The sequence below is a fragment of the Drosophila miranda genome, assembly GCF_003369915.1.
Source record: "Drosophila miranda strain MSH22 chromosome Y unlocalized genomic scaffold, D.miranda_PacBio2.1 Contig_Y3_pilon, whole genome shotgun sequence".
Taxonomy (NCBI): domain Eukaryota; kingdom Metazoa; phylum Arthropoda; class Insecta; order Diptera; family Drosophilidae; genus Drosophila; species Drosophila miranda.
The window spans coordinates 8281567-8404569 of record NW_022881625.1 but is presented as its reverse complement, the minus strand read 5'-3'; the positions used below and the strand labels follow the sequence as shown (position 1 = coordinate 8404569).

At 49.3% G+C, this 123003-nt stretch overlaps 3 protein-coding genes across 10 annotated transcripts; all 3 read left to right on the top strand.

Moving 5' to 3' along the window:
• The first annotated feature begins 2889 nt into the window (after positions 1-2889).
• LOC117194358 lies at positions 2890-111669 on the top strand. Of its 7 annotated transcripts, none has more exons than XM_033398925.1 (7): positions 2890-3167; positions 95662-96039; positions 96105-96262; positions 96365-96466; positions 96535-96681; positions 96752-97015; positions 111510-111669. In XM_033398925.1, exons 1-7 carry the CDS (start codon positions 2910-2912, stop codon positions 111610-111612), a joined length of 1410 nt encoding a protein of 469 aa, XP_033254816.1. In that variant the 5' UTR covers positions 2890-2909; the 3' UTR covers positions 111613-111669. The 7 variants fall into 7 exon arrangements, with proteins under 7 accessions (XP_033254816.1, XP_033254814.1, XP_033254815.1 ...); XM_033398923.1 differs by having other exon boundaries at positions 96093-96262; positions 111510-111667; XM_033398924.1 differs by lacking the exon at positions 111510-111669 and adding an exon at positions 97117-97509 and having other exon boundaries at positions 96093-96262.
• On the top strand, positions 3808-4685 carry LOC117194359. 2 transcript variants are annotated; one of them, XM_033398931.1, is made up of 4 exons: positions 3808-4144; positions 4210-4316; positions 4397-4573; positions 4641-4685. In XM_033398931.1, the coding sequence occupies exons 1-4, from the start codon at positions 3815-3817 to the stop codon at positions 4669-4671; spliced, it is 645 nt and encodes a 214-aa protein (XP_033254822.1). In that variant the 5' UTR covers positions 3808-3814; the 3' UTR covers positions 4672-4685. The 2 variants fall into 2 exon arrangements, with proteins under 2 accessions (XP_033254822.1, XP_033254821.1); XM_033398930.1 differs by having other exon boundaries at positions 4198-4316.
• LOC117194362 lies at positions 4729-5494 on the top strand. Its single transcript, XM_033398934.1, has 2 exons — positions 4729-5020; positions 5115-5494. Exons 1-2 carry the CDS (start codon positions 4782-4784, stop codon positions 5215-5217), a joined length of 342 nt encoding a protein of 113 aa, XP_033254825.1. The 5' UTR covers positions 4729-4781; the 3' UTR covers positions 5218-5494.
• Positions 111670-123003: the final 11334 nt, after the last annotated feature.

The window sequence follows — 123003 nt, the reverse complement described above, 5'->3', positions numbered from 1 at the left end:
GAGCTAGAGCAACGATGTTTTGGACCCAGACTTCTGGGATATGTCACTGCTACAAAAATATTTCAAAACTTCGCCCCGCCGACTTCCGCCCCCACAAAGGACGAAAATCTGTGGCATCCACAATTTTAAAGATATGAGAAAACCATGAGCTGTAGAGAATAACCATATCTTTTAGACTGCAGAATTTGAATAAGATCGTATTATTATTATAGCCAGCATCAAGAAAACAATTTCATTTTTTCTCGCCCTGTCTCTCTCTAACACACACGTAGCATAGCCGGCTTTGCTTAGAGTAAAACATTAGCGCCTAGATCTCAGAGACTATAAAAGCTAGAGCAGCCAAATTTGGTATCCACACTCCTAATATATCGGACCGAGACGAGTTTGTTTCAAAACTTCGCCACACCCCCTTCCGTCCCCGCAAAGGACGAAAATCTGGGGATATTCAAAAATCTCAGAGACTATTAAGGCTAGAGTAACCAAATTTGGTATCCGCACTCCTGTTAGATCTTACTATAAAACGTGTATCTCAAAATTTCGCCCCACCCCTTCCGCCCACACAAAGAACGAAAATCTGTTGCATCCACAATATTGCACATTCGAGAAAACTAAAAACGCAGAATCATAGATAATGACCATATCTATTAGATTGCTGAATCTGGATCAGATCAGATAATTTTTATAGCCAATAGGAACAAATCAATTTGCAGTGGCTACGCAGTGCCCGACGTCACGCTCAGACTGATTTTCTGTCTCTCTCGCACGCACTCTTTGTCGTGTCGTTTAATATAAGCGGCGTCTGCCGGAGGAGAGCCATACTGACTTAGTATCGGGTATAACTGTAGAGTTGCGGTGTCCGCAGCAACTCACAACGTTCCCCCTCGTTACAAATGAGTTTCCGTATTTCATTCGGATTCCATGCATATTGCATTTTCTATAAATACAGTGTTTGCCAACTGTTCTTTTTTATTTTCGCTCTCAAACTGAGTCAATGCAGTGCGTGGGCGGAGGTGCAGATGCAGCTGCAACAGCAACAGCATCGGGGTGGCAGCATCAGCACCGAAAATAAATTTCAAATATGTCACAAGCAAAATGAGATAGAATTTTTAGGCGAATATTCGCTGTGCCATGCTGCGTGGGCAGCGATGGCCAAATGCAGGGGAAGTCAATGCGCTCTAGCCGAAAAAGTGAAAGCCAGCATCAATCATGTGAGCAGGCGAGGGGATATAGTTGTCAATCGATTCGCAAGAAGTTCAGGGTTGCCTACTGAACTGAACCGTTCGACAATAGTTCTCTACGATCCAGACTACAAGGTGGCAAAACAATAACACTCCCCCACACACCAGACGTGCGATGTCTCAGCTAATTTTCATTGCCACAAGCGCGGACGGGCGTCCTTCAGGGCCTGCCAAATTCTAAATTTTGGCTAATTTGTCAACAGCCCCCCAGCATTATCCGCACATATCCGACAATTTGGGTAGAACCAAACATCTAACAAAAGCTGTACACACTATATGGATAGTACGGATTGAATTACTGGAGCCATGTGTCCGCTATAGAGAGCTTAGCTTGTACATACATAAATGGGCACCCAGCACTATTATATTTTGCATGCAAATTCCAGGACACAAGTGTGTACCCTCACGTAAAGATGATGCCAGAAATTCCATCTGACGAAGCAGATATGCGATACACTGCATCAGCAGTAACCAACCAAGATGAGGCTCCTCCGTGCTTAGCCGCCTCCTTTGGCACTGACACTTGGCATTTCGCAACCTTCTCGAGCCAAGGCGAGCACTTCAGAAAATTGAAACTTTCAGTTTTATGCCACCATCGAGCACACAGCACAGTACTTTTACATGGCCAAGTGCTACTCTTTTGGCTGACTTTTCAATTTTCTAATATGCTTTAAAGCTTCTGCTTGGTGCTGTTGGGAGCGGCGCCTATTGCTTAATTCGATTTTGTTTGACTTTGATGCTGGCAAACTTCATTTGTCCGACTCTAAAAGCGTGAAATAGGATTAGGCCGACGGAAATGCATTCAAGCTTCCATTTCTAGTTGGGCAACGATACAAAGTACCAATTAATATTCTATAGGAAATCAGATTTGAGAGGAGTTAGGGAAGAGAGAGTTGCAGTGCACGCAGCTTATGTAAGAGATCCAAATTAAATTAAGACTGCCAGAAGTATTCCACAAATAGCCATGACCAGAATGAAGTTACTTTGGGCCAAAACGATGACGGGTCAATACTTTTTTCCAGGCTTGTGGATAGATCAGCGTCAGTGCGGCGCCTTAATGCAAGTCTGTGAACGAATTGTATTTGGTAAATTTTCTTTACAGGAATCCGAAAGGATCGAACAAGGTGAAAATGAGCAGTGTACGAATTAAACATTTTACCATTTAACCATTTGGTAATTTGGTAAACCATTTTTTTGTGAAGCTCAAGACTCAAGCCACGGAGTACCATTAATAATACGAAAATGTACAGTAATTAGTATCTGATCTACATCCATACAACATTGAAATGCAGCCCTGAATATCGCTCCGATTATAATCGGGAGACAGCTCTGCTTTTCACTTTGAATTCCGGTTTGAGCAGGCGACGACTTTCAGTGTGAAAATCCGAACAGTCATCCTTTCGAAAATTGTGCCAGCGAGCGGAGCTCATGTAAAGTGGAAAATTATATATAAAAATTAAAATTCCTCTCAGAGTCGTAGTGAGAAGTGTCGAACAAAATATTCTAAAACTGTATTTAGCACGCGCGTGTTCTCAAGTAAGTTCACACATATTTAAAGTGAAAAATTTCGCATTTGCCGCACACACGAACACGCACGCACACACAAACGCCGGTTTTGTGAACTCACTTGACGAAAAGAAAGAGCGAGAAGAAAAAAGTTGCCAAATCAAAATGGTCACCGAGCCGAAGTCCGTTGAGCCCAAGGTCAGCACCAAGGAGGCGCAGTGCCAGTCATCGGACTGCGAGACTTCCCAGCAGGAGCCGGTCTCGCAAGTAAGCAGCCCGAAAGGCGCCCGTGTGGGGATCTTCAATGCCGAGGACTTCTTGTCGCGTGCTCAGATGAACGACAAAATCAACATCTTGCGCTCGCCCACCAAGCCGCCCAACGGGGTGCGCCAGCGCTCCGTCTACACCAACAACCCATCGCCGGTAAGTGAAATTCCAAGCAATAACGTGAAAGTTTCTTCAATTTTCAGACATTTTGTTTTACAAAACTGCCGCATCATCGCGCTAGCAGGGTATCAACAGCGAGCTAACAGCCGCCGCAGTCTTAACAGCTCGGCAACAGCAGCATTGCCACATCACCTCATTGCCCTCTCCAGTTATTTCAGACCTTCTTATTTTCCGTGTCGCTCTTTTCCACCATTGCTCTCTTACTTTCCGACTTTAATATTCGAATTTTCCTTCTCTATTCCCCCCCTCTTCACTTCTCTTCTAATACTATTCAAAAAAGTTTGGTTAATTTCTATAAAAATCAAATGCAAATTGGGAAAAACGCACACACGTATGTAAATACATATATGTATGTATGTATGTATATGCATGCGTTAACAGAATGTCGACAGAATGTTAGCAACAGTTGCAAAGTCATTCGATTTCTGCGCTGCTGACCCTTTCTCTCGTATCTGTCGTTTTCTCTCCTGCCGGTATTCAATTATTTTCTGGCCCTTTCACTTCCTCACCTCTTCATTTCCTTCCGGATCTAACTTCCGCTACTACCTCTCGCCTTCTCATCCCCCCTCCCTTAGCAAGCAAGCTTGCGTGTCGGCATGACTGGGGGGCAGCTGTCCCAACGCATGAGCAACATCTCGCTGTCCTCCGGCACGGACTCCGTGGGCCACATGGATCGCGGCAGCAGCTCCAGTCTCGCTAGCAGCGCCACCGTAGGCACCAACACCATCACCAGCGGCATTTCCAAGGAGTGCGCCAATTACCCCGTCGGCAGTCAGTCGGCCCGTCCATACGTCCAACTGCCGGGCATACACATTTCCAACCCTCCCCAGTACGGGCCAGGGAATATGCAGGAAATAGACGCTGGCAAAATGGCGCACAACGGCAAGGCACTCACAGGGCGCTACAATGCCACGCCCACCTATGGCTTCGACAACGAGCAGAACTACTGCCTGGTAAGGGGCTCCTGCATATCTGTAAATCTAGCCGATTCTATGCTCAATCTCAGAATTCCCAACAGTTGCACAACTTCGAGCTCGAGAACCACACACCGCCGGCATGTCCCGGCTCTGGACCCATTGCCATGACGAACGGCACCATCCAGTTGCGCCTCCGCGATGGCGTGCGGTGAGTGTGGACGCCCCCAGCCCCTTGGCTCTTCTTTAAGACCGACCCCTAATGTTAATACCTTTCTTTGCATGGGGCAGCATTGACATGACTCTGGACAAGGCGGTGCGCGTGCTCAATCAGCGCAGCATGGTGGCAAATGCTCTATCACGCAACTGCAGCAACTCGGCTTTGATCCACCCCAATGGACGCATCTTGCAGAGCGGCGCTAAAGTCGAAATAGTCACCTACGACGGCATGAAGGGCAATAACTTTGTGTGAGTGGGAATGGCCCTTACCCCAACGTGGCATATTTGAATCCTTTGAATTATCTTCCCATTACAGTCGCTATGCCAAGATGTGGTACAAGGTGTGAGCAGTGTTCTATGAGTGAGTCCCCCCGGCCAATTGCATCGCTTCTTATTTGGCTAATTTCGATTTAATTCCCGAACTTCTCGCAGCGACTCGCGGCATGGTCCCTCTTATATGGCTGAAGCCCATGACGTGATTGCCAATTCAGCTTACACCTGTACCGAGGATGGCACTGACATCTATGACATAAACGGATTTCGCATCACCCAGGCAGCCGATGGCCTGGTGAAGGTCACTCGTGTGGACAACAAGTGCTTGATTCGCACCAGTCCCGGCAATGGATCGTCCACTTTGACCACACCTGGCATCTATTGCACTGCCTCTCTGGGCAAGACCTCGCATCTGTTTGTTCGGTGAGTGTCAAACCGATGCTCTCAACCTCCCCCTCACCCTCCCCTCGCCCGTCTTCCTGCTCTGCTAACTTCCGTTCTGTTCTGTCCTTTGTAGTCGCAATGAGAAGCGCATGCACTTCGATGGATCCTGTTTCATTGTACGCAACGCCGGACACTCCGCCGGCTTCAATGAGAACAACCTGCTCATTGTCTACTGAGCGGCGTTCGTAGTCCGGAGATAGAAACGGTGCAGTGGTAGCCCATCCCACACGCACACACTCACACATGTCAACACATTTCACCTGGAACACATACATAGACACCTACGGCAGCACACTTGAGGGACCTTGACGTGGAGAGAGGGATTCAGTTAGGATCCCGGAATTTAGGAATATCAAAATCAATTTGGGAAAAAAGTTAGAAAGCAAATATGTTCGTACAAAAACCAGCATCACACCACACCGCACACACACACACCTCAGCGAAGGAACTCAGCCCAGTCCTATCTGGGTTCCGATTGCTCGACATGGGCGCAATACAACCACACCACCAACCCCCAGGGAATACTAGTTGTCTTTCGTTTACCATTGCCTACATATATATCATGCCGTGTATTACTAGTTGTTATTGCAAATCGGGAGCGCTTTCCTGCTTCCCCAAATCAGTTGGCCAAATCAGACCGATCTCAAGCTGAAGCGGAACCAATCAGAGCCGAATCGCATCGAACAGGGCCGTGCCAGCGTTTGGTGTTCAAAAAAAGAAACATCGTTTTTCTACTCGTTTCCATTTCGGCTTTTTCAGTTCTTCTGAATTGTTTCTTTTACGAAATTCAGTTCAAAATTTTGTTTGATAGACTTTAAAAATGGCAAAACTCAAGAAAAAAAAGTTTAAAGAAATATCTCCCAAAAAAAATTTACAAAATTATGCACAGTTGGTGCGTCTGATTAAGCAACGTGTATTCAACAATTATAGTAGATCAGAGGACTAGTTCTCTTGGGCGTTACGTTTAGGCAACTTAACGCCAGTAGCGATACATTATTTCTAAGCTACCAGTTCTTTCAATGCAATCCAATAATGTTCATCCACACCCGTAGCATACAGACACTCGAACACGTAATCCATAATCACACACACCGCACACTCTTTACAAGAGGCAAAAGAAAGTGAATTATTTGCAAGAGGCACAGCGCCAGCCACATTTAAAACAGCCACAGAGATAGAACAGATCCTGTGAAAGGTAGAAAGTGAGAGTTTATTAAATTAACCCCAATTGTAATTTGATTAAAAGACACTTGTCCTGTGAGGAGGACAATGAAAGAAACCCCCATACAAACACAAAACATAGGCTTAATATATACATAAATACGATGGGATGTCCAATTATAATACAAAGTTAAGCCCAGTGTGAAAAACCGGGATTAGCCTTACGTCAATCTCCAACACCTAAATTTTCTATCATGTAAAGAGAAATTCATGTGCCCCAAAATCAATACTATGGAAGTATAATAAATTTAAAATGCAATCTGTTCATTCAATAAATTAATTTATTCCTCCAAAAGAATGGTGGAGCAATGGAGCTCGTTTCGTTTCGTACCCTCCATCCTTTGCTAATTTCTTGGTGGAAAGAAAATGTCGACTGCCTCCTGCCCCGTGCATTTATGTGTTCGAGTATTTACGTACCTTCTGTCATACATGGCCGGGGGTATCGTAAATTTACAACAAAATTGTTTTATGGCCCCACTCCATGGGCCCTCTTGGCCCCCCTCAGGAGGAGCTTTGCGTTTACGCCGTCACCTGAAGTGCCATCAGGAGTTGGACAATTTCAGGCCCTAGACGACAGTTTGGTTCGGTTTCCCATCTTTAAGAGCACTTGGAATTTAATCATTTAAATTTCTGTGAGGATTTCCAAGAAAATAAATTTGAATATCTGCCGCTATAGAGTTTATATTTAAATCCGATTATATGTAAAAGCGGATTACGCTCTTCCATTTTGAAGGGACTTCAGATAAGCCCTATCTTCGGCGACATCGGGATATGGAAGACCTTTTTGATCTCCAAAAACCAAGCTTCGCGGGGATACAAATATTTCGTTGAATTTTTAATCGCACATTTACGACACAGCTGTTTGTCTTGCTTTTGACAGCGGTAAATTAGGCAAATGGAAGGAAAAGTACATTGATATTTAATTAGTAAAATGTCGGATATCGGATCGACTGTCATGCAGACTAAAGTTTCCAACAAACTTAACCTGGAGCTGGAGGTGGAGGTAGGCACGCGGCGCTGATGCTACAGCGCTGGCTGTGGCTGTTGATAAAGATTATTGGATAATGTCTTGGCGGAACTATCTGCAACGTCTGTCTCTGTCATAAGAAGAAAGTTGTTCCATGGTTAGAGATACACAAAGAGAGAGAAAGAGAGATGCATACGGAAAGTGTGTGAAAGCGTGGAGCAGTGAGAGCGGGTGCGGAAGCCACAGCGTGGATACAGAAGCAGCGGTAAGTACAAATAGCCCAACCAGGGAACGATGAAAATATTGATGTCTTGTATGGCTTTATTCAAGTGTGAGAGCCTAACTGGGACTCGGGCGAGCAAAGGACCGACCCCACATATGTATCTGTGGCATATTCAATGCTCACGCTTGTGTGACTGCGCCCCTGCGAGTCCTTGTCTGCATCCATTTGCCGCTCGCACACGTGTGCCCAACATCAAAAGCTTTTCACACTTAATTGGGCGTAAAATTAAATCAGAATCGATTAGAACACTTGAATGACAACAGCCGTGGCCGTGTTGCTGATGTCAATGGCATCAGAGAGAGCCGCATCCTGCCAGCATCCAAGCCCCCAAGCCTCCCAGCTCCCACTCCACCTCCTACCAGCAATTCCGCTGGCATTCTAAGCATAAGCAAACTTTTTGGTTTCGATTTTCCCCAGCTGACGCACGGCACGGCAAGGCACGGCACGTCGGTGACTTCGGCCACGTTCCTGCCGCTTCTCGTGGCTCCTGCCACTTCCGAAGCCGGGCACTCCCTAGACAGAGCGCACTAAGTGTTGCTGGGATTTTCCCTGGGGAGGCTCCCCCGCAACCCTGTTTTTCATCGGAAAGTTTATGAAATTCAATTTCCCCCAAAAATGGGGAATGGATTGGAAAAAGGCCGGGCATCAATTTTCCTGCATTATCGTTTAATGAGCCGACAATTATTCGAGGCCCCTCTGCTTCGACACCATGCACGTCTATAGATATTCAATTAACTTGAATTAACAGCCATAACTCTCCGAACGAGTTCATTCCATATGCATTTGGCCAGGGCATAGGGCAAGTCAACTCGATTTCCGGCTATTAAGACATGGCTGAATTTCAGACGTGGAATGCAACGCCATGGAGTGCCGAGTCCAGGCAGGATAATTACATTTTAACCGGGTGATTCGAGCGGAGAGGAGAGTCGACAGCAACGTCAACGGTAATGGATAAATGCACATCTTCCGCCGCCCTGGGGGTCCTGGGAGCCGTCCTGGGGCACGGCACATTTAATGGGAAATGAATGGCAATGTTGGAGGTAGAAAATTATGAAAACGTTCCCAGGGGTAAGTTGTACGAAAACCAGCACGAAGTGCCCTCCATAATCTTCCACTTAAAGTTGATAAAAAATGTAAACGACTTTCATTTCGCCCGGGAGCGATACCTCTGACGAGGACTTCAAAGGACAGCTGGAAGACCCAGGACAAACTCGAGGCGAAAGTGAGTAGCTCATTGAATTGGATGGATTGTCATCCCAGTCGGTGACAGCAATCAAATCAATCACACCAGCCTCCACCTGAGTAGAGCAGGCAGGTCAAAGTGCGGCAGCCTTGGAGGATAAAGAATGGACCCCTTTTCTGACATTTGGTGATCTTTTGCGATGCAGCAAGAGGGAATTCCTACACCGATTGGGGCAAAACTTGGGCTAGGTACAGCTGGCAAGGCCGATAGCTTGATCCGATTCATAAATAATATACAGCTAAGAGTACTATATGTTTGGATTCATTGGGAATCCGTGCGTGGTGATGTCTAATGCAATTTGCGTAATTGAAACACACTCGAAAGCAATTAAATTTCCTGTGGTTGGACCACTCTCCGGCAATGAGATTCGTTGGAGTAATTGCAATCGAGATTCCCAACTAATCTTCAGGTAAAACAATCCATAATGGAGCAGAAGTTTTGTTCGCACTCGGCATTTATCAAGTTTGAAGTTTTAATTTGCTTTCGCCCCAACAAAAACAACTACAGAATACAGAATAACAAAAGTGTCAACACGATTATAATTGAGTTTAATTAAGCCGCAAAGTAAAGCCTCTCAGCACTCTTGTCTGTGGACCGACCAACAGAAATTTAAAATATTTGCGCTAATCCACTTGGCAACGGCCTAACAGAAATGAACAGCTGGTGCCAGTCCAGGCCTCTTCAATGGCCCAACTTTCGGATAAAAGAGGTACGTGCCAAAGGCTTCAAATACTCGTATTTGCTGGGGCCAAAGTACGTACAATAAACTCGAAGCAATCCGAAGAGCAAAGTTGCGATCTGGAAATTTATGGATGGCGAAGGCCAAAATGTTTTGCTACCCCAGGCCCAGGCCCAGGCTGAACCCATTTGTTGGCCCAGCTCTGAAAATGTCACATGCTCCTCACACCCACAGCTACACCCACACCCTGTGTGGTCTGGGTCTTGGTCTGGGTCTGGGTCTGGCCATTGTCTGTCATTGATGCCAGTTGGTGTCGGTACAGGTTTTCAAAGGATGCTATTCCCGACTTAATTAAATTGATGCCACCGTGTTGTACGAAATCTCTTCGATGCGCTGCGCTAAAGCTGAAAGTCTCATTATTTCCTATTTAAAGTCATTACCACGTTATCTGCAGCCTTCAATTGAAGTGGGTTCTCGTTCTCCTGCAACTTCCAGCAGCCACCGTCGCCCAGTCCCCATTTTTCAGTTAACGATTTCATTTCAATTGACAATTTAATTAAGTCTAATGGTAAAATGTTGTCACAGCAAGAATCAAAACCTTCGTTGTTGTTGTTGTGCATTGCGTCTGAGAGGCTAGAGCTACAAGGAGACAAGCGGCACAGAGACGACAATCTGAGCGCGTTCGTTCCAAAGAGAGCAGAAGCGACAAAACGACGGCAGACGGCAGCAAACACAGCAAGAATCAAAACCTTCGTTGTTGTTGTTGTGCATTGCGTCTGAAAGGCTAGAGCTACAAGGAGACAAGCGGCACAGAGACGACAATCTGAGCGCGTTCGTTCCAAAGAGAGCATAAGCGACAAAACGACGGCAGACGGCAGCAAACACAGCAAGAATCAAAACCTTCGTTGTTGTTGTTGTGCATTGCGTCTAAGAGGCTAGCGCTACAAGGAGACAAGCGGCACAGAGACGACAATCTGAGCGCGTTCGTTCAAAAGAGAGCAGAAGCGACAAAACGACGGCAGACGGCAGCAAACACAGCAATAATCAAAACCTTCGTTGTTGTTGTTGTGCATTGCGTCTGAGAGGCTAGAGCTACAAGGAGACAAGCGGCACAGAGACGACAATCTGAGTGCGTTCGTTCCAAAGGAAGCAGAAGCGACAAAACGACGGCAGCAAACAGCAAGAATCAAAGAACATTGATTGTTGTTGTGTTGCACTGCGTCGGACGGAGACTACAACTACAAGAAGAGACAAGCAGCAAGGAGACGACCATTTTGTAACAGCAGAAGCAGCGACGATTCGGGAAGCGACAACGAGTTAACGGCGAACAGCGAGAGCAAGGCAAGGCAACAAAGAGAGGACGGCAACAGCGACATCGACAGGCAAGCGAGATCTGGATGTGGTGGTGTGTGTGCGTCAAATTTGGAGTCTGGAAAGTTCTGCGCAGAAGCGAGAGTTAACAAGGGTAAACCCATAGTAAGGTGAGCTTTAACAGAGAAGCGATCGTTAACAATGACGACTTTAAAGGCGTTTTCGGAGTCGATGTTAATAAGGAGTAATAAGGTTGTTTAAGTTGATTTAATTACATTTTCTTAGATATAAGCTAATATCAATTATTTTGTATTTAAATCGTCACGATGCAAGTTGAAGAGATAATGACACTGAGAGTCGCACATTTGCGAGAGAAGTTAAGAGAGCTTGCGTTGCAGACGACGGGACGAAAGCGCGATTTGCAAGATAGACTATTAATACATCACGGCTTTCCAGTTGAGGATGAAGAAGAGTCAGAGAATGAGTCCGTAGTTACAGCAGTGGATGATACCGTAGCAGTTCAACCAGGTACGCGACAGGCAGAGTACAAATCTTGGTTTACGCTAAAAGACGTGGAAGGTAGTGTGTCACAATTTTCTGGTTCTAATAACCCCGACATCAATCAATGGATAGAGGAATTAGAAGAATGCGCAGCTACTGTTCAATGGAGTCAATTACAATTATTCATTTATGCCAAGCAGTTGTTAGTTGGTGCAGAAAAATCTTTCGCTCGTAGTTTGCGTGATATTCGTAACTGGAATTCGTTGAAGGCAACTCTGTTGGATGAGTTTAGTGTTAAACTGTCGTCCGTAGAAGTACATAGAATGTTGCAAAAGCGACAGCAGAAAAAAGGAGAGTCGTTGCATGAGTTTTTGTATGCGTTAATGGAGATAGCCAAGCCAATTAAACTAGATGATGAGAGTTTAATCGAATATTTTGTGGATGGTATACCAGACGCTAGGGCAAGTAAGGCAATGCTGTACCAAGCTAGAAACTTAAAGGAGCTTAAATTTCAGATCGATGTTTACCAGAAAGCTAGAGGCGGATCCAAGCCGATGAGTAAGAATTGGCCGCTGAGTAATAAAAGTGAGAGTTCGGTGAAAGGGTCGATGGCAGAGAATTTTAGGAAATGTTTTAAGTGTGGAGACAAATCGCATTTGAGGAAAGATTGTCGCAAAAATGATTTTTGTTGTTTCGAATGTGGCCAACCAGGACACCGTGCTGCAAGCTGTAATGTCAAGGTCGAAACCAGACAAGAAAAGAGATCGAATACGAACATTATTCGAGATAAGGAAGTCGTTGATAAGCCGTCAGGTATTTTCACTCCATCAGGTTTGGAATTAAAGGATATTAAGTACGCGAATTTGGTATTCCAAGGTTTGATTGATACTGGAGCAGATTTGAGTTTAATTCGCAGGAGGGTATTTTTGAAATTTGGAAATCTTGAACTGATCGGCCAGGATAAATGTTTAACAGGTATTGAAGATAGTCAAGTTGTAACTTTTGATAGCTTTTCGATACCAGTGAAAATCGATGAGATTGAAATGGAGGTAGAATTTCATGTCATTCCAGACGAGGATATTGGTTTTGAAGCCATTTTAGGAAGGACTATTCTGGATCATGTTGACATGCAAGTTTCTAAGACAGGAACAAGATTTGTTCGTAGAGTTTGTGGCGAGGATAAAGATAAGAAACTTGATCAGGTAGCATCGTCCTCATGCGTGGAATTGTTTAATGAATATAAAGGCATTTGCATGTCAAGTATTGACGAAGTTGAGAAGGAGTTTTCAATTGAAGTTGGTCATCTCAGTGAAGTACATGCTAGAGAGGTTAGGGGTATGGTAGGAAAGTAACAACCTCAGAGAAATGTAGAAGCGCCGATAAAAATGAAAATTGTATTAGTGGATGAGATACCAGTTTTCCAGCATCCGAGACGATTACCGTTGTGTGAACAGGAAATCGTGGAAAAGCAAGTGGAAGAGTGGCTGGCTCAGAAGATTATAAAGCCAAGTACATCGGAGTATGCATCACCAGTAGTGTTGGTACCCAAAAAGAACGGTAGCAAGAGACTATGCTGTGATTACCGAAAGCTGAATGAGAAAATAGTTCGCGATAACTTTCCAATGTCACCTATGGATACAGTGTTGGAGAAACTGCAGGGTGCAAAGTATTCCACCACGTTGTATTTAACGAATGGTTTTTTCCATGTGCCTGTAGAAGTCGAGTCTCAAAAATATACGTCTTTTGTGACTCAGAATGGTCAGTTCGAATTTTTATATGTACCATTTGGAATTTCAAATTCTCCAGCGGTGTTTACCAGATTTATAATGGCTGTGTTGAGAGATTTGGTAAAGAATAATGAAGCAGCAGTCTATATGGATGACGTTATTATTTGTAGTCAAGATGTAGAAGAGAGTTTGTTAAAGTTGAGAAAAGTACTGAAGATAGCGGAAATGAATGGGCTACGTATAAATTGGAGAAAGTGTCAGCTGTTACGACAAAAGGTTAATTTTCTGGGGTATATAATAGAAAAGAATACGATAAGACCAAGTGATGAGAAGACGAGGGCAGTCGAAAAGTTCCCAGTGCCAGTTGATAAAAAAGCAGTGCAGCGTTTCATAGGATTGACTTCTTATTTCCGAAAGTTTATTGAGGGTTATGCTGTTATTGCAAAACCATTGACAGATCTGCTGCGGAAGGATGTTAAATTTGAATTTAAGGAGATACATCAGGTTGCGTTTGAACAACTAAAGGTAGCATTGATTAGTAGACCTGTTTTAGAAATGTACAACCCGAAGTTGGAGACAGAAATCCATACTGATGCATCAAAATGGGGGTATGGAGCCGTGTTACTGCAAAAGAGTTTGGAAGACAGCCAATTCCATCCAGTTCAATATATGAGCCGTAGGACTAAGCCATGTGAAGAGAAATATCCTGCTTATGACCTTGAGGTTCTGGCAATTATCGAAGCTTTAGCGAAATGGCGTGTATACGTTTTGGGTATAAAGTTCAAAATTGTCACAGATTGTAATGCATTTACAATGACGATCAAAAAGAAAGACGTTCCTTTGAGAGTAGCACGTTGGGCCATGTACCTACAAGATTTTAATTATGTTATAGAACATCGCTCAGGAACGAAGATGAGGCACGTTGACGCGTTGAGTCGTGTATCTTGTTTTATGGTGACCGAAAGTATAGCTCATCGTTTGAAAGAAGCTCAGCTAACCGACGATTGGGTTAAGGCCGTTAAAAGTATTGTGGAGGACAAGGAATATGAGGATTATTATATTCAGAATCAGATTTTGTTTAAGGATCCGGATAAGGAGCTCATCGTAGTACCAGCTCAGTTGGAAAATGAGATTATATCAATAGCACATAAGCAAGGACATTTTTCAGTTAAAAAGACACAAGATATCATTGAAAAGTCGTATTATATTCCGAAGTTAAAAGACAAAGTATGGCGCGTAATAAATAGTTGTGTCGAGTGTATCATTGTCAATGAAAAGACAGGAAAAAGTGAGGGTTATTTGCAACCAATAGACAAGGGTGATAGGCCGTTACAAACGTATCACATTGTTCACGTTGGACCAATGGAAATGACTAAAAAACAGTACAATTATATACTGGTTGTCGTTGATGGTTTTGCTAAGTTTGTTTGGTTATATTCTACACGTAGTACAGGCGTTGAAGAGGTCGTTAAGTGTTTGGAAATTCAGGGGACTAGTTTTGGTAATCCGAACAGAATAGTGACGGATAGGGGTGCAGCGTTTATGTCCAATTTGTTTCGTGAATATTGTGAGAGAGAGAAAATACAGCATTTAATGATTGCCCCAGGCGTTCCACGTGGGAATGGTCAAGTCGAAAGTATGCACAAGATAGTGGTGCCTATGTTGTCGAAATTGTGTCAGGGTAATTCCGGTAGTTGGTATAAGCATCTAGGAAAAGTACAGCAAATGATCAACAGTGTTGAGCCGCGAAGTACCAAGATAACACCTTTCAAGATATTGACTGGGCTAGACATGCGTATAGGAATGGATCCAAAAATAAAAGAAATATTGGAAGAATCAATTATCGAAGAGTTGAACAAGGACCGCGAAAAAATTAGAAAGGAAGTAGTTGAAAACATTGCACGGTTACAGCAGGAAAACAAGAAGAGTTTTGACTTAAAAAGGAAACTAGATAGACAGTATGAGGTTAATGAGCTAGTAGCTATCAAGCGTACTCAGTATGGTACTGGATTAAAGCTAAAAGGAAAGTATCTAGGGCCATATAAGGTGGTTAGGGTAAAGAATCATGGAAGGTACAAAGTCGAGAAGATTGGGGATACTGAGGGTCCCTATAAGACCTCTACAGTTTCAGAATATATGAAACCTTGGCTAGACCCATCCGAGGCGAATGGTCCGTCAGGACAGCCGAATGTAGGAAACGAAGCAAAGAGAGAGACACGAAGCGGTCGTGTTTTCGTCGTGTCGTCGGGATAGACCAGTAATCGGCTCTGAGAGAGCCGATAGCAAGAGAGAGAGAGATCAGTCAGTTGTCAGTTCAGCCACGCATCAGACGTACACGCATATAATTAGGCACAAACATACTTGTAAAACTTGGAGCTGTTATAATTTTAAGTCCAACATACTTATTAAATAAATGTTACCCGTTGCCATCAAGCAACTTAAACTACTACAAATTGGGGGCTCGTCCGAAAATAAGCCCAAGACAACAACATTTGCAAGTGAGATTTGTGCGTGTATTTGGAAATTTTGGCGAACACGAGACTGGTGACACAAGAGATCAGTCGCGGTGCGAAATTGAATTGCAGTCTGGCCTATAAGTGCGAGAGAGACACTTGTCGAAGAAGGCGCATTAGTGTGAGCAGACATTCAAGAGAGCTGGAGCGACAAAACTACGGCAGACGGCAGCAAACACAGCAAGAATCAAAACCTTCGTTGTTGTTGTTGTGCATTGCGTCTGAGAGGCTAGAGCTACAAGGAGACAAGCGGCACAGAGACGACAATCTAAGCGCGTTCGTTCCAAAGGGAGCAGAAGCGACAAAACGATGGCAGACGGCAGCAAACACAGCAATAATCAAAACCTTCGTTGTTGTTGTTGTGCATTGCGTCTGAGAGGCTAGAGCTACAAGGAGACAAGCGGCACAGAGACGACAATCTGAGTGCGTTCGTTCCAAAGGAAGCAGAAGCGACAAAACGACGGCAGCAAACAGCAAGAATCAAAGAACATTGATTGTTGTTGTGTTGCACTGCGTCGGACGGAGACTACAACTACAAGAAGAGACAAGCAGCAAGGAGACGACCATTTTGTAACAGCAGAAGCAGCGACGATTCGGGAAGCGACAACGAGTTAACGGCGAACAGCGAGACAAAGGAAAGGCAACAAAGAGAGGACGGCAACAGCGACATCGACAGGCAAGCGAGATCTGGATGTGGTGGTGTGTGTGCGTCAAATTTGGAGTCTGGAAAGTTCTGCGCAGAAGCGAGAGTTAACAAGGGTAAACCCATAGTAAGGTGAGCTTTAACAGAGAAGCGATCGTTAACAATGACGACTTTAAAGGCGTTTTCGGAGTCGATGTTAATAAGGAGTAATAAGGTTGTTTAAGTTGATTTAATTACATTTTCTTAGATATAAGCTAATATCAATTATTTTGTATTTAAATCGTCACGATGCAAGTTGAAGAGATAATGACACTGAGAGTCGCACATTTGCGAGATAAGTTAAGAGAGCTTGCGTTGCAGACGACGGGACGAAAGCGCGATTTGCAAGATAGACTATTAATACATCACGGCTTTCCAGTTGAGGATGAAGAAGAGTCAGAGAATGAGTCCGTAGTAACAGCAGTGGATGATACCGTAGCAGTTCAACCAGGTACGCGACAGGCAGAGTACAAATCTTGGTTTACGCTAAAAGACGTGGAAGGGAGTGTGTCACAATTTTCTGGTTCTAATAACCCCGACATCAATCAATGGATAGAGGAATTAGAAGAATGCGCAGCTACTGTTCAATGGAGTCAATTACAATTATTCATTTATGCCAAGCAGTTGTTAGTTGGTGCAGAAAAATCTTTCGCTCGTAGTTTGCGTGATATTCGTAACTGGAATTCGTTGAAGGCAACTCTGTTGGATGAGTTTAGTGTTAAACTGTCGTCCGTAGAAGTACATAGAATGTTGCAAAAGCGCCAGCAGAAAAAAGGAGAGTCGTTGCATGAGTTTTTGTATGCGTTAATGGAGATAGCCAAGCCAATTAAACTAGATGATGAGAGTTTAATCGAATATTTTGTGGATGGGATACCAGACGCTAGGGCAAGTAAGGCAATGCTGTACCAAGCTAGAAACTTAAAGGAGCTTAAATTTCAGATCGATGTTTACCAGAAAGCTAGAGGCGGATCCAAGCCGATGAGTAAGAATTGGCCGCTGAGTAATAAAAGTGAGAGTTCGGTGAAAGGGTCGATGGCAGAGAATTTTAGGAAATGTTTTAAGTGTGGAGACAAATCGCATTTGAGGAAAGATTGTCCCAAAAATGATTTTTGTTGTTTCAAATTTGGTCAAGGTCGAAACCAGACAAGAAAAGAGATCGAATACGAACATTATTCGAGATAAGGAAGTCGTTGATAAGCCGTCAGGTATTTTCACTCCATCAGGTTTGGAATTAAAGGATATTAAGTACGCGAATTTGGTATTCCAAGGTTTGATTGATACTGGAGCAGATTTGAGTTTAATTCGCAGGAGGGTATTTTTGAAATTTGGAAATCTTGAACTGATCGGCCAGGATAAATGTTTAACAGGTATTGTAGATAGTCAAGTTGTAACTTTTGATAGCTTTTCGATACCAGTGAAAATCGATGAGATTGAAATGGAGGTAGAATTTCATGTCATTCCAGACGAGGATATTGGTTTTGAAGCCATTTTAGGAAGGACTATTCTGTATCATGTTGACATGCAAGTTTCTAAGACAGGAATAAGATTTGTTCGTAGAGTTTGTGGCGAGGATAAAGATAAGAAACTTCATCAGGTAGCATCGTCCTCATGCGTGGAATTGTTTAATGAATATAAAGGCATTTGCATGTCAAGTATTGACGAAGTTGAGAAGGAGTTTTCAATTGAAGTTGGTCATCTCAGTGAAGTACATGCTAGAGAGGTTAGGGGTATGGTAGGAAAGTAACAACCTCAGAGAAATGTAGAAGCGCCGATAAAAATGAAAATTGTATTAGGGGATGAGATACCAGTTTTCCAGCATCCGAGACGATTACCGTTGTGTGAACAGGAAATCGTGGACAAGCAAGTGGAAGAGTGGCTCAGAAGATTATAAAGCGAAGTACATCGGAGTATGCATCACCAGTAGTGTTGGTACCCAAAAAGAACGGTAGCAAGAGACTATGCTGTGATTACCGAACGCTGAATGAGAAAATAGTTCGCGATATCTTTCCAATGTCACCTATGGATACAGTGTTGGAGAAACTGCATGGTGCAAAGTATTTCACCACGTTGTATTTAACGAATGGTTTTTTCCATGTGTCTGTAGAAGTCGAGTCTCAAAAATATACGTCTTTTGTGACTCAGAATGGTCAGTTCGAATTTTTATATGTACCATTTGGAATTTCAAATTCTCCAGCGGTGTTTACCAGATTTATAATGGCTGTGTTGAGAGATTTTTATTTATTTATTTATTAAATTAACAAATTATCTGTTAATAATGGTACTTAGTTACTAAAGGCAGAAAAAGATAAGTTAAAAGTTAGCTAAATTTAAATGATTATAAATATTGCATGCAATTAGTTTAAGAGACAGTTCAGGGGATAGGGTTAGACAGAGGGAGTTATAATTATGGCATAAAACCCTAAAAGGTTCATGATCAGCATAATTAGACCTACATATGGGTAGACGGATAGGCCTAAAAGTACGGGTAGGTCTGGATGGAACGGCCAAGTCAATCTGACCCAAGAGAGTTTGGGAGTCAACAGTCCCAATAAGGAGCTTGTGCACGAACATTACGCCATTGCATATTCTGCGATGGTGCAACGACGGCAGGTCAATAAGACTTAGCCTAGACCGGTAGGGTGGCAAGATTCTTCCCGAGTCCCAGTTAAAGTTCCGAAGGGCAAAAATTAAAAATTGCTTTTGCACGGATTCAATAACAGCCTGCTGCTCTTTATACTGCGGGCTCCACACACAAGAACAATACTCCAATATAGGACGTACTAACGAGATGTACAGTTGTTTCGTAACGTACGGGTCGTCAAACTCCTTGGACCAACGCTTGATGAACGCTAAAACACCCTTAGCTTTATTTACAGTTGCAGCTATATGGGTGTTGAAACACATCTTATGATCAAAAAGGACTCCGAGGTCATTTGAACTCGAAATTCGCTCAAGGACATGATTTCCTAGAACATATGAGACAAAATGAGGAGCGCGACGGTAAAATGTCATAAGTTTGCAAAGAATAATAAGTTTGGTAAAGAATAATGAAGCAGCAGTCTATATGGATGACGTTATTATTTGTAGTCAAGATGTAGAAGAGAGTTTGTTAAAGTTGAGAAAAGTACTGAAGATAGCGGAAATGAATGGGCTACGTATAAATTGGAGAAAGTGTCAGCTGTTACGACAAAAGGTTAATTTTCTGGGGTATATAATAGAAAAGAATACGATAAGACCAAGTGATGAGAAGACGAGGGCAGTCGAAAAGTTCCCAGTGCCAGTTGATAAAAAAGCAGTGCAGCGTTTCATAGGATTGACTTCTTATTTCCGAAAGTTTATTGAGGGTTATGCTGTTATTGCAAAACCATTGTCAGATCTGCTGCGGAAGGATGTTAAATTTGAATTTAAGGAGATACATCAGGTTGCGTTTGAACAACTAAAGGTAGCATTGATTAGTAGACCTGTTTTAGAAATGTACAACCCGAAGTTGGAGACAGAAATCCATACTGATGCATCAAAATGGGGGTATGGAGCCGTGTTACTGCAAAAGAGTTTGGAAGACAGCCAATTCCATCCAGTTCAATATATGAGCCGTAGGACTAAGCCATGTGAAGAGAAATATCCTGCTTATGACCTTGAGGTTCTGGCAATTATCGAAGCTTTAGCGAAATGGCGTGTATACGTTTTGGGTATAAAGTTCAAAATTGTCACAGATTGTAATGCATTTACAATGACGATCAAAAAGAAAGACGTTCCTTTGAGAGTAGCACGTTGGGCCATGTACCTACAAGATTTTAATTATGTTATAGAACATCGCTCAGGAACGAAGATGAGGCACGTTGACGCGTTGAGTCGTGTATCTTGTTTTATGGTGACCGAAAGTATAGCTCATCGTTTGAAAGAAGCTCAGCTAACCGACGATTGGGTTAAGGCCGTTAAAAGTATTGTGGAGGACAAGGAATATGAGGATTATTATATTCAGAATCAGATTTTGTTTAAGGATCCGGATAAGGAGCTCATCGTAGTACCAGCTCAGTTGGAAAATGAGATTATATCAATAGCACATAAGCAAGGACATTTTTCAGTTAAAAAGACACAAGATATCATTGAAAAGTCGTATTATATTCCAAAGTTAAAAGACAAAGTATGGCGCGTAATAAATAGTTGTGTCGAGTGTATCATTGTCAATGAAAAGACAGGAAAACGTGAGGGTTATTTGCAACCAATAGACAAGGGTGATAGGCCGTTACAAACGTATCACATTGATCACGTTGAACCAATGGAAATGACTAAAAAACAGTACAATTATATACTGGTTGTCGTTGATGGATTTTCTAAGTTTGTTTGGTTATATTCTACACGTAGTACAGGCGTTGAAGAGGTCGTTAAGTGTTTGGAAATTCAGGGGACTAGTTTTGGTAATCCGAACAGAATAGTGACGGATAGGGGTGCAGCGTTTATGTCCAATTTGTTTCGTGAATATTGGGAGAGAGAGAAAATACAGCATCTAATGATTGCCACAGGCGTTCCACGTGGGAATGGTCAAGTCGAAAGGATGCACAAGATAGTGGTGCCTATGTTGTCGAAATTGTGTCAGGGTAATTCCGGTAGTTGGTATAAGCATCTAGGAAAAGTACAGCAAATGATCAACAGTGTTGAGCCGCGAAGTACCAAGGTAACACCTTTCAAGATATTGACTGGGCTAGACATGCGTATAGGAATGGATCCAAAAATAAAAGAAATATTGGAAGAATCACTTATCGAAGAGTTGAACAAGGACCGCGAAAAAATTAGAAAGGAAGTAGTTGAAAACATTGCACGGTTACAGCAGGAAAACAAGAAGAGTTTTGACTTAAAAAGGAAACTAGATAGACAGTATGAGGTTAATGAGCTAGTAGCTATCAAGCGTACTCAGTATGGTACTGGATTAAAGCTAAAAGGAAAGTATCTAGGGCCGTATAAGGTGGTTAGGATAAAGAATCATGGAAGGTACAAAGTCGAGAAGATTGGGGATACTGAGGGTCCCTATAAGACCTCTACAGTTTCAGAATATATGAAACCTTGGCTAGACCCATCCGAGGCGAATGGTCCGTCAGGACAGCCGAATGTAGGAAACGAAGGAAAGAGAGAGACACGAAGCGGTCGTGTTTTCGTCGTGTCGTCGGGATAGACCAGTAATCGGCTCTGAGAGAGCCGATAGCAAGAGCGAGAGAGATCAGTCAGTTGTCAGTTCAGCCACGCATCAGACGTACACGCATATAATTAAACACAAACATACTTGTAAAACTTGGAGCTGTTATAATTTTAAGTCCAACATACTTATTAAATAAATGTTACTCGTTGCCATCAAGCAACTTAAACTACTACATATATATTCTTGATCAGCATCAATAGCCGAGTCGATTGAGTCCTTTCTGTCTGTCCGTCTGTCCGTCCCTATTAGCGCCTAGTGCTCAAAGACTATAAGAGCTAGAGCAACGATGTTTTGGATCCAGACTTCTGTGATATGTCACTGCTACAAAAATATTTCAAAACTTCGCCCCGCCCACTTCCGCCCCCACAAAAAACAAAAATCTGTGGCATCCACAATTTTAAATATACGAGAAAACCAAAAGCGCAGAATCGTATAGAATGACCATATCTTTTAGACCGCAGAATTTGAATAAGATCGTATTATTATTATAGCCAGCATCAAGAAAACAATTTCATTTTTTCTCGCCCTGGCTCTCTCTAACACACACGTAGCATAGCCGGCTTTGCTTAGAGTAAAACATTAGCGCCTAGATCTCAGAGACTATAAAAGCTAGAGCAACCAAATTTGGTATCCACACTCCTAATATATCGGACCGAGACGAGTTTGTTTCAAAATTTCGCCACACCCCCTTCCGCCCCCGCAAAGGATGAAAATCTGGGGATATTTACAAATCTCAGAGACTATTAAGGCTAGAGAAACCAAATTTGGTATCCGCACTCCTGTTAGATCTCACTTTAAAACGTATATCTCAAAATTTTGCCCCACCCCCTTCCGCCCCCACAAAGGACGAAAATCTGTTGCATCCACAATATTGAGGTTACGAGAAAACTAAAAACGCAGAATCATAGATAATGATCATATCTATCAGATTGCTGAATCTGGATCAGATCAATTAATTTTTATAGCCAAAAGGAACAAAACAATTTGCACTGGCTACGCAGCCCCCGACGTCACGCTCAGACTGATTTTCTGTCTCTCTCGCACGCACTCTTTGTCGTGTCGTTCAATATTGGCGGCGTCTGCCGGAGGAGAGCCATACTGACTTAGTATCGGGTATAACTGTAGAGTTGCAGTGTCCGCTGCAACTCACAACGTTCCCCCTCGTTTCCTTTTGTTTTGTTTTTCTCTTCCTATCACCTAAACTTAAATAACTGTTCTTTCTCTCTCGCTCTCGTAACTTTCTGTTCAGTAGCTCTCTCTCTCTCATTAGCTGCTGCTGCAACTGTTCTCCTCTCCTCCTATTAGCGTTTGTCTGGCACACAGGTTTGATAGCCATTTGTTTTAAAATATTATTTGATTCTAATTTTGTTCAAATTTCTTATTATGGAGTTTTCTGTTGTATGTGCCAAAAAATCATGCAATAAGCAGATCACCCACGATCAGCCGATTATCCCTGCTGGCTCTGCGACAGCCCGAAAAATGCGCTGGATTTTCTGGCCTTGTGAGTGATGCCATTTCAAAACGTAGTGGTTTGCACTGTGCTTTGTTAACCCGAGCCCTTCCGCTCACTATACCTGAAGACGCCTACCACCCTACTTTCGAGGTGTCGCTAGATATAGGACCAACTGTATTGGATCGGTCGAGTAGGCTATCCGAACGTGTCCGCTGCTTTCGTAAAGCTGAGTTTGCGAAGCTTAATAGCCTCATTAGGGATTTTGATTGGTCCGCTTTGTATTTGTGCACTGATATCATAAAAGGCACAAACATTTTTTACAATGCTCTTGGCACATTTTTCGATTCTTGTGTCCCGCTTTCTTGTTCGACTAGATCTGGAAAACCCCCTTGGTTTACCAAAGAGTTATCCAGTCTTAAAAACTTAAAATCAAGACTTTATAAAAAATTTCAAGAAGTGGGTTCTCCTACTTCTCACTCTCGCTATGTATTAGCTCGGTCAAACTTTTCAGTTCTTAATGCTCAATGCTATAAGAACTACCTATCTCGATGCAGGATACGTTTTTCTCAGGACCCTAAACAGTTTTACTGCTTCGTAAACAGTAAGCGTAGAACGTCCGCACACCCTACCTCCCTATCATTTTGTAATACGTCGGCAAATAATGATCAGGCAATTGCCGATCTGTTTGCCCAATTTTTCCAAACCACCTATTCTGAGGAAAGCTACTCTGGTCATCCGTACCCATACGGTTTACCGAGGTCGAACGGCATTTTCAGTCCCTTGTTAAATGAATGTTCCCTACTTCATGATCTTCGACTAGTTAAGCCGGTGTTTTCACTGGGTCCAGACGGGGTTCCAGGTTGTGTACTCAGGTACTGCGCCGAGGCTCTGTGTGGACCTTTGCTTAAACTATTCACCCTGTCCATTGATTCTTCTTGCTTCCCCCCTCTCCATAAAAAAGGTAGCAAGTCTAATGCAAAAAATTATAGAGGTATAGCAAAGTTATCCGCTATTCCTAAAATGTTTGAGAAGGTTTTAACTCCGCACTTGCAACATCTCTGCAAGTCACTTATATCTCCAACTCAGCATGGATTTATAAGGCGGCGATCTACCACCACGAACTTGTTAGAGTTTACCTCTTTCATTATTAAAGGCTTTCAAGGTAACTTACGGACGGATGTTATTTACACCGACTTTAGTAAAGCATTCGACTGTGTAAACCATTCCCTTTTAGCGCAAAAACTTGACCTTTTAGGGTTTCCGCCCAACCTCCTGAGATGGATTTCTAGCTATTTTTGTTCCAGGTCTCAAAGAGTCCTCTTCAAAAACTCCCTCTCTTTACCAGTAAAGGTTTCTTCGGGAGTACCACAGGGCAGCCATCTAGGCCCCTTACTCTTCACACTCTTTATTAATGACTTGCCTTCAGTATTAACATACTCTCGAGTACTTATGTATGCGGATGATGTTAAACTCTGTGTCCAGAACAAGGACATCTCATTTCATTCTCGCTTGCAATCCGATCTCAATAACTTTCAGTCATGGTGTTGTGCAAACTTGTTACACCTTAATGCCTCGAAATGCAAAGTTATGACATTTCATCGTTCCAGCCCTTTGTTGGCTCCCTATACCCTATTTGGTGGTTCTCTTGAGAGAGTTACCCTGGTGGATGATCTGGGTGTTATGTTGGACACCAAGTTAAAGTTTTCCGAACACATTTCTACCATGGTAAATAAGGCCATGGGCGAGCTTGGGTTTATAAAGAGGTGGTCAAAGGAATTTGACGACCCCTATATAACAAAGACTCTCTATACCTCGCTTGTTCGTCCGATCTTAGAATACGGCTCCTGTGTATGGTGCCCTCAGTACAAAGTACACCAGGACCGTATAGAATCAGTACAGAAAAACTTTTTACTCTTTGCTCTGCGGGGCCTTAACTGGGATGCGGGTGTAAGACTACCATCTTACTCTAGTAGACTACTATTAGTAAACCTCCCATCCTTAGTTAACCGTAGAAAAATGCTTGGTGTGATATTTATGCACAACTTGATTAGGGGTGACATAGACAGCCCTGATCTGTTGAGCCACATAAACTTCACGATTCCTATTAGACTGACTAGAAATTGTATACCGTTGTTCCTTCCACTTTGTAGATCGAATTATTCCTTGCATGAACCGCTTAGGGTCTTATGCTCGGATTATAATTCCCTCTACCATATTATATCCACCACTAATTCTCTTCTTCTTATTAAATTACTAATCCTTACACACCTTTCTAGTAATTAGTAATTGTAGTGGTATTTGTATTTTGATTGCATGCGCGTAACAGCCTTCTGCTGGTTTCACACGGGCCACTTGACTGTGCAGTAACTGCATCGCCTCTTGAAAGATGCAGTCATTGCATGTCAACGTCCAAGAATATACAGGTACATATATGCTACGAATACACTATACATATAGCCATATAGTATGCGGGGAAGCGGGCTCTTGTTGTACTGCTTTAAGATGATTTTATGGTACTCACGTTCTGGACGAGGCCATTGATGCGGTTCCCATCTGCATCAGCAGCTCCTGTCCTGGCTCCTGTGATGCGAGCTGCCCCTGTTCTAGTTCCTGCGCTTCCAGCGGTTTCAGTTTCAACACCAGCAGCAACCCTTTCTCGTCCCCTTCCCCGTCCAGTGGCCGTTGCCGCTGACGCTGCCGATGCCGATGCCGCTTCCGTTGGCTTTAATGATAAGACCGCGTTAGAATGCGGCAAGACAGCAGCAGATGTGGGCGATGACAAGGAATTGGCGGCTGAATGCTGGTAGGGATTGGTGTATCTGGAGTTGGAGGTAGGCAGGGGAGAGGTTGGCGGTGTGGGTTGTTGTGGAACTGAGGGCCCGTTCTGTTGCGTAAACGGGCCAAGGCACTCCTTAAACCCTCCGTATTGTCTTTGTCGGGGCCCTTTCCAAATGAAATGCATCCGCACAGCACTCTCCCAGCCTCCGCCTCGGCCTCACTTCAGCTGCCCTGCCACGTTCGACTCTCAGGTGTGTTTGCCTCTTGGATGGAACTCGACTCGTTCGTGCAAATGTAGAAAATGGTTACGGCTAGCCTCAAAGTTTTGGACTCATCTCTGGAAACCCCAGCCACAAGTGCAGCGGTCTGGGCCAATTCAGAAAACTAATTCCAACTTTTGTGTCTCGTCTCAGCACGTAAGGCCTGTGTGTGAGTGTGCGCCTAGACCTTATGGCACTTTTAAGCGAATTAAAATGTTCCAGAAGCGACTGTACTGGAAGGTAGTAGCTGCAGACAGAGCCCGACAGTTTTCTCCGAATAAATAAGCAGGTCGGAGAGTGGCTGCAAGAAAAGAATGCAAATTAATCGAAGATTGTGCCAAATTCTAAATTGTGCTGATCGGAACAGTGGGTTTATTCAAGCTTTATTTATTAACGTCCAGAGAAATGTCAGAGAAATTAAAATAAAATAAAAGAAGTGCATTTCATATTTTAATTAAATATATTTCATAGTTTCATCCATGTGATTGTAAAACGACAACTTTTGGCAGCAAATGTCCATTAAATTTGTCCCCAAGGAGGGAGCCGAAAGTACACAGGAAAGTCGAAAACAAGTCAAAGGCCAAACGTTGGGGGTAAAGTTTTGGCTTTCGGCTGGGTCTGCATGGATGCCCAGAATGGGGGCGTACTTCAGTTGAGGAGCCCTCCTGGGGGGAAAAAAAGGTTGAGGACGCTGAAAGTGAAACATAATTTCCGACACACAATTAAAATCATGTCCCAATGGCTGTGTCCCCTTGGCCCTCTGACAATGCCTCACATTCCAGCCACATGCTGCTTGACTCTGTCCCCGTCGCAGCTCCTGTCTCCGCTCCTGTGGCTGCTCTTGTGGCGTATGTTGTTGCCATTTTAACTGTGCATGTGCGCCCCAAGGCTGATGGTGGGAGGGTGCGGCCGCAGAAAGAAGAGGAAACACACAATGAAATTTAAATGGCCTCCGAGTAGCCATGCCCTGAGTGAAAGGACTATTTAATGCAGCAAAATTCTGCCAGGTATTCTCTACATAAATGTTTTTTCCTGGAACAGCTGCCGACCGCCATCTGACAAATGTGGCGAGGGCACACGACCGAGCCATGAGATACATCTACCTCCCAACAGGTGGAAACTTTGATAAACGCTTGAATACCAGAACAGTTTTCTGGCTGCCAGCTAAATGCCTAGCAACGGCTTATCATATTTGATACACTGAAATTCCATTCAGACACTGCATTTCCTTTGAACTCCACTGACTGCTGGCTCTTTATGGGGAAATTGACAACGCACCAGTGACCTCTACTGATTCCAATCTGCGTCCAAGAGTTGCAGAAAGAGCAGCCGAGAGGAGGATAGAACGGATACCAAGGTCACTATGGACATTCAGCTCATCATATCACAGGCCACTGCCCTCTCTTTTCAGAGGAAACTCAACTTATTTCGATAGAATTATCCCTTTACCCTCCACACAACACACTTTACCACCACTGAGGTTGCGAATGCCCAGGGGTGGCCATATACCGAGCATTCATTTTAATGCCCTTCCACTCGCTGCTCCTCAATAAAAGAGCAAAGAAATAAAATAAACTTTAAGGACCGCAAACAAAAGCTGAAACAGCTGATAATCATGACTTATGGGAAATGAGTAGCGAGGTGGCAGGCCAATGACAGCAGTCGACTCGAGGCAGGAACGTCCTGTTGGCATGGAACGAATGCTTTGGTCAAACCAGAAAAGAGGCCAATAAACACGGCCATAAAACACCCACTCCAGCACCCTTGGCTTTTCATCAGATCAGGGAAATGTAGGAACAAAGGAATGAATGTGGGGAAGCCATTGTAGACGAAATCATTTTCTGGCCTGGTGTGCTTTGGTCCGCTTCGAAAGCAATTTGCCAGTCAGCCATAGAAGCAATTATTTTCTCATATTTCGTATACGCAACGCGTGCCCAATGCGCTGCTAACAGATTTATTCTTTCATTAGAAGACAAACAACCGCTTTCCATTACGCTGCTGCCGTTTCCTATTAAAACTCAAACAGAAGCGAGAGACCAGCTGCAGAAGCCATCGCAAATTGCGCGCCCAGCTTTATTTACATAATTTTTTCTTGAGGGACAATAGTGGCCCCAAGAAACGCAACAAAATTCTCATTAAAAGCCAGAAAACTGTACGCCCATTTAGCTTGGGGCCAGCTTGGCAACCATGAGAGTGGGTCCAAGAGTCCTAGAGTCCTGCCAAGTGTTCCGAAAAGCATTGCCGGCCTGGACAGTAGTATCGCCTCCAGCTCGAATTTGCATTCATATTAAACATTGCTCGGTCATAAGCTGATTATGTGCAGAAATACATGTAGCACTTAAATCACCTGTAATTGATTTCTACCCTCCATTCGCCTTCCATCACTCATACGCAGCGTTGCCCCTGGCAGCCCTGTAAACCCTCAACACGACCGCTGACAGGTAAATAATCACAATCACAATCAAAATGGTCATCATCGTGATGAGCAGCCTCTCAATTACCCCCACAGCTCCACGGATTCTCCCCAGCTTCCGCCCACATGTGGATCATCGATTATTTCCCATTGGTTTTGATTGATGTCTGCTTCCGCAGACCGATAATGATTATTTTTATGATGAAGCCACTAATTTATAATGCGGCGAAAACAAAGCCACCGTACCTGGCCAGCTAATAAATCAAAATAGAAGTTTTCATGGGGATGCCATTTTCAAGAGTTCCGGTGGAACGGAAGCATTATTTGTGTTCATGGCTGAATAATTTAATGAAAAATGCGATTGAGTGGCCTGCAGTTATTCAATTGAATGCCGTTTTTTATGTTGTACATTATAGAAGCCTGCCTCCTATGGATTCGAATGAAAACGTAGCTTTGATTTCGCCGTATCAGGCAATTAAAATCAGGGCATGTTCGCGATTGGTTTTCCGCTAATAAATTGGAAGCGTGCCATGGGAAAGGATGCGAGCTATCCACCAACAGCACCACAAAAACTTTAACAATGAGAGAAACAATTTCTTCGAACTGTTGCATATTTATATTCATCCGAGTACAACATTCAACAAATTCAGCAAAAGCTCATAAAAAATATATGTGGGGCCCTAAAAGGATTCCAAGAGACCACCCTCAAGCCGAGGGGTGGAGCTGGTGGCGGCTCTTTTCAGCTTGAAACTGAACTTTGATGACAGCTGGGTCTCTATCTCTATCTCTGTCCCTGTTCCTGTCCCTACACTCTGGTTACATTTCCACATTGTGTTTGTTCAGAGTGTCTTTGGCTCCGGGCTATATTTGCCGCTTGGCTATGGGTTTAATCAAGCTTGAAATTGTCTAATGTCGGTGGGAAATGTGCAGGGACCCCATGATTGGGTTGTTGACTCGACAGCTGGATCGAAGGAGTTGGGGAGTTGATATTACTGGGTGCTCAATCTCTCTGACTTCGAATGGGGCTATAAAGAACGGTCTTAATTTCTGAAGTGCTCAAATTACACCGCCCCATATCTTTGTAATTAATTTATCCTACAGTCAAATGCTTTTGAATTGACATTCAACTAAAATGCTCTAAAAACGCAAACCCCTAAAGTAGCGCAAAGAAAAGTAAGTCATAATTGTTTCCTGGTATTATGGAGCTGCTTTCCCGCTGTTCCAATAAAATAGAGAATCCGCTTACCATGAAAGGAAATTGTTCTAAGAAAAACACGTAGCTGCTCTCCAACTCAAGAAATCGCTTTTCATTTTTATACCCGATACTCAAAATAAGTATTAGGGTATTTTAGATTTGTGGTAAAAGTGGCCGAGTCGATTGTCCGTCTGTCCGTCCCTATCAGCGCCTAGTGCTCAAAGACTATAAAAGCTAGAGCAACGACATTTTATATCCGGACTTCTGTGATATGTCACTGCTACAAGTATATTTCAAAACTTTGCCCCACCCACTTCCGCCCTGTGAGGGAGCGTACGCTCCACCCACATTTTTCCGCCCATCAACTCGCCGGCATTTTCCCATTGGAGGGACCCGGACCTACGTTATTTGAATTAAGATTTTGACTTTTCTTCGTTTTCTAGGTTTAAGCATTGACTTTTCAGCTTTAGGTTAAGGGGGGAAGAGGGAAGGCCACGAAGGCTACATGGTATTAATTTTATATATTATACGGACCGAGGGGTCTCTAAGCCCCACGTCGCTTATTATCTTCATTATCGCGATCACGGCGGACGCCACTGGCTTTTCAGAACCAAACCCAACAACAACGACGCAGCAGCAGCCAATGAGAGAGGGGAATACACCAAGAACCGAAAACCAACGGCATCGACGCAGCAACGGCGAGGAATACACCGAGAAAGCAGAAACCCAACGACAACGACGCAGCAGCAGCCAAAGAGGGAGAGGAATACACCAAGTATCGAAATCCAACGGCACCGACACAGCAACGGGGAGGAATACACCAAGAATCGAAATTCAACGGCACCGACACAGAAACGGGGAGGAATACACCAAGAAACAAAACCCAACAACAGCAACGCAGCGGAAGCCAAAGAGAGAGAGAGGAATACACCAAGAGCCGAAACGGTAGCCAACAGCATCAATTCAGCGACGGCCGAAGACGAGAAGCGCCGAAAAGATAAGCCTCCAGCGTCGACGCAGCAACGAAGCGCCGAAACGGTATGCCCACAGCAGCAACGGCAGAAGAGAAACGCGGAAAACTAAAGCGAAGTAACGACGCGCCAGCAGCGAAAAGGAGAGGCAAAAGTCACCGGCGCAGCGTAGACGCCGAACGACGGCGCCAGTCCTCTGCCGCCGCGAGAATGACGACGCTGGCCGCCCACGCTGGCGCTGGATCGGGAGAGTTCTGAGGCTGGAGAAGAAAAACGTGGATGAGAAAAATTCGATTGGGAGCAGTCGTAGGAGTCGGACGTGGCGGCCCGGATCCACGCCAACGCTATCAGTGACACGGGGAAGATCCGGCATCGACGCTGCGCTTACGGGGAGAAGACTCTGCATCGATACTACACTTACGGAGAGGAGATCCTATATCTACGCTGCACCCACGGGGAAGAGGAGGCTTTCGACGAGTACAAGCGTGGGAGTTCAGGGGTAAGCTAGTCTGTAGACGTGTATACGGGCTGCTGAGCGGTGCGATAGGTAGGGAACCAAGAGAGAATAAAGTGAAATGTAACGAATATAACAGAAACATAGCCCGACCACCAACTATCTATACACTAGGGAACCTGGAGGCCCGGGGCTTCATCTTCTCTGCCCTTCCTCCCGCCTCTTGCCCGAGCCTGCGTGCTTCCATCCAGTAGTTCGTAGCCCGACAGGATCCTGAGGCCGCTGTCCGGCGATTGCCTAGGCGTTCTCGGTGACACCTGTCGGCGTTCCCTCCGCATGATTCCCTCCCGTAGTTTGTGACCTCGCAGGGTCCCGAGGCCGCTATCCGACGATCGTCTAAGCGTCCCCGGTGACGCCTGTTGTTGTCTCGCCTGATCCCCGTAGTTCCCTGGGTCCCGAAGGGGCTGTCCGGCGATTGCCTAGGCCCTCTCGGCGATACCTGCCCTGTATGAAAAGACTTTCGCAGTAATGTTTAGCCCGATAGTGTCCCGTGAGTGCTATCCGGCGATTGCCTAAGCACTCTCGGCGATACACGTCGGTATCCCTGACCCGCGTAGTAATTCTTAGTTCGACAGTGTCCCGTAAGTGCTATCCGGCGATTGCCTAGGCACTCTCGGTGATGCTCGTCGATATCCCTGACCCTCGTAGTAATTCTTAGGCCGACAGGGTCCCGTAAGTACCGTCCGGCAATAGCCTAGGTACCCTCGGCGACACTTGTTGGTATTTCCGCATAGCGAAAACCCCCTTTCCGCGTCGTAGTAATTCTTAGGCCGACAGGGTCCCGTAAGTATCGTCCGGCGATAGCCTAGGTAGTCTCGGCGATACTTGCCGGTATTTCCGCATAGCAAAGTCCCCCTTCCGCGTCGTAGTATTTCTTAGGCCGACCGGGTCCCGTAAGTACCGTCCGGCGATAGCCTAGGTACTCTCGGCGATACTTGTCGGTACTATCGCATAGTAAAGACCTCCGTATTGATTCTGAGTTCGGTGGGGTCCTGAAGGCGCTATTCGGCGATAACCGGAGTGCTCTCGGTGAAACCAACTGCCACGTCCCCCGCTACGATCGCTCCCGTCCGCGGGACTGCTGCCCCGTCCCCCATCGTCGGTCCGAAATACGGAGTACTCCAGCCCAGGATCGCTTCCTTACAGATGGCGCCCGAGCAGGGACTCCGGGATTCCGTTATGTGTTGGGGCGCTAAGTGGAACAGTCGATCAGAAGAAAGAGTAGCATGGGGAATCGGGACTGTACCATGCGCAAGCACGGCCAGTCGGAATCATTAGGACAAGAATAGCTGTATATCTCTGTAAAAAAACCGCACGTGAGGTCGCCCATTATTCACGTGCAGCCGAGGCTGGTTCCCTTACCTCCCTAGCAATAGCGTCAGCACGTGGCCGCTGCGCCCACATGAGAAGGAGAGCGCCGCGGCGAGGCGGCAGAGAAAGAGAACCGAGCCGAAGCTGGGCAGAAATCGCTAGAGAGATAGCGACATGTACGCGGCGAGCAGCGCGTCGTGGGCGGTAGAGGCCGAGCGAGCGTCGGAATCCTCCCGAAGACCAGCCAGCCCGGCTATATATTTCGTACTCAGACCCAGAAGAGGATAGTCAACGCCCGGCCCTCAGCGAGAAGAGTCAATGCCCGGCCCTCAGCGCGAGCAGTCATTCAATGCCCGGTCTTCAGCGCGATCATTCAATGCCCGGCCTACAAAACAATAGCCGATAGTCAATGCCCGGCCCTCAGCGCGAGCAGTCAACGCCCGGTCTTCAGCGCGATCATTCAAGGCCCGGCCTACAAAACGATAGCGGAGAGTAAACGCCCGGCCTTAAAAGTGATCAGTCAGCGTTCAGCCATCAACACGGAACGAGATCCAACGCTTAAATCAACGAACCCAGCACGACCAGGACCACAAGGACAATTCCAAGGACAACGAAGGACGAATTGCAGGCCATCGCCGCCGAATTCGGTCTCGGTGAAACCGGGACAGTGGACGAACTGCGCAGCCGGATCTCGGCCTTTATCTCGCGCGGTGAGCATCCGACTGGGATCGAAAAACGGATCAAAGAGCTCGGAATGGTCTTCGACAGCGCGCCCAGCCCGAGAAGCCCGAGGAACACGTCCCCGTCGCCGGGACCGAGTCAGCGAGAGCGGAAGGAAGGGATCTGTGCGGAGCAGCCTCTATCTATCATAATTCCCGAGTTCCCGCGCGCAGCTCACGGCGACTCTGGCCGGCTTGAAACCACGACTGACCGGCGACATGGTGACAATCACCACCAGCACCGCTTCCCCGAGGAAGCCGGAACTTCGCGACCCGGAAGGGAAGAAATTTCCTTCGCCGCCCTGGCCGACAAGCTGCGCAATTGGGGTCTGAAGTTCGACGGACACTCGGATGCGCTGGCTTTCATCGAACGGTTGGAAGAAAGGGTCGACTCATATGGCGGAAGCCCAGCACAACTGCCGCGAGCCATCTCCGGGCTACTAACTGGCAAGGCAGAAGGATGGTTTAGGACGTTCCAGATGCAAGGCAAGCCATGGACCGAGTTCCGGAAGGAGTTCTTGAAGTTCTTCCTACCCCGCGATACTTTCAGCGCTTGGAAGATACGATCCACTCCCGTCGCCAACGACCCCGAGAAGCCTTTCAGGACTACTTGATCGACCTCCGACTCATGATGCAACGAGCTCAGTATACTCCAGACAGGGAGCTGGACAGGATCTACGAGAACCTTCGGCCGGAATACCAACTGTTCACCCGTAGACATGAGTTCGAGACGTTGCGAGAACTGACCCAATTGATAGTAGCGTACGAGACAACGCGGGACCGCGAACAAACCCACCCAGCTAACGACCGCCCAAACACGAAAGCCAGAACGCCATCATACCAAGGACCCGGATTATCCACCCCACAGCATGCACCTCCAGACGACACCGGGCGCTCCCGGAGCGCCGAGACGGCAAGCCGCGTAGTGACCCAAGATGGAGACCGGCCGGTGAACACACGCCGGGCCTGCCGTAATTGCGGGGAGGAAGGTCATTTCAGCAGTTCATGCAGGAATCGGCGAGTGCTATTCTGTTGGGAGTGTGGCCGCCGCGGCATCCGGACGATCGACTGCTGTAGGCTATCCGAGTCGGGAAACGGGCCGAGTCTCCGCTCGTCAGGGAACCGATCGGAGACATACCTCCAGGGCCCCCAGGAGTAACTCATCCCTTAAGTTTGGAAGGAGGCAGGATCGCCGCGCTAGTAACCATCGAAGGAGTACCGCTCACAGCTACCCTCGACACGGGAGCAACGCGGTCGTTCGTCAGTCATCGCATCGCTCATGAAGTAAGTACCGGAGGGAACGCACGGAATATAAGGACTACCGTCCGCCTGGCGGACGGTACAGCAAAGGAGGTGACGCAAGCAGTTTCGGTCAAGGTACGTCTGGATCAACAGGAAACGCTAGTGATTCTATTAGTCCTACCCATGGTAGTGGACGACATCATACTGGGGCTCGATTTCCTTTGCGGCGTCCAGGCCATAATACAATGCGGACGAGCGTACTTGCAGTTGACCCAGCGGGCGATCCGGAAAACCAACCCGATCCCCACATCATCCTCGACTCGGCCCCGCATGGTTACTTTTAGTGACGAAAGTCCCGCGACTGCATCCGCTGGTCCTACTCACTCGACCAATCCAACGGCGACCCACCGGACGAAGACAACGCACCAGAATCCCAACCACGCCAGACCCAGCAATGTACCAGTGACAGCGCACCCGAATCCCAACCACGCCAGACCCAGCAATGGACCCACGACAACGCATCAGGATCTCGAACACGCCAGACCCATCAACGCCACCCGAACCCAACCCACGATTCGATACGACCGCGCCAGAACCATCAACGAAGATTCGACGGAGACGACTGCGACACCGCTGGACACACCCAGGGCCAGTCCGTCCGCCTCGAAGAACACCCAAAACAACGAAGATTCGACGGAGACGACTGCGACACCGCTGGACACACCCAGGGCCAGTCCGTCCGCCTCGAAGAACACCCAAAGCAACGAAGATTCGACGGAGACGACTGCGACACCGCTGGACACACCCAGGGCCAGTCCGTCCGCCTCGAAGAACACCCAGAGAAACGAGGATTCGACGGAGACGACTGCGACACCGCTGGACACACCCAGGGCCAGTCCGTCTGCTTCGAAAACCACCCAGAGTATCCCTACCAAGACAACGGAGCTAAGCCACGACCACGCCAGAACCAGCAGTAACCTCAGGACAACGTTTCTAAGTTTCGACCACGCCAGACTCAGCAGCAATACAAGGACAACGCATCGAAGCCTCGACCACGCCAGACCCAGCAGCAATACAAGGACAACGCATCTAAGCCCCGACCGAGACGGACCCGGCGGCGCTAAAATTATAACACGATCGACGCGAGCCAAATCAGAAATGCACAGCAGTGCGGCTCAATCAGAGCGAACGACCCCACGGGAAACCAGCATCGCTCTAAACCACGACCCGCTACGCCTGGAAAACCACGGTCCCGAAGGACATGGGCGGGTCAAGGTAGACCAACTCGCACCTCACCCCCCAACGAATTATCAACTCGCCCCGTTAGCCGATGCCGCGGCCGGTCGACAACGCAACCCTTTTCGAAGATCAGACTCGACTAACCCAGTTACCGTGAACCTCGACTACAGGTTCATCAAGGCAAACGAAGGAAAACTGCGAGTTTAGCCGACTTAAAGGCGTTCCATGGAGTGGACCACCCCGAGGAGAACCCAACGACGTTGGAGAGACCTGAATGACCTGCCGACTTTGCAAGGGCCACTTGCGGTAGCGCGCTACCGTCACGTCCTCGCCCCGTAAGGGGCGCGACCCACGAAACCGTAAGCTACGTATACATCCCCTTATGGGATTAGATAAGTACTACACCCAATGGAAACATCTTCTTACTCGCACCGCTCAATCAGGATAGGGGGAGGGTATTAGTACTTCTAGTTAAGACAGGCAGGTTCTAACCGACAGGCATTTTCTCCCTAGAATCGACTGAAGACATGAAGCGTCTAAGAGACGGAAGGCAAGCTCGGCCCCTAGGGGCAAATGGTGATACGACGGGACACCCTAGCGGAGACCAGCAGCCTGAAGTCCCGGCACCTGTCGACGAACCAACGACACACCGGACTCGCGGCTGGATCGTCGACCCCAATGGGCCATCCGCCTCCCGTCAAGCCCAGCTGAGGCGGGTCGGAGAGGCGACACTTCGACAACAGGACAGGATGCCATGGTGCCGGCGCGCGGCAGCCATCCAAGGGTGGATCGACCAACAAACCCAGGGCCCGGGGACCGACGCCGAAGAAGAAGTAGAGCCCGATGGCCGCTTCGCAACCGCAGGTGTCCGCTCGGCGCCCAATCACGACGTCGCCGCCCTGAATCGCCGTTGGTTCGGGAGTTATGGGGCTGCCATCGACGACGACAACGCGACCACGGACACCGACGAGCACGAGACGATAATACGCGACGCTCAAAGCCTGGCGTCCACGCTGCAGGACGAAGGGAACCGACACCCACTGGCTCGCGGGAACGAATGGGACTCGCCCCTTTGGGCCGAGTGGAACCTGGCCGGTCAAGGTCGGGCAGCCACCCCTCTAGCAGTACACGACCCGCCGCAGTTGAATGCGAGCATCACGCGAATGATGCCACCTTACACACACACGTATAGAACGTATCTTATCGGGTTTCCGATAAAGAACTCTTGTTTTCCTTCCTCTGAATGCAACTCGATTTTAACTGTAATTATGGGAAAACGTTTCTCTTGTTTCGTGTCGTTTGCAGCCTGACCGCTATGTGCCCGGCTCCCCCCACCGACAGCAGTCCAGCGCGCCCCGCCACCTCAGCCTCAGGGGTGCCTATAACAGCTTCTTCTTGTGACAGTTGAGAACCTTGACGGCACTGGCGTTCCTTACACAGGAGTCATCACTGTAGCCGTCCTAATAGGTGCAAACATAGCATTCGAGTGCTGCAAGAGAGGGAGAGAGAGAGTGAGAGAGAGAGAGACATAGAGAATATTGAACGAGGTCATGACGCTGCTATGCCTTTCGCTTTCGTTTCGTTGTTTTTCTGCTTCATTAAATGTCGCCTTTTGCTGGATACCAATCCACACCGCAAATATCTTGTATGGTAATCCAAGAAAACTCTTTTCACACACCATATGAATGTCAAAGGGTGTTCAGGAGGTAGTCTTTCATTCTGGTTTTCTTTGAAGATATTCCCTGAGCGCGCAAAGGGAGCTGGCTGGCGGTAAATAAGAACAAAGTGAACCACAGCCGTGGCCACCCATTTCTGGGGCCTCCGTTGTTTATGGCCCGCTGTGGTGGCCAACTGTCAAGTGAGCATCGCCTGCACCTACACGCCCCACCCCACCCACATCGTGGCACCTCAGCGGGACCGCCGACTGGAGGAATGCTTTCAACATTTCTTTGGGTGACTCGCAATTGAAATCAAGTCAATATTTGCAGAGTAAAAATAAAAATTACTTCCGCCCGAAACTCGAGCGTTTCTTAAGTATGTCACATCCACCACTCTCCACCTGGATGGATGACCCGCCGCTTGGCGCCGCTGTGACGAGAGCAGTGGAGTGGTGGACGATTCCAGTGAACTGAATAGCGGCTCACTGGGACCAGAGTTGTCGCCTAGTCGAAGGAGAGCGCATAACAAAAGATGCAAAGCAGGGTTGAGTTGGAGACGGGGACCAGTCGCGAATGGGAATGGTTTTGAATAATTTTCATAGGCATTTTTGCAAAATTTGCACTTGAATTTTCGTGTTGTGCCGCACTTTATCAATGAATAAAATATGAAATCAAATTCCTGGTCTCATTTCGACGGAGGAAATGGTAATTAAATAATTGAAGCATTAAATTAAATAAGGAAAGTAATTAAATTCAGGGAAATTCTTTGAAAAGATAGCCACGAATAGAGTTCGATATGGATACATATACTTCATACATTCGTACATCCGATGTAAATACATATACACCACCAAAACGACAAGTTTTTGTTTCACTTCTGGCCCCTGACCTCACATCTAATGATGTAATTGCTTTTATTCAAAGCAAAATAAAAGCCGTGGGTTTAAAGGTGGAGAAATTTAACTTCTCTTATGCCAGGGAGATAGCCTCGTTTAAGATAAGCATCTCCCCAACTCAATTTGACACCATTTGCTCCGCCAAATTTTGGCCGGAGCATTTGGTGGTGAAGGAGTTTAAGGCTAAGAAGAAGAATAGGCCCCCCATATCCCTTCCAAATCTTTCCAGTGTGCCACCTGTAGCGCCATTTGGATAATAATAATTATTAGGATAGTATTTCATGAAGTCTAGTGTAAGTTAGGCTAGGGCAAAGCGGGAGCGCAATAAAAGCTCGCTCTCTCGCTCTTGGCGAATTCGCCCCGCTTTGCCACCGTAGGTAAGGTAGGCACAGAAGAAATTGTTTTAATATATGAAAAAAGTCGAGAAAAATCCATGAAATCGAACGCACGCACTTCTTTTTTTTCGTCGTATTAAAATACAAAATTGCAGTCACCCAAGTTGTTTCGGTATCGTTATTTAGAAAAACTATTCAAAAATTTCATGGCGCCCCCGGGTGGACTTGCAAATTAAACGTATTAAATAAAAGTGGAAGGCAAAAGTGACAGTGACACAGTGGAGAATAGATCAATAGCCAAAATCTATCATACCTATGTACATGCATATGTGCTACAGCTAAATTGCCAAATTGACCGCGACGTGTGTGCAAAGAATACAACAAACAAACTGAAAATCACCGCGTCGGTCGTGCAATACCCTGTCTGCAGCTACATATATACCAAAGGAGATATATATACCATCTACCTAAGAAGATCCAAGTGGAGCATCCAGCATCAGAAGAGGAGAGTACAGCACCTGGAATTTCCAATCTTCTCAAGAGGTATTTGTGCAAAAAATTGAAAGCTCGAGTGAAGACGAAAAGATTAAAAAACTCGCAATTATTGTCTTGTGCTGAAACAATTGCACCTCGCTTTCACCTTCCTTTGGTGTCAGTAGGATCCAACTATCAATTAAGACAAAGTCGTGCCTCGCAAATCAATTTAGCGTCGATCGTTGTCGGTGCATTCGTACATATACACAACATCCATTCTTCAGAACTGCAGCGGTGAAATTTTTCGTTTTCTCTTGTCACCAGTGCAGTTCGTTGCTATTCTTGTGTGGTTTTCGTGTACGCGCCAGCCAAGCGACGCTCTACCCTAAATTTTTCGGGTATATTGGTTTTTCACCTCGTGTGGGTACAATTACCCATTATTTCATTGAGTGCCTCGGCATTAAATACGATTATTAGAAACGATCTTTCGCCTTCAGTTGCTTGTATTGAGAATCAATATGACCTCAAAAGCCAACAATATTGCCCTTGAAGAGCTGAAGAAATAGCGCAGTTGCCGTGTCAAAGGCATTCGTTTATTAGCGGACCGTTTAGAAGCGGGGGATATTCCGCTGGTATTGACGGAGCTTGAGTGCAGACTCGAAACGCTGATGCGTAGCATTGACACGGCACGCGAACTTCAAGAGAAGATTGAAGATAAAGACATTGACGATGAATTTGGAGTCGAGTTGGAAGAACTCTCAATTGTCACAAAGGCAAAATTAATGTCTCTCATTTGCGCATTAAAGACAGCTGATGAGACAATACCGGCAGTACCAGCTTATGGTGGCCCAACTCGTGCTCGCCTTCCGAAGTTAGCTCTGCCGCAGTTCAGCGGCAACTTTTCGGACTTTAAAAACTTCATAGGTTTATTTGAGACTCTAGTTCACAATGACCAAAGCATTCCAATTATCGAAAAGTTCAACCATTTGCTTTCGTGTCTCTCCGGTGAAGCGTTGGGAACAGTTAGGGCTTTCCAAGTAACCGAGACCAACTACGAGAAAGCAATGGCTAGCTTAAAACGGGTCTACGATAATGATTGTCTGATCTTTAAAAATCACATTGATGCCCTATTTAGTCTTCCCAAAATGACCCAGCAATCAGCATCGTCATAAAGAAACCTTATCGATACCGCCTCATCCATATATGGTTCGTTGTTGTCGATAGGCGATGATAAAAAGATCTCGAATGCGATGATTATTCATCTCGTCTTGAGCAGAGTCGATCCGGTGACCAAAGAGAAATGGGAAGAACAGCTCGATTATGACAAACTGTCACTTTGGACGGACTGTGAAAAGTTGCTTAATCGGAGACATCAGCATCTTTCGGCCGAAAATTCGGACAATTCAAAGCAGGAGCAGAAAGCTGTGCCAAGCAAGCCGCATAATCGGAGCTCATTCGCGTGTTCCACCGCGAATACCAAAAACCAACAATGCAGCTACTGCAATGCGAAAGGCCATTTGTTGACAGATTGCAGTCCATTTGGTCGGCTGGCAGTAATGCAAAGGTTCGAATTCGCAAAAACTGCATCCTTGTTCATTAATTGTCTGCAGCCAGGCCACTCTGTAGTACGATGCAAAGCTAAGAAGTGTCGAGTGTGTGGCTGCTCACACCATACCTTATTGCATAGATACACAGTGGCGAATAAAAGTCTAGCGTTACCATCACCCCCAGAGAATTCTTCTCCTCCTCCCAATCAGAATCAACCTTACACTTCGCATGCTCTCCATGCGACAGCTATGCATAGAGTTATTCTGGCTACGTCGATCGTAAGCGTCCGAACAAATAATGGTGAACATGTTTTGGCCCGAGCTCTGCTTGACTCGGGGTCTCAAACCAATTTTATAACTGAGGACTTAGCACAGCGCTTACAGATCCGTAGGGAGGAGTCGTGTATCAACTTGCTTGGTATTGGTGAATCCAATTCACAAGTCAAGAAAAAGATACACACGGTGGTGAAGTCGTGAATTACTGGTAGTGAGTTTTCGGTTGATTTCTGGATTCTAAAGTCCATTTCGGGGTATCACCCAGATCAGACACTTAACGTGAGTGACTGGAAAATCCCGAAGAACTTACCACTTGCAGACCCATATTTCTTCAAGCCACAGAAGATAGATATGTTGATAGGTGCAGAAACATTTTTCGAACTTTTATCTGTTGGTCAGATTCGACAAGGTCCTGACTATCCAACTCTGCAGAAAACGCTTCTCGGCTGGTTTGTGTCGGGCAGATACACTCCAAAGGTGACTGCCACCCAAGAAGCTAGAAATTGTTTGAGTTGTCGAGAAGAGTCAGTGATCCACATCGACAATACATTACAAAAGTTTTGGTCACTGGAAGAATTGCCGTCTTCTAAAAAGTCTTTATCTCCTGAACACAAGTTATGTGAAAAGCGTTATAGAAGGACTACTCAGGTCGTGCCTTCAGGTCGGTTTGAAGTAAGACTGCCGTTCAAATCAGATCCCAGAATCTTAGGCAACTCCTTTGAAGTGGCTAAACGGCGGTTTTTATCGCTTGAAAAAAGATTGTCTCGTGACCCCGAGTTGAAGAAAATGTACTTGGAGTTCATGGAAGAGTACCTCTCCTTGGGTCACATGTCTACCACAACACAATCCCCAAAACTCCACATTATTTCAGTCCACATCAGTGTGTGTTGAGGCCTCAAAGCACGTCGACCAAGCTCCGCGTCGTTTTCGATGCGTCTCGTAAAACGTCCTCTCAGGTGGCCTTGAACGACATATTGATGGTCGGTCCTACGATACAGGATGAGCTCTATTCGCCATTGCTCCGATTCAGACTACACAGGTACGCCTTGACAGCCGATGTCAAAAAGATGTATTGCCAAGTCTTGGTCGCTGATGCGGATAGACAATTCCAGCTCATAGTGTGGAGAAGAGACCCGTCTGAGTCCTTGAGAATATACCAGCTCAACACCGTAACATATGGGACTGGACCAGCCCCATTTTTGGCTATTCGGTGTTTGAAGAGGTTGAGTGAGTCTGCAAAACTCTCATTCCCTAAAGCTGCTGAAGTTATTGACTCCGACTTCTATGTCGATGACATGTTGACTGGTGCTGGTTGCGTAGAGGAGTTAAAGACAATTAAGTCTGATGTGGCTCAGGTTCTTCAAACCGCTGGGTTTGAATTGACTAAATGGTTTTCGAACTCACCTGAGGTCACCGCATCCGAGAGCACAGTTAAACCGATAACGATCTCGGACTCAGAGTCAACTAAGGCGTTAGGAATATCGTGGCTGCCACACGAAGACGTCTTTAAGTTCCAAATTGACACGTCAGTTATGGGTCTCCGAGCGACAAAACGGAACATATTATCGGTGACATCAAAGCTGTTTGACCCCCTTGGCTTGTTAAGTCCTTTAGTAATTAAGGGAAGGATCCTACTGCAGGAGCTTTGGCTCAACAAGCTAGATTGGGATGAGTCAATTCCAATGAACTTGGAAACAGCATGGAACTTATTAAAAGAATCCTTGGGTCAGTTGGAGAAGATTACCATACCTCGATTTGTACATACTGATCCCATGTCACCGATTCAAGTACATGCCTTTGCCGACGCATCCATGAGAGCTTATGGAGCCTGCGTCTATATCCGTAGAAAGACTGCAGAAGGTTTCAAGGTCTCCTTGTTGACTGCAAAGTCGAAAGTAGCGCCACTCAAGACGAAAACGCTTCCAAGGCTTGAGTTATGTGCCGCTCACCTTCTAGCAGACCTTTGTCACCGAATCAAATCACTGCTCAAGGTTCCAATTGATAAAATGATATTCTGGTCAGATTCAGAAGTTACTCTTCATTGGATCAGATCCCACCCTTCGTCGTTGTCAACATTCGTTGCGAACCGAGTAGCGGAGATTCAAGAGGGGTCAAGTGAAGCTACGTGGCGGCATGGGCCAACAAAACAGAAACCAGCAGACATAGTTTCGAGAGGTTGTGACGTAGAGGAAATCGTGCGGTCGATCTGGTTTGGTGGACCAGAGTTCTTAAAGTTTGAAGAAGAGAGCTGGCCCAGAAATCCACACTTCGAGCTTTCCGAAGAAGAGATACAGATGGAAAGTCGGAAGAAATCGGTCGGACTGACCGTCGCGGCCAAGCCAAATTACTTAGTGGATGTAATCGAGGGATACTCGTCACACCTCAAACTGCTAAGAGTGTTCGTTTTCGTGTTCCGCTTCATCCGAAAATGCAAAGACAAAAGTCTCAACTTTGGAAAAATTCCGTCATCCGTAGAATACGACGAGGCGTTTCTAAAAATAGTCGAAATAACACAGAAAAATGAGTCTCAAGAAGATATTGAAAGGGTTCGTAAAGGCACCAAGTTCGGCCCCAGTCTTCAGCGCTTGAATCCCTTCATCCATGAAGAGGCTGGGACATGGTGCTCTTTTTCGTTGTTGCGAGTTGGGGGGCGACTAGTTAACGCTCCTATGTCATATAATGCCAAGTTTCCCTTGTTATTGACAAAACGCTCGCAGTTTGTGCAGACATACGTTCGCTATCTGCATCAAACGAATTTTCATGCCGGCCCACGAGCACTCGTGAGTATCCTTAGACAGCGCATTTGGATAGTGAATGCTCAGGCGGTCTGCAGGGCGACAGTTAGGTCGTGTATTCGTTGCTTTAAATGCAAGCCGCTACTCCAGACCCAAATGATGGGCAACTTACCCGCAGACCGGCTCCGTGCTCTCCGCCCATTTTCAGTATGTGGCGTTGATTTTTGTGGCCCAGTCTATACGACTCTGAAAATTCGTGGAAGGCCCCCTTATAAGTCCTACATAGTGTTATTTGTCTGTTTTGCGTCCAAGGCGGTTCATTTAGAAATTGTCTCCGATTTGACGACTAATTCCTTCTTGTTGGCATTCCAAAGGTTCGTCGGTCGTCGAGGATGTCCGCAACGCGTGAACTGCGACAACGCGACAAATTTCGTCGGAGCAAGTCGCCACTTCAGCGAACTGCGGAGGAAGATAGAGGCGGAAGCGGACGCGATACGCGAATTTGCGTCAAGAAGCGGGTGCGAGTTTGCCTTCATACCGCCTCGAGCACCGCACATGGGCGGACTTTGGGAGGCCGGTGTGAAGTCTGCCAAGGGCCTACTCCTACGGGCAGTCGGAAGCGCTCTCCTCACCGCAGAGGAGCTGGAGACCGTGCTGGTCGGGATCGAGGCGGTACTCAACTCGCGCCCGCTAGGACCCCTAAGCCCAGACCCAAGCGACGGAGACGCGCTGACTCCCGGGCACCTGCTGACAGGCCGGCCGCTCATCGCACCCCCAGCACCCAGGACCCCGGACCAGGAGGGTCTGAGCTGCTTAAAGCGATGGCGGCTTGTCTCGTCAGCCAGGAAAATGTTCTGGCAGCGATGGTCCCGGGAGTATGTGCTGGGATTGCAAGTAAGATGCAAGTGGCACCAGGAGGAGCCAAACATAAAGGAAGGCGACCTCGTAATCGTCGCGGAGGACAACCTGCCCCCTCAACAGTGGCTCCTCGGAAGGGTGGTCGGAACAACCGCCGGGCAGGACGGAAGGGTCAGAGTGGTCGACCTAAGAACGAGCAGCGTAGCCACGTTGAGGAGGCCAATCCACAAATTGGCGCTTCTGCCAATAGTTTGAAGCCTTCCAGGCCTTCAACGGGGCCGGTGTAGCGCCGTTTGGATAATAATAATTGTTATTAGGATAGTATTTCATGAAGTCTAGTGTAAGTTAGGCTAGGGCAAAGCGGGAGCGCAATAAAAGCTCGCTCTCTCGCTCTTGGCGAATTCGCCCCGCTTTGCCACCGTAGGTAAGGTAGGCACAGAAGAAATTGTTTTAATATATGAAAAAAGTCGAGAAAAATCCATGAAATCGAACGCACGCACTCCTTTTTTTTCGTCGTATTAAAATACAAAATTGCAGTCACCCAAGTTGTTTCGGTATCGTTATTTAGAAAAACTATTCTAAAATTTCACCACCCTCAACCTCAACTTCCCGTTTTGCCTCCACCTTTCCAAAAAACTAACTTCTCTTTTAGTAACCTATCAGAATGTAAAGGCTTGCGTAGTAAGCTCAGCATTCTTTTCCAAGATAGTGTTGCATTTGCTTCCCACGTTATTGTGTTTACTGAAACCTGGTTAAAGCCGGACATTCTTAGTTCCGAGGTTTTGGCAGGTCGGTACACAACTTTTAGAAAGGACCGTTCGTCTCGACGTGCAGGGGGGGTTCTAATTGCAGTGGACTCTTACTTCACGTCGGAACACTTCACAGTCCAAGTTCAACAGGAACTGGAATTCCTGTGTGTAAAACTGATTCTTCCCGCTTTCGCTATATTCATTACTTGCTCGTATATCCCACCTTCTTCGGATATTTCAATTTATGAGCAGCACTTGTCCGCTTTAACCGCTGTTTCTTCCTCGCTATCTGATAAAGATCTTATGATAGTTCTTGGTGACTTCAACTTGCCAGGAACTGTTTGGTCTTCGGTAAACGAGTCTAGTATCCTAGTGCCCATGTCACGACATGACTTTGCTGACGGCTTGCTTGACCTGTCCCTGTCTCAAGTCAACCATGTGAAAAATTCCTTGGGTCGATTGCTTGATCTGTGCTTTGTATCGGATCCGACCATAGTGTTGTTAACCCGAGCCCTTCCGCTCACTATACCTGAAGACGCCTACCACCCTACTTTCGAGGTGTCGCTAGATATAGGACCAACTGTATTGGATCGGTCGAGTAGGCTATCCGAACGTGTCCGCTGCTTTCGTAAAGCTGAGTTTGCGAAGCTTAATAGCCTCATTAGGGATTTTGATTGGTCCGCTTTGTATTTGTGCACTGATATCATAAAAGGCACAAACATTTTTTACAATGCTCTTGGCACATTTTTCGATTCTTGTGTCCCGCTTTCTTGTTCGACTAGATCTGGAAAACCCCCTTGGTTTACCAAAGAGTTATCCAGTCTTAAAAACTTAAAATCAAGACTTTATAAAAAATTTCAAGAAGTGGGTTCTCCTACTTCTCACTCTCGCTATGTATTAGCTCGGTCAAACTTTTCAGTTCTTAATGCTCAATGCTATAAGAACTACCTATCTCGATGCAGGATACGTTTTTCTCAGGACCCTAAACAGTTTTACTGCTTCGTAAACAGTAAGCGTAGAACGTCCGCACACCCATCCTCGCTATCATTTTGTAATACGTCGGCAAATAATGATCAGGCAATTGCCGATCTGTTTGCCCAATTTTTCCAAACCACCTATTCTGAGGAAAGCTACTCTGGTCATCCGTACCCATACGGTTTACCGAGGTCGAACGGCATTTTCAGTCCCTTGTTAAATGAATGTTCCCTACTTCATGATCTTCGACTAGTTAAGCCGGTGTTTTCACTGGGGCCAGACGGGGGTCCAGGTTGTGTACTCAGGTACTGCGCCGAGGCTCTGTGTGGACCTTTGCTTAAACTATTCACCCTGTCCATTGATTCTTCTTGCTTCCCCCCTCTCCATAAAAAAGGTAGCAAGTCTAATGCAAAAAATTATAGAGGTATAGCAAAGTTATCCGCTATTCCTAAAATGTTTGAGAAGGTTTTAACTCCGCACTTGCAACATCTCTGCAAGTCACTTATATCTCCAACTCAGCATGGATTTATAAGGCGGCGATCTACCACCACGAACTTGTTAGAGTTTACCTCTTTCATTATTAAAGGCTTTCAAGGAAACTTAAGGACGGAGGTTATTTACACCGACTTTTGTAAAGCATTCGACTCTGTAAACCATTCCCTTTTAGCGCATAAACTTGACCTTTTAGGGTTTCCGCCCAACCTCCTGAGATGGATTTCTAGCTATCTTTGTTCTAGGTCTCAAAGAGTCCTCTTCAAAAACTCCCTGTCTTTACCAGTAAAAGTTTCTGCGGGAGTACCACAAGGCAGCCATCTAGGCCCCTTACTCTTCACACTCTTTATTAATGACTTACCTTCAGTATTAACATACTCTCGAGTACTTATGTATGCGGATGATGTTAAACTCTGTGTCCAGTACAAGGACATTTCATTTCATTCTCGCTTGAAATCCGATCCCAATAACTTTCAGTCATGGTGTTGTGCAAACTTGCCTCGAAATGCAAAGTTATGACATTTCATCGTTCTAGCCCTTTGTTGGCTCCCTACAGCCTATTTGGTGGTTCTCTTGAGAGAATTACCCTGGTAGATGATCTGGGTGTTATGTTGGACCCCAAGTTAAAGTTTTCCGAACACATTTCTACCATGGTAAATAAGGCCATGGGCGAGCTTGGGTTTATAAAAAGGTGGTCAAAGGAATTTGATGACCCCTATATAACAAAGACTCTCTATACCTCGCTTGTTCGTCCGAACTTAGAATACGGCTCCTGTGCCCTCAGTACAAAGTACACCAGGACCGTATAGAATCAGTACAGAAAAACTTTTTACTCTTTGCTCTGCGGGGCCTTAACTGGGATGCGGGTGTAAGACTCCCATCTTACTCTAGTAGACTACTATTAGTAAACCTCCCATCCTTAGTTAACCGTAGAAAAATGCTTGGTGTGATATTTATGCACAACTTGATCAGGACTGACATAGACAGCCCTGATCTGTTGAGCCGCATAAGCTTCACGATTCCTATTAGACTGACTAGAAATTTTATACCGTTGTTCCTTCCACTTTGTAGATCGAATTATTCCTTGAATGAACCGTTTAGGGTCTTATGCTCGGATTATAATTCCCGCTACCATATTATATCCACCACTAATTCTCTTCTTCTTATTAAATTATTTATCCTTACACACCTTTCTATTAATTAATTAATTAACTGTAGTGGTATTTGTATTTTGATTGCATGCTTAGTTTCTTAGTAAGTTTAGTACTAATTTTCCTCGAATGTTAGTCTAATAGCTATCTTTCTTGCATGTTCGCGTTTGGTTCGGCTACGCACCGCGCGTCATGCGGCAGCGCCCCTCGGTCGGTTGGGCGGGAGGAGGGCTGCGTTTTGCCTGGGATCCGCGCGTAACAGCCTTCTGCTGGTGTCACACGGGCCACTTGACAGTGCAGTAACTGCATCGCCTCTTGAAAGATGCAGTCATTGCATGTCAACGTCCAAAGAACATATGTACATACGTTTCTACCCACAAATTATTATTATTTTTGATGTGTGAAGGATGCACACACACACAGAAAATGGATTGCCCTGAATGGTTTTTGGAGCGGGCGTTCATTTTGTAAAAATAATTGCTTTGCTCACGGATTTTTACAGTAATGATTATTGATGAGCACTTTGGCCTATTATATCAAAATCAAACCCGACGGCATCCATCCGTCCCTCTGTCCGTTTGGTTTGCCCGTCGCTGGCAAATGAAGCGTGAAATGTGGCCCGACACCGCGGGCACCGCGCCAGTATACATTAAATCTTTCGAAAGTTTTGCATCAGCTCCCCCCCACGTACCCCCTCTGGCCGAGTGCTTAGCACACCTCAGCGCGGGGAAAGGGCCGGTTGGATGGGGTTTTTGGCAAGTACCGAGACGGCAGATGACGTCAAGAGGCCGGCACGGCAGACATAGACCGCAGACCAATCCGACTAACCATCCGACCAGCCATAAATCCCCCTCGGACTGTGTGTTCCTCTTGGGTAAGCCACAGCGGAGGCGACAATTGCTTTCAGGAAATCCCCATGATTCACTCGAGGATGATGTCGCCGCGGGCTCGGATTTACTTGAGATGTGTAAACAACACAGTCACTCAAATTTCACGAGCCCTGCGCGATGATTCGATGAGGAATGAGGAAAATGCCAGGAATGCCAAAATATTGATGGAAGTCAAGCCGAGGCTTTTAGCCAGGCGACGCGTGCCAATCCGCAAGATCTTCTCCCATGTACAATTTTTTTTTTTTTTAATTTTTTTTTTATTCATATACTTATTTATTTGCTCTATAATATATACTATACAATTTATATTTAACTTAATTTAACGGACAAGAGTATGTTGGGACTAGGGGCCCCGCGGACTGCGGTACTGCCGCAAAGCATTGCTTCGCAGTGGCGTCTGCTCCGTCTCCTCCTTCCGCCTTCTCTCCAAGGACCTAAGCGTTCGCATCACGCTAGAGGCGAACTCCGCGGCCGCTTCCCACACCTTCGGGTCTGCCAGCATCAGCGGCACCAGAGTCTCGGTGCTGACCCTAGACCCTGCTGCTGTCTCCAATGTCTGACGCTCGAGGTCAAACCTGTGGCAGTCGAAGAGGACGTGGCGAGCGTCCTCCTCTATGCCTGTGCCACACTCGGGGCACCAGTCCTCTGTCTCGTGGCCGAAGCGCTTGAGGTAGCCGCGGAAGCAGCCATGTCCGCTCAGTGCCTGGGTAAGGTAGAAATCCACCTGGCCGTGCTTCCTTTCAACCCAGCATGCTATGCTTGGGATGAGGGTGTGGGTCCATCGGCCTTTGGGTGAGTGGTACCATCGAGTCTGCCATCTGTCTATGCTGGTCCTTCTGGCGGCGTCCTTAATTTCTGCTTTGGAGCGTACCTCGGCTGCACTGTCCGTCATGGCATCATGGATCTCCTTCCTCTCCCTTATCAGCTCCCTGAGCGGAACTTGCCCGGCAATGACTAACGCGGCTTCGTCTGAGATGGTCCGGAACGAGCACGCGGTCCTAATGGCGCACAGTCTGTACGTTGCCTCCACTCCTCGCATGTAGCTCCTCACCTTCGCGGCTTCTGCCCACACCGGTGCGGCGTAGAGCATCTGCGACGTCACGACGCTCGTCAGCAGTTTCCTCGTTGCCTGCTTTGGCCCTCTGGTGTTAAGCAGCATCCTGGATAGCGCTCCCGCGGTCCCACCGGCCTTCGTGTGGACGTATTCTAGATGCTCTTTGAAGGACAGGCGCGTGTCGATGAGGACTCCAAGGGACTTGATGGACCTCTGCGATTCGATCGCGGTCCCACCAACCTGCACTCTGGCGGTCTCGACCACTTTACGGCTGGATATCAGGACCGCCTCCGTTTTTTGGGCCGCCAGCTCCAGCCCCGCGGCGGCTAGCCACGCCTCGACGGCTTGTATGGCGACGTTGGCAAGCTCCTCCACTGCGGCAAGTTCCTTCGCTACCGCCACAATTGCGACGTCGTCAGCGAAACCCACCAGGTTAGTGTTGGCTGGCATCGGGAGCCGTAGGACCCCGTCGTACATGGCGTTCCAGAGCAGAGGTCCCAAAACGGAGCCCTGCGGGACTCCGGCTGAGACTTCGTATGCCCTAGAGCCCTGACATGTGTCCATTGTCAGCACCCTATTGATGAAATAGCTGCGCGCTATATTCAGTAGGTAGCCCGGGATGTTGAAGGACCTCAGTGCCTCCAGCGTCCGGGTCCAGTCGGCCGAGTTGAAGGCGTTCCTTATGTCCAGTGTCACCACCAGACAATAGGACTTGGTTCCGCCTCTCCACCTAGTCCCAGCAATGGCTTCTTCCGCCGTTTGTACGACCCTCAAGATGGCGTCCAGCGTCGACCTCCCTTTCCTGAACCCGTGTTGGTTCTGGGAGAGACCGCCTGCTGCTTCGATGACTGCGCTCAGCCTCGCACCGATCACCCTTTCGAAGACTTTTCCCATGGAGTCCAGAAGGCAGATGGGCCTGTAGGAAGAGGCCACCCCTGGCGGCTTGCCCGGCTTGGTTAATAGTAGCAGCCGTTGCCTTTTCCACCTCTCGGAGAACGTCCCCTCCTGGAGGCATTTGTTGAAAAGGCCCGCAACTTCCCTCGGGAGTAGAAGAAGTGCCAGCTTCAACGCGCTGTTGGGGATCGCATCCGGACCCGGAGCCTTCCTAGGTATCAGGTTTCTGCCTGCCTGCAACACCTCGGCTTCCGTAACCTCGCAGATGTCGCTCGGGCTATGCTCGAACCGCAGGGAGCTAGGGATCTGCCGTCCTCGAGGAAACAGTGCCCTGACTATACCCTCCAGTGCCTCTGGATCTGTTGGAGCTTTGCTGCCCGCGTTCAGCCTCTTCACCACCATCCTGTACGCGCCTCCCCAGGGGTCCTCTTCGGCGGCATCACACAGCTTAAGGAAGCATTCCCACTTGCTGTTCCTTATGGCGGTCTTTAGATCCTACCTCGCCGCTTTGTAGGTCTCGCTGCATCGGGCCAAGCGCGGTGTGCCTCTGGCTCGCTGGAGCAGCCTTCTGGCCCGGTGGCAGGTTCTACGGAGAACCGCAATCGCTACGCTCCACCAGAAAACTGGATCCTTGTGCTTCCGGAACGTCCCTCTCGGTAGCATGCTCTGGTCGCAGGCGCCTTCAAGTGCGTCCGCCAATTTGGTCGCCATATCGTTGGCTCCGTCTGCATCGTTTGCAGAGTAGCTCTCAAGGGCGCTTGCGAAGGCTTGGGCCCTCAGCGTGTCCTGGCGGTACGCCTTCCCATGGCGGAACGGGGTACCTCTCGATCGGGCAAGGGTGCCCAGGGTGCATAGTATGGCCTCGTGGTCGCTGGCAGTGTATACGTCGCTGATCCTCCATCGGGCGTGCCGTGTCCATACGTGTACATACGTTTCTACCCACAAATTATTATTATTTTTGATGTGTAAAGGATGCACACACACACAGAAAATGTATTGCCCTGAATGGTGTGTGGAGCGGGCGTTCATTTTGTAAAAATAATTGCTTTGCTCACGGATTTTTACAGAAATGATTATTGATGAGCACTTTGGCCTATTTTATCAAAACCAAACCCGACGGCATCCGTCCGTCCCTCTGTCCGTTTGGTTTGCCCGTCGCTGGCAAATGAAGCGTGAAATGTGGCCCGACACCGCGGGCACCGCGCCAGCATACATTAAATCTTTCGAAAGTTTTGCATCAGCTCCCCCCCACGTACACCCTCTGGCCGAGTGCTTAGCACACCTCAGCGCGGGGAAAGGGCCGGTTGGATGGGGTTTTTGGCAAGTACCGAGACGGCAGATGACGTCAAGAGGCCGGCACGGCAGACATAGACCGCAGACCAATCCGACTAACCATCCGACCAGCCATAGATCCCCCTCGGACTGTGTGTTCCTCTTGGGTAAGCCACAGCGGAGGCGACAATTGCTTCCAGGAAATCCCCATGATTCACTCGAGGATGATGTCGCCGCGGGCTCGGATTTACTTGAGATGTGTAAACAACACAGTCACTCAAATTTCACGAGCCCTGCGCGATGATTCGATGAGGAATGAGGAAAATGCCAGGAATGCCAAAATATTGATGGATTTTGATTTTTTTTTTATTCATATACTTATTTATTTGCTCTATAATATATACTATACAATTTATATTTAACTTAATTTAACGGACAAGAGTATGTTGGGACTAGGGGCCCGCGGACTGCGGTACTGCCGCAAAGCATTGCTTCGCAGTGGCGTCTGCTCCGTCTCCTCCTTCCGCCTTCTCTCCAAGGACCTAAGCGTTCGCATCACGCTAGAGGCGAACTCCGCGGCCGCTTCCCACACCTTCGGGTCTGCCAGCATCAGCGGCACCAGAGTCTCGGTGCTGACCCTAGACCCTGCTGCTGTCTCCAATGTCTGACGCTCGAGGTCAAACCTGTGGCAGTCGAAGAGGACGTGGCGAGCGTCCTCCTCTATGCCTGTGCCACACTCGGGGCACCAGTCCTCTGTCTCGTGGCCGAAGCGCTTGAGGTAGCCGCGGAAGCAGCCATGTCCGCTCAGTGCCTGGGTAAGGTAGAAATCCACCTGGCCGTGCTTCCTTTCAACCCAGCATGCTATGCTTGGGATGAGGGTGTGGGTCCATCGGCCTTTGGGTGAGTGGTCCCATCGAGTCTGCCATCTGTCTATGCTGGTCCTTCTGGCGGCGTCCTTAATTTCTGCTTTGGAGCGTACCTCGGCTGCACTGTCCGTCATGGCATCATGGATCTCCTTCCTCTCCCTTATCAGCTCCCTGAGCGGAACTTGCCCGGCAATGGCTAACGCGGCTTCGTCTGAGATGGTCCGGAACGAGCACGCGGTCCTAATGGCGCACAGTCTGTACGTTGCCTCCACTCCTCGCATGTAGCTCCTCACCTTCGCGGCTTCTGCCCACACCGGTGCGGCGTAGAGCATCTGCGACGTCACGACGCTCGTCAGCAGTTTCCTCTTTGCCTGCTTTGGCCCTCTGGTGTTTAGCAGCATCCTGGATAGCGCTCCCGCGGGCCCACCGGCCTTCGTGTGGACGTATTCTAGATGCTCTTTGAAGGACAGGCGCGTGTCGATGAGGACTCCAAGGTACTTGATGGACCTCTGCGATTCGATCGCGGTCCCACCAACCTGCACTCTGGCGGTCTCGACCACTTTACGGCTGGATATCAGGACCGCCTCCGTTTTTTGGGCCGCCAGCTCCAGCCCCGCGGCGGCTAGCCACGCCTCGACGGCTTGTATGGCGACGTTGGCAAGCTCCTCCACTGCGGCAAGTTCCTTCGCTACCGCCACTATTGCGACGTCGTCAGCGAAACCCACCAGGTTAGTGTTGGCTGGTTCTGGGAGAGACCGCCTGCTGCTTCGATGGCTGCGCTCAGCCTCGCACCGATCACCCTTTCGAAGACTTTTCCCATGGAGTCCAGAAGGCAGATGGGCCTGTAGGAAGAGGCCACCCCTGGCGGCTTGCCCGGCTTGGTTAATAGTAGCAGCCGTTGCCTTTTCCACCTCTCGGGGAACGTCCCCTCCTGGAGGCATTTGTTGAAAAGGCCCGCAACTTCCCTCGGGAGTAGAAGAAGTGCCAGCTTCAACGCGCTGTTGGGGATCGCATCCGGACCCGGAGCCTTCCTAGGTATCAGGTTTCTGCCTGCCTGCAACACCTCGGCTTCCGTAACCTCGCAGATGTCGCTCGGGCTATGCTCGAACCGCAGGGAGCTAGGGATCTGCCGTCCTCGAGGAAACAGTGCCCTGACTATAACCTCCAGTGCCTCTGGATCTGTTGGAACTTTGCTGCCCGCGTTCAGCCTCTTCACCACCATCCTGTACGCGCCTCCCCAGGGGTCCTCTTCGGCGGCATCACACAGCTTAAGGAAGCATTCCCTCTTGCTGTTCCTTATGGCGGTCTTCAGATCCTTCCTCGCCGCTTTGTAGGTCTCGCTGCATCGGGCCAAGCGCGGTGTGCCTCTGGCTCGCTGGAGCAGCCTTCTGGCCCGGTGGCAGGTTCTACGGAGAACCGCAATCGCTTCGCTCCACTAGAAAACTGGATCCTTGTGCTTCCGGAACGTCCCTCTCGGTAGCATGCTCTGGTCGCAGGCGCCTTCAAGTGCGTCCGCCAATTTGGTCGCCATATCGTTGGTTCCGTCTGCATCGTTTGCAGAGTAGCTCTCAAGGGCGCTTGCGAAGGCTTGGGCCCTCAGCGTGTCCTGGCGGTACGCCTTCCCATGCCGGAACGGGGTACCTCTCGATCGGGCAAGGGTGCCCAGGGTGCATAGTATGGCCTCGTGGTCGCTGGCAGTGTATACGTCGCTGATCCTCCATCGGGCGTGCCGGGCCAGCGTGCTGCTGGCATAGGTGAGATCGATGATCGACCCTACACCTGCCCTGCTGAAAGTGTGTTGGGACCCTTCGTTCAGAAGGACGACGTCCAGAGAGGCAAAAGCCTCCAACACCGTGCGGCCTCTGGCGTTTGTACGGGAGGACCCCCATTCCAGGGCACAGGCGTTGAAGTCGCCTCCGACTACGACGTTGTTCCGTCCTCGCAGATCGCAGCTCAGCTCGTCCATAATGCGGCTGAAAGTCTCCAGTGAGAGGCTGGGTGCCAGGTAGTAGTTGTGAACCATATGCCGCCTACATACCCCCGGACGAACCCGTCTGCCGACTTGGTGTCGCGCAATTGCGGCGCGTCGACGCCACAGAGCCACAGGGCCACTTTGCCAGTAAGGTCCGTGGCCCAATCGCTGCTGCTGCCCACCTTATGTGGTTCGCTGAGGAGTGCCACCTCAGAGCCAAGCTCGCGCACCGTCTGCGTCAGGAGATCCTGTGCGGCCCTGCAGTGATTCAGGTTGAGTTGAATCAACTGCATGTCGTCCTGGTTTTGCCGACCCCGCTTCGCGTGGCTGGCCAGTTTTTAGTGCCTGCCTGGTGCGTGACCTTCTTCTTTCCAGCTGCTGAGCAGATGAAGCACGCAGGCTCTTTTTTGCATTCGGCAACTTTGTGCCCTTTCTCCCCGCATTTGATGCAGCAGCCACTCCTGTCCACTGTACTCTTGCAGTTCCGTGCGATATGCCCGGGTTCCAGGCATCGGTAGCACCTTGGGAGTCCATCTCTTTCCCGGATCCTACATATGGTCCAGCCGATCCTCACCTTGCCGCCTTTCAGGACCGCTTAGCCCAGGGAGAAGGGCAAGCTGACCACCGCCAGCTGGGACTCCGGGTATCCGCGGCGCAGACTGCGGACTCTTACTCGACCCTCGTCAATGTTGAATTGGCGAGCTAGAGCGGCACAGATCTCCTGCTCCGTCGCGAGGGAGTCGATGTCCCGTATCTCCAATATGACCACCTTCGAGTCTTCCGTCATTGCGCGCACAGACGCTCCATCGCCGAGGACACGTGCGGTGCTGGCTTTCATGCCTTCAGCACTCTCCACGCTGTCTTTTGCCACCTCCAGCAGAAGGTTGCCGTTTATGGTGCGGCGTACCTTGGAGACGCAGCTTCCCAGGTCGGAAAGCTGGTTGTCGTGTCGTCTGGTGACCATTGCCAGAACCTCGCTGTACGACTTCCCGGGGGCCTGAACTATGACCGCGTCTGGGCGAGCGCGGCGTGCTGCTCTCGGCCTCTTGGCCACCACGCTCCATTCGCTGTCCGGGATTCCGGGGCTCTTGGGCTGCCTCATGGCGCTGGTCGTCGCCACGTCTCCGTGTGGCCGCAACGGGGCCTTTTTAAGGGTCCTCTTGGTTGCGATAGCTCCTTTTCGCTGCCTTGGGCGCGTAGGTGGGGTTCCCGGCTCCCCCATTGGACCATCGGCCACGGATGGCTGGCTAAGTCTACGCCACGCTTCGGTTTGCGCTGCGGCATCTTTCCTCCAGACGGTCGTTGTCTGCTGTCGGGCACAGGCCTTGGGCGTCGGAGCCTTCCTGCAGCGCGCTTCTACCCGCTGCAGCCTCTTGGCTCGATTCGATGATGTTCGAGTGCAGCTCCTTCATGCGCACGAACAGTGCTCTGGTGGCCATGTTGATGTGGCGCGTATTTTTGTCCATCATCCTGGTCTGAACCTCATCAAGGATTTTTCCCAGCTCCGAGAGGTTCTCAAGGCAGGTAGCCTCCTGGTGGGCCTTACTCTTCTTGGGCGGCGTTTGCCTCTGGGAACTTCCCGGGCTGGCTGGGTCCCGAACCCTCTTGGGGGTCTCCCTAGAGTCAAGGTCCCGACTCTGCGCCGCTGCTGCTGGAGATAGAGATGGCTCGGGTGCCGGCGATCGGGCGAGCATGCTACCCTTCCTGAAGGCGAGCTTTTCATCCTCCTCCATTCCTATTGTTTACTTTAGAATTTGAATTTCGAAATTAAAATCTCCCTCCGTTGGCGCGCAACTCCAGCTCTCTCCAACACTCTGGCAGCCCTGGGTCGATCGGGGCTGTCTGGCAACACCGTCCGTGTGGCAGCTCTACGCGATCACCTGTCTGGCGGCGCGATCAGCTGCTGTGTGTGAAGCTCCATGTACACTTGTACGTGTGTGTGTGTACACGGATATGTGTGAATGTAATTTCATAGCTGACAGACGACGCGTCATTATCTACTCTATATGCGAGTGTGTGGCAACAAATATCGCCTGCTGAATGACCAGACACATTTATTTGTTGCCGCTGCCTCATCTTGACAATCAATTAATTTTCCCCCTCCCAAACCGGAGGCAAGGCTCCCCCGCTCCCCCCGCTCCCTCTCCCGCTGTCGACAAAGGAAAGTGGCGTCGCGGGCGCTAATTGTTTTTAATGCAAATGGAAAAGGATTTAATAGCGAAGGCGAAACACATTAAGAATGGATTTTTAAAACCATTTCAATTATGCCACAAGTTCCCCATCAATCTGGCTGCGTGCCTCTTCTACTTCTGCCGCCTGATGACGCCTCTGTTCCAACTGCTATGACGTCAACGATTGCAACACTCTTCAGCTGTGCAGCCAGTGCATCCCGTCTCGGCCGGATTTGTCTGCGCCAAAGTTCACTGACACTTTCATGAGTTTTCTTGGGTCGACGAAAATAGTTTTTCCACATTTCGCATTCGACCGAGTGGAAATGAAATCCCCTTGGAGCATAGATAGAATATTTCAGAGCAGTGCTCGCTGCCAAAAGCTTACTGTTACACATTCGTTCTGCGAAACGAAATCCAGTTAATTAAAATGTGGCAAGCAAATAATCAACAAGCAATTCAAACTAGAAAAATACCACAATTCTGCTTCCTCTCTGCCTTTGCCTGCCGTAAATGGCCGTCCAATTGGTAATGGCTCGACAAAAATCCCACATTCATATTTACGAACCATAAATATGGACTCGTACTACCAAAAAAGGAAAGGAAAAAAATAAAAGGAGGTGAACCAATTTGTTCGCTTGCGGCTGCTGTAAGTGACAACAAAAGAGGTGGTGGAGCCGGTCAAGGCATTGTAGCTTTTTACAAATGAGTTTCCGTATTTCATTCGGATTCCATGCATATTGCATTTTCTATAAATACAGTATTTGCCAACTGTTCTTTTTTATTTTCACTCTCAAACTGAGTCAATGCAGTGCGTGGGCGGAGGTGCAGATGCAGCTGCAACAGCAAAGGCAACAGCATCGGGGTGGCAGCATCAGCACCGTAAATAAATTTCAAATATGTCACAAGCAAAATGAGATAGAATTTTTAGACGAATATTCGCTGTGCCATGCTGCGTGGGCAGCGATGGCCAAATGCAGGGGAAGTCAATGCGCTCTAGCCGAAAAAGTGAAAGCCAGCATCAATCATGTGAGCAGGCGAGGGGATATAGTTGTCAATCGATTCGCAAGAAGTTCAGGGTTGCCTGCTGAACTGAACCGTTCGACAATAGTTCTCTACGATCCAGACTACAAGGTGGCTAAACAATAACACTCCCCCACACACCAGACGTGCGATGTCTCAGCTAATTTTCATTGCCACAAGCGCAGACGGGCGTCCTTCAGGGCCTGCCAAATTCTAAATTTTGGCTAATTTGTCAACAGCCCCCCAGCATTATCCGCATATATCCGACAATTTGGGTAGAACCAAACATCTAACAAAAGCTGTACACATTCGCTACTTACACTATATGGATAGTACGGATTGAATTACTGGAACCATGTGTCCGCTATAGAGAGCTTAGCTTGTACATACATAAATGGGCACCTAGCACTATTATATTTTGCATGCAAATTCCAGGACACAAGTGTGTACCCTCACGTAAAGATGATGCCAGAAATTCCAACTGACGAAGCAGATATGCGATACACTGCATCAGCAGTAACCCACCAAGATGAGGCTCCTCCGTGCTTAGCCGCCTCCTTTGGCACTGACACTTGGCATTTCGCAACCTTCTCGAGCCAAGGCGAGCACTTCAGAAAATTGAAACTTTCAGTTTTATGCACAGTACTTTTACATGGCCAAGTGCAAGTCTTTTGGCTGACTTTTTATACCCGATACTCAAAATGAGTATTGCGGTATATTTGATTTGTGGTAAAAGTGGATGTGTGTAACGTCCAGAAGGAATCGTTTCCGACCCCATAAAGTATATATATTCTTGATCAGCATCAATAGCCGAGTCGATTGAGTCATGTCTGTCTGTCCGTCTGTCCGTCCGTCCGTCTGTCCGTCCCTATCAGCGCCTAGTGCTCAAAGACTATAAAAGCTAGAGCAACGACGTTTTATATCCGGTCTTCTGTGATATGTCACTGCTACAAGTATATTTCAAAACTTTGCCCCGCCCCCTTCCGCCCACACGAAGGGCGAAAATCTGTGGCATCCACAAATTCAAAGATACGAGAAAACAGAAAACGCAGAATCGTAGGAGATGTCCATATCTTCTAGAGTGCAAAATCTGAACCAGATCGTATAATTATTATAGCCAGAATCAAGAAAACAATTTCATTCTTTCTCGCTCTGTCTCTCTCTAACACACAGGTTTCATGGTCGGTTTTGCCAATTGCTAAATATGAGTTCAAGGATCTCAGAACCCATAAGAGCCAGAGCAACCAAATTTGGTATCCACACTCCTGTGATATCGGACCTTGACCGTTTCGTGTCGCAATTTTCCCAGCAAACTGCGAACGTTCTGATAGTGCATGGAAAAATAGTACATCAGTTTTTTGGAGCATGTTCGGTTATTCTTGGATTCGAGTTCGAATCTTTGAGAAGGAACTCATGCACAATTGTATGCTCAGGCCATAGTGACGGTTCTAGAGAACTGGATAGTAAAGAATCAGGGAGAAGAATTTTAAAGGATGATATGTTGCGCTTATTTTTAAATGTAAATTTAGTCACAACTATATCAATAGGCGAAGTGTTAAGTTTAGAGAAAAGATGTTGTTTAACATCCTCCGTTGTAGCCTCAGGAATAAGACGAGAAACAAATATTGCTTTCCGAGGGACCACTTTCGGACAAACTCAGCCACTACCTGCTGCACCTACCACGGAAGGACTGCAGATTATTAGTGGGAATATTAACGGGCCATTGCCTGGCTGCGGCGCATGCAACAAAGCTAGGCATCACAAACAGAGACAGTTGTAGGAAATGTGACGAACCTGGGGCAACCGAAACCCTGGAACATCTCATCTGCAACTGTCCTGCTCTCTTAAGGGCAAGGAGGAAGTACCTGGGCGCCCCAGTGCTGGCATCACTGGAAGATGCCTCCAAGAGGACGCCACAGCAACAACTGGCCTATGCGAAAAATACCTCGATCCTCGAGGACTTCAAAACCCACTAAACACTGCCGCGACGGTTCATACCCCCCCCCCTATCCGGACAACTAAGGGCCATACTGGCCTATGTGGGGCCCCCTCTGAGGGCCGTCCGGGTCAACCTAACCTAACCTAACCTAAAGCTTCTGCTTGATGCTGTTGGGAGCGGCGCCTATTGCTTAATTCGATTTTGCTTGACTTTGATGCTGGCAAACTTCATTTGTCCGACTCTAAAAGCGTGAAATAGGATTAGGCTGACGGAAATGCATTCAAGCTGACTTAAATCCATTTCCAGTTGGGCAACGATACAAAGTACCAATTAATAATCTATAGGAAATCAGATTTGAGAGGAGTTAGGGAAGAGAGATTTGCAGTGCACGCAGCATATGGAAGAGATCCAAATTAAATTAAGACTGCCAGAAGTATTCCACAAATAGCCATGACCAGAATGAAGTTACTTTGGGCCAAAACGATGACGGGTCAATACTTTTTTCCAGGCTTGTGGATAGATCAGCGTCAGTGCGGCGCCTTAATGCAAGTCTGTGAACGAATTGTATTTGGTAAATTTTCTTTACAGGAATCCGAAAGGATCGAACAAGGTGAAAATGAGCAGTGTACGAATTAAACATTTTACCATTTAACCATTTGGTAATTTGGTAAACCATTTTTTTGTGAAGCTCAAGACTCAAGCTACGGAGTACCATTAATAATACGAAAATGTACGGTAATTAGTATCTGATCTACATCCATACAACATTGAAATGCAGCCCTGAATATCGATCCGATTATAATCGGGAGACAGCTCTGCTTTTCACTTTGAATTCCGGTTTGAGCAGGCGACGACTTTCAGTGTGAAAATCCGAACAGTCATCCTTTCGAAAATTGTGCCAGCGAGCGGAGCTCATGTAAAGTGTAAAATTATATATAAAAATTAAAATTCCTCTCAGAGTCGTAGTGAGAAGTGTCGAACAAAATATTCTAAAACTGTATTTAGCACGCGCGTGTTCTCAAGTAAGTTCACACATATTTAAAGTGAAAAATTTCGCATTTGCCGCACACACGAACACACGCACGCACACACAAACGCCGGTTTTGTGAACTCACTTGAAAAGAAAGAGCGAGAAGAAAAAAGTTGCCAAATCAAAATGGTCACCGAGCCGAAGTCCGTTGAGCCCAAGGTCAGCACCAAGGAGGCGCAGTGCCAGTCATCGGACTGCGAGACTTCCCAGCAGGAGCCGGTCTCGCAAGTAAGCAGCCCGAAGGGCGCCCGTGTGGGGATCTTCAATGCCGAGGACTTCTTTTCGGGTGCTCAGATGAACGACAAAATCAACAACATCTTGCGCTCGCCCACCAAGCCGCCCAACGGGGTGCGCCAGCGCTCCGTCTACACCAACAACCCATCGCCGGTAAGTGAAATTCCAAGCAATAACGTGAAAGTTTCTTCAATTTTCAGACATTTTGTTTTACAAAACTGCCGCATCATCGCGCTAGCAGGGTATCAACAGCGAGTTAACAGCCGCTGCAGTCTTAACAGCTCGGCAACAGCAGCATTGCCACATCACCTCATTGCCCTCTCCTGTTATTTCAGACCTTCTTATTTTCCGTCTCGCTCTTTTCCACCATTGCTCTCTTACTTTCCGACTTTAATATTCGAATTTTCCTTCTCTATTCCCCCCCTCTTCTCTTCTAATACTATTCAAAATAGTTTGGTTAATTTCTATAAAAATTAAATGCAAATTGGGAAAAACGCATACACGTATGTAAATACATATATGTTGTAACGGACCTGCTTCTTGGTTCGCTTGAGTTTGCTGGGCTCGCTCAGCGGTCGGCCGATTCGTCGCAACGTATTTTTATTGTTGCCCCCAACGACAAATGATTAGACCTTCCTTTTCTTTAATCGAATCTCTCTTTATTCGTACTTATATTAGGACTTAGGGCTAGATGCTACAATTCAGCTTATCTATGGATCTCCACCACGCGTGGGCTCTCGTCGGGTGTGGCAGCGTTGAGGCTATTGATTGGGGCAGTTTGACCTCCGCTATTGCTTTGGCCCGCCACGCAAATCCGCACTCTACGTCTCGCACTCCCCTCTTAGCTTCCGCCGGCGACTGTGGATCACCTCTTAACTTAGACTCACTCTGGGGGCAGGCGGGGCCTGTCTCCCTGTTGCTATTCACTTCACTGCACTTCTTCGAACCGTACCGGGTATTTCTCTTACGTTTCGGCGGGGTTTCAACGTGCGCGCGCGATCACTTCTCCACGGAAAAAGAGACCCGCTTCGTTGCCGCAGCCTCCTTTTATAGCCCCTTGCCGGGCCCCGGCTCGGCGTTGGTAGTTTCCCCTCGCCGTCTCCTGGTTTCCACGGCCTTCGTAACGGGGCCTGGCCGGTGGCGTGATCCCATGCCCATATTTGGTCATGCGTCGGATCGCTGCCGGCCCGATCCCGCCGTCTCCTCTGCCTCTCGCGTTTCTCTTGCTCCGAGAGCGGGACACTTCTCCTCTCGGGGCCCTTGGCCTCTTCGCCGCATCCGGATATCCGTGGGTATCTGGGCTGACCTTCGCCTTATCCAGCCAGCCATCAGCCTTTATCCGACCGTCCCACCGCCTTTATCCGGCTATGCTTTGGTCGAATTCGGCCTGTGGGAACCACGGTTCCTCACACCCCCCTCTTTCTTCCCGCAGCGGAATACTCCCGTTTTCCGCGACCTTGAGACGGAGTGTGATTTCCTCATTCAAACGGCCCCATTTTACGCGCGCTCCTTACGGCATCTGGGATCACGGGCGCCCTGGCGCCTTCTGGCGCCTTTGCTCGGGCGGCGCTGCCAGCCCTTGCAATTTTCTGGCTGGGGCCGACCCCCCGCCTATCGATAAGGTGTAGGGGCGTTTAGGCGATCCACTCGATATCTCTCCCCAGTAAGTATTCCACTTTTCTCTTTTTCGTCTCTCTTTATTCATTTTCTTCCCGCGTGTTTCGCCCTTGATTTTTTTCTTTCTTTTTTTCCTTTTGCTCTTTTTTTTCCTTTCGCCTTTTTTTTCCTTACTTCTGCTCGCGGAACACCTCCGTGCGTGTGGCCGACATCGCAATGCGGTACCGGGTACTCCGCTCGCTCACCAGCTTCTTCACCCACGAGGCGAATCTGGGTCTGCGCGCGGACCACCGCCGCCGGCCACTCCTCCCGCGGGATCGCCGTCCAGTGGACCGTGGCTGCTGGTGCCGAGCTCTGCCGTTGCAGGGCCGGTCGCTTCGGTCCTGCACAGGGCTCCGGGCAGGAGGCCGTGCTTCAGAGCCGGGCGCTCGGCCGCCGTCGACCTCTCCGGTGCGGGCCACACCCACGGTCCGCGCTCCCACTCCTCGAGTTCCACCTCCGTCGGTGCTGTCGCCGCCGTCGCCGTTTCCGCGGCCCGCGTCTCTGCTTCCGCCGCTGCCTCGGCCGTCGCCGTCTGGGCCGCCGTCGCCGTTTCCGCGGTCTGCGTCCCTGCTGCCGCCGTCGCCGCCTCTGCCGCTGCCTCGGCCGTCGCTGTCTGGACCGCCGTCGCCGTTTCCGCGGTCTGCGTCCCTGCTGCCGTCGTCGCCTCCACTGCCGTTCGCATCGCCGCCTCCGCCGTCGCCGCGGCTGCCGCTGCTTCGGCCGTCGCCGTCGGGACCGCCGTCACCGTCTGGGCCGCCGTCGCCATTTCCGCGGCCTGCGTCTCTGCTGTCACCTTCGCCGCTTCTGCAGTCCGCATCGCTGCCTCCGCCGTCGCCATTGCTGCCGCTGAGGTCGTTGGGGCGGGTCCGGGGTCCCTCCTCCGCGGGTCCCTGTTGTTGCTGCCGCGTGGACTCTCCTCCCACACCCGGGCGCCGGCCTCTGGCTGGGCTTCGCTCGGGGCGGGCCCCGAGGCCCACGTGATGTGCAGGGTCTGGTGGTGCCACACCATCCCCTGGCGCACGGCGGTCCGCACCTCCTGCGATACATACGGACCCATTACGGCCGCCTCCGGTCCCCTCCACTGTGGTTGCTGCTGCCACTGCTCCTGCCCCTGCTGCTGGTGATGCGGCTGCTGGTGCTGCTGGTGCTGCTGCTGCTGGTGCTGCTGTTGCTGCTGCTGCTGGTGCTGCTGGTGCTGCTGCTGCTGGTGCTGCTGCTGCTGGTGCTGGTGCTGGTGCTGCTGGTGCTGCTCCTCCTCGGCCTGCGGCTGCCGCCTCTCGGGGCCCTCGTCATCCTCGGCCGGTGGCGTAGGTTGCCACAGCTCGCCTTCCTCCTCCTCGGCCTGCTGCAGCCGCCGCTGCCACTCGGCCTCTGGGTTCGTAGCCTGCTTGCCCGTGGCCTGGGCGGCGTTCCCTCGGTCTCCGCCTCGTCGGTCCGGGGCTGCATCGGCGGCAGCACCACCCGGAATGGTGGGGGTGGCGGCGCCTCGTCGCTCTCTTGGCCGTGCTCCTCCGTACTGGCGGCTCTTTCCGCCTGTCGTCGCTGCGCCTCCATCCGCTCGTCCCTCCGCCGCCTGATCGCCCGCGCCCTCTCCAGCACTTGGTGCATCCGGCGCTTCTCCTCCGGCGTCGCCTCCTGAAATCTCCGCCTCACCGCCTCGATTTTGTCGCGCAGGGTCAGCGGGGGTTTCCATCCCTCGTCTCCGGCTCCGCCCTTTGCTGCCGTCTCCATCTGGCCTTCTCCTGAGCGGTTGGCGCGCGCGGGCCGTCGGTGCATATGACCTCGTCGTCGTCCTCCTCCTCCTCATCCGATGACACCGTCGGCGACACCGAGTCGTGCACCGATGGCGCCGGTGACACCAACGGCGAGGCCAGCAGTAGAAGGAACTGGGAGCCATCGCACCAATCCTCTTCGTCGCTACGCGAGAGCAGAGACACCCGTCGCTGACGAGAAGTACCGGCTCCTCCAGGAAGGCCCTCATATCATCCATTTTTCTTCCTGCCATCCTCGTGGTTGAGCCCGCGTTTCATCTCCATTTTTTTTTTCCTGCTGCTTTTCTTGCGTTCTTTCTGGTGATAATTACCTTCAAGTGTTCGCTGTTTCGTTTTCCACCCGCCTATATACACGCGTTGCATTGCCAATCGTTCCCTCTACCGGTGCCGGTGCTCCGTGTTTCGGTCTCTCCTGCCTGGCTCTAACGGTTGTTGCGTTTGTACTCATGGCCCTCAGCCTCGTCTCTCTGCCGGCCGCGCTCTCTAACGGCATCTTTCCCCTGGTTGTGTGAGTGCCGTCGCGCTCTCCGCTCTCTATCCGATTTCGCCTTATCCCCTTTTTTTGGATACTGTTGTGTTCTCGCCGCGTTTCTCTGTTGGCTCATGGATAAAACTTTTCCATCTTTGATGGACCCACCCCCTTCCCGTTCATGATTATTTTGCTTTTTATACCCCCATTTTATTATTGCTTATTCACAACTTTTATTTAGCCCTTTATTCTTGTTTATGCTATTTAATGGATTGATGGATTGCTAATTATTTACTTTTAATCGTTATAAAAATTGCTATTTATTCTTACATGCCACCGCCGACCTGTCTTCTTCATCCCGTGCTGCTCGGACCCTCCTTGGCCTGGGTGAGTTCTCCCGACCCGGATGACTTTTACTCCATCCTTTCTCCCTTTCCAGCTCGCCCTCTGCCCTCAATGCGGGCCGCTTGCCGCGATTCCGCTCGTGAACAATGGGTCCTCCGACCCTCCGCCCGGGCTGGAATCTTGGGCTCACATCCCAGGGCAACTCCTATGCGCCACCGGCCGGACTCTTTTGACAGGTGTCTCCCTCACACAGTGGCTCCGACCCGAGGATCATCCGACTCCTCGCCCGGTAGTCCACGCATGAGCGGCACCCGTCGTTCCGGCCCGACGCTCGTAGTTGCCCCGTGAGTCCGCGTTGAGGCGTGAGCCTGGCCCCTGGGTTTTTCCTGGTCATCCGCTGTCTGAGATTACACTCCCCGACCCTGGATTCGCCTCCCAGCTTTGGGTGACGCGTTTCCTGTTCAGGTTTGCTGAGCTTTTCCTCTTCTCGTTTTATTTTCCTTTCTTTTTACTAATTTTCGCTTTTTTTCCAGATTTCTCCAACCACAGTCTTCCTGTTCGCCCCTTTTTTTTTTTTGTTTAATCTAAGTGCACAAGTCCATCACCCTGCGTGCTGACGAGTCTCGTGCGTGTCCTGCGCGGCACCCTTCCCCAGTGTCCTGGGTGGCCCTCTACCGTTCCTGGTCCTGCGTGACCCTTTAGGGCGACCTATTACAGCCATTCTCCTTCACCCCTGTGTCTCTCGCTCCTCGGGTTGGGGTTTCAGATCTCGTATGTGTGCCGTTCTCTTCTTCCTGTCGCCCTCCTTTCTTAGGTTGCAGATAACCGGGGATATAAAGTCCTCTATCTGGTATGGCCCATCGTACCTTGGTGCCAGCTTCGCGGCGAATCCTCCGCTGCATTGGAAAGGTGGTGCTGTTTGGCCCACACGACCTCTCCCACTTTGGGTCTCCACGGTCTTCTTCTCAGGTTGTAATGCCTGGCCTGATCCTGGGCTGCCCTTTCCAAGTTGCGTCGAACCAACTGAAACAGCTCCTTTAATTTCTTCGCATTTTCATCCGGCGTCTCTGTGCCTTGTCCCGTGCCTACCGTCTCCTCGTCATATAGGTCCTTTGGCAGCCGGGGTTCCCTTCCTTGCACCACGAACGCCGGTGAATATCCCGTTGTATCCGACACTCCCGAATTCATGGCCAGCATCAGCTCCGGCCACTATTCATCCCAACACCTTTGATCACCCTCGGTGAACTGAGCTATCATGGTCTTTACCGTTCTGTTCGTTCGCTCTGTCGGATTCTCTTGCGGCGTGTATGGCGCCGTAAACTGGTGGCGAACTCCTAGCTGCTCCAGGAATCTTGTAAATGCCCTGCTTGCAAACTGCACCCCATTGTCCGTAATGAAGACTTTGGGCGTGCCAAAACGGGCTATTATGCGCTCCCGACAGGCCTTTATTAGTGCCTCTGCCGTGGCCTTCCTCAGCGGCACCAACTCGGTCCACTTGGAGAATCGATCCACCAGCACCAACAACATCGAGTTCCCATGTTTCGACCTCGGCAGAGGACCCACAAAGTCCGCGCATACCGTTGCCCATGGTTCTTCCGGCACCTGTGTCAACATTTCTCCTGCCGCTTGTAGCTGACTTGGCTTATAGCGAAGACATAGTTCGCACTTCCGCACGTAGGCCCTCACGTCCCTGTACATCCCTGGCCAGTAATATCTTGCCGCCACCCGTGCCGCGGTTCTCCTTCCGCCGGCGTGGCCTGCTTCCGGACTATCGTGGCTTTCCTTTAAGACCCTTTCTCGGGCATATTTCGGAACACATAACTTCCACGAGGCGACTTCTTCGCTCCCTGCCCGGTGAGGAATGTGCCGGTACAAGTTTCCCCCCTTCTCCACATAGTCGGGGTACTTCGGGGATTCTTTTCTGATCTTTTCTACCATGCCCTCTAACCACTTGCAGGGCGGCTCGCCTACTGGTTGTGTTCCCTCCTCACTTCTTATCCGACGGCCTCGCTCCTCCACCGGTTGTCGGGAGAGTGCGTCGGCTACCACGTTGAGCTGTCCTTTCCTGTACGCGACTTCAAAGTCGTACTGCTGTAGCTCTAATGCCCATCTCGCCACTCTTCCCGACGGACTTTCTATGCTATTTAGCCATTTCAGAGCCATGTGGTCCGTGACCACCTTGAAGCGATATCCTTCCAAGTATGGCCTCAACCGGCGGATGGCCCATACAATGGCCAGACATTCTTTCTCGGTCGCCGAATAGTTCCTTTCGGGTCCATTTAGCGTCCTGCTAGCATATGATATTACCCGTTCGCCCCTTTCCGTCTCCTGCGTGAGAATCGCACCCAGCCCGTAATCACTGGCGTCTGTCTGCAGAATGAACTTCTTCGAGAAGTCGGGGCACGCCAGCACGGGGTCCGCCACTAGTCGTCTTTTCACCTCCTCGAACGCTTCTTGCCGTTCTTGTGTCCAGACCCATTCCGTCTTCTTCTTGAGGAGTCCGGACAGGGGCTGCACGGGGGTGGCGAAGTCGGGCACGAACCTCCGGTACCATGAGGCCACTCCCAAGTACTGTCTCAGCTCCTTGACATTTGTCGGCGGTTTCAATTCGGCTATGGCTGCGACTTTCTCGGGTCTGTACATATCCCCTCACCGGTCACCTTGTGGCCTAGATACCGCAGCTCTTTCCTAAAGAACTCGCACTTGTCTGCGTTCAGCCGCAGGTTCGCCAAGCGCAGCCGTCGAAACACCTCTTTCAGGTTTCTTCGGTGTTCTTCCTCTGTTCGCCCGATGACCACTATGTCATCCTGGTACGCGAACGCGTGCGGCATCATTTCTGGCCCAATCACTTGGTCTAACGCCCGTTGGAAGGTGGCCGACGCGGAGTGTAACCCAAACGGCATCACCTTCCATTGGTATAGCCCCTTTCCGGGCACCGTGAACGCCGTGATCGGCCGGCTGCTCTCGGCCAGGGGGATCTGCCAATATCCATCCTTCAGATCTAGGCTACTTATGAATTTCGCTTCCCGCAGTTGATCGAGGATGTAATCGATCCTGGGCATTGGGTACGCGTCCTTTACTGATCTCGCGTTAACTTGACGAAAGTCCACGCACAATCTCCATTTGCCATTTATCTTCTTTACCATCACTATAGGCGAACTGTAGGGGCTCTTTGACGGCTCTATGCATCCCATTTCTACTAGTTCGTCCACTTTCTGGTTAATCTCGGCCTGCATTTTGGGGTTCTTCGGGTAATATCTTTGCTTAATCGGTTGCGGGTCACTCATGGGGATCACCACCCTGTGCCCTGCACAGGTCACCACTGCCCCGACCGCGCGGAGAAAATCCCATCCCAACACTAACTCATCAATCACACCCGGCAATACGAGCAGCACCATTGGGATCTCCTTGTTCCCAAAGCATACCTTCGTTTCAATCTGGCACGTGACCTCCTGGCTATGGCCATCCGCCAACCTCACCCTTTTCCTTGCCGCCGCCTCCCGGCCTTCCCCCTTTAGTCGGTCCGCCAGCTCGCGGCTCACGAAACTGCTGGTAGCTCCTGTATCCACCGTGGCTTGCAGCTCCATGCCCGCGACCTCCACTACTGCGGATAACTGTTCCTCCTCGCTGGTCAGCCTGCCGACTAGGCTTGAGGGACCGTTTCTTGCGACCCTGGCACGGCCCTCCGCGGCGTGGGTCGCGGGGCGTTTCCCGTCTTCCTGCAGCATTGCCATGCCGAGATGCCCACTTTTCCGCATCTCCAGCAGTAGGTGAGAGGTCGGCCATTGCACTCCCGGCTCCAATGATCCGCGCTCCCACACCTTCGGCACGCCTGGGCCGGATTCTTGACATATTCGTTCTCGATATTGCCGTTGGTCGGTGTCGGCCTAATGACACGCTCTCCCCTCTCCTCAAGTGCTGCTCCGTCCAGCGGGCCGTCCTTGCATCGCCGACAGGCCGTCGTCTCGGCTGGCTTGTGGAAGGGATTCGCTCCCCGGGCTTTCACGGTTGGATTCTCCCGTTGGAACTCTAGGCGGTCCCTCTCCAACGCCTCGAACTCGTCTGCCAGTTCCATCATGGTGTCGAGGTCCTTGCACCGGTGCGGCCTCATATACGCTCTCAGATCGGGCATGCTATTCTCACGAATCAGCTCCGTCTGCTCCTCTTGGGGACATTTCAGGGGTCGCATAAGTGTCTGCATCTCTACCATATACTCTTTGAATGGCTCGCCCCATTTCTGTTTCCGCATCCTCACTTCCTGCAGCAACTTCTCAAAGTATCCCCGCGGCAGAAAGTAAGCCTGGAAGCTCGACGAGAACTCTTTCCACGTTCTCCACTGTCGATTGTTCGCCACGAACCACATCAGCGCCCGCCCTTTTAGCAGCTCCGGCATCGCCCTTGGGACCAGATCCGGATCCAGACCGTACGTCTCGGCGGACCACTCGACCTGCTCCAAGAACTCGAGAGGCTTCGTCGTCCCGTCGAACCGGAACGACCACTCTCTCACCTGTTTCGCCACTCTAGCGTAGTCCAGGTGTGCTGGCCGTATTGTGGTTGGTTCGGTTCTCCCTCTTTCGGTCTCTCGGCTTCGATCCCTTCCTTGGTGGCGGGGCCTGCTAGGCGTCCCCGTGTGCGAGCGTTCCGGTATTGGCACTGAGAGACTCGCTATCAATTCTCTCTGTATGTCGACTGGGGACCTCCACAGCGTCGCCGCGGTTGCGCCGGGTGGGGGTGCCAGGTGCTCGTACGCGGCTTGTTTGTCGTCCGCCCGGGGTGTCGGCGAGGACCTGTCCGCCCGACACTCCCATACCTCAATCAGATCGGCCCACTCCGACTCATCTTCGTGTTCCCTCATCCACTCCTTAAATGTTCTTCTCATTTCGTCCACTGTGCCCTCCAGCCGCACGCCGAAGGCGTGGCCGCATTGGACAAGCTCCTCCTTTCTCAACCGGTGGATCCATTGTCCCTTCCCCATTCTCTCATCTATATTTCTCCCCCCTTTGTCCTACTATTTGTCGTTGTAGGCCCCACGTTGGGCGCCAGTTGTAACGGACCTGCTTCTTGGTTCGCTTGAGTTTGCTGGGCTCGCTCAGCGGTCGGCCGATTCGTCGCAACGTATTTTTATTGTTGCCCCCAACGACAAATGATTAGACCTTCCTTTTCTTTAATCGAATCTCTCTTTATTCGTACTTATATTAGGACTTAGGGCTAGATGCTACAATTCAGCTTATCTATGGATCTCCACCACGCGTGGGCTCTCGTCGGGTGTGGCAGCGTTGATGCTATTGATTGGGGCAGTTTAACCTCCGCTATTGCTTTGGCCCGCCACGCAAATCCACACTCTTCGTCTCGCACTCCCCTCTTAGCTTCCGCCGGCAACTGTGGATCACCTCTTAACTTAGACTCACTCTGGGGCAGGCGGGGCCTGTCTTCCTGTTGCTATTCATTTCACTGCACTTCTTCGAACCGTACCGGGTATTACTCTTACGTTTCGGCGGGGTTTCAACGTGCGCGCGCGATAACTTCTCCACGGAAAAAGAGACCCGCTTCGTTGCCGCAGCCTCCTTTTATAGCCCCTTGACGGGCCCCGGCTCGGCGTTGGTAGTTTTCCATCGCCGTCTCCTGGTTTCCACGGCCTTCGTAACGGGGCCTGGCCGGTGGCGTGATCCCATGTCCATATTTGGTCATGCGTCGGATCGCTGCCGGCCCGATCCCGCCGTCTCCTCTGCCTCTCGCGTTCCTCTTGCTCCGAGAGCGGGACACTTCTCCTCTCGGGGCCCTTGGCCTCTTCGCCGCATCCGGATATCCGTGGGTATCTGGGCTGACCTTCGCCTTATCCAGCCAGCCATCAGCCTTTATCCGACCGTCCCACCGCCTTTATCCGGCTATGCTTTGGTCGAATTCGGCCTGTGGGAACCACGGTTCCTCACAATGTATGTATGTATGTATATGCATGCGTTAACAGAATGTCGACAGAATGTTAGCAACAGTTGCAAAGTTATTCGATTTCTGCGCTGCTGACTCTTTCTCTCGTATCTGTCGTTTTCTCTCCTGCCGGTATTCAATTATTTTCTGGCACTTTAACTTCCTCACCTCTTCATTTCCTTCCGGATCTAACTTCCGCTACTACCTCTCGCCTTCTCATCCCCCCTCCCTTAGCAAGCAAGCTTGCGTGTCGGCATGACTGGGGGGCAGCTGTCCCAACGCATGAGCAACATCTCGCTGTCCTCCGGCACGGACTCCGTGGGCCACATGGATCGCGGCAGCAGCTCCAGTCTCGCTAGCAGCGCCACCGTTGGCACCAACACCATCACCAGCGGCATTTCCAAGGAGTGCACCAATTACCCCGTCGGCAGTCAGTCGGCCCGTCCATACGTCCAACTGCCGGGCATACACATTTCCAACCCTCCCCAGTACGGGCCGGGGAATATGCAGGAAATAGACGCTGGCAAAATGGCGCACAACGGCAAGGCACTCACAGGGCGCTACAATGCCACGCCCACCTATGGCTTCGACAACGAGCAGAACTACTGCCTGGTAAGGGGCTCCTGCATATCTGTAAATCTAGCCGATTCTATGCTCAATCTCAGAATTCCCAACAGTTGCCGTCTCCAATGCCCCCTCCACCATACGCTTTGGCACGCGTGAGCAGCACACGCAACTTCGAGCTCGAGAACCACACACCGCCGGCATGTTCCGGCTCTGGACCCATTGCCATGACGAACGGCACCATCCAGTTGCGCTTCCGCGATGGCGTGCGGTAAGTGTGGACGCCCCCAGCCCCTTGGCTCTTCTTTAAGACCGACCCCTAGTGTTAATACCTTTCTTTGCATGGGGCAGCATTGACATGACTCTGGACAAGGCGGTGCGCGTGCTCAATCAGCGCAGCATGGTGGCAGTTGCTCTATCACGCAACTGCAGCAACTCGGCTTTGATCCACCGCAATGGACGCATCTTGCAGAGCGGCGCTAAAGTCGAAATAGTCACCTACGACGGCATGAAGGGCAATAACTTTGTGTGAGTGGGAATGGCCCTTACCCCAACGTGGCATCTTTTGAATCCTTTGAATTATCTTCCCATTACAGTCGCTATGCCAAGATGTGGTACAAGGGTGTGAGCTTCACCAGCGAGGCGTGCGCTCTCATCTACCTGGTGGACACAGCCGGGACGCGCACCACAACCGACACTTTCACCGATCTGACCAAGGACTACACCCTGGCAGTGTTCTATGAGTGAGTCCCCCCGGCCAATTGCATCGCTTCTTATTTGGCTAATTTCGATTTAATTCCCGAACTTCTCGCAGCGACTCGCGGCATGGTCCCTCTTATATGGCTGAAGCCCATGACGTGATTGCCAATTCAGCTTACACCTGTACCGAGGATGGCAATGAGATCTATGACATAAACGGATTTCGCATCACCCAGGCAGCCGATGGCCTGGTGAAGGTCACTCGTGTTGACAACAAGTGCTCGATTCGCACCAGTCCCGGCAATGTATCGGCCACTTTGACCACCCCTGGCATCCATTGCACTGCCTCTCTGGGCAAGACCTCGCATCTGTTTGTTCGGTGAGTGTCAACCCGATGCTCTCAACCTCCCCCTCCCCTCCCCCTCGCCCGTCATCCTGCTCTGCTAACTTCCGTTCTGTTCTGTCCTTTGTAGTCGCAATGAGAAGCGCATGCACTTCGATGGATCCTGTTTCATTGTACGCAACGCCGGACACTCCGCCGGCTTCAATGAGAACAACCTGCTCATTGTCTACTGAGCGGCGTTCGTAGTCCGGAGATAGAAACGGCGCAGTGGTAGCCCATCCCACACGCACACACTCACACATGTCAACACATTTCACCTGGAACACATACATAGACACCTACAGCAGCACACTTGAGGCACCTTGACGTGGAGAGAGGGATTCAGTTAGGATCTCGGAATTTAGAAATATCAAAATCAATTTGGGAAATAAGTTAGAAAGCAAATATGCTCGTACAAAAACCAGCACCACACCACACCACACACACACACACCTCAGTCCTATCTGGGTTCCGATTGCTCGACATGGGCGCAACACAACCACACCACCAACCCCCAGGGAATACTAGTTGTCTTTCGTTTACCATTGCCTACATATATATCATGCCGTATATATGCGTGTATTACTAGTTATTGCAAATCGGGAGCGCTTTCCTGCTTCCCCAAATCAGTTGGCCAAATCAGACCGATCTCAAGCTGAAGCGGTACCAATCAGAGCCGAATCGCATCGAACAGGGCCGTGCCAGCGTTTGGTGTTCAAAAAAAGAAACATCGTTTTTCTACTCGTTTCCATTTCGGCTTTTGCAGATCTTCTTAATTGTTTCTTTTACGCAGTTCAGTTCTTAATTTTGTTTGATAGACTTTAAAAATGGCAAAACTCAAGAAAAAAAAGTTTAAAGAAATATCTCCCAAAAAAAAATTTACAAAATTATGCACAGTTGGTGCGTCTGATTAAGCAACGTGTATTCAACAATTATAGTTGATCAGAGGACTAGTTCTCTTGGGCGTTACGTTTAGGCAACGTAACGCCATTGCCGATACATTATTTCTAAGCTACCATTTCTTTCAATGCAATCCATTAATGTTCATCCACACCCGTAGCATACAGACACTCGAACACGTAACCCATAATCACACACACCGCACACTCTTTACAAGAGGCAAAAGAAAGTGAATTATTTGCAAGTGGCACAGCGCCAGCCACAGTTAAAACAGACACAGGACACACATGAAAAATAGAACAGATCCTGTGAAAGGTAGAAAGTGAGAGTTTATTAAATTAACCCCAATTGTAATTTGATTAAAAGACACTTGTCCTGTGAGGAGGACAATGAAAGAAACCACCATACAAACACAAAACATAGGCTTAATATTGTGAGGAACCGTGGTTCCCACAGGCCGAATTCGACCAAAGCATAGCCGGATAAAGGCGGTGGGACGGTCGGATAAAGGCTGATGGCAGGCTGGATAAGGCGAAGGTCAGCCCAGATACCCACGGATAGCCGGATGCGGCGAAGAGGCCAAGGGCCCCGAGAGGAGAAGTGTCCCGCTCTCGGAGCAAGAGGAACGCGAGAGGCAGAGGAGACGGCGGGATCGGGCCGGCAGCGATCCGACGCTTGACCAAATATGGACATGGGATCACGCCACCGGCCAGGCCCCGTTACGAAGGCCGTGGAAACCAGGAGACGGCGATGGAAAACTACCAACGCCGAGCCGGGGCCCGTCAAGGGGCTATAAAAGGAGGCTGCGGCAACGAAGCGGGTCTCTTTTTCCGTGGAGAAGTGATCGCGCGCGCACGTTGAAACCCCGCCGAAACGTAAGAGTAATACCCGGTACGGTTCGAAGAAGTGCAGTGAAGTGAATAGCAACAGGAAGACAGGCCCCGCCTGCCCCCAGAGTGAGTCTAAGTTAAGAGGTGATCCACAGTTGCCGGCGGAAGCTAAGAGGGGAGTGCGAGACGTAGAGTGCGGATTTGCGTGGCGGGCCAAAGCAATAGCGGAGGTCAAACTGCCCAATCAACAGCCTCAACGCTGCCACACCCGACGAGAGCCCACGCGTGGTGGAGATCCATAGATAAGCTGAATTGTAGCATCTAGCCCTAAGTCCTAATATAAGTACGAATAAAGAGAGATTCGATTAAAGAAAAGGAAGGTCTAATCATTTGTCGTTGGGGGCAACAATAAAAATACGTTGCGACGAATCGGCCGACCGCTGAGCGAGCCCAGCAAACTCAAGCGAACCAAGAAGCAGGTCCGTTACAACTGGCGCCCAACGTGGGGCCTACAACGACAAATAGTAGGACAAAGGGGGGAGAAATATAGATGAGAGAATGGGGAAGGGACAATGGATCCACCGGTTGAGAAAGGAGGAGCTTGTCCAATGCGGCCACGCCTTCGGCGTGCGGCTGGAGGGCACAGTGGACGAAATGCGAAGAACATTTAAGGAGTGGATGAGGGAACACGAAGATGAGTCGGAGTGGGCCGATCTGATTGAGGTATGGGAGTGTCGGGGGGACAGGCCCTCGCCGACACCCCGGGCGGACGACAAACAAGCCGCGAACGAGCACCTGGCACCCCCACCCGGCGCAACCGCGGCGACGCTGTGGAGGTCCCCAGTCGACATACAGAGAGAATTGATAGCGAGTCTCTCAGTGCCAATACCGGAACGCTCGCACACGGGGACGCCTAGCAGGCCCCGCCACCAAGGAAGGGATCGAAGCCGAGAGACCGAAAGAGGGAGAACCGAACCAACCACAATACGGCCAGCACACCTGGACTACGCTAGAGTGGCGAAACAGGTGAGAGAGTGGTCGTTCCGGTTCGACGGGACGACGAAGCCTCTCGAGTTCTTGGAGCAGGTCGAGTGGTCCGCCGAGACGTACGGTCTGGATCCGGATCTGGTCCCAAGGGCGATGCCGGAGCTGCTAAAAGGGCGGGCGCTGATGTGGTTCGTGGCGAACAATCGACAGTGGAGAACGTGGAAAGAGTTCTCGTCGAGCTTCCAGGCTTACTTTCTGCCGCGGGGATACTTTGAGAAGTTGCTGCAGGAAGTGAGGATGCGGAAACAGAAATGGGGCGAGCCATTCAAAGAGTATATGGTAGAGATGCAGACACTTATGCGACCCCTGAAATGTCCCCAAGAGGAGCAGACGGAGCTGATTCGTGAGAATAGCATGCCCGATCTGAGAGCGTATATGAGGCCGCACCGGTGCAAGGACCTCGACACCATGATGGAACTGGCAGACGAGTTCGAGGCGTTGGAGAGGGACCGCCTAGAGTTCCAACGGGAGAATCCAACCGTGAAAGCCCGGGCAGCGAATCCCTTCCACAAGCCAGCCGAGACGACGGCCTGTCGGCGATGCAAGGACGGCCCGCTGGACGGAGCAGCACTTGAGGAGAGGGGAGAGCGTGTCATTAGGCCGACACCGACCAACGGCAATATCGAGAACGGATATGTCAAGAATCCGGCCCAGGCGTGCCGAAGGTGTGGGAGCGCGGATCATTGGAGCCGGGAGTGCAATGGCCGACCTCTCACCTACTGCTGGAGATGCGGAAAAGTGGGCATCTCGGCATGGCAATGCTGCAGGAAGACGGGAAACGCCCCGCGACCCACGCCGCGGAGGGCCGTGCCAGGGTCGCAAGAAACGGTCCCTCAAGCCTAGTCGGCAGGCTGACCAGCGAGGAGGAACAGTTATCCGCAGTAGTGGAGGTCGCGGGCATGGAGCTGCAAGCCACGGTGGATACAGGAGCTACCAGCAGTTTCGTGAGCCGCGAGCTGGCGGACCGACTAAAGGGTGAAGGCCGGGAGGCGGCGGCAAAGAAAAGGGTGAGGTTGGCGGATGGCCATAGCCAGGAGGTCACGTGCCAGATTGAAACGAAGGTATGCTTTGGGAACAAGGAGATCCCAATGGTGCTACTCGTATTGCCGGGTGTGATTGATGAGTTAGTGTTGGGATGGGATTTTCTCCGCGCGGTCGGGGCAGTGGTGACCTGTGCAGGGCACAGGGTGGTGATCCCTGCCCAAGATCGGGAACGAGGAGACCAGGAGGAAAGACTGTCCGTGGCGAAGGCCGAAGCTGGAGACACGGCTCCGGAGTCCGACAACGAAACGGACACGACCCTAAGAGTGGCCGCCAGAGGGGTGTCAGCGGGCATGAGGCAGAATGAGGGGGCGAGGGAAGAGCCAGTGGAGGAATTCTTAGCCCGAGAGTTAGAGGCATTTTCCAAGATCGAGGGGGTGTCTAATGTGGCGGTGCACACAATCACCATGAGTGACCCGCAACCGATTAAGCAAAGATATTACCCGAAGAACCCCAAAATGCAGGCCGAGATTAACCAGAAAGTGGACGAACTATTAGAAATGGGATGCATAGAGCCGTCAAAGAGCCCCTACAGTTCGCCTATAGTGATGGTAAAGAAGAAAAATGGCAAATGGAGATTGTGCGTGGACTTTCGTCAAGTTAACGCGAGATCAGTAAAGGACGCGTACCCAATGCCCAGGATCGATTACATCCTCGATCAACTGCGGGAAGCGAAATTCATAAGTAGCCTAGATCTGAAGGATGGATATTGGCAGATCCCCCTGGCCGAGAGCAGCCGGCCGATCACGGCGTTCACGGTGCCCGGAAAGGGGCTATACCAATGGAAGGTGATGCCGTTTGGGTTACACTCCGCGTCGGCCACCTTCCAACGGGCGTTAGACCAAGAGATTGGGCCAGAAATGATGCCGCACGCATTCGCGTACCAGGATGACATAGTGGTCATCGGGCGAACAGAGGAAGAACACCGAAGAAACCTGAAAGAGGTGTTTCGACGGCTGCGCTTGGCTAACCTGCGGCTGAACGCAGACAAGTGCGAGTTCTTTAGGAAAGAGCTGCGGTATCTGGGCCACAAGGTGACCGGCGAGGGGATATGTACAGACCCCGAGAAAGTCGCAGCCATAGCCGAATTGAAACCGCCGACAAATGTCAAGGAGCTGAGACAGTACTTGGGAGTGGCCTCATGGTACCGGAGGTTCGTGCCCGACTTCGCCACCCTCGTGCAGCCCCTGTCCGGGCTCCTCAAGAAGAAGACGGAATGGGTCTGGACACAAGAACGGCAAGAAGCGTTCGAGGAGGTGAAAAGACGACTAGTGTCGGACCCCGTGCTGGCGTGCCCCGACTTCTCGAAGAAGTTCATTCTGCAGACAGACGCCAGTGATTACGGGCTGGGTGCGATTCTCACGCAGGAGACGGAAAGGGGCGAACGGGTAATATCATATGCTAGCAGGACGCTAAATGGACCCGAAAGGAACTATTCGGCGACCGAGAAAGAATGTCTGGCCATTGTGTGGCCCATCCGCCGGTTGAGGCCATACTTGGAAGGATATCGCTTCAAGGTGGTCACGGACCACATGGCTCTGAAATGGCTAAATAGCATAGAAAGTCCGTCGGGAAGAGTGGCGAGATGGGCATTAGAGCTACAGCAGTACGACTTTGAAGTCGCGTACAGGAAAGGACAGCTCAACGTGGTAGCCGACGCACTCTCCCGACAACCGGTGGAGGAGCGAGGCCGTCGGATAAGAAGTGAGGAGGGAACACAACCAGTAGGCGAGCCGCCCTGCAAGTGGTTAGAGGGCATGGTAGAAAAGATCAGAAAAGAATCCCCGAAGTACCCCGACTATGTGGAGAAAGGGGGAAACTTGTACCGGCACATTCCTCACCGGGCAGGGAGCGAAGAAGTCGCCTCGTGGAAGTTATGTGTGCCGAAATATTCCCGAGAAAGGGTCTTAAAGGAAAGCCACGATAGTCCGGAAGCAGGCCACGCCGGCGGAAGGAGAACCGCGGCACGGGTGGCGGCAAGATATTACTGGCCAGGGATGTACAGGGACGTGAGGGCCTACGTGCGGAAGTGCGAACTATGTCTTCGCTATAAGCCAAGTCAGCTACAAGCGGCAGGAGAAATGTTGACACAGGTGCCGGAAGAACCATGGGCAACGGTATGCGCGGACTTTGTGGGTCCTCTGCCGAGGTCGAAACATGGGAACTCGATGTTGTTGGTGCTGGTGGATCGATTCTCCAAGTGGACCGAGTTGGTGCCGCTGAGGAAGGCCACGGCAGAGGCACTAATAAAGGCCTGTCGGGAGCGCATAATAGCCCGTTTTGGCACGCCCAAAGTCTTCATTACGGACAATGGGGTGCAGTTTGCAAGCAGGGCATTTACAAGATTCCTGGAGCAGCTAGGAGTTCGTCACCAGTTTACGGCGCCATACACGCCGCAAGAGAATCCGACAGAGCGAACGAACAGAACGGTAAAGACCATGATAGCTCAGTTTACCGAGGGGGATCAAAGGTGTTGGGATGAAAAATGGCCGGAGCTGAGGCTGGCCATGAATTCGGGAGTGTCGGATACAACGGAATATTCACCGGCGTTCGTGGTGCAAGGAAGGGAACCCCGGCTGCCAAAGGCCCTATATGACGAGGAGACGGTAGGCACGGGACAAGGCACAGAGACGCCGGATGAAAATGCGAAGAAATTAAAGGAGCTGTTTAGGTTGGTTCGACGCAACTTGGAAAGGGCAGCCCAGGATCAGGCCAGGCATTACAACCTGAGAAGAAGACCGTGGAGACCCAAAGTGGGAGAGGCCGTGTGGGCCAAACAGCACCACCTTTCCAATGCAGCGGAGGGATTCGCCGCGAAGCTGGCACCAAGGTACGATGGGCCATACCAGATAGAGGACTTTATATCCCCGGTTATCTGCAACCTAAGAAAGGAGGGCGACAGGAAGAAACGAACGGCACACATACGAGATCTGAAACCCCAACCCGAGGAGCGAGAGACACAGGGGTGAAGGAGAATGGCTGTAATAGGTCGCCCTAAAGGGTCACGCAGGACCAGGAACGGTAGAGTGCCACGCAGGACACTGGGGAAGGGTGCCGCGCAGGACACGCACTAGACTCGTCAGCACGCAGGGTGATGGACTTGTGCACTTAGATTAAAAAAAAAAAAAAGGCGAACAGGAAGACTGTGGTTGGAGAAATCTGGAAAAAAAGCGAAAATTAGTAAAAAGAAAGGAAAATAAAACGAGAAGAGGAAAAGCTCAGCAAACCTGAACAGGAAACGCGTCACCCAAAGCTGGGAGGCGAATCCAGGGTCGGGGAGTGTAATCTCAGACAGAGGATGACCAGGAAAAACCCAGGGGCCAGGTTCACGCCTCAACGCGGACTCACGGGGCAACTACGAGCGAAGGGCCGGAACGACGGGTGCCGCTCATGCGTGGACTACCGGGCGAGGAGTCGGATGATCCTCGGGTCCGAGCCACTGTGTGAGGGAGACACCTGTCAAAAGAGTCCGGCCGGTGGCGCATAGGAGTTGCCCTGGGATGTGAGCCCAAGATTCCAGCCCGGGCGGAGGGTCGGATGACCCATTGTTCACGAGCGGAATCGCGGCAAGCGGCCCGCATTGAGGGCAGAGGGCGAGCTGGAAAGGGAGAAAGGATGGAGTAAAAGTCATCCGGGTCGGGAGAACTCACCCAGGCCAAGGAGGGTCCGAGCAGCACGGGATGAAGAAGACAGGTCGGCGGTGGCATGTAAGAATAAATAGCAATTTTTTTTTTATAACAATTAAAAGTAAATAATTAGCAATCCATCAATCCATTAAATAGCAATCAAAATAAACAAGAATAAAGGGCAAAATAAAAGTTGTGAATAAGCAAAAATAAAATGGGGGAATAAAAAGCAAAATAATCATGAACGGGAAGGGGGTGGGTCCATCAAAGATGGAAAAGTTTTATCCATGAGCCAACAGAGAAACGCGGCGAGAACACAACAGTATCCAAAAAAAGAAGGGATAAGGCGAAATCGGATAGAGAGCGGAGAGCGCGACGGCACGCGCCCAACCAGGGGAAAGATGCCGTTAGAGAGCGCGGCCGGCAGAGAGACGAGGCTGAGGGCCATGAGTACAAACGCAACAACCGTTAGAACCAGGCGGGAGAGACCGAGACACGGAGCACCGGCACCGGTAGAGGGAACGATTGGCAATGCAACGCGTGTATATAGGCGGGTGGAAAACGAAACAGCGAACACTTGAAGGTAATTATCACCAGAAAGAACGCAAGAAAGGCAGCAAGAAAAAAATGGAGATGAAACGCGAGCTCAACCACGAGGATGGCAGGAAAAAGATGGATGATATGAGGGCCTTCCTGGAGGAGCAACAGGCGATCGTGGGAGGAGGGTGCTATCGCGCCGGTACTTCTCGTCAGCGACGGGCGTCTCTGCTCTCGCGTAGCGACGAGGAGGATTGGTGCGATGGCTCCCGGTTCCTTCAACTGCTGGCCTCGCCGTTGGTGTCACCGGCGCCATCGGGGCACGACTCGGTGTCGCCGACGGTGTCATCGGATGAGGAGGAGGAGGAAGACGACGAGGTCATATGCACCGACGGCCCGCGCGCGCCAACCGCTCAGGAGAAGGCCAGATGGAGACGGCAGCAAAGGGCGGAGCCGGAGACGAGGGATGGAAACCCCCGCTGACCATGCGCGACAAAATTGAGGCGGTGAGGCGGAGGTTTCAGGAGGCGACGCCGGAGGAGAAGCGCCGGATGCACCAAGTGCTGGAGAGGGCGCGGGCGATCAGGCGGCGGAGGGACGAGCGGATGGAGGCGCGGCGGCGACAGGCGGAAAGAGCCGCCAGTACGGAGGAGCACGGCCAAGAGAGCGACGAGGCGCCGCCACCCCCACCATTCCGGGTGGTGCTGCCGCCGATGCAGCCCCGGACCGACGAGGCGGAGACCGAGGGAACGCCGCCCCAGGCCACGGGCAAGCAGGCTACGAACCCAGAGGCCGAGTGGCAGCGGCGGCTGCAGCAGGCCGAGGAGGAGGAAGGCGAGCTGTGGCAACCTACGCCACCGGCCGAGGATGACGAGGGCTCCGAGAGGCGGCAGCCGCAGGCCGAGGAGGAGCAGCACCACCAGCAGCAGCACCAGCAGCACCAGCAGCCGCATCACCAGCAGCAGGGGCAGGAGCAGTGGCAGCAGCAACCACAGTGGAGGGGACCGGAGGCGGCCGTAATGGGTCCGTATGTATCGCAGGAGGTGTGGACCGCCGTGCGCCAGGGGATGGTGTGGCACCACCAGACCCTGCACATCACGTGGGCCTCGGGGCCCGCCCCGAGCGAAGCCCAGCCAGAGGCCGGCGCCGGGGTGTGGGAGGAGAGTCCACGCGGCAGCAACAGCAGGGACCCGCGGAGGAGGGACCCCGGACCCGCCCCCACGACCTCAGCGGCAGCAATGACGACGGCGGAGGCAGCGATGCGGACTGCAGAAGCGGCGAAGGTGACAGCAGAGACGCAGGCCACGGAAATGGCGACGGCGGCCCAGCCGGCGACGGCGGTCCCGACGGCGACGGCCGAAGTAGCGGCAGCCGCGGCGACGGCGGAGGCGGCGATGCGAACGGCAGTGGTGGCGACGACGGCAGCAGGGACGCATACCGCGGAAACGGCGACGGCGGTCCAGACAGCGACGGCCGAGACAGCGGCAGAGGCGGCGACGGCGGCAGCAGAGACGCAGACCGCGGAAACGGCGACGGCGGCCCAGACGGCGACGGCCGAGGCAGCGGCCGAAGCCTAGACGCGGGCCGCGGAAACGGCGACGGCGGCGACAGCACCGACGGAGGTGGAACTTGAGGCGTGGGAGCGCGGACCGTGGGTGTGGCCTGCACCGGAGAGGTCGACGGCGGCCGAGCGCCCGGCTCTGAAGCGGCAGGCCTCCTGCCCGGAGCCCTGTGCAGGACCGAAGCGACCGGCCCTGCAACGGCAGAGCTCGGCACCAGCAGCCACGGTCCACTGGAGGGCGATCCCGCGGGAGGAGTGGCCGGCGGCGGTGGTCCGCGCGCAGACCCAGATTCGCCTCGTGGGTAGGAGGGTGAAGAAGCTGGTGAGCGAGCTGGGTACGCGGTACCGCATTGCGATGTCGGCCACACGCACGGAGGTGTTCCGCGAGCACAAGTAAGGAAAAAAAAAAGGGGAAAGAAAAAAAAAGAGCAAAAGAAAAAAAAAAGAAATAAAAATCAGGGGCGAAACACGCGGGAAGAAAATGAATAAAGAGAGAAGAAAAAGAGAAAAGTGGAATACGTACGGGGGAGAGATATCGAGTGGATCGCCTAAACGCCCCTACACCTTATCGATAGGTGGGGATTCGGCCCCAGCCAGAAAATTGCAAGGGCTGGCAGCGCCGCCCGAGCAAAGGCGCCAGAGGGCGCCAGGGCGCCCGTGATCCCAGATGCCGTAAGGAGCGCGCGTAAAATGGGGCCGTTTGAATGAGGAAAGCACACTCCGTCGCAAGGTCGCGGAAAACGGGAGTATTCCGCTGCGGGAAGAAAGAGGGGGGTGTGAGGAACCGTGGTTCCCACAGGCCGAATTCGACCAAAGCATAGCCGGATAAAGGCGGTGGGACGGTCGGATAAAGGCTGATGGCAGGCTGGATAAGGCGAAGGTCAGCCCAGATACCCACGGATATCCGGATGCGGCGAAGAGGCCAAGGGCCCCGAGAGGAGAAGTGTCCCGCTCTCGGAGCAAGAGAAACGCGAGAGGCAGAGGAGACGGCGGGATCGGGCCGGCAGCGATCCGACGCATGACCAAATATGGGCATGGGATCACGCCACCGGCCAGGCCCCGTTACGAAGGCCGTGGAAACCAGGAGACGGCGATGGAAAACTACCAACGCCGAGCCGGGGCCCGTCAAGGGGCTATAAAAGGAGGCTGCGGCAACGAAGCGGGTCTCTTTTTCCGTGGAGAAGTGATCGCGCGCGCACGTTGAAACCCCGCCGAAACGTAAGAGTAATACCCGGTACGGTTCGAAGAAGTGCAGTGAAGTGAATAGCAACAGGAAGACAGGCCCCGCCTGCCCCCAGAGTGAGTCTAAGTTAAGAGGTGATCCACAGTTGCCGGCGGAAGCTAAGAGGGGAGTGCGAGACGTAGAGTGCGGATTTGCGTGGCGGGCCAAAGCAATAGCGGAGGTCAAACTGCCCCAATCAATAGCCTCAACGCTGCCACACCCGACGAGAGCCCACGCGTGGTGGAGATCCATAGATAAGCTGAATTGTAGCATCTAGCCCTAAGTCCTAATATAAGTACGAATAAAGAGAGATTCGATTAAAGAAAAGGAAGGTCTAATCATTTGTCGTTGGGGGCAACAATAAAAATACGTTGCGACGAATCGGCCGACCGCTGAGCGAGCCCAGCAAACTCAAGCGAACCAAGAAGCAGGTCCGTTACAATATATACATAAATACGATGGGATGTCCAATTATAATACAAAGTTAAGCCCAGTGTGAAAAACCGGGATTAGCCTTACGTCAATCTCCAACACCTAAATTTTCTATCATGTAAAGAGAAATTCATGTGCCCCAAAATCAATACTATGGAAGTATAATAAATTTAAAATGCAATCTGTTCATTTAATAAATTAATTTATTCCTCCAAAAGAATGGTGGAGCAATGGAGCTCGTTTCGTTTCCTACCCTTCATCCTTTGCTAATTTCTTGGTGGAAAGAAAATGTCGACTGCCTCCTGCCCCGTGCCTTTATGTGTTCGAGTATTTATGTACCTTCTGTCATACATGGCCGGGGGTATCGTAAATTTACAACAAAATTGTTTTATGGCCCCACTCCATGGGCCCTCCTGGCCCCCCTCAGGCGAAGCTTGGCGTTTACGCCATCACCTGAAGTGCCATCAGGAGTTGGACAATTTCAGGCCCTAGACGACAGTTTGGTTCGGTTTCCCATCTTTAAGAGCACTTGGAATTTAATCATTAAAATTTCTGTGAGGATTTCCAAGAAAATAAATTTGAATATCTGCCGCTATAGAGTTTATATTTAAAGCCGATTTAATGTAAAAGCGGATTACGCTCTTCCATTTTGAAGGGACTTCGGATAAGCCCTATCTTCGGAGACATCGGGATATGGAAGACCTTTTTGATCTCCAAAAACCAAGCTTCGCGGGGATACAAATATTTCGTTGAATTTTTAATCGCACATTTACGACACAGCTGTTTTTATTTTATAGTAGCGTGACAACCCTGGGCGGCCAGTGTGTACACTCTTTTTTGGACTACAATATTGTTTGTCTTGCTGATGACAGCGGTAAATTAGGCAAATGGAAGGAAAAGTACATTGATATTTAATTAGTAAAATGTCTTGAGCCTTGTCGTTACCTGCAAACAAATCCAAATGCACAGGGATATCGGATCGACTGTCATGCAGACTAAAGTTTCCAACAAACTTAACCTGGAGCTGGAGGTGGAGGTAGGCACGCGGCGCGAATGCTACAGCGCTGGCTGTGGCTGTTGATAAAGATTATTGGATAATGTCTTGGCGGAACTATCTGCCACGTCTGTCTCTGTCATAAGAAGAAAGTTGTTCCATGGTTAGAGATACAAAAAGAGAGAGAAAGAGAGATGCATACGGAAAGTGTGTGAAAGCGTGGAGCAGTGAGAGCGGGTGCGGAAGCCACAGCGTGGATACAAAAGCAGCGGTAAGTACAAATAGCCCAACCAGGGAAGGATCAAAATATTGATGTCTGGAATGGCTTTATTCAAGTGTGAGAGCCTAACTGGGACTCGTGCGAGCAAAGGACCGACCCCACATATGTATCTGTGGCATATTCAATGCTCACTCTTGTGTGACTGCGCCCCTGCGAGTCCTTGTCGGCATCCATTTGACGCTCGCACACGTGTGCCTAACATCAAAAGCTTTTCACACTTAATTGGGCGAAAAATTAAATCAGAATTGATTAGAACACTTGAATGACAACAGCCGTGGCCGTATTGCTGATGTCAATGGCATCAGAGAGAGCCGCATCCTGCCAGCATCCAAGCCCCCAAGCCTCCCAGCTCCCAGCTCCCACTCCACCTCCTGCCAGCAATTCCGCTGGCATTCTAAGCATAAACAAACTTTTTGGTTTCGATTTTCCCCAGCTGACGCACGGCAAGGCACGGCACGTCGGTGACTTCGGCCACGTTCCTGCCGCTTCTCGGGGCTCCTGCCACTTCCGAAGCCGGGCACTCCCTAGACAGAGCGCACTAATTGTTGCTGGGAACTTCCCTGGGGAGGCTCCCCCGCAACCCTGTTTTTCATCGGAAAGTTTATGAAATTCAATTTCCCCCAAAAATGGGGAATGGAATGGAAAAAGGCCGGGCATCAATTTTCCTGCATTATCGTTTAATGAGCCGACAATTATGCGAGGCCCCTCTGCTTCGGCACCATGCACGTCTATAGATATTCAATTAACTTGAATTCACAGGGGGGGGGGGGGGGGGGGGGGTATGAACCGTCGCGGCAGTGTTTAGTGGGTTTTGAAGTCCTCGAGGAGGTATTTTTCGCATAGGCCAGTAGTTGCTGTGGCGTCCTCTTGGAGGCATCTTCCAGTGATGCCAGCACTGGGGCGCCCTGCAGGACAGTTGCAGATGAGATGTTCTAGGGTTTCGGTTGCCCCAGGTTCGTCACATTTCCTACAACTGTCTCTGTTTGTGATTGTCGCATGCGCCGCAGCCAGGCAGTGTCCCGTTAATATTCCCACTAATAATCTGCAGTCCTTCCGTGGTAGGTGCAGCAGGTAGTGGCTGAGTTTGTCATTGCGTTCCTTGCACATGATTTTCGAGGTTCTGCAGGCGGTGGTACTTCTCCACCTACATTCGGTTTGTGATCCGGCCTGCTTTTCTAGATCGCTTTGCAGCGTTCTGAGGGAGACAGGCACGTTCTCGGTTCTCGTATTCGCCAGCCCGACGCCTTCCTTAGCTAGTACGTCCGCCGTCTCGTTCCCTTCGATGCCCTGGTGGCTGGGAATCCAGTAGATCCGCACTGACTTTGTCGTGCTTAGGGTATCTAGTGCCTCCCTGCTCGCCAAGACATTTCTGGAACTGACTGCGGACGACTGCATGGATCTTATCGCCGCTTGGCTGTCGACGAATAGGTTGACCGCATCGTGTGCTCTTTCAGTGAGAAGAGCGACTTCTGCTGCTTTCCTGATGGCAAAAACCTCTGCCTGGAATATGCTACAATGGTCCGGTAGCTTATATGACAGCCTTATCTCAGGGTCTGTACAGTATAGGCCGGCTCCTACTCCTCCGTCCATCTTGGAGCTGTCCGTATATATATTGAGGTGCTCCGTTTGGTCTCTTCCGATTTTCCAGTCTTCAGGTCCCAAGGATGCAGTTGTTTTTACGTCGAGGCATGTTTGGGGGGTCATGTAATCAGTTGATCTGTTCATTTCCCTTCCAATTGAACTATGCCCGTATTCTTGTGGCGACATATTTCCTGAAGCGATGAGGCGTTGTGCTGCCTTTCCTGCAGTCAGACGGGCGTGGATGTCTAGGGGTTCGATTCCAAGTAGGGTTTCGAGTGCTTTTGTTGGGGTTGACCTCAGCGCCCCTGTAATACAGAGCAAAGCCTGTCGCTGAGTCCTTTCCATAAGCTTATGATACGTTTTCTTTCCAGTAGCTTGCCACCACACTAAGACTCCATACAGCAGAGTTGGTCGCACCACCGAGATGTAAATCCAATGCATCAGAGCCGGAGATAGGCCCCATGTGCTGCTGAGCATCTTCTTGGATGCATAAAGCGCAATGGTGGCCCTCTTCACCCTTTCCAATACATTGGGTTTCCATGCCAGTTTACTATCCAGTACTGTGCCCAGGTATTTGACTTGTGTTTTTGGGGTTAGCCTAGTTTGATTGATCTTCGGGGGGGTTCATATCGGTACCTTGTACCTCTTGGTAAAGAGGATGAGGTCCGTCTTGGCCGCGTTGATACTGAGTCCTACTTCTTCCGCCCACTCGCGTATCTCCCTGAGTGTTCGTTGCATTAGTGAGCTGAGGGTCGATGGGCAAACACCCGTAATAAGTATGCTTATGTCGTCCGCATAAGCTGTTATTATTGGGGCCTTCCTTTCGTATCTCTTGATGAGGTCGTCGACCACCAGATTCCACAGGAGGGGCGACAGGACTCCACCCTGGGGTGTGCCTCTGTGTGCCTCTTTCACCATGGAAGCGGTGCCCCACTCTGATTGCACCCGTCTGCAACCTAGGAGGTTCCTTATCCACAGGTTGATTGCTGGGTGTGTATTAGTTGCTACCAGGCAATTTGTTATTGCTTCCGTAGCCACGTTGTTGAATGCTCCGGAGATGTCCACGAATACTCCCAGTGCATAATTTTTATTGTGAAGGGCTTTCTCAATGGTAGCTACTACCGAATGTAGTGCGGTCTCCACCGATTTCCCTTTAGTATAGGCATGCTGGTTGGTTGACATCAGTCCCCCTACCTCATTCCTGATGTGTAAGTCCAGCAGCTTTTCTAGCGTTTTTAATATAAAGGAGGTAAGGCTTATCGGTCTATAGTCCTTGGGACTCGCATGGCTGCACTTTCCTGCCTTTGGGAGGAAGACAACTCTCGAGGTTCTCCATTGGATAGGGATATAGCCAGTACTTATACAAGCTGTGAATATTGCGGAGAGCCATGAGGTAATCGCCTCTTTGGTCACCTGCATCATGGCTGGGAATATCCCGTCAAGTCCTGGTGCTTTTGTGCCCGCAAAGGAGTCTATTGCCCAGTGGATTCGCTTGGTGGTTAACAAATCTGTTGGGGGGTGTTGTTCCTCGGTTGCTAGGTCCTGGTGCTCTTTGGCATCAGCGACCTCGGTGCAACCAGGGAAATGTTCCTCCATTAGTGCTGTTAGGGCTTCGTCACTGCCCTCTGTCCACTGTCCGTCATCTAGCTTTAATTGGCTTTGTATGGTAGGCTGCTTAGAGAGCAGCTTCCGTAGCCGTGCGGTTTCTGGTACTTTCTAGATGTTGGAGCAGAAGGTCCTCCACGAGTTCCGTTGTGCTTTACGTATTTCCTTCTTGTAGCTCCTGAGTAGGAGTCTGTATTCCTCATAGACGATCCCTTCGTTCGCTTGTTTGGCGATCTTAAAGAATTCCTTGAGGTTGTCCCTTTGAAGAGAGAGATCCCGGCTCCACCAGAGTGGCTTGGACCTCTTCTTCGTCCTCGAGGGTTTGCACGATGTGTGGTAGGCGTCCAGCAACGCGTTGGATAGGGTCTCTAGAGACTTCTCTATGTCCTCCGCGGATTTCACTGTGCCCGGACTCGCGAGCTTCGAAGTAACTGTCTTTTTAAACTTTTGCCAGTATTCCGGGGGTTTCTATAGACTATTACCTTCGAAGAATGTTTGAAGTCGCACTTAAACTGAATGTACTTGTGATCTGAGAAGGAGGGTCTTTCAAGGACCCTCCAGCTAGATACCGTAGTACTGTTTCCCGTTGCTAGTGTTAGGTCTAGCACGTTGGATGAAGTCGGACCCACGAAGGTGTGCTCCTCCCCGACGTTTGCTATATATAGATTAGTATAAAGTATAAAGTCTAAGAGTGACTCACCTCTATCATTGATGTCGGTGCTTCCCCACACATTGTGGTGGGCATTGGCATCCGTCCCGATGACGAGTTGATAGTTTTTGGTGCCGGCTTCTGTCACCAGGCTCCTGAGTTCGTCGGGTGGTGCGGGTCTGTCGTGAGCCATGTAGCAGGAAGCCACCAGAAGGCGCTTTTCCTCGCTTTCCAGCATCACAACCGTCAGGTCATCCGTGCTGTAATGAGACATAAGGTAAGCATGGATTCCCTTTCGTACGAGTACGACGGTTCTGTTCCTGCTTACCGATGTTGCGTAGAACAGTTTGTGATTTGAGGACTTTAGTCCGGCCACTGAATTGCCTGTCGCAATCCAGGGCTCCTGGACTAGAGCTATGTCGGCGAGCCCTTGCTCCATGGCGATGAGGAGCTCCGCCGACGCTACCTTGATTTTATGCAAGTTTAGCTGCAGCACACTCAGCATGGGTGGCTGGCTCACTCGTCTTCGTCCTCAAGCGCAAGACCCTGGGCGGCCTCCACGATGGACTCGAGACCTAAGTCCTTTTCCACCTCGCCTACCTGCAGGGTATGCGCGTCCTTGTCCTCAGGGTGGCGCTTTTTGAGGCGCAGGTAGACGCTACCCATGCCCCACGCCATCTTCCCGAACTTGGGATACAGCAGATCCTCTGCCTCCTTGTTTATTTAGAGGATCACACATTGGCCCCCCTCGTTGGGTAGTGGGCTACCAATGTGTAGGATCCTCCAATCGGTCGTTGGCACGTCCGCGTTTTGCCGCTGAAGGAGCTTCAGCGCTCGGTCTCCCTGGATTGTGATGGGGAAGAGTACCTTCGCCTTAGGCTTGGACGGGATAAGCTCCCGGTCCACAACCTCCAGCTTGGCCCCCTCCCACATCGCCTCCAGTTGGCAGACCGTACGCGTCAGCCACCTTAGGGTTGGATCGTCGTTGCACTTTAGGATCTTAACCCCATTTAGCCACCCAGCACCATCGAACGTTGGCATAGGGGCCGCGGGGTCTTCTTCCATGTGTGCAAACAGTGCGTCGACGAGACGCGCGTGCACAAGCTTCCACTGTGCCGCTGACATCTTGCCGTTTTCCTCGCTCCGGTCGATGAGTGCCACGATCAAATGTCGTTTGGTCACATCGCTGACCTTCGCGTTCGATTTCGATGGCTTCTTGGCCACTTTCGGTGGAGGGGCTGCACTCTTGGGCCCGCGTTGCCGCTTGCTCGCCGGAGTGTCTTTAATGGCACTCTCAGTCGAGCGTTGCCTCTTGGTGGCCATCATCTCCTCCACCTTATTGGCATATTCGCCATTCGACGCCCTCATCTGTGGCATCTGGGCGTAATGTAGTCGGCCCTCCACTACTCGCTGCTCGGCCCAGGCTAGCTTGACCTTCTCCTCCTGGGAGATGTCTACTTTGCCTTGCAGCCGGCTTTTGATATTGAGGGCCGCTTTGTATTGTGCTTTGGCCTTCATCCCCTCCTTGGAACGCTTCGGCCCTTCCCTACGCAGGGAGCTGGTGCCTGATTCCGGTGAGCGGAGAAGGCTCTCTTCCTCCGTCCTGCTCATAGAGAGCACGCTCTCCAGATCCGTGTCTGTGTCGACTACGGCATCTGTGCGGCTCAACTTGCAGGCTGCGGAGTGAGTTGTTTTTGTTGTTGTTGTTGTGGCAGTAGCTTTACAACTGACTTGGCCTGCTCCCGCCAAGTCTGAGGTGTGACCGCTGGCGACACGCAGAGAGGATTGCTCCTCCCCGTGCCCGCCGGTGGTAGCAGTCACGCTTCCCACCGACGTTTGGGTTGACATCCCAACCCGTGCTTTATCCTTCTTCGCCTCCATATTTGGCCCGAGGGTCCATACTGGTTAATATTTTTCGGGGGGACCACCCCCTAGCGTTTTAGGCCTGACCGCCAGTCACCTCTAGCCATGGCCCTGGTTCGGTTCCCCCGACTTTGAATCGGGAAGACGCCGGACCATAGCCTTAGCTAGACACTGCATTACCCCGGACAGAGCAAGCGACAGTGCATTACCCTTGTCCCGGGTAATGCAGTGTCCATTGCCAAGCCGGCACCCTCGTGGAGGGTTCAGCTAGAGGATTTTCGCCAGCCAATCTTCCACTTAAAGTTGATAAAAAATGTAAACGACTTTCATTTCGCCCGGGAGCGATACCTCTGACGAGGACTTCAAAGGACAGCTGGAAGACCCAGGACAAACTCGAGGCGAAAGTGAGTAGCTCATTGAATTGGATGGATTGTCATCCCAGTCGGTGACAGCAATCAAATCAATCACACCAGCCTCCACCTGAGTAGAGCAGGCAGGTCAAAGTGCGGCAGCCTTGGAGGATAAAGAATGGACCCCTTTTCTGACATTTGGTGATGTTTTGCGATGCAGCAAGAGGGAATTCCTACACCGATTGGGGCAAAACTTGGGCTAGGTACAGCTGGCAAGGCCGATAGCTTGATCCGATTCATAAATAAATTACAGCTAAGAGTACTATATGTTTTGATTCATTGGGAATCCGTGCGTGGTGATGTCTAATGCAATTTGCGTAATTGAAACCCAATCGAAAGCAATTAAATTTCCTGTGGTTGGACCACTCTCCGGCAATGAGATTCGTTGGAGTAATTGCAATCGAGATTCCCAACTAATCTTCAGGTAAAACAATCCATAATGGAGCAGAAGTTTTGTTCGCACTCGGCATTTATCAAGTTTGAAGTTTTAATTTGCTTTCGCCCCAACAAAAACAACTACAGAATACAGAATAACAAAAGTGTCAACACGATTTTAATTGAGTTTAATTAAGCCGCAAAGTAAAGCCTCTCAGCACTCTTGTCTGTGGACCGACCAACAGAAATTTAAAATATTTGCGCTAATCCACTTGGCAACGGCCTAACAGAAATGAACAGCTGGTGCCAGTCCAGGCCTCTTCAATGGGCCAACTTTCGGATAAAAGAGGTACGTGCCAAAGGCTTCAAATACTCGTATTTGCTGGGGCCAAAGTACGTACAATAAACTCGAAGCAGTCCGAAGAGCAAAGTTGCGATCTGGAAATTTATGGATGGCGAAGGCCAAAATGTTTTGCTGTAGGCCCAGGCCCAGGCTGAACCCATTTGTTGGCCCAGCTCTGAAAATGTCACATGCTCCTCACACCCACAGCTACACCCACACCCTGTGTGGTCTGGGTCTTGGCCGTCTGGGGCCGTCTCGGCCGGATTTGTCTGCGCCAAAGTTCACTGACACTTTCATGAGTTTTCTTGGGTCGACGAAAATATTTTTTCCACATTTCGCATTCGACCGAGTGGAAATAAAATCCCCTTGGAGCATAGATAGAATATTTCAGTGCAGTGCTCGCTGCCAAAAGCTTACTGTTACACATTCGTTCTGCGAAACGAAATCAAGTTAGTTAAAATGTGGCAAGCAAATAATCAACAAGTAATTCAAACTAGAAAAAGACCACAATTCTGCTTCCTCTCTGCCTTTGCCTGCCGTAAATGGCCGTCCAATTGGTAATGGCTCGACAAAAATCCCACATTCATATTTACGAACCATAAATATGGACTCGTACTACCAAAAAAAGGAAAGGAAAAAAATAAAAGGAGGTTAACCAATTTGTTCGCTTGCGGCTGCTGTAAGTGACAACAAAAGAGGTGGTGGAGCCGGTCAAGGCATTGTAGCTTTTTACAAATGAGTTTCCGTATTTCATTCGGATTCCATGCATATTGCATTTTCTATAAATACAGTATTTGCCAACTGTTCTTTTTTATTTTCACTCTCAAACTGAGTCAATGCAGTGCGTGGGCGGAGGTGCAGATGCAGCTGCAACAGCAACAGCATCGGGGTGGCAGCATCAGCACCGAAGATAAATTTAAAATATGTCACAAGCAAAATGAGATAGAATTTTTAGGCGAATATTCGCTGTGCCATGCTGCGTAGGCAGCGATGGCCAAATGCAGGGGAAGTCAATGCGCTCTATCCGAAAAAGTGAAAGCCAGCATCAATCATGTGAGCAGGCGAGGGGATATAGTTGTCAGTCGATTCGCAAGAAGTTCAGGGTCGCCTACTGAACTGAACCGTTCGACAATAGTTCTCTACGATCCAGACTACAAGGTGGCAAAACAATAACACTCCCCCACACACCAGACGTGCGATGTCTCAGCTAATTTTCATTGCCAAAAGCGCGGACGGGCGTCCTTCAGGGCCTGCCAAATTCTACATTTTGGCTAATTTGTCAACAGCCCCCAGCATTATCCGCACATATCCGACAATTTGGGTAGAACCAAACATCTAACAAAAGCTGTAGACATTCGCTACTTACACTATATGGATAGTACGGATTGAATTACTGGAACCATGTGTCCGCTATAGAGAGCTTAGCTTGTACATACATAAATGGGCACCTAGCACTATTATATTTTGCATGCAAATTCCAGGACACAAGTGTGTACCCTCACGTAAAGATGATGCCAGAAATTCCAACTGACGAAGCAGATATGCGATAAACTGCATCAGCAGTAACCCACCAAGATGAGGCTCCTCCGTGCTTAGCCGCCTCCTTTGGCACTGACACTTGGCATTTCGCAACCTTCTCGAGCCAAGGCGAGCACTTCAGAAAATTGAAACTTTCAGTTTTATGCCACCATCGAGCACACAGCACAGTACTTTTACATGGCCAAGTGCAACTCTTTTGGCTGACTTTTCAATTTTCTAATATGCTTTAAAGCTTCTGCTTGATGCTGTTGTGAGCGGCGCCTATTGCTTAATTCGATTTTGCTTGACTTTGATGCTGGCAAACTTCATTTGTCCGACTCTAAAAGCGCGAAATAGGATTAGGCCGACGGAAATGCATTCAAGCTGACTTAAATCCATTTCTAGTTGGGCAACGATACAAAGTACCAATTAATAATCTATAGGAAATCAGATTTGAGAGGAGTTGGGGAAGAGAGATTTGCAGTGGAAGAGATGGAAGATGCAATGGAAGAGATCCAAATTAAATTAAGACTGCCAGAAGTATTCCACAAATAGCCATGACCAGAATGAAGTTACTTTGGGCCAAAACGATGACGGGTCAATACTTTTTTCCAGGCTTGTGGATAGATCAGCGTCAGTGCGGCGCCTTAATGCAAGTCTGTGAACGAATTGTATTTGGTAAATTTTCTTTACAGGAATCCGAAAGGATCGAACAAGGTGAAAATGAGCAGTGTACGAATTAAACATTTTACCATTTAACCATTTGGTAATTTGGTAAACCATTTTTTTGTGAAGCTCAAGACTCAAGCCACGGAGAACCATTAATAATACGAAAATGTACAGTAATTAGTATCTGATCTACATCCATACAACATTGAAATGCAGCCCTGAATATCGCTCCGATTATAATCGGGAGACAGCTCTGCTTTTCACTTTGAATTCCGGTTTGAGCAGGCGACGACTTTCAGTGTGAAAATCCGAACAGTCATCCTTTCGAAAATTGTGCCAGCGAGCGGAGCTCATGTAAAGTGGAAACTTAAATATAAAAATTAAAATTCCTCTCAGAGTCGTAGTGAGAAGTGTCGAACAAAATATTCTAAAACTGTATTTAGCACGCGCGTGTTCTCAAGTAAGTTCACACATATTTAAAGTGAAAAAATTTCGCATTTGCCGCACACACGAACACACGCACGCACACACAAACGCCGGTTTTGTGAACTCACTTGACGAAAAGAAAGAGCGAGAAGAAAAAAGTTGCCAAATCAAAATGGTCACCGAGCCGAAGTCCGTTGAGCCCAAGGTCAGCACCAAGGAGGCGCAGTGCCAGTCATCGGACTGCGAGACTTCCCAGCAGGAGCCGGTCTCGCAAGTAAGCAGCCCGAAGGGCGCCCGTGTGGGGATCTTCAATGCCGAGGACTTCTTGTCGCGTGCTCAGATGAACAACAAAATCAACATCTTGCGCTCGCCCACCAAGCCGCCCAACGGGGTGCGCCAGCGCTCCGTCTACACCAACAACCCATCGCCGGTAAGTGAAATTCCAAGCAATAACGTGAAAGTTTCTTCACGCATCATCGCGCTAGCAGGGTATCAACAGCGAGTTAACAGCCGCCGCAGTCTCAACAGCTCGGCAACAGCAGCATTGCCACATCACCTCATTGCCCTCCTGTTATTTCAGACCTTCTTATTTTCCGTCTCGCTCTTTTCCACCATTGCTCTCTTACTTTCCGACTTTAATATTCGAATTTTCCTTCTCTATTTCCCCCCTCTTCTCTTCTAATACTATTCAAAATAGTTTGGTTAATTTCTATAAAAATCAAATGAAAATTGGGAAAAACGCACACACGTATGTAAATACATATATGTATGTATGTATGTATATGCATGCGTTAACAGAATGTCGACAGAATGTTAGCAACAGTTGCAAAGTCATTCGATATCTGCGCTGCTGACAATTTCTCTCGTATCTGTCGTTTTCTCTCCTGCCGGTATTCAATTATTTTCTGGCACTTTCACTTCCTCACCTCTTCATTTCCTTCCGGATCTAACTTCCGCTACTACCTCTCGCTTTCTCATCCCCCCTTCCTTAGCAAGCAAGCTTGCGTGTCGGCATGACTGGGGGGCAGCTGTCCCAACGCATGAGCAACATCTCGCTGTCCTCCGGCACGGACTCCGTGGGCCACATGGATCGCGGCAGCAGCTCCAGTCTCGCTAGCAGCGCCACCGTTGGCACCAACACCATCACCAGCGGCATTTCCAAGGAGTGCGCCAATTACCCCGTCGGCAGTCAGTCGGCCCGTCCATACGCTCAACTGCCGGGCATACACATTTCCAACCCTCCCCAGTACGGGCCAGGGAATATGCAGGAAATAGACGCTGGCAAAATGGCGCACAACGGCAAGGCACTCACAGGGCGCTACAATGCCACGCCCACCTATGGCTTCGACAACGAGCAGAACTACTGCCTGGTAAGGGGCTCCTGCATATCTGTAAATCTAGCCGATTCTATGCTCAATCTCAGAATTCCCAACAGTTGCCGTCTCCAATGCCCCCTCCACCATACGCCTTGGCACGCGTGAGCAGCACACGCAACTTCGAGCTCGAGAACCACACACCGCCGGCATGTCCCGGCTCTGGACCCATTGCCATGACGAACGGCACCATCCAGTTGCGCCTCCGCGATGGCGTGCGGTGAGTGTGGACGCCCCCAGCCCCTTGGCTCTTCTTTAAGACCGACCCCTAATGTTAATACCTTTCTTTGCATGGGGAAGCATTGACATGACCCTGGACAAGGCGGTGCGCGTGCTCAATCAGCGCAGCATGGTGGCAGTTGCTCTATCACGCAACTGCAGCAACAACTGTCACCTACAACGGCATGAAGGGGAATAACTTTGTGTGAGTGGGAATGGCCCTTACCCCAACGTGGCATCTTTTGAATCCTTTGAATTATCTTCCCATTACAGTCGCTATGCCAAGATGTGGTACAAGGGTGTGAGCTTTACCAGCGAGGCGTGCGCTCTCATCTACCTGGTGGACACAGCCGGGACGCGCACCACAACCTACACTTTCACCGATCTGACCAAGGACTACACCCTGGCAGTGTTCTATGAGTGAGTCCCCCGGCCAATTGCATCGCTTCTTATTTGGCTAATTTCGATTTAATTCCCGAACTTCTCGCAGCGACTCGCGCCATGGTCCCTCTTATATGGCTGAAGCCCATGACGTGATTGCCAATTCAGCTTACACCTGTACCGAGGATGGCACTGAGATCTATGACTTAAACGGATTTCGCATCACCCAGGCAGCCGATGGCCTGGTGAAGGTCACTCGTGTGGACAACAAGTGCTTAATTCGCACCAGTCCCGGCAATGGATCGGCCACTTTGACCACACCTGGCATACATTGCACTGCCTCTCTGGGCAAGACCTCGCATCTGTTTGTTCGGTGAGTGTCAAACCGATGCTCTCAACCTCCCCCTCCCCCTCCCCCTCCCCCTCGCCCGTCATCCTGCTCTGCTAACTTCCGTTCTGTTCTGTCCTTTGTAGTCGCAATGAGAAGCGCATGCACTTCGATGGATCCTGTTTCATTGAACGCAACGCCGGACACTCCGCCGGCTTCAATGAGAACAACCTGCTCATTGTCTACTGAGCGGCGTTCATAGTCCGGAGATAGAAACGGCGCAGTGGTAGCCCATCCCACACGCACACACTCACACATGTCAACACATTTCACCTGGAACACATACATAGACACCTACAGCAGCACACTTGAGGGACCTTGACGTGGCGAGAGGGATTCAGTTAGGATCCCGGAATTTAGGAATCTCAAAATCAATTTGGGAAATAAGTTAGAAAGCAAATATGTTCGTACAAAAACCAGCACCACACCACACCACACACACACACCTCAGCGAAGGAACTCAGCCCAGTCCTATCTGGGTTCCGATCAGATCATGGGCGCAACACAACCACACCACCAACCCCCAGGGAATACTAGTTGTCTTTCGTTTACCATTGCCTACATATATATCATGCCGTATATATGCGTGTATTACTAGTTGTTATTGCAAATCGGGAGCGCTTTCCTGCTTCCCCAAATCAGTTGGCCAAATCAGATCGATTTAAAGCTGAAGCGGAACCAATCAGAGCCGAATCGCATCGAACAGGGCCGTGCCAGCGTTTGGTGTTCAAAAAAAGAAACATCGTTTTTCTACCCGTTTCCATTTCGGCTTTTTCAGTTCTTTTAAATTGTTTCTTTTACGCAGTTCAGTTCTAAATTTTGTTTGATATACTTTAAAAATGGCACAACTCAAGAAAAAAAAAAATTAAAGAAATATCTCCAAAAAAAAAAATTTCAAAATTATGCACAGTTGGTGCGTCTGATTAAGCAACGTGTATTCAACAATTATAGTAGATCAGAGGACTAGTTCTCTTGGGCGTTACGTTAAGGCAACGTAACGCCAGTGCCGATACATTATTTCTAAGCTACCAGTTCTTTCAATGCAATCCAATAATGTTCATCCACACCCGTAGCATACAGACACTCGAACACGTAACCCATAATCACACACACCGCACACTCTTTACAAGAGGCAAAAGAAAGTGAATTATTTGCAAGTGGCACAGCGCCAGCCACAGTTAAAACAGCCACAGGACACACATGAAAGATAGAACAGATCCTCTGAAAGGTAGAAAGTGAGAGTTTATTAAATTAACCCCTATTGTAATTTGATTAAAAGACACTTGTCCTGTGAGGAGGACAATGAAAGAAACCCCCATACAAACACAAAACATAGGCTTAATATATACATAAATACGATGGGATGTCCAATTATAATACAAAGTTAAGCCCAGTGTGAAAAACCGGGATTAGCCTTACGTCAATCTCCAACACCTAAATTTTCTATCATGTAAAGAGAAATTCATGTGCCCCAAAATCAATACTATGGAAGTATAATAAATTTAAAATGAAATCTGTTCATTCAATAAATTAATTTATTCCTCCAAAAGAAAAAGAAAATGTCGACTGCCTCCTGCCCCGTGCCTGTGTTCGAGTATTTATGTACCTTCTGTCATACATGGTTGGGGGTATCGTAAATTTACAACAAAATTGTTTTATGGCCCCACTCCATGGGCCCTCCTGGCCCCCCTCAGGCGGAGCTTGGCGCTTACGCCGTCACCTGAAGTGCCATCAGGAGTTGGACAATTTCAGGCCCTAGACGACAGTTTGGTTCGGTTTCCCATCTTTAAGAGCACTTGGAATTTAATCATTTAAATTTCTGTGAGGATTTCCAAGAAAATAAATTTGAATATCTGCCGCTATAGAGTTTATATTTAAAGCCGATTTAATGTAAAAGCGGATTACGCTCTTCCATTTTGAAGGGACTTCGGATAAGCCCTATCTTCGGAGACATCGGGATATGGAAGACCTTTTTGATCTCCAAAAACCAAGCTTCGCGGGGATACAAATATTTCGTTGAATTTTTAATCGCACATTTACGACACAGCTGTTTTTATTTTATCGTAGCGTGACAACCCAGGGCGGCCAGTGTGTACACTCTTTTGGACTACAATATTGTTTGTCTTGCTGTTGACAGCGGTAAATTAGGCAAATGGAAGGAAAAGTACATTGATATTTAATTAGTAAAATGTCTTGAGCCTTGTCGTTACCTGCAAACAAATCCAAATGCACAGGGATATCGGATCGACTGTCATGCAGACTAAAGTTTCCAACAAACTTAACCTGGAGCTGGAGGTGGAGGTAGGCACGCGGCGCGAATGCTACAGCGCTGGCTGTGGCTGTTGATAAAGATTATTGGATAATGTCTTGGCGGAACTATCTGCCACGTCTGTCTCTGTCATAAGAAGAAAGTTGTTCCATGGTTAGAGATACACAAAGAGAAAGAGAGATGCATACGAAGAGTGTGTGAAAGCGTGGAGCAGTGAGAGCGGGTGCGGAAGCCACAGCGTGGATACAGAAGCAGCGGTAAGTACAAATAGCCCAACCAGGGAAGGATCAAAATATTAATGTCTGGAATGGCTTTATTCAAGTGTGAGAGCCTAACTGGGACTCGTGCGAGCAAAGGACTGACTTCACATATGTATCTGTGGCATATTCAATGCTCACGCTTGTGTGACTGCGCCCCTGCGAGTCCTTGTCTGCATCCATTTGCCGCTCGCACACGTGTGCCTAACATCAAAAGCTTTTCACACTTAATTGGGCGTAAAATTAAATCAGAATTGATTAGAACACTTGAATGACAACAGCCGTGGCCGTGTTGCTGATGTCAATGGCATCAGAGAGAGCCGCATCCTGCCAGCATCCAAGCCTCCCAGCTCCCAGCTCCCACTCCACCTCCTGTCAGCAATTCCGCTGGCATTCTAAGCATAAACAAACTTTTTGGTTTCGATTTTCCCCAGCTGACGCACGGCACGGCAAGGCACGGCACGTCGGTGACTTCGGCCACGTTCCTGCCGCTTCTCAGGGCTCCTGCCACTTCCGAAGCCGGGCACTCCCGAGACAGAGCGCACTAATTGCTGCTGGGAACTTCCCTGGGGAGGCTCCCCCGCAACCCTGTTTTTCATCGGAAAGTTTATGAAATTCAATTTCCCCAAAAATGGGGAATGGAATGGAAAAAGGCCGGGCATCAATTTTCCTGCATTATCGTTTAATGAGCCGACAATTATTCGAGGCCCTCTGCTTCGACACCATGCACGTCTATAGATATTCAATTAACTTGAATTAACAGCCATAACTCTCCGAACGAGTTCATTCCACATGCGTTTGGCCAGGGCATAGGGCAAGTCAACTCGATTTCCGGCTATTAAGACATGGCTGAATTTCAGACGTGGAATGCAACGCCATGGAGTGCCGAGTCCAGGCAGGATAATTACATTTTAACCGGGTGATTCGAGCGGAGAGGAGAGTCGACAGCAACGTCAACGGTAATGGATAAATGCACATCTTCCGCCGCCCTGGGGGTCCTGGGAGCCGTCCTGGGGCACGGCACATTTAATGGGAAATGAATGGCAGTGTTGGAGGTAGAAAATTATGAAAACGTTCCCAGGGGTAAGTTGTACGAAAACCAGCACGAAGTGCCCTCCATAATCTTCCACTTAAAGTTGATACAAAATGTAAACGACTTTCATTTCGCCCGGGAGCGATACCTCTGACGAGGACTTCAAAGGACAGCTGGAAGACCCAGGACAAACTCGAGGCGAAAGTGAGTAGCTCATTGAATTGGATGGATTGTCATCCCAGTCGGTGACAGCAATCAAATCAATCACAACAGCCTCCACCTGAGTAGAGCAGGCAGGTCAAAGTGCGGCAGCCTTGGAGGATAAAGAATGGACCCCTTTTCTGACATTTGGTGATGTTTTGCGATGCAGCAAGAGGGAATTCCTACACCGATTGTGGCAAAACTTGGGCTAGGTACAGCTGGCAAGGCCGATAGCTTGATCCGATTCATAAATAATATACAGCTAAGAGTACTATATGTTTGGATTCATTGGGAATCCGTGCGTGGTGATGTCTAATGCAATTTGCGTAATTGAAACCCACTCGAAAGCAATTAAATTTCCTGTGGTTGGACCACTCTCCGGCAATGAGATTCGTTGGAGTAATTGCAATCGAGATTCCCAACTAATCTTCAGGTAAAACAATCCATAATGGAGCAGAAGTTTTGTTCGCACTCGGCATTTATCAAGTTTGAAGTTTTAATTTGCTTTCGCCCCAACAAAAACAACTACAGAATACAGAATAACAAAAGTGTCAACACGATTTTAATTGAGTTTAATTAAGCCGCAAAGTAAAGCCTCTCAGCACTCTTGTCTGTGGACCGACCAACAGAAATTTAAAATATTTGCGCTAATCCACTTGGCAACGGCCTAACAGAAATGAACAGCTGGTGCCAGTCCAGGCCTCTTCAATGGGCCAACTTTCGGATAAAAGAGGTACGTTCCAAAGGCTTCAAATACTCGTATTTGCTGGGGCCAAAGTACGTACAATAAACTCGAAGCAATCCGAAGAGCAAAGTTGCGATCTGGAAATTTATGGATGGCGAAGGCCAAAATGTTTTGCTGCCCAAGACCCAGGCTGAACCCATTTGTTGGCCCAGCTCTGAAAATGTCACATGCTCTTCACACCCACAGCTACACCCACACCCTGTGTGGTCTGGGTCTTGGCCGTCTGGGTCCGTCTCGGCCGGATTTGTCTGCGCCAAAGTTCACTGACACTTTCATGAGTTTTCTTGGGTCGACGAAAATATTTTTTCCACATTTCGCATTCGACCGAGTGGAAATGAAATCCCCTTGGAGCATAGATAGAATATTTCAGAGCAGTGCTCGCTGCCAAAAGCTTACTGTTACACATTCGTTCTGCGAAACGAAATCCAGTTAATTAAAATGTGGCAAGCAAATAATCAACAAGCAATTCAAACTAGAAAAGACCACAATTCTGCTTCCTCTCTGCCTTTGCCTGCCGTAAATGGCCGTCCAATTGGTAATGGCTCGACAAAAATCCCACATTCATATTTACGAACCATAAATATGGACTCGTACTACCAAAAAAAGGAAAGGAAAAAATAAAAGGAGGTTAACCAATTTGTTCGCTTGCGGCTGCTGTAAGTGACAACAAAAGAGGTGGTGGAGCCGGTCAAGGCATTGTAGCTTTTTACAAATGAGTTTCCGTATTTCATTCGGATTCCATGCATATTGCATTTTCTATAAATACAGTATTTGCCAACTGTTCTTTTTTATTTTCACTCTCAAACTGAGTCAATGCGCAACTGAGTCAACGCAATGCGTGCAGATGCAGCTGCAACAGCAACAGCAACAGCATCGGGGTGGCAGCATCAGCACCGAAAATAAATTTCAAATATGTCACAAGCAAAATGAGATAGAATTTTTAGGCGAATATTCGCTGTGCCATGCTGCGTAGGCAGCGATGGCCAAATGCAGGGGAAGTCAATGCGCTCTATCCGAAAAAGTGAAAGCCAGCATCAATCATGTGAGCAGGCGAGGGGATATAGTTGTCAGTCGATTCGCAAGAAGTTCAGGGTCGCCTACTGAACTGAACCGTTCGACAATAGTTCTCTACGATCCAGACTACAAGGTGGCAAAACAATAACACTCCCCCACACACCAGACGTGCGATGTCTCAGCTAATTTTCATTGCCACAAGCGCGGACGGGCGTCCTTCAGGGCCTGCCAAATTCTAAATTTTGGCTAATTTGTCAACAGCCCCCCAGCATAATCCGCACATATCCGACAATTTGGGTAGAACCAAACATCTAACAAAAGCTGTACACATTCGCTACTTACATTATATGGATAGTACGGATTGAATTACTGGAACCATGTGTCCGCTATAGAGAGCTTAGCTTGTACATACATAAATGGGCACCTAGCACTATTATATTTTGCATGCAAATTCCAGGACACAAGTGTGTACCCTCACGTAAAGATGATGCCAGAAATTCCAACTGACGAAGCAGATATGCGATACACTGCATCAGCAGTAACCCACCAAGATGAGGCTCCTCCGTGCTTAGCCGCCTCCTTTGGCACTGACACTTGGCATTTCGCAACCTTTTGGTTGCAACTCTTTTGGCTGACTTTTCAATTTTCTAATATGCTTTAAAGCTTCTGCTTGATGCTGTTGGGAGCGGCGCCTATTGCTTAATTCGATTTTGCTTGACTTTGATGCTGGCAAACTTCATTTGTCCGACTCTAAAAGCGTGAAATAGGATTAGGCCGACGGAAATGCATTTAAGCTGACTTAAATCCATTTCTAGTTGGGCAACGATACAAAGTACCAATTAATAATCTATAGGAAATCAGATTTGAGAGGAGTTAGGGAAGAGAGAGTTGCAGTGCACGCAGTTTATGGAAGAGATCCAAATTAAATTAAGACTGCCAAAAGTATTCCACAAATAGCCATGACCAGAATGAAGTTACTTTGGGCCAAAACGATGACGGGTCAATACTTTTTTCCAGGCTTGTGGATAGATCAGCGTCAGTGCGGCGCCTTAATGCAAGTCTGTGAACGAATTGTATTTGGTAAATTTTCTTTACAGGAATCCGAAAGGATTGAACAAGGTGAAGTAATTAGTATCTGATCTACATCCATACAACATTGAAATGCAGCCCTGAATATCGCTCCGATTATAATCGGGAGACAGCTCTGCTTTTCACTTTGAATTCCGGTTTGAGCAGGCGACGACTTTCAGTGTGAAAATCCGAACAGTCATCCTTTCGAAAATTTTGCCAGCGAGCGGAGCTCATGTAAAGTGGACAATTAAATATAAAAATTAAAATTCCTCTCAGAGTCGTAGTGAGAAGTGTCGAACAAAATATTCTAAAACTGTTGTTCGGGCCAGCCGCTGAAGAATAACCGTAATTTCAATATTATTATTGTATGAGAAGAGAGAGCCGCCTATGTTGTAAAACGTTGACGTTCTGCAGAGCTGCTGCGCTCTCCCGCTAAAGAGGCTCTCTGCCGCCACCACTTCGGCAACTACTTTGATCTGCTGCCGCCACTTCGGCAATCACTTCGATCTAACGCCGTCGTCTATAGTTTAGTTCTATGCTAACCCCTCTGCGCATTGGTTGCATATCGATCTCGCATAAAGTTTATCTGGCAATAGCAAGCAATCGGCTTCCGCTAAGCCGCCAAGATTAAATACGAATTATAAATTTTAACCCAAAATCTCTTTTCATTTTTGAAACACATAGGTGCCAAAAAAGCTTGGCATCTCAAACATTGGTGACCCCGACGTGATATAAAACCATTGCTTAATCGCGTTCCGTTAAAACACTTATTATTTATACAATATTTTGTTGTTGGGTAGTTTAACTACCAACAAATACATTTGGGTGCACGTTGAAAAACAGTTTAAAGTGCAAATTCAGTGAGAGTGCGGCTGGAATATTTATTTATAGACAAATTCCGGTACTTTAAGCGTCGAATCTCTCATTCTCTGCGCAGCTGCAGCCGCGGTTCTTGACTTTTCGTGTCTTGCATTCTCGCTCTCGCGTCTATACATCGTCTCTTAAGCGGTATTTCATTTTCCGTTGTTGTGTCGAATTGCACAACGGTTAACATGGACAACGATCCGAATACTGAATCTGTATAAGCGTAAAAGTCAGTCATTATACGATCGATTGCACAGGCTTGGCGAATCCTTCGCGGGGAATAAAATCGATAAGCTGACTGCCGCGGAAGTCGAGGTGCGCCTTGATATGTTGGCAGAAATTCGAGAGGAATTTAATAAGGCCCATAATGAGTTGGAGGCTCTCGATCAAAACGAGATTGGGAGTGAGCTGCGCAAAATCTTCGATACTCTTTTCATATCGTTGAAAGCTGAGTTGCTGGCTGCTGTTGAAGTAAGCCAGTCACACGCCGCTGCCCATTCTACGACTCTGCCAAGCCATTCCGGACATAGTACCATCATCATGGCTCACCAGCAGCGACTTCCTGAGCTGAAGGTGCCTAAATTTTCTGGTGGATACGTCGAGTTCTCGGATTTTATGGCAATGTTCAAATCGGTGATTGAAGCGGATGCGGATCTCAGTGACATCGAGAAATTCCAGCACCTTCGCTCTTGCCTCGCTGATGCGGCTTTGGATTCGGTTCGATCGTTAGAGCTCTCCAGTGCCAATTATCGTGCGGCTCTGGATATACTTAATAAACGCTTTAATAACAAAAGACTTGTTTTCCAGGCACACATCAAGAAGATTCTTGGGCTAAAGAGGGTAGACTCGCCTTCTGCTAAAAGGCTTCGGGAGTTTTCGGATGCAGTCAATTTACACATGCGAGCGTTGCAGACATTGGGAACTGCTGAGGAGATTTCAGGATTCATGGTCATCAACATGCTGCTGCAGAAGTTGGATTCGAAGACGCAAACTAAATGGGAGGAGCACACATCGTCGGATGCTATACCTACCGCAGAGGAATTCTTCGAATTCTTGCAGCAACGCTGCCAGAAAATGGAGCGGTTGGAATATGCTACAGCGACACACGCTAGTAGCGATCAGGTGGGAAAAAACCATTCCTATACGCAGGTTAAGAAAACGTTTGTAGCTTCCAACTCTTCCGCCGACCCGTCAGTATGCGTCTTTTGCCACTCAGCGGGCCATGGAATATACTCGTGAAGATATTCGGAAATCTCTCACCGTTGCTGCGCCACAAAGAAGTGAAGAAGCTTTCCCTATGCTTCAATTGCCTAAAGCCGGGGCACCGGACCCGCGCATGCAATAGTGGAAAATGTCGAGTATGCGGCGGTAGGCATCATAGTTTGTTGCACTTCGATAGTATACAGCCCACAACACAAGGCTGCCCAGGTATTACTCCTCCCGATCTGGCCGTTCAACCGGACACTCTTTCCGTTGCTCAAAATTCTGCTAGCAGCTCGTCTCTACCTTCGTCTACCTCTCTTGCTGCCCAAGGTCTTCACTCTGATGTCTTGCTTCTGGCTACAGCCGTGATTCTCGTAAAGAATCGGTCTGGCGTTTTAGTTCCTTGTCGTGCCATCTTAGATTCAGGATCGCAGCGTTTCTACTGAGGGATCCACCATAAGCATTTGTATGCATTCTCGCACCTCTGCTTACACAACTACACTTACTGCTCTCATCGCCCCCACGATTACCGATTCTCAACCAAGTATGACAGTAAATGTATCCGATTGGCGTATTCCATCTAACATTCAGCTCGCTGATCCTGCATTTTTCAATCCTCAACGGGTTGATCTTCTCATTGGTGCGAGCGTTTTTTATGATCTCCTCTGCGTAGGGCAAATCAAACTCACCGATGGACTGCCTCTTCTGCAGAAGACCCGGCTTGGGTGGATCGTATCTGGCGGTGGACAGAAGGTATCAAGCTCGGCGCTTTTGGCTACGCACAATTGTCCAGATTCGATAGCTGAGATGGAAGCAAGGTTGGATAAAACTCTTCGTATGTTTTGGGAAGTAGAGATGTGATGATGACAGGCCCTGTTATTCAGCCTGCATTGTTTAACATATTGATTCGCTTTCGGACATATCCAGTCGCTCTCACTGGGGACATTTGTAAAATGTACCGCTGCGTACGAGTGTCTCCACCCGACAATTTGTATCAGTGCATCCTATGGCGAGATTCCATCGAGTCCGAGGTTCAAGTCTACACATTAGACCCCGTCACATACGGGACGAGGGATGCATCATTTTAGCGGTCCGCGCAATGCACCAGCTGGCCATCGACGAGGGTGAGTCCTACCCTCTTGGCTCAGCTGCTCTGCGGCAGGAGTTTTACGTGGATGACCTTATTTCGGGCGGTAATTCGGTCGCACAGGTCATGGACGAGATGCACCAAACATCAGCTTTACTGTCCCGTGGTAATTTTAGACTTAGGAAATGGTGCTCCAGTCACCAGGAAGTACTTGAGGGAACCCCTGAAGATGATATTCCTAAAGTTTAATGATGGAAGCGACATTGCCAAAACTCTCGGCTTAGCGTGGGACCCTGCTTCGGATCAGCTGCTTTTTGCCTTGTCCGCACTGGACACAAACTCAAAGCCATCAAAGCGGTCGGTTTTATCTACGATTGCGCGGTTCTACGACCCTCTTGGATTGATAGATCCAGTCATTGTCAGGTGCAAAATCTTCCTTCAGCAGCTTTGGAGAGAAAATTTGGATTGGGATGAAAGCCTACCCTCAGCGTTGCATTCAACTTGGATGGACTTGAGAAATAGTTTGGCAAGCATTTCTCGGATCTCATTTCCTCGCTTGGTTCTTCGTTCTAGTGTGGCTACAGAAGTTCACGGATTCTGTGATGCCAGCTTAGAAGCATATGGCGCTTGCGTGTATGTCGTGTCCAGGGAAGCCCAGTCTTCGAGCCACGTTTTGTGCTCAAAGTCGCGAGTGGCGCCGCTAAAGACTATATCGATTCCTAAGCTGGAATTAAGTGGAGCCCATTTGCTTGCGAAAATCATGCAGAATGTAAAGGACATGGGAATCTTTACAGGTCGGTTCTATTGCTGGTCGGATTCGTCAACAGCATTATCTTGGATTAGGGACGAGCCAGCTTAATTTCAAGTTTTCGTGGCAAATCGAGTGGCATCAATTCAGGAGTTGACGGCAGCCATGGAATGGCGCTATGTTCCCACATCTTTAAATCCTGCTGATATTCTCTCGAGAGGCTCGCTTCCCAACCATCTTATCCAGACAGAGCTATGGTTTCACGGCCCATCCTTTTTGCTAGGCTCCAAGGATAAGTGGCCTGTATCTCCATCTAACAACATGGCAACTTTGGAGCTTCGCAAGAGAGGATTGCTAATCACGTCTCCACATGCCGATCTCACGTCCGGATGCAAATTTGCGAATTCATTCTTTCGCATGCAGCGCACACTCGCCTACATGCATAAATTTATACACCGTTTCTGATATTCGGCAAGGAACGCATCTTCTAATTCGACACATTCAGCTGGCAAATTTTTGTGGATGGACATAAAGGAGATTCGGCGCAATGGTCAAGTCATGAAATCCAGTTCTATTAGTTCGCTCAACCCGTTCATCGATCATTCTGGACTTCTTAGAGTTGGAGGTCGTCTTGGCAACTCATCGCTAGGATTTGACGCTCAGCACCCGCTCATTCTGCCAAAGGGACATTCCATTACCTTTGCGCTGAAAGAAACCTTTCATGAAAGAAACCTCCATGCCGGACCTCGCGCCTTGCTATCCAAAATTCGGCTGGAATATTGGCCCATTGGAGGTGTTAAGGCAGTGTCAAGGGTCGTCAGCAGATGTGTGAGATGCATCAGAACTAGGCCGCGCATGGTCGAACACATCATGGGAGACCTACCTAAGGAACGTTTGGAAGGATCTCGAGCTTTTGAAGGCACTGGAGTAGATTACTGTGGACCTTTTTTCTAACGATCAGAAATCCGCACGAGGCCTCCGATCAAGTGCTACATTAGCGTGTTCATCTGTTTCACTTCTAAGGCTATACACATGGAGCTCGTAAAGGATTTGACCACCGCATCGTTTCTAGGCGCACTAAAGCGTTTTACTTCCACTCGAGGAAGGCCAAGTCAAATTTGGTCGGACAATGCGACAAACTTCGTTGGGGCCAAGAACGAGCTTCTGGAGCTAAAGAAGCTTTGTCTGAGCGAACCGCATATGAAGGAGGTCCACGAATCCTGCTTGGCTGACTCGATCGACTGGCGTTTCATCCCACCTCGCTCTCCGCATTTTGGCGGGTTGTGGGAAGCGGCCGTGAAGACCGCAAAATATCACCTGTACCGCTCAGTTGGACCATCTGTGCTTAGCTTCGACGAGCTGCGCACTCTGATCTGTCAGATCACTGCAATTGTTAACTCTCGCCCTTTGCTCTCGCTTTCAGAAAATCCTGATGATTAAGACGTTTTGACTCCTGCTCATCTGCTTTTAGGCGGCCCCCATGAGCAAATCCTCGAGCCTGACCTAACGAAGCTGAACTACAATCGTCTGGATGGCTGGCAGCGGGTCACCCAACTACAGCAAATATTTTGGAGCCGTTGGCGCGAAGAGTATCTCACTCTTTTGCAAGAGCGCGCGAAGTGGCGTACCCCCGCGCAAAACATCTGCAAGAACGACCTCGTTCTGGTGAAGGACGAAATCTTCCTCCAATGCGTTGGCCACTGGCTAGAGTGGTCGATGTCGTTTTGGGCAAGGACGGAGTGTGTCGCGTCGCTGACCTGAAGACATCCTCAGGAAACATCAGGAGGGCCGTCACTCGGCTATGTTTGCTGCCCCTTAAGGAATCTGTTTAGAGACTAGCTCCCAACGGGGGAGTATGTTCGGGCCAGCCGCTGAAGAATAACCGTAACTTTAACATTATTATTGTATGAGCAGAGAGAGCCGCCTATGTTGTAAAACGTTGACGTTCTGCAGAGCTGCTGCGCTCTCTCGCTAAAGGGGCTCTCTGCCGCCGCCACTTCGGCAACTACTTTGATCTGCTGCCGCCACTTCGGCAATCACTTTGATCTAACGCCGTCGTATATAGTTTAGTTCTATGCTAACCCCTCTGCGCATTGGTTGCATATCGATCTCGCATAAAGTTTATCTGGCAATAGCAAGCAATCGGCTTCCGCTAAGCCACCAAGATTAAATACGAATTATAAATTTTAACCCAAAATCTCTTTTCATTTTTGAAACACATAGGTGCCAAAAAAGCTTGGCATCTCAAACAACTGTATTTAGCACGCGCGTGTTCTCAAGTAAGTTCACACATTTAAAGTGAAAAATTTCTCATTTGCCGCACACACGAACACACGCACGCACACACAAACGCCGGTTTTGTGAACTCACTTGACGAAAAGAAAGAGCGAGAAGAAAAAAGTTGCCAAATCAAAATGGTCACCGAGCCGAAGTCCGTTGAGCCAAAGGTCAGCACCAAGGAGGCGCAGTGCCAGTCATAGGACTGCGAGACTTCCCAGCAGGAGCCGGTCTCGCAAGTAAGCAGCCCGAAGGGCGCCCGTGTGGGGATCTTCAATGCCGAGGACTTCTTGTCGCGTGCTCAGATGAACGACAAAATCAACATCTTGCGCTCGCCCACCAAGCCGCCCAACGGGGTGCGCCAGCGCTCCGTCTACACCAACAACCCATCGCCGGTAAGTGAAATTCCAAGCAATAACGTGAAAGTTTCTTCAATTTTCAGACATTTTGTTTTACAAAACTGCCGCATCATCACGCTAGCAGGGTATCAACAGCGAGTTAACAGCCGCCGCAGTCTTAACAGCTCGGCAACAGCAGCATTGCCACATCACCTCATTGCCCTCTCCTGTTATTTCAGACCTTCTTATTTTCCGTCTCGCTCTTTTCCACCAATGCTCTCTTACTTTCCGACTTTAATATTCGAATTTTCCTTCTCTATTCCCCCCCTCTCCCACGCCCAGAATTCCCAACAGTTGCCGTCTCCAATGCCCCCTCCACCATACGCCTTGGCACGCGGGAGCAGCACACGCAACTTCGAGCTCGAGAACCACACACCGCCGGCATGTCCCGGCTCTGGACCCATTGCCATGACGAACGGCACCATCCAGTTGCGCCTCCGCGATGGCGTGCGGTGAGTGTGGACGCCCCCAGCCCCTTGGCTCTTCTTTAAGACCGACCCCTAATGTTAATACCTTTCTTTGCATGGGGCAGAATTGACATGACTCTGGACAAGGCGGTGCGCGTGCTCAATCAGCGCAGCATGGTGGCAGTTGCTCTATCACGCAACTGCAGCAACTCGGCTTTGATCCACCCCAATGGACGCATCTTGCAGAGCGGCGCTAAAGTCGAAATAGTCACCTACGACGGCATGAAGGGCAATAACTGTGTGTGAGTGGGAATGGCCCTTACCCCAACGTGGCATCTTTTGAATCCTTTGAATTATCTTCCCATTACAGTCGCTATGCCAAGATGTGGTACAAGGGTGTGAGCTTCACCAGCGAGGCGTGCGCTCTCATCTACCTGGTGGACACAGCCGGGACGCGCCCCCCAACCGACACTTTCACCGATCTGACCAAGGACTACACCCTGGCAGTGTTCTATGAGTGAGTCCCCCGGCCAATTGCATCGCTTCTTATTTGGCTAATTTCGATTTAATTCCCGAACTTCTCGCAGCGACTCGCGGCATGGTCCCTCTTATATGGCTGAAGCCCATGACGTGATTGCCAATTCAGCTTACACCTGTACCGAGGATGGCACTGAGATCTTTGACATAAACGGATTTCGCATCACCCAGGCAGCCGATGGCCTGGTGAAGGTCGCTCGTGTGGACAACAAGTGCTTGATTCGCACCAGTCCCGGCAATGGCCACTTTGACCACACCTGGCATCCATTGAGTGTCAAACCGATGCTCTCAACCTCCCCCTCCCCCTCCCCCTCCCCCTCGCCCGTCATCCTGCTCTGCTAACTTCCGTTCTGTTCTGTCCTTTGTAGTCGCAATGAGAAGCGCATGCACTTCGATGGATCCTGTTTCATTGTACGCAACGCCGGACACTCCGCCGGCTTCAATGAGAACAACCTGCTCATTGTCTACTGAGCGGCGTTCGTAGTCCGGAGATAGAAACGGTGCAGTGGTAGGGCATCCCACACGCACACACTCACACATGTCAACACAATTCACCTGGAACACATACATAGACACCTACAGCAGCACACTTGAGGGACCTTGACGTGGAGAGAGGGATTCAGTTAGGATCCCGGAATTTAGGAATATCAAAATCAATTTGGGAAATAAGTTAGAAAGCAAATATGTTCGTACAAAAACCAGCACCACACCACACCACACACACACACCTCAGCGAAGGAACTCAGCCCAGTCCTATCTGGGTTCCGATTGCTCGACATGGGCGCAACACAACCACACCACCAACCCCCAGGGAATACTAGTTGTCTTTCGTTTACCATTGCCTACATATATATCATGCCGTATATATGCGTGTATTACTAGTTGTTATTGCAAATCGGGAGCGCTTTCCTGCTTCCCCAAATCGGTTGGCCAAATCAGACCGATCTCAAGCTGAAGCGGAACCAATCAGAGCCGAATCGCATCGCACAGGGCCGTGCCAGCGTTTGGTGTTCAAAAAAAGAAACATCGTTTTTCTACTCGTTTCCATTTCGGCTTTTTCAGTTCTTCTAAATTGTTTCTTTTACGCAGTTCAGTTCTAAATTTTGTTTGATAGACTTTAAAAATGGCAAAACTCAAGAAAAAAAAGTTTAAAGAAATATCTCCCAAAAAAAAATTTACATAATTATGCACAGTTGGTGCGTCTGATTAAGCAACGTGTATTCAAAAATTATAGTAGATCAGAGGACTAGTTCTCTTGGGCGTTACGTTTAGGCAACGTAACGCCAGTGCCGATACATTATTTCTAAGCTACCAGTTCTTTCAATGCAAACCAATAATGTTCATCCACACCCGTAGCATACAGACACTCGAACACGTAACCCATAATCACACACACCGCACACTCTACAAGAGGCAAAAGAAAGTGAATTATTTGCAAGAGGCACAGCGCCAGCCACATTTAAAACAGCCACAGGACACACATGAAAGATAGAACAGATCCTGTGAAAGATAGAAAGTGAGAGTTTATTAAATTAACCCCAATTGTAATTTGATTAAAAGACACTTGTCCTGTGAGGAGGGCAATGAAAGAAACCCCCATACAAACACAAAACATAGGCTTAATATATACATAAATACGATGGGATGTCCAATTATAATACAAAGTTAAGCCCAGTGTGAAAAACCGGGATTAGCCTTACGTCAATCTCCAACACCTAAATTTTCTATCATGTAAAGAGAAATTCATGTGCCCCAAAATCAATACTATGGAAGTATAATAAATTTAAAATGCAATCTGTTCATTCAATAAATTAATTTATTCCTCCAAAAGAATGGTGGAGCAATAGAGCTCGTTTCGTTTCCTACCCTTCATCCTTTGCTAATTTCTTGGTGGAAAGAAAATGTCGACTGCCTCCTGCCCCGTGCCTTTATGTGTTCGAGTATTTATGTACCTTCTGTCATACATGGCCGGGGGTATCGTAAATTTACAACAAAATTGTTTTATGGCCCCACTACATGGGCCCTCCTGGCCCCGCTCAGGCGGAGCTTGGCGTTTACGCCGTCACCTGAAGTGCCATCAGGAGTTGAACAATTTCAGGCCCTAGACGCCAGTTTGGTTCGGTTTCCCATCTTTAAGAGCACTTTGAATTTAATCATTTAAATTTCTGTGAAGATTTCCAAGAAAATAAATTTGAATATCTGCCGCTATAGAGTTTATATTTAAATCCGATTTAATGTAAAAGCGGATTACGCTCTTCCATTTTGAAGGGACTTCGGATAAGCCCTATCTTCGGAGACATCGGGATATGGAAGACCTTTTTGATCTCCAAAAACCAAGCTTCGCGGGGGTACAAATATTTCGTTGAATTTTTAATCGCACATTTACGACACAGCTGTTTTTATTTTATCGTAGCGTGACAACCCAGGGCGGCCAGTGTGTACACTCTTTTGGACTACAATATTGTTTGTCTTGCTGTTGACAACGGTAAATTAGGCAAATGGAAGGAAAAGTACATTGATATTTAATTAGTAAAATGTCTTGAGCCTTGTTGTTACCTGCAAACAAGTCCAAATGCACAGGGATATCGGATCGACTGTCATGCAGACTAAAGTTTCCAACAAACTTAACCTGGAGCTGGAGGTGGAGGTAGGCACGCGGCGCGAATGCTACAGCGCTGGTTTTGGCTGTTGATAAAGATTATTGGATAATGTCTTGGCGGAACTATCTGCCACGTCTGTCTCTGTCATAAGAAGAAAGTTGTTCCATGGTTAGAGATACACAAAGAGAGAGAAAGAGAGATGCATACGAAGAGTGTGTGAAAGCGTGGAGCAGTGAGAGCGGGTGCGGAAGCCACAGCGTGGATACAGAAGCAGCGGTAAGTACAAATAGCCCAACCAGGGAAGGATCAAAATATTAATGTCTGGAATGGCTTTATTCAAGTGTGAGAGCCTAACTGGGACTCGTGCGAGCAAAGGACCGACTTCACATATGTATCTGTGGCATATTCAATGCTCACGCTTGTGTGACTGCGCCCCTGCGAGTCCTTGTCTGCATCCATTTGCCGCTCGCACACGTGTGCCTAACATCAAAAGCTTTTCCTATTTAATTGGGCGTAAAATTAAATCAGAATTGATTAGAACACTTGAATGACAACAGCCGTGGCCGTGTTGCTGATGTCAATGGCATCAGAGAGAGCCGCATCCTGCCAGCATCCAAGCCCCCAAGCCTCCCAGCTCCCAGCTCCCACTCCACCTCCTGTCAGCAATTCCGCTGGCATTCTAAGCATAAACAAACTTTTTGGTTTCGATTTTCCCCAGCTGACGCACGGCACGGCAAGGCACGGCACGTCGGTGACTTCGGCCACGTTCCTGCCGCTTCTCGGGGCTCCTGCCACTTCCGAAGCCGGGCACTCCCGAGACAGAGCGCACTAATTGCTGCTGGGAACTTCCCTGGGGAGGCTCCCCCGCAACCCTGTTTTTCATCGGAAAGTTTATGAAATTCAATTTCCCCCAAAAATGGGGAATGGAATGGAAAAAGGCCGGGCATCAATTTTCCTGCATTATCGTTTAATGAGCCGACAATTATTCGAGGCCCCTCTGCTTCGACACCATGCACGTCTATAGATATTCAATTAACTTGAATTAACAGCCATAACTCTCCGAACGAGTTCATTCCACATGCATTTGGCCAGGGCATAGGGCAAGTCAACTCGATTTCCGGCTATTAAGACATGGCTGAATTTCAGACGTGGAATGCAACGCCATGGAGTGCCGAGTCCAGGCAGGATAATTACATTTTAACCGGGTGATTCGAGCGGAGAGGAGAGTCGACAGCAACGTCAACGGTAATGGATAAATGCACATCTTCCGCCGCCCTGGGGGTCCTGGGAGCCGTCCTGGGGCACGGCACATTTAATGGGAAATGAATGGCAGTGTTGGAGGTAGAAAATTATGAAAACGTTCCCAGGGGTAAGTTGTACGAAAACCAGCACGAAGTGCCCTCCATAATCTTCCACTTAAAGTTGATAAAAAATGTAAACGACTTTCATTTCGCCCGGGAGCGATACCTCTGACGAGGACTTCAAAGGACAGCTGGAAGACCCAGGACAAACTCGAGGCGAAAGTGAGTAGCTCATTGAATTGGATGGATTGTCATCCCAGTCGGTGACAGCAATCAAATCAATCACACCAGCCTCCACCTGAGTAGAGCAGGCAGGTCAAAGTGCGGCAGCCTTGGAGGATAAAGAATGGACCCCTTTTCTGACATTTGGTGATCTTTTGCGATGCAGCAAGAGGGAATTCCTACACCGATTGGGGCAAAACTTGGGCTAGGTACAGCTGGCAAGGCCGATAGCTTGATCCGATTCATAAATAATATACAGCTAAGAGTACTATATGTTTGGATTCATTGGGAATCCGTGCGTGGTGATGTCTAATGCAATTTGCGTAATTGAAACCCACTCGAAAGCAATTAAATTTCCTGTGGTTGGACCACTCTCCGGCAATGAGATTCGTTGAAGTAATTGCAATCGAGATTCCCAACTAATCTTCAGGTAAAACAATCCATAATGGAGCAGAAGTTTTGTTCGCACTCGACATTTATCAAGTTTGAAGTTTTAATTTGCTTTCGCCCCAACAAAAACAACTACAGAATACAGAATAACAAAAGTGTCAACACGATTATAATTGAGTTTAATTAAGCCGCAAAGTAAAGCCTCTCAGCACTCTTGTCTGTGGACCGACCGAAATATTTGCGCTAATCCACTTGGCAACGGCCTAACAGAAATGAACAGCTGGTGCCAGTCCAGGCCTCTTCAATGGGCCAACTTTCGGATAAAAGAGGTACGTGCCAAAGGCTTCAAATACTCGAATTTGCTGGGGCCAAAGTACGTACAATAAACTCGAAGCAATCCGAAGAGCAAAGTTGCGATCTGGAAATTTATGGATGGCGAAGACCAAAATGTTTTGCTGTAGGCCCAGGCCCAGGCTGAACCCATTTGTTGGCCCAGCTCTGAAAATGTCACATGCTTCTCACACCCACAGCTAACCCCACACCCTGTGTGGTCTGGGTCTTGGTCTGGGTCTGGGTCTGGCCATTGTCTGTCATTGATGCCACGTGTTGTGTACCCTATTGTGGAGCGAAAAAATTAGTATATACATACATACATATGTATATGTGGAAGTCCAATGCCACAGGTTTTGTATGATAAAAAGCTGACCAATCCAATTTGTATCTCCTCTTCGTTCAGTTACTGTAGCAATCAGGATTTGGGTTTGAATAACTTTATGCAACGCGTAGGAGATTAAAGACTAGATGTAGACTAGCTCCAGTCCAATTATTATCTCCTTTTCGATTCCGGGGACTCCCGCTAATGCTGAAAGCAGGATGTGGCAATCACTAGCCAGTCGTTGGAAATTTGATTTAGAAAAAGGAAAAAGGTCGCCGGATGCGTTTTGCAATTGCGTCATGTGCCATAAAATGCAGTTTGAGCAGGGATTTTTTCATTTCCTGACCTGCAACGTCAGATATAAATTCATTGAGCAAGAAGTCAGGAAAAATTCATCACCCACATCCGCTGTTCCCGGCAGTGGAAATGTATTGCTTCTAAAATGTAGTTATGTTTCGCGAGACCTCCTAAAGAATGCTTTAAGAAACCTATCACCTAGCGACGGATTCTTAGAAAACTCTCTCTATAGCTTTTTATACCCGATACTCAAAATGAGTATTGGGGTATATTAGATTTGTGGTGAAAATGGATGTGTGTAACGTCCAGAAGGAATCGTTTCCGACCCCATAAAGTATATATATTCTTGATCAGCATCAATAGCCGAGTCGATTGAGCCATGTCTGTATGTCCGTCTGTCCGTCCGTCCGTCTGTCCGTCCCTATCAGCGCCTAGTGCTCAAAGACTATAAAAGCTAGAGCAACGACGTTTTATATCCGGTCTTCTGTGATATGTCACTGCTACAAGTATATTTCAAAACTTTGCCCCGCCCCGAAGGGCGAAAATCTGTGGCATCCACAAATTCAAAGATACGAGAAAACAGAAAACGCAGAATCGTAGGAGATGTCCATATCTTCTAGAGAGCAAAATCTGAACCAGATCGTATTATTATTATAGCCAGAATCAAGAAAACAATTTCATTCTTTCTCGCTCTGTCTCTCTCTAACACACAGGTTTCATGGTCGGTTTTGTGATTGCGGACCTTGACCGTTTTGTGTCAAAATTTCGCTACACCCCCTTCCGCCCCCGCAAAGGAAGAAAATCTGGGGCATCCACAAATCTCAGAGACTATTAACGCTAGAGTAACCAAATTTGGTATCCGCACTCCTGTTAGATTTCACTATAAAACGTATATCTCTTAATTTCGCCCCACCCCCTTCAGCCCCCCAAAAGACGAAAATCTGTGGCATCCACAATTTTGGAGATACGAGAAAACTAAAAACGCAGATAATGATCATATCTATCAGGTTGCTGAATCTGGATCAGATCAGATAATTTTTATAGCCAAAAGGAACAAATCAATTTGCACTGGCTACGCAGCGCCCGACGTCACGCTCAGACTGATTTTCTGTCTCTCTCGCACGCACTCTTTGTCGTGTCGTTTAATATTAGCAGCGTCTGCCGGAGAAAAGCCATACTGAATTAGTATCGGGTATAACTGTAGAGTTGCGGTGTCCGCAGCAACTCACAACGTTCCCCCTCGTTATTTTATCGTAGCGTGACAACCCTGGGCGGCCAGTGTGTACACTCTTTTGGACTACAATATTGTTTGTCTTGCTGTTGACAGCGGTAAATTAGGCAAATGGAAGGAAAAGTACATTGATATTTAATTAGTAAAATGTCTTGAGCCTTGTCGTTACCTGCAAACAAATCCAAATGCACAGGGATATCGGATCGACTGTCATGCAGACTAAAGTTTCCAACAAACTTAACCTGGAGCTGGAGGTGGAGGTAGGCACGCGGCGCGGATGCTACAGCGCTGGCTGTGGCTGTTGATAAAGATTATTGGATAATGTCTTGGCGGAACTATCTGCCACGTCTGTCTCTGTCATAAGAAGAAAGTTGTTCCATGGTTAGAGATACACAAAGAGAGAGAAAGAGAGATGCATACGGAAAGTGTGTGAAAGCGTGGAGCAGTGAGAGCGGGTGCGGAAGCCACAGCGTGGATACAGAAGCAGCGGTAAGTACAAATAGCCCAACCAGGGAAGGATCAAAATATTGATGTCTGGAATGGCTTTATTCAAGTGTGAGAGCCTAACTGGGACTCGTGCGAGCAAAGGACCAACCCCACATATGTATCTGTGGCATATTCAATGCTCACGCTTGTGTGACTGCGCCCCTGCGAGTCCTTGTCTGCATCCATTTGCCGCTCGCACACGTGTGCCCAACATCAAAAGCTTTTCACACTTAATTGGGCGTAAAATTAAATCAGAATTAATTAGAACACTTGAATGACAACAGCCGTGGCCGTGTTGCTGATGTCAATGGCATCAGAGAGAGCCGCATCCTGCCAGCATCCAAGCCCCCAAGCCTCCCAGCTCCCAGCTCCCTCTCCACCTCCTGCCAGCAATTCCGCTGGCATTCTAAGCATAAGCAAACTTTTTGGTTTCGATTTTCCCCAGCTGACGCACGGCACGGCAAGGCACGGCACGTCGTTGACTTCGGCCACGTTCCTGCCGCTTCTCGGGGCTCCTGCCACTTCCGAAGCCGGGCACTCCCGAGACAGAGCGCACTAATTGCTGCTGGGAACTTCCCTGGGAGGCTCCCCCGCAACCCTGTTTTTCATCGGAAAGTTTATGAAATTAAATTTCCCCCAAAAATGGGGAATGGAATGGAAAAAGGCCGGGCATCAATTTTCCTGCATTATCGTTTAATGAGCCGACAATTATGCGAGGCCCCTCTGCTTCGGCACCATGCACGTCTATAGATATTCAATTAACTTGAATTCACAGCCATAACTCTCCGAACGAGTTCATTCCACATGCATTTGGCCAGGGCATAGGGCAAGTCAACTCGATTTCCGCCTATTAAGACATGGCTGAATTTCAGACGTGGAATGCAACGCCATGGAGTGCCGAGTCCAGGCAGGATAATTACATTTTAACCGGGTGATTCGAGCGGAGAGGAGAGTCGACAGCAACGTCAACGGTAATGGATAAATGCACATCTTCCGCCGCCCTGGGGGTCCTGGGAGCCGTCCTGGGGCACGGCACATTTAATGGGAAATGAATGGCAATGTTGGAGGTAGAAAATTATGAAAACGTTCCCAGGGGTAAGTTGTACGAAAACCAGCACGAAGTGCCCTCCATAATCTTCCACTTAAAGTTGATAAAAAATGTAAACGACTTTCATTTCGCCCGGGAGCGATACCTCTGACGAGGACTTCAAAGGACAGCTGGAAGACCCAGGACAAACTCGAGGCGAAAGTGAGTAGCTCATTGAATTGGATGGATTGTCATCCCAGTCGGTGACAGCAATCAAATCAATCACACCAGCCTCCACCTGAGTAGAGCAGGCAGGTCAAAGTGCGGCAGCCTTGGAGGATAAAGAATGGACCCCTTTTCTGACATTTGGTGATGTTTTGCGATGCAGCAAGAGGGAATTCCTACACCGATTGGGGCAAAACTTGGGATAGGTACAGCTGGCAAGGCCGATAGCTTGATCCGATTCATAAATAATATACAGCTAAGAGTACTATATGTTTGGATTCATTGGGAATCCGTGCGTGGTGATGTCTAATGCAATTTGCGTAATTGAAACCCACTCGAAAGCAATTAAATTTGGACCACTCTCCGGCAATGAGATTCGTTGGAGTAATTGCAATCGAGATTCCCAACTAATCTTCAGGTAAAACAATCCATAATGGAGCAGAAGTTTGGTTCGCACTCGGCATTAATCAAATTTGAAGTTTTAATTTGCTTTCGCCCCAACAAAAACAACTACAGAATACAGAATAACAAAAGTGTCAACACGATTATAATTGAGTTTAATTAAGCCGCAAAGTAAAGCCTCTCAGCACTCTTGTCTGTGGACCGACCGAAATATTTGCGCTAATCCACTTGGCAACGGCCTAAAAGAAATGAACAGCTGGTGCCAGTCCAGGCCTCTTCAATGGGCCAACTTTCGGATAAAAGAGGTACGTGCCAAAGGCTTCAAATACTCGAATTTGCTGGGGCCAAAGTACGTACAATAAACTCGAAGCAATCCGAAGAGCAAAGTTGCGATCTGGAAATTTATGGATGGCGAAGACCAAAATGTTTTGCTGTAGGCCCAGGCCCAGGCTGAACCCATTTGTTGGCCCAGCTCTGAAAATGTCACATGCTTCTCACACCCACAGCTACACCCACACCCTTGCGGAGCCCACAAAGAGGCAGAGAGGCACAAAGCTTCAACAGGCGTCGACCCAGCTCAAACCGCCGGCGCAGTCCCAGGATGAACTAACCCCCTCGGGTACAGTGGACCATGGTGCCACCCCAGCCGCTAAGAAACAGCTCAAGTGGCAGCAGGTGGGCCCTAGGGTAAAGAAAAAAAGGGAGCCCCGTGAGCGCGAGCCAAGGCCAGACGCAATAATTATTCAACCCCAGGGCGAGCTTAGCTATAGCGACATCCTCCGTATGGTCACCAGGCGCCAGGATGGCAAGCTTCAGGAGGTAGGGGATAATGTTAACAGAATCCGGAGGACGGCAAAGGGCGAGCTGCTGCTCGAGCTCAACGGCGCGAGCAAAAGCAACACAGCTAAGCTCAAGGAGGATATCAGCGCGGCACTGGGACTGCAGACGGGCATCAGGGCGGTGTCAGAAGAACTCTGCGTGGAGGTCAGGGATCTCGACAGCCTGGTCGAGAAGGAGGACATCGCAGCAGCGATAGCTGCATCGATAGACGCCCCCAGCGTGGACACCAGCGCCATTAAAAGTCTGAGGCCATCGTTCGCTGGTACGCAACTGGCAGTTGTGTGCCTGCCGCCCGTGCAGGCAAGAGCCCTACTCATGGTGGGGAAACTTAAAGTCGGATGGACAAGCTGTAGGATCCGGGAGCGGACAGCTCAACGACGATGCTACAGGTGTCTGGAGTTTGGGCATCTAGCAATCAGGTGCAAGAGCGCGGTGGATCGCACCGGATGCTGCCTCAGATGCGGCGTGAACGGGCACAAGGCGGCAACCTGTCAAAGCGATCCGCGGTGTTTCATCTGCACCGCTAACAACAGCAATGAGACGAACCATTATGCGGGTAGCAGGAGATGTCCAGCAGCCAGGAGCGTGCCCAGCTTGCCGGCCCAATAATGAAGGTTATGCAGCTCAACCTCAACCACTGCGCTGCGGCTCAAGACCTGCTGAGCCAATCCATAAGAGAATTGGCAATTGACCTCGCCATCCTCAGCGAGCCATATCAAACTAGGGAGTCCCCTGGGTTCATCTTGGATGCCACCAAAAAGGCCGCGATATGGCTATGCGGGGCCACGCCATTGCAGCTTTCCCTCTCAAGCGCTGCTGCTGGGTTTGTGCGCGCCAAGGTCGGAGGTGTGTGGATATACAGCGTCTACCTTGCCCCAAGCCTGACGCTCTCCGAGTTCGCAGGTACTCTAGACAACCTAGCGGCTGATGCTAGAGGACGTCACCCAATAGCCATTGGAGGGGACTTCAACGCGTGGGCTGAGGAGTGGGGAAGCGTGGCGACGAATGCGAGAGGTAGAGCTCTGCTGGAGATCATTGCGCCCCTGGACATCGCGCTCCTCAACGAGGGAAACCAGCATACCTTCTCCAGAGCAGGAACAGGATCGGTCATCGACCTTACATTTGTCAGCAGCTCACTTTTTAATTCATCGGGCTGGAGCATCAGCAACATCTACACAGGGAGCGACCACAGGGCAATTATATGGGACACAGGCCAACAGACGTGTAGCGTAGAGACAGCTGCGCCCAAATGGAGATGCTATCGCGCCGAAACGCTCAATACGGCCCTGTTCATGGAGCTTATGTCCAACCTCACGGCGAATGGAAATGCTGAATGCATGGCCAACCATGTCATGGAGCATCTGGAGGCAGCATGCAATGCCACCATGGCGCAGAGGAAGCACTACGGTCGCCACCACCAACCTGTGTTCTGGTGGAACGAGGACATTGCCGCGCTACGCCGGGAATGCAACCAAGCTCGACGCCGCTACCAGCGCTCGCGCGGAAGCACTGCCTTTCCGCAATGGCAATCCACGTTCAGGGACTGCAGAAGGGCCCTCAAGGCGGCCATTAGGGATAGCAAGCGCCAGTGCTTTCTCAAGCTATGCGACTCTGCGGAGCAGGACCCATGGGGAAGGGCGTACAAGTTGGTGACGAACAAACTTTGCGCCAAGAGGCAGGCACCCCCATCGGACCCCGACACGACAAGATCTATCGTGGAGGAACTCTTTCCGCACAGGGCTGACCACATCGGGGATGTCCGTTGCCTCACACTGCAGCCGCACAGTCAGGCACACATCGAGGAGGTGTCACTCGAGGAAGTCGAAAGCGCAGCCAGGAGCATCAGCCCGAACAAGGCTCCTGGGCCGGACTCTATCCCGAACAGAGCCCTCTTGCTCGCCCTCTCCACGCGTCCGGACATCTTTGCGAAGCTGCTAAATCAGTGCCTTCGGGAAGGAGTGTTCCCTGTGAGGTGGAAAATACAGAAGCTGGTGCTTATTCCCAAGCCAGGCAAGCCGCCGGGGACAGCGTCGTCGTATAGGCCTATCTGCCTGATCGACACCGCGGGTAAACTGCTTGAGAAGGTGGTCTGCGCGCGACTGGAACGCTCCATCGCGGAGGCTGGCGACCTCTCACCGCACCAATACGGCTTTCGCAAGGCCCGATCCACGATAGACGCCGTTCGT

Bases quoted from the DNA above. Each gene is read 5' to 3' on its own strand.
- LOC117194358 (XM_033398923.1), top strand. From the start codon at position 2,910: ATGGTCACCGAGCCGAAGTCCGTTGAGCCCAAGGTCAGCACCAAGGAG. The intron at 3,168-95,661 runs GTAAGTGAAATT...CCCCTTCCTTAG, and splicing joins ACACCAACAACCCATCGCCG to CAAGCAAGCTTGCGTGTCGG. The intron at 97,016-111,509 runs GTGAGTGTCAAA...TGTCCTTTGTAG, and splicing joins ACCTCGCATCTGTTTGTTCG to TCGCAATGAGAAGCGCATGC.
- LOC117194359 (XM_033398930.1), top strand. From the start codon at position 3,815: ATGAGCAACATCTCGCTGTCCTCCGGCACGGACTCCGTGGGCCACATG. The intron at 4,145-4,197 runs GTAAGGGGCTCC...GCTCAATCTCAG, and splicing joins ACGAGCAGAACTACTGCCTG to AATTCCCAACAGTTGCACAA. The intron at 4,574-4,640 runs GTGAGTGGGAAT...TTCCCATTACAG, and splicing joins ATGAAGGGCAATAACTTTGT to TCGCTATGCCAAGATGTGGT.
- LOC117194362 (XM_033398934.1), top strand. From the start codon at position 4,782: ATGGCTGAAGCCCATGACGTGATTGCCAATTCAGCTTACACCTGTACC. The intron at 5,021-5,114 runs GTGAGTGTCAAA...TGTCCTTTGTAG, and splicing joins ACCTCGCATCTGTTTGTTCG to TCGCAATGAGAAGCGCATGC.